Genomic DNA, 138988 nt, shown 5'->3' with positions numbered 1-138988 from the left:
ACATCTGTGGCATTGTGTTGTGTGACAAAACGGCACATTTTAGAGTGGCCTTTTATTGTCCCCAGCACAAGGTGCACCTGTGTAATGATCATGCTGTTTCATCAGCTTCTTTATATTTCACACCTGTCTTGTGGATGGATAATCTTGGCAAAGGAGAAATACTCAGCAACAGGGATGTAAACATGTTTGTGCACAACATTTTTGTGCGTATGGAACATTTCTAGGATCTTTTATTTCAACTCATGGAACATGGGACCAACATTTTACACGTGGAGTTTATATTTTTGTTCGGTTTACGATATCTTCAGAGGTATGTTCTGGCAGCCAAAACAGTCAAAATACTCCTTCTAAAGGTGAATCGATTTAAATTACGATACGATTCTAGAAACATAACCCTTTACTTTCATATCACATCTAAATGCAAAATATACAGTAACTGTATACTGTTTATCACAGTTGAAGCCGATAGTATTTTTCAATGACCACACATTTCTGGCAACCTTCATCCTTTACACATAGGTGTTCGGCGCATACTCGATAGCTAATTAGTACAGGTGGTACCTCTGTCTGCCGTCTGTCCTCCGTAATCACGCGCTGCAACATGGATATACAGTATGGCGTGTGGGATTAATAAGTCTAACCCTATAAAGGTGTGTATCAATGTATCCTTTTGTTTTTATATTTTATTTTCTCGTAGATATGAAAGATACGGTCCTTATGTTTCCAAAACCTTACTGCAAGCGATGCCTGTTAACAAAACTCCCCCATACATACTCCCCTGTCCAATGACTCTTATGTGTAATGAAATGGAACTGAGAGTCATGATCAAAGTCATGTAAGACAAGTGCGGACTATGAAAGCATTGCATTGCCTACTAAAAGCACTATAAGTGCTTTTCCTGTTTTTCCATGTTGATTCCAACATGGCGCCGACAGAGATGGTCACCTCGCTTCGCGTTCTTAGGAAACTATGCAGTATTTTGCTTTTTTTTAATGTATTATTTCTTACACTGTTACCCCAGGAAATCTTATTAGATACAGCCGGGAAGAACTATTGGATATAAGAGCATCGTCAACTTACCAACATTACGACCAGGAATACGACTTTCCGGAAGCGGATCCTCTGTTTGGACCACCACCCAGGCCAATGGTTCGGATCCCAGTAGGCGACACAAAACAACGTCGCTGCAGAAGGGGCAGACGGAGCGGTCTTCCGATCAGGCTCCGAAGATGGGCACATCGCTCACGAGTTTACTAATCTCTGTTTCACAGAAACATGGCTCACTTGGGATACATTATCAGAGTCGATACCCGTGAAACATGGCTCACTTGGGATACATTATCAGAGTCGATACAGCCACCTGCTTGGGGTCCATTTGGAAGACCCATTTGCGACCAAGCTGTAACAGATGTTGCCTCAGTATAGCCACATAATGTTCCTTCCTCATGATGCCATCTATTTTGTGAAGTGCACCAGTCCCTCCTGCAGCAAAGCACCCCCACAACATGATGCTGCCACCCCCGTGCTTCAAGGTTGGGATGGTGTTCTTCAGGTTGCAAGCCTCCCCCTTTTCCCTCCAAACATAACAATGGTCATTATGGCCAAACAGTTCTATTTTTGTTTTATCAGACCAGAGGACATTTCTCAAAAAAGTACGATCTTTGTCCCCATGTGCATTTGCAAACCGTAGTCTGGCTATTTATGGAGGTTAAGAGCAGGGGCTTCTCCCTTGCCGAGCGGCTTTTCAGGTTATGTTTGATATAGGACTCGTTTTACTGTGGATTTAGATACTTTTGAACTTGTTTCCTCCAGCATCTTCAGAAGGTCCTTTGATGTTGTTCTGGGATTGATTTGCACTTTTCGCATCAAGGTACGTTCATCTCTAGGAGACAGAACATGTCTCCTTCCTGAGCGGTGTGATGGCTGCGTATTCCCGTGGTGTTTATACTTGCCTACTATTGTTTTTACAGAGGAACATGGCGTTTGGAAATTTGCTCCCGAGGATGAACCAGTCTACAATTCTTTTCTGAGGTCTTGGCTGAATTCTTTTGATTTTCCCATGATGTCAAGCAAAGAGGCACTGAGTTTGAAGGTAGGCCTTGAAATACATCCACAGGTACACCTCCAATTGACTCAAACGATGTCAATATGCCTATCAGAAGCTTCTAAAGCCATGACATAATTTTATGGAATTTTCCAAGCTGTTTAAAGGCACAGTCAACATAGTGTATGTAAACTCCTGAACCACTGGAATTGTGATACAGTGAATTACAGTGGAGCATAAAAGTATTTAGTCAGCCAACAATTGTCCATGTTTCCCACTTAAAAAGATGAGAGAGGCCTGTAATTTTCATCATAGGTACACTTCAACTATGACAGACAAAATGAGGAAACAAAATCCAGAAAATCACATTGTAGGATTTTTCATGAATTTATTTGCAAATTATGGCGGAAAATAAGTATTTGGTCAGTAACAAAAGTTTATCTCAATACCCTTTGTTGGCAATGACAGAGGTCAATCGTTTTCTGTAAGTCTTCACAAGGTTTTCCCATACTGCTGCTGGTATTTTGGCCCATTCCTCAATGCAGATCTCCTCTAGAGCAGTGATGTTTTGGGGCTGTTGCTGGGCAACACCAAAGATTTTCTATGGGGTTGAGATCTGGAGACTGGCTAGGCCACTCCAGGACCTTGAAATACTTCTTACGAAGACACTCCTTCGTTGCCCGGGCGGTGTGTTTGGGATCATTGTCATGCTGAAAGACCCAGCCACGTTTAATCTTCAATGCCCTTGCTGATGGAAGGAGGTTTTCACTCAAAATCTCACGATACATGGCCCCATTCATTCTTTCCTTTACACAGATCAGTCGTCCTGGTCCTTTGCAAAAAAACAGCCCCAAACGCATGATGTTTCCACCCCCATGCTTCACAGTAAGTATGGTGTTCTTTGGATGCAACTCAGCATTCTTTGTCCTCCAAACACGATGAGTTGAGTTTTTACCAAAAAGTTATATTTTGGTTTCATCTGACCATATGGCATTCTCCCAATCTTCTTCTGGGTCATCCAAAGGCTCTCAAGCAAACTTCAGACGGGCCTGGACATGTACTGGCTTAAGCAGGGGGACATGTCTGGCACTGCAGGATTTGAGTCCCTGGCGGCGTAGTGTGTTACTGATGGTAGGCTTTGTTACTTTGGTCCCAGCTCTCTGCAGGTCATTCACTAGGTCCCCCCGTGTGGTTCTGGGATTTTTGCTCACCATTCTTGTGATCATTTTGACCCCACGGGGTGAGATCTTGCATGGAGCCCCAGATCCAGGGAGATTATCAGTGGTCTTTTATGTCTTCCATTTCCTAATAATTGCTCCCACAGTTGATTTCTTCAAACCAAGCTGCTTACCTATTGCAGATTCAGTCTTCCCAGCCGGGTGCAGGTCTACAATTTTGTTTCTGGTGTCCTTTGACAGCTCTTTGGTTTTGGCCATAGTGGAGTTTGGAGTGTGACTGTTTGAGGTTGTGGACAGGTGTCTTTTATACTGATAACAAGTTCAAACAGGTGTCATTAATACAGGTAACGAGTGGAGGACAGAGGAACCTCTTAAAGAAGAAGTTACAGGTCTGTGAGAGCCAGAAATCTTGCTCGTTTGTAGGTGACCAAATATTTATTTTCCACCATATTTTGCAAATAAATTAATTCATTTTCTCATTTTGTCTGTCATAGTTGAAGTGTATCTATGATGAAAATTACAGGCCTCTCTCATCTTTTTAAGTGGGAGAACTTGCACAATTGGTGGCTGACTAAATACTTTTTTGCCCCACTGTATAAGTGAAATAATCTGTCTGTAAACAATTGTTGGAGAAATTACTTGTGTCATTCACAAAGTAGATGTCCTAACCGACTTGCCAAAACTATAGTTTGTTAACAAGAAATTTGTGGAGTGGTTGAAAAACGAGTTTTCATGACTCCAACCTACGTGTATGTAAACTTCTGAATTCAACTGTACGTCACAGTAGTGACAAATAGTACCTGCCACCTAGAATAACAGTCAGTGTTATCAACTATTTATGTACTTATCCTCCATTGGACATGAATATTCTTCCATAGGATGGATGCTAAAGTGTATAGTCTGGCTGGGGTCATACATTTGAACAAACTCCCCTATACCAGGGATTAAATATACCGTTTTTTTGTGTGCTAAAAAAAGTGGGCTCACCCTGCAGACACACTAGACTGTTCCTGCTTTCTGTGATTCCTCAAATGGGTAAAGAAGAGAGTCATTACTACAATTCTTCAAAACTTTCCAATTGTTAATACACGCAATGTACGTAAACCTGTATACGCTTTATGCCATAATTCAGTAGAATGCAAACAGACTCCAGTACACCTCAGGTCTTCAAGGATTATTTAGCCTGATATTGGAGCTTGCTGTAATGTCTGCAACAGACAGTTTACTAGTCTAGACCACGGTTAAGTTAAGATTGTTTCTTTCTGTGGGGATATTACATCACTTGCGTCGTGAGAAGTCGTGACATGTTCTTTCTCCCACATATTGGTTCAACTGAAGAGGTTCCAAACCGCCTTGGACCTGTTTCAACTCTGCAGTGGTGATGTACAGGACAGTCCTCAGCTCTGTTTGTGTCTGTCGGTGTCCTTTCGGAAATCACATTACCCATTTAATCTCCTCCATCACCATACATTACAGATTACAGGACCACACACAGAAAGCTTTGAACCAAATGCGTCCGGTTGAATTGAATTTAGCCTGATCTGTTGGGGGTTCAGTGGGAGTTGAAGCAGGTGATCAACCTGTTTCAACTTATATTAGAGAGAAGAAAAATCGAGCTTATATTGAAGGGTTGTACATTAACCAGCTGTCACTTAGCATTTTGGGTGAGGTGTCGCTGCCACCGTAGCCATCAATCGACATATTTCACACACAGCATATGATTATAGTGGAATTTGCCTTAAACCTCAGTGACAACAGCAGTAATGTGCACATTTGATTGATTTCCAACACATGTAAATACTCATTGTACATATTCATTATGGCCCTTTAAGTTAAAGCTCCACAAGTGTTTAAACAAAGTTTACTCACAAATATTCCATTGACATTGGTTGATTAAACTGAAATTTACAACCAACTTCTATGGCTTGTTTTAAAAATAGCGATATTTTGGAGAGGATTTAATTTTCAAATAACCAAAAGTTAGAGGTTGTAATCTGAATAAAGGGAAAAAGCCATTCTTGAACATGGGGTGAGACATTCATAGTTCGGATTTAAGTATAACTTTTCTATGACTGACGACTTTAGTGAGAGGTATAATGCTTTAATATTTAATATTTTCTGCCCTCCAAATTCATATACATTATATAAATTGGTCCATTTAATTTTGCCTGCTTTGCTGTTCCAAATAAAATTGAATATTTTTTGCTCATATCATTTAGAGACCATACGCAAATAGGTCAAGTAGGATATGGCTAAAGAGTTAATCAGGGAAATTTTTCCACGAATAGACGTATTTTTCTTTCCATGGTAGCAAGATCTTATCTATTTTTGCTAACTTTCTATTAACATGTATTGTAGTGAGATCATTTCTTTCTCTCGGGAAATGTATACCGAGTGTGTCCACATCACCGTTAGACCATTTTACTGGTAATCTACACGGTAATGTAAAAGTACAAAACATTTTTGTTGATCCAATGCGTAATATCGTACAATTACCATAATTTGGTTGTAATCCAGAGAAGTTAGAACAAGTATCTAGTTCCTATATAAACCTGTGGAAGGATCCAAGTTGTGGATTCAAAAGAAAACAATCATCAGCGTACAATGACACCTTTTGTTTTGAACCTTTTGATTTGAACACCTTGATATTATTGTTGGATCTGATTTTAATAGCTAACATTTTGATGACCATAATAAATCCATATGCCTACAGTGGATAACCTTGTTTTTGTCCTCTTGACAGTTGAACTCTTTCTGAGAAATAACCATTATTTACTATTTTACAGTCAGGGTTACTGTAAAATAACTTTAACCTATTTCATAAGAGATTCTCCAAAATTGAAATATTCCAGGCATTTATATATAAATTCCAGACGTACTTTATCTAAAGCCGTTTCAAAGTAAGCTATAAATACCAGACCTGGTTTCCCAAATCTTTCATAGCGTTCTATTGTTTTTAGTACTTGTCGTATATAATCTCCACTTTATCATCCATGTAAAAAACCTGTTTGATTAGGATGAATAATATCCGACAATACCTTTTTTAATTCAATGCGCTATGCATTTTGCATTACAACTAGGGATGCACGATATATCGGTAAGCATATCGGAATCGGCCGATATTAGCTAAAATGCCAACATTGGCATCGGCCCGATGTCTAGTTTAACGCCGATGTGCAAAACCAATTTCAAAGCTGACGTGCATACCTATATAACCTAGGTAGATGACGTAATGACTCCACGACAAATATAATGCTACACATGCAACACAGCATTCCTAACCTAGCCCACAAAAGGGCTGCAGTTCAAACTCATAAAAGACACACCCTCGTCCACTTACCCTCGCCTTATGCACATCTTGGAGGGCGGTCCAAATGATTAGCCAAGCAAAGGAAGTTTGCAACGTAAGCCCCTCAGCCCTCGTTTTTAGTCGAGTTTGCAAATGTACAATTATGTTCAATCCGGGGCCTGAAACTCCCCATAATTCAACTCGCAACGATTGTACATCCACTAAGAGAAGTCAACCAAACCTTAAAAACAACATCAATGGAGAAGTCAACATACAAGTGTAAGTAAAAATGAATGTAATACGTTTAGAAATTGTGCTACTAATGCACATGACGGCACAAAAACAACTCATAAAAATAATGATGTTTCTGTTTGGTTAGCTTTTGGAAATTGTAGAAATAAAGCAATAAAGCAGATTAATTTGCTCGCTATCATACAGTAGGTGTATATTAATAATTATATAGTTAATACAAGTATACATGCAATCATACTCCCCTTAGGGCTGTCAAACAGACTTCAAACAGACCCATATGGGCCCTGGTCAAAAGTAGAGCACTTACACAGGGAATAGGGTGCCATTTGGGACACACTCCGAGCCTCCTCCTTCACCATCATTTACATTTACATTTAAGTCATTTAGCAGACGCTCTTATCCAGAGCGACTTACAAATTGGTGCATTCACCTTATGACATCCAGTGGAACAGCCACTTTACAATAGTGCATCTAAATCTTTTAAGGGGGGGGGGATTACTTTATCCTATCCTAGGTATTCCTTAAAGAGGTAGGGTTTCAGGTGTCTCCGGAAGGTGGTGATTGACTCCGCTGTCCTGGCGTCGTGAGGGAGTGTGTTCCACCATTGGGGAGCCAGAGCAGCGAACAGTTTTGACTGGGCTGAGCGGGAACTGTACTTCCTCAGTGGTAGGGAGGCGAGCAGGCCAGAGGTGGATGAACGCAGTGCCCTTGTTTGGGTGTAGGGACTGATCAGAGCCTGGAGGTACTGAGGTGCCGTTCCCCTCACAGCTCCGTAGGCAAGCACCATGGTCTTGTAGCGGATGCGAGCTTCAACTGGAAGCCAGTGGAGAGAGCGGAGGAGCGGGGTGACGTGCGAGAACTTGGGAAGGTTGAACACCAGACGGGCTGCGGCGTTCTGGATGAGTTGTAGGGGTTTAATGGCACAGGCAGGGAGCCCAGCCAACAGCGAGTTGCAGTAATCCAGACGGGAGATGACAAGTGCCTGGATTAGGACCTGCGCCGCTTCCTGTGTGAGGCAGGGTCGTACTCTGCGGATGTTGTAGAGCATGAACCTACAGGAACGGGCTACCGCCTTGATGTTAGTTGAGAACGACAGGGTGTTGTCCAGGATCACGCCAAGGTTCTTAGCGCTCTGGGAGGAGGACACAATGGAGTTGTCAACCGTGATGGCGAGATCATGGAACGGGCAGTCCTTCCCCGGGAGGAAGAGCAGCTCCGTCTTGCCGAGGTTCAGCTTGAGGTGGTGATCCGTCATCCACACTGATATGTCTGCCAGACATGCAGAGATGCGATTCACCACCTGGTCATCAGAAGGAGGAAAGGAGAAGATTAATTGTGTGTCGTCTGCATAGCAATGATAGGAGAGACCATGTGAGGTTATGACAGAGCCAAGTGACTTGGTGTATAGCGAGAATAGGAGAGGGCCTAGAACAGAGCCCTGGGGGACACCAGTGGTGAGAGCGCGTGGTGAGGAGACAGATTCTCGCCACGCCACCTGGTAGGAGCGACCTGTCAGGTAGGACGCAATCCAAGCGTGGGCCGCGCCGGAGATGCCCAACTCGGAGAGGGTGGAGAGGAGGATCTGATGGTTCACAGTATCGAAGGCAGCCGATAGGTCTAGAAGGATGAGAGCAGAGGAGAGAGAGTTAGCTTTAGCGGTGCGGAGCGCCTCCGTGATACAGAGAAGAGCAGTCTCAGTTGAATGACTAGTCTTGAAACCTGACTGATTTGGATCAAGAAGGTCATTCTGAAAGAGATAGCGGGAGAGCTGGCCAAGGACGGCACGTTCAAGAGTTTTGGAGAGAAAAGAAAGAAGGGATACTGGTCTGTAGTTGTTGACATCGGAAGGATCGAGTGTAGGTTTTTTCAGAAGGGGTGCAACTCTCGCTCTCTTGAAGACGGAAGGGACGTAGCCAGCGGTCAGGGATGAGTTGATGAGTGAGGTGAGGTAAGGGAGAAGGTCTCCGGAAATGGTCTGGAGAAGAGAGGAGGGGATAGGGTCGAGCGGGCAGGTTGTTGGGCGGCCGGCCGTCACAAGACGCAAGATTTCATCTGGACAGAGAGGGGAGAAAGAGGTCAGAGCACCGGGTAGGGCAGTGTGAGCAGAACCAGCGGTGTCGTTTGACTTAGCAAACGAGGATCGGATGTCGTCGACCTTCTTTTCAAAATGGTTGACGAAGTCATCTGCAGAGAGGGAGGAGGGGGGGGAGGAGGATTCAGGAGGGAGGAGAAGGTGGCAAAGAGCTTCCTAGGGTTAGAGGCAGATGCTTGGAATTTAGAGTGGTAGAAAGTGGCTTTAGCAGCAGAGACAGAGGAGGAAAATGTAGAGAGGAGGGAGCGAAAGGATGCCAGGTCCGCAGGGAGGCGAGTTTTCCTCCATTTCCGCTCGGCTGCCCGGAGCCCTGTTCTGTGAGCTCGCAATGAGTCGTCGAGCCACGGAGCGGGAGGGGAGGACCGAGCCGGCCTGGAAGATAGGGGACATAGAGAGTCAAAGGATGCAGAAAGGGAGGAGAGGAGGGTTGAGGAGGCAGAATCAGGAGATAGGTTGGAGAAGGTTTGAGCAGAGGGAAGAGATGATAGGATGGAAGAGGAGAGAGTAGCGGGGGAGAGAGAGCGAAGGTTGGGACGGCGCGATACCATCCGAGTAGGGGCAGTGTTGGATGAGAGCGAGAGGGAAAAGGATACAAGGTAGTGGTCGGAGACTTGGAGGGGAGTTGCAATGAGGTTAGTGGAAGAACAGCATCTAGTAAAGATGAGGTCGAGCGTATTGCCTGCCTTGTGAGTAGGGGGGGAAGGTGAGAGGGTGAGGTCAAAATCATGTTTAATGAACATCCTGAGAGTGAGACATTTTTGACATATGTAGTGATGGATAATGATGGAGAGAGGGGGGAGAGATAAATGATATTTTGTTGTCACCACCAGACCTACTGCGCTGCCTCCCTTTTCCCCTCAACTAGAAGAGAACAAGAGGAAATGTAAGAACAAGATATTGGTTGACGTGGTCATTAGGACATGCGTTCATGTAAACAACGTAACTTACCCAACTGCAGTCCTGTGTGGCTCAGTTGGTAGAGCAGGGCGCTTGCAACGCCAGGGTTGTGGGTTTGATTCCCACGGGGGACCAGTATGAAAAATGTAAATCTCAACACTGACAGTGATCCATTTTTTTCAATAACACCCTGGTGTTGCCAGCATAACCTACTCAGCCATCTTTTAAAAAAAAACATTTTTTATTATTATTTTTTTTTTACCTTCATTTAACTAGGCAAGTCAGTTAAGAACATATTCTTATTTTCAATGACGGCCTGGGAACAGTGGGTTAACTGCCTGTTCAGGGGCAGAACGACAGATTTGTACCTTGTCAGCTCGGGGGTTTGAACTCGCAACCTTCCGGTTACTAGTCCAACGCTCTAACCACTAGGCTACGCTGCCGCCCCATCTTGCAATGTAAGACACAATATTTTAATTGATTCATTATTATAGGTGGGTGTTATTAACTCGGTTCAAATACAGTACAGGTGTGTTTTTCCCCGTGTCAGTCTCAACCCCAGGGATCTTCAATCGGGCTCCCGAGTGACGCAGCGGTCTAAGGCACTGCATCTCAGTGCTTGAGGCGTCTCTACAGACACCCTGGTTTGAATCCAGGCTGCATCACAACTGGCCGTGATTGGGAGTCCCATAGGGTGGCACACAATTGGCCCAGCAGCGTCCGGGTTTGGCCGGTGTAGGCCGTTAATTGTAAATAAGAATTTGTTCTTAACTGACTTAGTTAAAAGGTTAAATAAAGATTAAATAAATACAAATATGAAAAATGTAAAGGCGCTATAGAGCGTACCATCCAAAAAGGGGGTCACTCCAATGTGGGTAAGTTGCCACATACAGGATTTTAAATTGCTAATTTGACAATTAAAATATATATACACTGCTCAAAAAAATAAAGGGAACACTAAAACAACACATCCTAGATCTGAATGAACCTAGGATGTCTGGTATGAATTTTTCTTTACATGGTTGAAGTGCTGACAACAAAATCACACAGAAATGATTAATGGAAATCAAATTTATCAACCCATGGAGGTCTGGATTTGGAGTCACACTCAAAATTAAAGTGGAAAACCACACTACAGGCTGATCCAACTTTGATGTAATGTCCTTAAAACAAGTCAAAATGAGGCTCAGTAGTGTGTGTGGCCTCCACGTGCGTGTATGACCTCCCTACAACGCCTGGGCATGCTCCCGATGAGGTGGCGGATGGTCTCCTGAGGGATCTCCTCCCAGACCTGGACTAAAGCATCCGCCAACTCCTGGACAGTCTGTGGTGCAACGTGGCATTGGTGGATGGAGCGAGACATGATGTCCCAGATGTGCTCAATTGGATTCAGGACTGGGGAACGGGCGGATCAGTCCATAGCATCAATTCCTTCCTCTTGCAGGAACTGCTGACACACTCCAGATGAGGTCTAGCAATGTCTTGCATTAGGAGGAACCCAGGGCCAACCACACCAGCATAAGGTCTCACAAGGGGTCTGAGGATCTCATCTCGGTACCTAATGGCAGTCAGGCTACCTCTGGCGAGCACATGGAGGGCTGTGCGGCCCCCCAAAGAAATGCCACCCCACACCATGACTGATCCACCGCCAAACCGGTCATGATGATGTTGCAGGCAGCAGAGCGTTCTCCACGGCGTCTCCAGACTCTGTCACGTCTGTCACATGTCCTCAGTGTGAACCTGCTTTCATCTGTGAAGAGCACAGGGCGCCAGTGGCGAATTTGCCAAACTTGGTGTTCTCTGGCAAATGCCAAACGTCCTACACGGTCTTGGGCTGTAAGCACAACCCCCACCTGTGGACGTCGGGCCCTCATACCACCCTCATTGAGCCTGTTTCTAACCGTTTGAGCAGACACATGCACATTTGTGGCCTGCTGGAGGTCATTTTGCAGGGCTCTGGCAGTGCTCCTCCTGCTCTTCCTTGCACAAAGGCGGAGGTAGCAGTCCTGCTGCTGGGTTGTTGCCCTCCTACGGCCTCCTCCACGTCTACTGATGTACTGGCCTGTCTCCTGGTAGCGCCTCCATGCTCTGGACACTACGCTGACAGACATAGCAAACCTTCTTGTCACAGCTCGCATTGATGTGCCATCCTGGATGAGCTGCACTACCTGAGCCTCTTGTGTGGGTTGTAGACTCCGTCTCATGCTACAACTGGAGTGAAAGCACCGCGAGCATTCAAAAAAGTGACCAAAACATCAGCCAGGAAGCATAGGAACTGAGAAGTGGTCTGTGGTCCCCACCTGCAGAACCACTCCTTTATTGGAGGTGTCTTGCTAATTGCCTATAATTTCCACCTGTTGTCTATTCCATTTGCACAACAGCATGTGAAATTTATTGTCAATCAGTGTTGCTTCCTAAGTGGACAGTTTGATTTCACAGAAGTGTGATTGACTTGGAGTTACATTGTGTTGTTTAAGTGTTCCCTTTATTTTTTGAGCAGGGTATAAAACTGCTCCAGCCAGAGACAACAATACATGCATAAAAATGATCGAAGATAACCTTGATAAAGCTGAAAAGCATATTTTCATTGTGTGTAACAGGATGGCAGGCTGGCAAGGTTGACACTAATTGCAATTGAGAAAAACAACAACATAAATAGTATGGTTTGGGTGGGATGACTTTCCAGGGATTAGACACCATATGTTCCTTGCAAGAATGCCTTGTAAGATTTGTGTAATCCTCCAAACGTTGTTTACTTTGTGAAACAGAGATGGTTGACTTACCAGAGAAACCTTCGAATAAATAACAGCCTTAATCTTAACAAAGAGGCCTCCTTCATCTGCACATACTGGAAGAAAAAAAACACATGAGAATCGCTTAAAAACATATTGAAAACAAAACATTGAAAAACGACAATCAAAAGGAATGTACATAACACTATTGTAGATCTACATAAAAATCATATAATACACATTTACTCATTAAGATCCATGAGTGACACCAAGCCGGGAGCCGGGGGAGTTGAATTGTCTTCAAGCTCATCCCTTCACAGTACTGCGTTTACATTTTTGTTGCCTCTTCAACACTCCCTGCTGTTTTAGCTAATGACTGAAATAAGATTCCTTTCAAGATAAGCAGCCGCATTAAATTGAAAATTGGAGCAAATAGACTTGGTGCTCTTGTACTGCTTGCCGTGTGGTAGCAGAGAGAACAATCTATGGGTGACTGGAGTATTTGACAATTTATTGGGCATTTCTCTGACACCGCCTAGTATATAGTTCCCAGATGGCAGGAAGCTTGGCCCCACGCTGCACACGCACTACCCTCTGTAGCGCCTTACAGTCGGATGCCAAGCAGTTGCCATACAAGCCGTTATGCAACCGGTCAGGACGCTCTCGATGGGTGCCGGTGTAGAACTGTTTGAGGATCTGGGGACCTATGCCAAATCTTTTCAGTCTCCCGAGGGGGAAAAGGTGTTGTCGTACCCTCTTCACGACTTTCTTGGTTTGTTTAGACCATGATAGATTGTTGGTGATGTGGACACCAAGGAACGTGAAACTCATGACCCGCTCCACTACAGCTCTGTCAATGTGAATGGTGGCGTGTTCCTGCCTCCTTTTCCTGTAGTTCATGATCAAATCCTTTGTCTTGTACACGTTGAGGGAGAGGTTGTTGTCCTGGCACCACAATGCCAGGTCTCTGACCTCGTCTCTATAGGCTGCATCATTGTTGTCGGTCACTGTTGTGTCAACAGCAAACTTAATGTTGGTGTTAGAGTCGTGCTTGGCCACGCAGTCGTGGGTGAACAGGGAGTACAGAAGGGGACTAAGCACGCACCACTGAGGGGCTCCCGTGGTGAGGATCAGCTTGGCAGATGTGATGTTGCCTACCCTTACCAACGGGGACGGCCCGTCAGGAAGTCCAGGATCCAGTTGCAGAGGGAGGTGTTTAGTCCCAGGGAGGTGTTTAGTCCCATGGTCCTTAGCTTAGTGATAAGCTTTGTGGACACTATGATGTTGAACGCTGAGCTGTAGTCAATAAACAGCATTCTCAAATAGGTCTTCCTATTGTCCAGGTGGGAAAGGGCAGTGTGGAGTGCCGTTGAGATTGCGTCATCTGTGGATTTGTTGGGGCGGTATGCGAATTGGAGTGGGTCTAGGGTTTCCAGGACGATGGTGTTGATGTGAGCTGTGACCAGCCTTTCAAAGCACTTCATGGCTACCGACGTGAGATCTACGGGGTGGTAGTGATTTAGGCAGGTTATCTTTGCTTTAATGGGCACAGGGACTATGGTGATCTGCTTGAAACATGTAGGTATTTGGACTTGGTCAGAAAGAGGTTGAAAATGTCAGTGAAGACACTTGCCAGTTGGTCCGCGCATGCTCTGATTACACGTCCTGGTAATTCGTCTGGCCGCGCTGCCTTGTGAATGTTGACCTGTTTAAAGGTCTTGCTCACATCGGCTACGGAGAGTGTGATCACACAGTCTTCCGGAACAGCTGGTGCTCTCATGTATGCTTCTGTGTTGCTTTCCTCAAAGCGAGCATAAAAGGCATTTAGCTTGTCTGGCTTGTGTCACTGGGCGGCTCGGTGGGTTTCCCTTTGTAGTTCGTAATAGTTTTCAAGACCTGCCACATCCGACGAGCATCGGAGCCGATGTAGTATGATTCAAACTTAGTCTTGTATTGACACTTTGCCTGTTTGATGGTTCATCTGAAGACATAGCGGGATTTCTTATAAGTGTCTGGATTAGTGTCCCGCTCCTTGAAAGCGGCAGCTCTAGCCTTTAGCTCAGTGCACTTATTGATGAAGCAGGTGACTGAGGTGGTATACTACTCAATATCATTGGATGAATCCCAGAACACATTCCAGTCTGCGCTAGCAAATTAGTCCTGTAGCATAGCATCCTCGTCATCTGACCACTTCCGTATTGAGGGAGTCACTTGTTCTTTCTGGTTTAGTTTTTGCTTGTAAGCAGGAATCTGGAGAATACAATTATGGTCAGATTTGCCAAATGGAGGGTGAGGGAGAGCTTTGTATGTGTCTCTGTGTGTAGAGTAAAGGTGGTTAAAAAAATGTTTCCCTCTGGTTGCACGTGACAGGCTGGTAGAAATGAGGTAAGATGGATTTAATTTTTCCTGCATTAAAGTCCCATGCCACTAGGAGCGCCACTTCTGGATGTGCATTTTCTTGTTTGCTTTTGGCCTTATACAGCTCATTGAGTGTGGTCTTAGTGCCAGCATCGGTTTGTGGTGGAAAATAGACAGCTACCAAAAGTATAGATGAAAACTCTTGGTAGATAGTGTGGTTTACAGCTTATCAAGAGGTACTCTACCTTAGGCGAGCAATACCTCAAGATTTCTTTAATATTAGACATTAGACACCAGTTGTTATTTACTAAGACACACACCCCAGCCCTTGTTTTACCAGACGTAGCTGTTCTGTCCTGCCGATGCATATATTCCGTGTCATCGTTCATCCACGACTAAGGGGGAAACATACGACATTACAGTTTTTAATGCTCCATCGGTAGGACAGTCTCGAATGGAGATCATCCAGTTTATTCTCCAGTGATTGCACATTGTCCAATAAATTACCAATATTAACAGAAAACTCGCTCATTGACTGTTCCTGGGACTACCTGAAATAGGGAGGGACTACCTGGACTTGTTCAATAAGAAACGCACATTTTCGTTTTCTCGTAGATAAAAAAAAACTGTTTTATCGTATCCTGATAAACAAGTCAATGTTGTCCCAGGCAAGGCCTTGGCCCACATTAATGAGCGCTACTTTACATACAGCAATGGTAATCGGGGAGAGGCGTTGACGTGGTCCTGGTGGATGGTTGGCCCTCGGACCACGTGGAGGAAGCTTTAAGGCTTGCCTGGGAGTCAGGTGTCAATGTGTTCCTGGGAGTCGTCAAGGGGCTGGACGACTGCGAGAGACCGGACATGCCAGAGGCTGACTTTCAGGACAATGTAAAGATGTCAAAATGGGCTCTGAAAGAGGAACGAATGGGTCACAGGCTCTGTTCCAATACTTTTACAACTTCCTAAACCTTTTTGAGGTTGCCACCTCCGTGTTCTCCTTTATCCTCCTTTGTATTTTTTCACATCCACAGGTGGTGTCGCCCCGGCGTCTTCTCCCTGCCCGTTGTCAGTTGGTTATCCTTAAGTCTCCACCGCGCTGCCCCTAGTGGAATGCGTGTTCCACACCTTGCCTGGTGAGCAGCCACACCTGCCTCAATGCCCACAACCTCATCTCCTATTGGATGACTCCAGCAGTATGGGCACCGCCCACTTCGACACCCTACTCAAGTTTGTCACCAATGTTACGTCAACGTCCGACATCTACCATGGACACACGTGTGGCGTTAGTGCAGTATACATATGAGCAGAGGTTGGAGATAGGCCTTGGGGCATATGGTGGAAAGGAGGAGCTGTTGGACACCATTTTGGGGATAAGCTACTGGAGCGGGGGGACCAGCACAGGGGTTGCCATTGCGTTCATCACATGGGAAGTTTCCAGACAATTGAACGGGAGTAAGCAGAAGGTCATGGTAGTTATCACTGACGGTGTTCATATGACAACGTCAGGTCCCCTGCTCTGGCCACTCAACAGTTAGGTAAGCAAGGTGGGGAGGGAAGGACAAGAGGGGATTGGCTAAGAGGGAACAATGGGGGGTGGAAAATAATTGTAGCAGGGCAGAGACCCTATTTGATGACTTGGAAAATACACCTCTCCTTCATTTTTAAGGTCCCATTTGGGTGACTTGAGTGAATGAAAGCAAGGTTTCACTTTCCACATTATTGCTTTCATCTATTTAAATCAGGTCAGGGACTACCTTGACGGAGAATGGATTCATTTGAATGGAAGTACTTGAATGGAGAAAGAAACTGATATATGGTGTGTGTGTGTATTGTGTGTGTGAACAGGTGTAATTGCCTACTCCATTGGTTTTGCTTGTGCTTCCCAGGAGCAGCTAGAAGGCATAGCCAGCGAGCCAGTCAAGGAGCACTTGTTCTTCATGGAGGACTATGATGACCTCAATAAGCTGGTGCCCAATATCGTACACAACATCTGTTAAGAGTTCAACTCACAGCCTCAACACTGAACCCTTAAATAGAACACACAAAAACTAGTCAGCTGAGTGCCTCTGACCATAATATCAGGTAGCATTTTCTGGTCATCTTCTAACGACTCTACATGTTAATTTGCTTAGAAAACAGGCACTGCTCCCTATGACATACCCCACGGCAAAAGTAATTGATGGAACGGCCCCTAATGCGCTCGGCTGAGCATCGTTCTGGTGTGTGTGGTCTCTTACACGCTGGGAGAAGTGGGGCGGCAGGGTAGCCTAGCGGTTAGAGCATTGGACTAGTAACCGGAAGGTTGCAAGTTCAAATCCCCGAGCTGACAAGGTACAAATCTGTCGTTCTGCCCCTGAACAGGCAGTTAACCCACTGTTCCTAAGCAGTCATTGAAAATAAGAATTTGTTCTTAACTGACTTGCCTAGTTAAATGAAGGTAACATTTTTAAAAAAGTACTACATTGTCAACAAATGATACTTATTATACCATTTTATGTATTTAGATTTATTTATAAAATACTGTATGTTTAAAAAAATATTGTTAGGACTTTTGCAAGCTATAAACATTGCAATTAATATGTAATATGGGGTACTTAAAATATGAATCAAATACAAATATATTTTCCTATAGGTAGGTATACACTTGAATGGATAATGTTGAACCAATGAAATGCATTATTCTAAAGGTGGGAAACAAATACTACATTACCAGTATGATATACAACATATTCCTTTATTGTTGTTATTGATAAATCTGTCAATCTCCCATCTGAGAAAAAAATACAATACATCATGAAAAAAGAATAAACTATAATGACAATAATTATATGTACTGTATGTACAGTCCAATTAACATATTTATCAAATTCACATCTTAAAAGAATTCTCTATACAACTGGAGGTTAAAAGGGGAATTACTTTTGATTTACAATTGGCAAACTTGGTTTCGCCCAGGACTAGTTTATTTTCCCATTGGTTATTAATAGGTTCTTGGTTTCGTGTGATCTCTTCTCATTCACTTTGTATTGCTCGTAAGCAACACCCCCTGCTGCTCAGAATGGACAAGTGAATTTGACGCATATATGAGTCACTATTTAGACTAGAGCATTCTGCTTTAACACTGCCTATAACAACACGATAATTCTTTGTTCAAATCCTAGTTCTTGTCCGACTCCTGGTTCTGGAGGACCACTGTTTGCTTGGTTATTATCATTATTCCAATTGACGACAGTATGCAGTCATTATAGACACACTAACAGTCTCAAATGACAGCTCAATCAAACTGATTTGGAGAAGACTAGTATTTAAAGTTGTTCTCTACGACCAAAAACACTAGCCTATGGTCAGCCCTCATTATTCTGTCATGGACATACCCATTAAAAGACATGAAATGAGAGCCAACCTGCTGAAATATGGTTCTTCCACATTGTGAGCAGCAGGGGGCCCTATACCAATTCCTCTTTTGTTCAACTACTCAGTGTTGTGATGAGACTACTGTACGTTTACCACGACAAGGGCACCATACATACTGACTCCATTTCACATCACCATGTTTAGCCACTCAATATACTGTGTTAATAAATATTTTTTTTTATACTTTAAAACTGTACACGTTTTTGTTCTCTCCCTTACATTGTCTAAAATTACCTGACACCAAAGTAAATAAAAAAAGATCTTTGTACAACGCGAGCACACCAAATTCCCCACGGATTTTTGATCCATCCTCGTCATTCAACAGTCCTTATTTTAGACCAAAGCGTTTGGTAGATAGCGAAATCCTAATCTCTCACTGTTCAACTGCAGATGAGACAACTTGGAGAATAAATGACAAAATCTGTCTTGTTTTGTAGTGCTCACAACCAAAGGCATAACTTTTGATAAGACCGGCAAATCTCCAACCATTGAACTACAAAAACAACAAAGTACACAAATCCCCCAAGGAATAACTTTTAAATGTTCAAGTAAAACAGAAAATATTCTTTAAAAAAATATCTACCTGTATTTAACAAGGATTTACCTTTTTTTCACCAACCATGTATAGTAAATAAAAAAAAACTAGTAATTGCTCAAAATAATTAGACAAAATTCTATTTTCAAACAGTTATTACATAAAGCATTTACCCTGCTTTTTGACCAGTGCTGGTCATATCACCTAAACACAGTTGAGTACTAAGAGACCTCAGTTCTGCAGTCAAAATGGGAGCCAAGGGGCTAACTCAGCACAGTGGCAAGCAGGATATCTATGCAGAATCTACCGTAGCAGTCATAGCTAACTTGGCATTAGCATTAACTTAGCATTAGCAAAAGAGCTAACTTAGCATTATAAGCTGAAAGAGCCAATTTAGCAGTTGCAGGAAACTTCACATCTGCAGGCTCTCTGTGAAGCATCTTGTCATTGTAAGACAATACTTGGTTGATTATTTTGGCTTAAATGACAGAGGCATATAAATACACAGCTCAAATGAAAAAAAAACAACAATCAAATTAATAATTGTTTCACTGCAAACCATTTTCAGTGCAGTTTGTCTGGTTCAACTATAAATGCATGATAAAGCAGCATGTATTCAAATTAGGTCAAACCACAACATTGATCAATCAATTCTGTTAAATTGTGAAACAAAGTTTGAGAAATTGATCTACTGCTAGCAAATTGTCACAGGACAGTTCTTGTTAAGAGTTAACGCTTCTACTTATATTGCTACAGTATATTACAATGTTGTTGTCCTATTTACGTAAAGAATGGAACATCCAAACACCAAATAGGCACTCCTTGTACCTAGGAGAACTGAAGCATAAAAGCATTTACAATTTAATTGGAAACTAAATAAAGTTTAAGAAAGGTGGTGGCCTGGCTAAGTCAGTGTTTTGGCTGTGTACAGGCAATTTAGATCTGGACACTGATTCAACAGTGAAGCAAAGCAAGCTGGAATACAAGGGTGGCTTCTCACGTAGGTGACAGATTCATATGGGCTAATATGTAGGAATTTTGTTAGCAAAGTTTCATTAAACAATTCAATTATTTTCATGGGGTTGGCTTTTCAAGATAATGCAAAACAAGTATGTGGACAATAGGCACTACTTAAAAAGCTACATTTGTACTTGTGAGATGAAATAATGGAGTAATTTCCAATTTGTTGTGATTACATACAAAACCACATGGACATATACAAAAGGCTATAATAAATCACACATCAAGGAAATGCAGGCTCATGGCCTTTACTTCAACTTCAAACTGACTTTCAGGTTACTTTAAACTTCTTTTCAATGTTTCTTTTTTAGGGGGACTCCAGTTCTGCACACTACTGTGGATTGGAGGGCATTGTGGATCCCAACTCCATCGTTCAATAATTGAAACAGTACTGTGACATTGACCACTAGCCATACATATGCTGTGTACATCCGATGAAAATAATTATTTTCAAACTTTAGTTTTATGGATCAAATGGAATAGACAATGTCCAGTGCTATGTTGGACAATAAATTAGAACTTGTTGTTGAACGCCCTGCCCACTCCTACACTGCACACAAACTGTAAAATCTCCTACGTTGCACACAAACTGTAAAATAACGTTGTTTGCAAGACTGACGAAAAAGGCACATTTTCATGAAATCTTTGAAAATTACGACATTGAAGACACAGGCAGTCTTTAGGGGTGGGGTGGGGGTGCAGAATTACGAGTCTTGTGTTTCTGTTAGTTAGGAAACAAATGCAATGTTTCTAAATGAGAGTACAGGTCTTGAGAATTTCCTGGATATCCACTTGGTCTTTGACCACTGGTCTCCTCCTGGTTTGGCTGTAGCACCCAGGCCCGCCCGGGTTAGCTGGGGAGTGTGTGTGTAGGACAGGAAGTATACGGTGGAAGGATAGTAGCCGCCTTCTCTCAAAACGTTCACCCCTTTCAGCCTTCAAACCATCAGGTGTCTAACCTTCAGTCTAGACTGCCACTGGTTGAGACTCAGACACCAGTGGCTAGTTACCCATTCACCTCACTACATTTCCTTCCACACTGCCTTTGAGTTGGGCTCAAACTTCCATCTCTCCCTTCAGTTACACCACACCTAATCCCCTTTTTTATGGTCCTTCGAGCCGGACGCAGCTGTTAGCCATTGGGATTTGCAGTCATACAAAGACCTTGGCAAGCGCGTCGGCCCCGGCGCTGCCGATGTAGCACTTGGTGGGGTGGAACGCCACGTCGTGGATGGCCTCGTCCGACTTCTTGCGGTGCGCTGTGAACTCCTGGATGCACGTCTTGCTCTCCATGTTCCACAGGCGGATGGAGCAGTCGTGGCCTAACATCGTGGAAGATGGCGAGAATAAAAATATAAAGAAATAGGGAGGTAGAGTGAGAGGGAGACAGAAAGATAGAGATGTTACAATTATACAACTGCCTTTTAGTGAAAGTTTCCACAAGAAAGATCCAAGGGGGCTTCCGTTTCTGTACTCAGATATTATATTTGCCACACTGTCAGTTTGTATCTCCAGTTATGCAAGGAACAATATTGCTGTAATTACATGAAACGCTAACCAACAAAACACGAGTACTTCTCTGTTTCCAGATAAATACTTACTGCCAGACATCAGGTACAAGCCATTGGGATCCACAGCTAAACTGGTGACTGCGTCCAGGTGGGCTACCATGGAGTGAATACATTTCCCTGTAATAGGAACCCAGAATGAGTACAAAATCAATGTCCTCAATGTTGTATTCATACCAACTGTTATAAGTACACTTTACACTGTGACAAAATGTGTTTGTCTTACTATGTGTACATTTCATTTTCATTCTAGCTGGAATGTTGGTTCAAACTGGCCGCTGTCTATCTCACCTGTGTTGTTGTCGAAGAACTGGATGTGTCGGTCCTCCTGGGCCGTGATGGTGATGGGCAGAGTGGGGTGACTCAGCACCTTGTTGATCTTGCACGGGGCTTCTGTGTGTGTGAAAAGACAGGAAACTCAACTGAACATTGCCGATGAGCCCTTATCATTTACATGTAGTCATTTGTCAGAACAACAGGATAAATGGGAGTTATAACTCGAGACAAAATGATTCAAAAGTAGAGAGTTGAACATCCACAGAGCTATAATATAATTGGTGGGTACTAGGGTTATATTGCAGACTGTGCTGATATACCAGCTGCTCTGCCCTGTTGCTAATAAAACAAATAAATATGCTAAGGAAACTTTCTGAAGCGAGTACACCAACAAAATAAGAGTATGACTTTTAATGCATAAACATAAAACATTTATGTTGTGACAAGAGGGTTAAAGGGAGTTGACAGGGAGAATGCAAGAAAATAGGTAGTGAGCGCATATTGCACTTAAATACTCTCTTTCGAGTTACAAATCCATATAGTCACTGTGTAGAAATGGTCCTGCTGTGGCTCAGTTGGTAGAGCATGGTGCTTGTAACGCCAGGGTAGTGGGTTCGATTCCCGGGACCACCCATACGTAGAATGTATGCACACATGACTGTAAGTCGCTTTGGATAAAAGCGTCAGCTAAATGGCATATATTATATTATTATTATTATTATTATTATTATTATAAATGGCAGCGGAATTTACCGGGCTCTCCAGTCTGGTCCAGCTTGAGGATCAGCTGCCGCGTCTCCATGTTGAAGAGTCCGATCTCCCCCGTGCTGAACGACGTCACCATGTGGGCCGACTCACTGCACACCAGGTCCACTGACGTGGGGACGCCCAGTTCTGAAACAGACAGAGTGGAAAAGGTTACGAGCTAATCCGAGAGCAGTGGTTCTGCTGTAGGGGGCAGGATTTGCTTGTGGTGACCACGGTCCTAGGTCAGACCTTCTTTTGCATTGAGTAACTCTTTATGGAGCTAATTCTTGATCAGTTTTACCTCTGAATCCCATAAAGGTAGAGGTGGAGAGGTTAGGGTTTGGCTGTGGGGACCTGGTTTGTCCTAGGTCAGACCTCTTTTTGGGGCAGGTAGTGTTCTGAATTGACTCGGAGGTTCCCAAACTTTATTGACCCACGACCCCATATTGATATCAAAAATGTTTTGCGACCCCCACCATGTAAAAAGAGTTATGCAATCAATGTCCAATGCTTACATAAAAAAATGGGGACTATGACAGTCTAATTACAAATCAGTCACACTATTTTTGACAGTATTTCAATATGAAGACAGTATGGTAACTGAAATGCATCAGAAAGGTATTGGGAAGTTCAGAAGACCATCAAGCAATAATGTTGTATGATCTTCTGTGTAGAAAGGTCTCTGACCTCCCTATAGGCTGTCTCATCGTTGTCGGTGATTTAGGCCTACCACTGTTGTGTCTTCGGCAAATGATGGTGTTGGAGTCGTGCTTGGCCATGCAGTCATGACTGAACAGGGAGTACAGGAGGGGACTGAGACGCACCACTGGGGTGTTGAGGATCAGCGTGGAGGATGTGTTGTTACCTACCCTTACCACCTGGGGGCAACCCGTCAGGAAGTCCAGGATCTAGTTGCAGAGGGGGGTGTATAGTCCCAGGGTCCTTTAGCTTAGTGATGAACTTTAAGTGCATTATGGTGTTGAACTGTAGTCAATGAATAGCATTCTCACATAGATGTTCCTTTTGTCCAGGTGTGAAAGGGCAGTGGAGGGCAATAGAGATTGCATCATCTGTGGATCTGTTGGGGCGGTATGCAAATTGGAGAGAGTCTAGGGATAATGGTGTTGATGTGAGCAGTCTTTCAAAGCACTTCATGGCTACAGACGTGAGTGCTACAGGTCGGTCGTCATTTAGGCAGGTTACCTTAGTGTTCTTGGGCACAGGGACTATGGTGGTCTGCATGTAACATGTTGGTTTTACAGACTCAGTCAGGGAGAGGTTGAAAATGTTATTGAAGACATTTGCTGTTGGTCAGCGCATGCTCGGAGTCCTGGAAATCCGTCTGGACCTGCGGCCTTGTGAATGCTGACCTGTTTAAAGGTCTTACATCGGCTACGGTGTGCGTGATCACACAGTCGTCCAGAACAGCTGATGCTCTCATGCATGTTTCAATGTTACTTTCCTCGAAGCAAGAGTAGAAGTAATTTAGCTTGTCTGGTAGGCTCGTGTCATTGGGCAGTTCGCGGCTGTGCTTCCGTTTGTAGTCTGTAATAGTTTGCACACCCTGCCACATCCGACAAGTGTCGGAGCCGGTGTAGTATGATTCGATCTTAGTCCTGCATTGACGCTTTGCCTGTTTGATGGTTCGTCAGGAGGGCATAGCGGGAGTTCTTATAAACTTCCGGGTTAGAGTCCCGCTGCTCTACCACTTAACTCATTGCAAATGTTGCCTGTAAGCTACGGCTTCTGGTTGGGGTTTGTACGTACAGTCACTGTGGGGACGACGACATCTATGCACTGATTGATGAAGCCAGTGACTGATGTGGTGTACTCCTCAATGCCATCGGAAGAATCCCGGAACATATTCCAGTCTGTGCTGGCAAAACAGTCCTGTAGCTTAGCATCTGCTTCATCTGACCACTTTCTTACAGACCGGGTCACGGGTGCTTCCTGCTTTAGTTTTTGCTTGTAAGCATGAATCAGAAGGATAGAATTATGGTCATATGTGTCAATAGGAGGGCGAGGGAGAGCTTTGTACGCATCTCTTAGTGTGGAGTAAAGGTGGTCTAGAGTTTTTCCCCCTCTGGTTGTACATTTAACATGCTGATAGAAATTAGGTAAAATGGATTTAAGTTTCCCTGCATTAAAGTCCCCGGCCACTAGGAGTGCCGCCTCTGAATGAGCATTTTCCTGTTTGCTTATGGCCGTATGCAGCTCAATGAGTGCGGTCTTAGTGCCAGCATCGGTTTGTGGTGCTAAATAGACAGCTACGAAGAATATAGGTGTAAACTCTCTTGGTAGATAGTGTGGTCTACAGCTTATCATGAGATACTCTACCTCAGGCTCGCAAAACCTTGCGATATCATGCATCAGCTGTTGTTTACAAATATACATAGACCGCCACCCCTTGTCTTACCAGAGGCTGCTGTTCTATCCTGCCGATACACTGTATAACCCGCCAGCTATATGTTATTAATTTCGTTGTTCAGCCACGACTCGATGAAACATAAGATATTACAGTTTTTAATGTCCCGTTGGTAGGATATACGTGCTTGTAGTTCATCCTCTTTATTATCTGGCCAATAGTACTTATGGCAAAGTCAGATTAGCTACTCGTCGCCGGATCCTTACAAGGCACCCCGATCTGCTTCTGTGATATCTCCGTCTCTTTCTCCTGTGAATGACGGGGATGAGGGCCTTGTCGGGTGTCTGGAGTAAATCCCTCTCGTCCGACTCATTCAAGAAAAATGATTTGTCCAGTTCAAGGTGAGTAATCATTCTGTTCTGATGTCCAGAAGCTCTTTCCAGTCAGTAGCAGCAACATTGGGTACAAAATAAGTTACCAACAATGTGAAATATATATATTTTTTAAATAGCACGGCTGGTTAAGAGCCCATAAAACGGCAGCCATCCCCTCCGGTGCCATCTTCATCATGGTGTCGCGACCCCTAGTTTGGGAAACCCTGGAGTAACTATGGGGCAGATTGTAGGTCATTGTATAGCGTGAAATGACAAATATATTTTATGAGCTGATCCTAGAGCAGTGGTTATGTGGGACAGTCCGTGTAAGAGGGTAAATTTGGTGTTTTGTAAGCTGATCCTAGAGCAGACGTTGTGGAACATTAAGTAAAATATGTGTGAGGCATCTGTTTTATGAACGGATCTTAGTGCAGTGTTTGTGTGGGACAGCCAATGTAAGTCTATTGGGGGATCATGTCGTCGATCTGATCTGCGTTCAGCACCTCACCTCCTTTCTCGTTGAAGATGGCGAGTGCGGGGGAGGTGTTGGCAGCGTTCCACAGGCGCACAGTGCCGTCCCCGGAGCAGGAGAGCAGGCGCTGGTGGGCCGAGCTGTAGACCACACCCCACACTGAGTCAGTGTGACCCAACAGCGCACCCCGCAGCACCGAGGGCTCTATTGCAGGAAAGAGAGAGGGAGAGTTAAGAGAGAGAAGGAAGGAGAGTTATGAAGAGGAAGAGGTGGGGAGAGTTAAAAGGAGGGAGGGGAAAAGGAGAGGGAATGGTAGAGAACGAAAGATCATGTGGAGACAGGAAAAAAAGAGTGAAAGAGGAGGATGAAAGGAATGTCAGTGAAAGGGAAAATAGAAGTGGAGAGAGGAAGAGTAAAGTGATGAGAACAGTGAAGAAATGAAGAGATGAAGAGAATATGAAAAAAAGAGAAAGAAGAGAGATGTACTAATAATCAGGGGTGTAGCTAAGGCAACTGGGGGAATACCATATGAGTCATAGGGGTCAATATTGGGGTTAGGGGTGTTCCAGCTCTGAATGGTTCCATCCACCCCCCCACTGAAGCACTGCTCTCCTGTGGAGCTCATGGTCACACACAACACCGCACCCCTACAGAAGACAGGAAAACTCATCTCATTATTAACTTCAACTTGTTTTGGGAAGACAAAACACAACACCGCACTCCTACAGAAGAAAGTGGCAATACCTGTTACTACAAAATTCAACACTTGTTTTTTTTTGTCATTGCACTTTAGTAGTGTTTTACTTATGCAAAGATACAAAGTATGTGAATATGTACATTTGATGGTTTGTATGGAATACATTTGATAGAACAAATTATTAATGTATACAAGAGTATCAGTCCAGCTGTCCAGTTATTAAAAAGGTTGGGTTATAGTGGATAAGATTACTCACCGATGGGCCCTGAAAGTATAGATGGGTTCCACATCTAGGGCAGCACACCTAGGAAGACAAGACAGGTGACATAACGATCTTTGACGTACATATCCAACGAGCATACACAAACTAAAACCAAATGTCCCATAACAGCCATCAGAAATGTATAAGAAAAAGGCAGAAATTAGCTATCGATTGCCTTTTTACTGTAGTGCTCTTAACAATTCCACATGACTCTTACCCCATTGAAAGTGACCAAGTTATCCACATTTCACTACTTAAGTACCTGCTTAAAAGCATAACGGTCTTTGACTGGGTCATATTCATTAGTGCACACAGAGAGTTTCTTTATTACTATGTATCGCTCTCATCTTGGTCAGGTCGTTATTGTAAAAGAGAATGTGTTCTCAATTACTTACCTGGTTAAATGAAGGCAAACATTTTAATTGTTTGGGGTCTAGTAAATATGATCCAGGTGTTTGACTGACAGCAGGGTAGGCCTATGTGAACTCTTACTTCTTGGCGGGGGCGGTCTTCTGGAGGTTCCACAGTTTGAGGGTGTGGTCCTCGGAGGCAGTGACCAGGACGGGCTCCACGGGGTGGAAGGCCAGGCCCCGGATGGAGTCAAAGTGGCTCCGCAGCGTGAACTTGGGGTTCCACGTCTTCCGCAGCGCATCCTGACTACTGGTCACCTGAGTAAAATGGCAAAGAGTATTGATGTCAGTTGGAGATTTGCAGACAGATGTCCCCCATATGACAAACTCCTCCCTCTGCTCAAGCCATGTGGTTGCCTCTTGATTGTCGCTCCATCTGTTGGATGCTTGAAAGCCTCAAAATCACAGTCCAGACCTACTCTGTCATATAGCTGTTATTTGATTATTTTGTTTAGCTTTTTCAAGCAAGCAATATAGAAGAATATGAAATACATCCACAGGTACACCTCCAATTGACGTCAAAAATGAGCCTATCAGAAGCTTCTAAAGCCATCATTTTTGGGAATTTTCAAGCTGTTTAAAGGCACAGTCAACCTAGCGTATGCAAACGTCTGACCCACTGCAATTGTGATACAGTGAATTATAAGTGAAATAATCTGTCTGTAAACAATTGTTGGAAAAATGACTTGTGTCATGCACAAAGTAGATGTCCTAACAGACTTGCCAAAACTAGTTTGTTAACAAGACATTTGTGGAGTGGTTGAAAAATGAGTTTTAATGACTTCAACCTAAGTGTATGTAAATTCCGACTTCAACTGTATGTACGCAAAGTGCCCCTTGTGCTTGACCACAGTAGATAGTCACTGCATATCCATTTCATTTCCTGCTTGTTAGAGCTGCAATAATCTTAGTCTGAAAGTTACCATACAAACTTTAATGTTATCTAATGCACACAAATCCAAGCCTATTTTGAGATGAGTGTCCATCCTAGAAATATAATTAGAACATTATGGTGTCCTCCCACACAGGGTCCAAACTGAGCAATATAACAGTCTCTTCAATCCCAACCTCATTCTGCATGCTAGCTCTCTACAGCAATACAACAGCAGAGTTCATTTCGCATTCAATTGATCTGGAGTGTGTGTATGTGCACGCATGTGCCTCTGTGTGTGCACTCTTGCGTTAATGTGTATGCATCGTGTTTGTGTGTGTGTGTCAATAAAAGTGAAAGTCAAAGCACATGCTAATCAGACTAGCCTGTATAAATATTGACATTTTGAAAGCTGGGGACCAGCCTCTTACATAAGCTTGGTTCAATTCTGTGGATTATTATTGACTTCAAGGCTTCTGTTTGCAGTAACACTCATTAGCTCAAAGCCTATGTATATAAGCACAGAGTTAATAAAGTAGGAACATTTATTCTGCTCATAAACCTACACTACCAATCAGCTAGATCCCAATTTTTACGCATATTCCAGCACTCCATGGTGAAGTTCCCTAGGATCAGTTTCTCTTCCCCCAACCCTAACCTTCATCATGACCAGGGAAAATGATAAACTGAACCAAGATCAGTATAAACTTCACTCTCCTCCTACTCACTCACCTAGGGTTCATACAATACAGTAAACCTAGAGTTTTCTCACAGTGCACACTTCGTACAAGTCTTATCTGTCAATAACTGGCTCAGGCTTTGAAAAATAGGTTGGATCTTTAGATAAATACAGTGCATTCAGACCTCTTGACTTGTCCACATATTGTTACGTTACAACCTTATTCTAAATATATATATATATAATTCCATCAATCTACACACAATAGCCCATGACGAAAAAGCACATTTCAGCAAATGTATAAAATAGAAAAACAAAATTTTACATTTACATAAAAAGACGTTGCCTTTTGCCAAGACCTACCCCCAGCAGTATGACATATGTGCCAATGTGGTGAAGCAGAAGAAGTGCCACTACATTGGGAACTGTGCCTTTGCCCACAGTGAAGAGAAGCAAATATGAACCTTACTTGAAGCACCTTCGACAGCGATTACAACATTGAGTCTTCTTGGGTATGACGCTACAAGCTTGGCACACCTGTATTTGTGGGGTTTCTCCCATTCTTATCCTCTTTAGCTCTGTCAAGTTGGATGGGGAGCATCGCTGCACAGCTATTTTCAGGTCTCTCCAGAGAGATGTTTGATCGGGTTTAAGTCCGGGCGCTGGATGGGCCACTCAAGGACATTGAGACTTGTCTCGAAGCCACTCCTGCATTGTCTTGGCTGTGTGCTTAAGGTCGTTGTTCTGTTGGAAGGTGAACCTGAGCGCTCTGGAGCAGGTTTTCATCAAGGATCTCTCTGTACTTTGCTCCGTTCATCTTTCCCTTGATCCTGAATTGTCTCCCAGTCCCTACCACATGATGCAATAATGTCTGAAAACCTGTTTTTGCTTTGTCATTATGGGGTACTGTGTAGATTGACGAGGACAAGTTATTTAATCCATATTAGAAAAAGGCTGTAAACGTAACAAAATGTGTAAAAAGTCAAGGTGTCTGAATACTTTCTGAATGCACTGTATATGGCTTTCTACTTTGTGTTCCAGTGTGGAAGCTCAAAGTTTCTAAATCTAGCTAATCGATCTTCTGCTACACGGCAATGTAAAGCAGTAGATGTTTGCTGCCCCGAGGGACCTAAGTGCTGAAAGAGTTGTCCATGGGGCTCCACACTAGAGTTCGACCAATTAACGCTCTAACCACCTGCCTCTCATTTGCACTCCACGAGGAGCCTGCCTGTTACGCGAATGCAGTAGAAGCCAAGGTAAGTTGCTAGCTAGCATTAAACTTACCTGATAAAAAAACAATTACTCAGAGTCAGGGTATATGCAAACAGTTTGGGCAGCCTGGCTCATTGCGAACTAATTTGCCAGAATTTTACGGAATTATGACATAACATTGAAGATTGTGCAATGTAACAAGAATATTTAGACTTAGGGATGCCACCCATTAGATTTTAAAAAAACGAATGGCTCCGTATTTCAGTGAAATAATAAATGTTTTCGATATGATAGTTTCCGGATTCGACCATATTAATGACCAAAGGCTCGTATTTCTGTGTGTTACGTTATAATTAAGTCTATGATATGATAGAGCAGTCTGACTGAGCGATGGTAGGCAGCAGCAGGCTCGTAAAGCATTCATTCAAACATCACTTTTGTGTGTTTTACCAGCAGCTCTTCGCAAGCACAGCGCTGTTTATGACTTCAAGCCTATCAGCCTAATGTCTGGTGTAACCGATGTGAAATGGCTAGCTAGTTAGCTGGGTGTGCGCTAATAGCATTTCAAACATCACTCGCTCTGAGACTTGGAGTAGTTAATCCCCTTGCTCTGCAAGGGCCGCGGCTTTCGTGGAGTGATGGGTAACGCTGCTTTGAGTGTGGCTGTTGTCGATGTGTTCCTGGTTCGAGCCCAGGTAGGGACGAGGAGAGGGACGGAAGCTATACTGTTACACTGGCAATACTATAGTGCCTATAAGAACATTCAATAGTCAAAGGTATATGAAATACAAATGGTAGAGAGAAATAGTCCTATAAATACTATATTGACTACAACCTAAAACCTCTTACCTTGGAATATTGAAGTCTCATGTTAAAAGGAACCACCAACTTTCATATGTTCTCATGTTCTGAGCGAGGAACTCAAGCGGTAGCTTTTTAACATCGCACATATTGCACGTTTACTTCTCCAACACTTTGTTTTTGCATTATTTAAACCAAATTGAACATGTTTTATTATTTATTTGAGGCTAAATAGATTTTATTGATGTATTATATTAAGTTAAAATAAGTCTTCATTCGGTATTGTTGTAATTGTCATTATTACAAATATTTTGTTTATTTTTAAATCGGCACTGGCTTTTTTGGTCCTCCAATAATCGGTATCGGCGTTGAAAAATCATAATCGGCTGACCTCTACTCCACACACACACACAGCAGAAAATGTGATATGTGAATGCTGATGCCCACTGTACACACACACACGAAAATGTAATATGTGAAAGCTTCTGCCCACTGTTTGGTGGTGGTGCCCTTTGATGTGATTAGCTGAATGTTGTTGATTGCTATGTCCATTTTACTTAATGTTTTTATGATTGCTGTGGTCATGATATGAAAATAAAATTCCCTTTGGGGCAAAAATGTGTGTTGTTTTTGTCATAATAAAGGTTCTCATTCATTACTAGCTGCCTTGCCATTGCATCTGGCAGTGTTTGTTGGCCCGTGTAAGGAAGGACTGATGCCACACATGGTAGACCAGGCTGTCGGCTTTGTTGGCCACGGTCATGCTGCCAGCTCGCCCGCCTTACCCTTCCTTCCTCATCCTCCGTTCCCCGCAGAGCTAGGTAATCATGTCGTAGGCCAGGCTGTCTGCCTCGTTGGTCACAGTGAGGTCCGCCAGCTTGCCCAGCCTCAGCTCACTCTCTCCTCAACCTCCCCATCCTCCCATAATCCCCCCAGAGGTGCTTACGTCGTAGGCCAGGCTGTCCGCCTCGTTGGCCACAGTGAGGCCGGCCAGCTCGCCCAGGCCCAGCTCGCTCTCCGCCGCCTCGTCCGGCCCCATGATGAACGACTTCCCTGACGTGGGCGGAAACGTCATGGCCTCCACTGGGATGGATGGATGGATGGACAGTGAGATAGACGGACAGACAGACCAGGCAGAGGGACAGAGCCAGACAAACAAATTAAACAGGCAAATATACCAGACAAGTAAGTAGGGAAACATTTACAGACGGACAAAGGGACAAACAGAGAAGTCAAAACACTAAACGACTTCTACTGAAACATAACCATCATTGGTATTTGGGCCTATTAGATATTGTTCTGTCAATTCAATTATTTACAGTCAATTGTAATATATTTGGAAACTGTGCATTCTATAAATTCAAACCCTTTGGGGACAATTAAGCTCTCGTCTTACCTTCTTCGGGGTGGCCCACTTCATGCTCGTTGAGCCTGGGGACGCTGGGCCGGGATGGCGGTGTCACGGGGGGCTGCATGGAGGGGAGATCCTCGGCGTCTCGCAGGTTGGCCAGCATATCCTGCAGTTTGGACCGATTAGGCCCTGGGATGAGAATGAGAAAGATGAGAAGAGGATCATGGAGAAGGAGTAGAGACAAAGAAGGAAAGGAGAGGGAGGAAGAGGAGAAGTAGTAGTGTACAGAGAGGATCAGGAAGAAACTGAGAAACTTTATAAGATTGAAGTTTAGTTTATTAATTCAACCATTTAAAAAAATGGTTTCCATTGTGGTCCTCGAGACAAGATGGCTAGACAAGATCAAACACAGTATGGCAGTGAAATAATAAAACAAAAACAGAGAAGAACAACATCTATCTCATCATTCCAGTTACATCATAGGGGTTATTCATACAGGCACAGAAGATATCAAACATATTTTTACTTTATTTTTAAAGCTTCCCAGAGAGGACATTGTTTTTATGGGCAGAGGCAACTCATTCCATTCTGAGGCTCCAGTATACAAGAAAGTACCTTTCCCAGCATTACTCCTGAACCTGTATAAGCACACATCAGCCACACCTGATCTGGTGCTGTGATTATGTGCATCCCTAACACGGGGAAAGTAATCACTTAGATATCTGGGCACAGGACCATAAATACTCCTGTAAACCAAACCTAGTCTAATCTGGGACACCCTAGCCTCAACAGGCAGCCAGTTTAGTTCCTGAAAGCAGCTCCTGCCTATGTGAGTACGTGGACTCACCTTCAATATTACCCCGATCAGCTTATTCTGGGCTATCTGGAGCTCCCCCTTCATAAGTTTAGATAAGCACCCAAACCAGGAAGTACTAGCATAGTCAAAATGGCATTGAATGAGGGAAGTAGCTAGCACTTTCATGGAGTCCTTATCAAGCAGCTTTGACTTTCTAGCCAAAAATGTAGTCTTGGCATTAACCTTCCCTAGCACTTTATTGTCCATGCTCACACCTCCCAAGCTTCCATCAAGGATACATCCCAAGTAGCTAACAGAGGTTTTAGTAGTCAGCACCTCACCCCCTAATTCCACACTTTCAGACTATTTCAGAGGACCTACTCAATTTAGGTCTGGATCAAATAATAATTGCTTCAGGTTTCCCTAAGTGCAGAGATAGCTTATTATCTCCAAGCCATTTGCTAATGTTAGTAAGCTCTGTGTTAAGTACGCTCTCCAACGTAGTTTTACTTTTGTGAGACACCAGTCATTCGCATAAAGAAAAAGACAGCAAGAACAAGCATCTTTCATATTGTTAATATACAACAAAAACAGCAGAGGCCCAAGCACGCTCCCCTGCGGAACGCCACAACTTGCATGAGACAGTGAACCATGAACCTCTACTACTTGCTCCCTTCCTGATAAATAGGACTTTACCCAGCTTAGAGGGATACTGCTTAACCCCAGTGCTTCTAGTTTGGAGATTAGGAGACAGTGGTTAACTTCATCAAAGGCATTCTTGTAGGTCAAGCAGTACCATTCCACAGAAATATCCCTCATCAATCTTTCCTGATGAAGTCAGTCAAGTAAAGTAGACATGAATTAGTGGAGTATGTTTTTCTAAAACCCGACTGAAAATCATACATTAGACCCTGTTTGTTAACATATTCATACATTTGCTCATGTACAACTCTCTCCAGGAACGTTGATGTTACACAGAGGATAGATACAGGCCTATAATTCCCAGGGTCAGACTTTATCCCCTTCTTATACAGAGGTATAACTTTAGCTTGTTTCATGTCCCTGGGAAGGGTACAGTGTTCAAGAGAGAGATTAACGATATACGTAATACAAGGGCCAATTTGCTCAGCAGAATCTATAAGAAACCTTGCAGGAATATTATCCAGGCCTGTGGCTTTAGAGCATTTAAGCTCTGCCAGCATACTGACTATGTTGGCTGTTGCTACCTTTGCAAAATAAAAAGAGTTTGGCTGAACCCTTAACTCTACATAATACTTCTGGACTTGGTTGCTTCCATACAAATCAGAACTGGAGGGCAGCTTGCTAACCAGCTTGCAGAAGTAAAAAAAAAAAGAGAGAAAAAAAAAAGAAGAGTTGAATTCATTGGCAACCTCTGCTTTTTCATATACCATCTTCCCCCTGATGTTCAGTCCAATACTGTTTAATTTGTTTATGGTAGTACTACTATAGCCTAGTTCCTTAAATGATTTCCAAAGCTTTTTAGGGTCATTTTGGTTCTCAATTATTTTCTCAGCAAAGTAACCCCTCTTAGCTTCATCCATCCTGCTCTGTGCTTCATTTCTGTGACATTTATATTGGACAAAATCATGCTGCTCTTGAGAGTTCTTAAATATTTTAAAGGCCTTATTCCTTGCTTGGATAGATTCTAGAACCTCGTGATTAAACCAAGGGCTAGATCTCTGCTTTACCCTGACCCATCTAATGGGAGCCATCACATTCACCACATCAAGGAATCTACATTTAAAGACTTCCCAGGCACTGTCTACCCCTACGCTATCAAGCACAGGTGACCAGTCGATTTTACCCACTTCCTTCCTAAACTTTTGAATTGAGTATTTTTTGAGACCTCTGATTCTAATGTTTTTGTGACACTTAAATATCTCTTTAAAAATCCTCCTTGTGCAAAATGTAATAACATGGTCACTGATTCCATATACTATTACTCCACTCTGCGATATTTTAGATATATCAGACACCAATATTAAGTCAATCATACTTTGCACTGTTTCACATATCCTGGTGGGATCTTTTATCATTTGGGTCAGAGCAAGTGATCTACAAAAATGCATAAATATATTGTTGGCTGGGCTATTCTTTTTGCAGGCATCAGTATTGAAATCCCCTAACAAAATTATTTCCTTCAACAGGGAATCATTACAATTTGACAACACAATTTCAAGACCTTCATAGAATGCATTCTTCTTGGGCGGCCTATAACACACCCCCAACAAAATCGTCTTGGTTTTGGGAAGGCAGATATCCAGCCAGGCAATCTCCAGATCAGCGCTTAAATCCGATCTGACGTTAAAAGCAGATTGAACAGCAGGTCCATGGCTGATGCTTCGTGAAGGAGGACTTCGTAGCTAGAACATAGAAATAACTCATAGAAAAATAAAGGCAATTGAAGTTGGGAGGAAAGGAGAGTTAAGTCACTGACACTGACATACTTTCACAGAAAATAAGAAGTTGGAATGGTTGAAAAATACAGAGAAATAAAAAAAGGAAGCAGCACACATACAAAGACACAGGTGCAGCTGATAACCTATGACATAATAAAGACCGGTACAAACGAGACGAAGCGGGGATGGAATGTCTCAAAAGTAGAATGGTGCAATCATAGACATAGAATTACTAGAAGGGGCGCGCCCATTCCTAGAAAACGAGGCCATAATGTGTGAGCCATGTCACCTATACGGACGGAGTGTACCCACGAGGGTGCAGTCAAATTGCTGTGGTCTGACGGGCTATGCTCTTTTTAGTAATTATATTTCTATGGGTGCAACTTAAAACAGCAATGAGTAATGTCGACACAGTGAGAGGGTTAGGAATGCAGTACAGTGCACTTTTCTTATAGTGAATGTGGTTATAGTGATCGACCACTTACAATAGTGATCAAATTATCCTGCACGGGTCTGATCACTGTGAGGGGAGGCAGTGTATTGCAATCCCATTGAAATGTTAAAACACAAACATGTACGCACAGAGCCACACACAAGCAAAGACAAACATGGAGAAGGGGTACTAGATGGCCGAAAAGGTGCGCCAAAACGAAGCGTATGGGAGGAAGAGTGTCTCTAACGTGCTTAACGTGTCTGTTAAATATCATTTTTGCATGACATAGTTCACCTCAACCTGAGAGAGGAGCTCTTATCGCCAGAACAAGGAGAAAGAATGAAAGATAGAACGCAATGGAGAGAAAGAAAGAGAAGGGAAGGCCTGATAGACTTACTCTTCACCCCCTTTTTGCCCTTGCGCTCCTTCCTGTACTGCTCCTTGAGTTGGGCTATGAGGCCCTGGTCCACGTCCCAGGCCTCAGGCATGGGGCACTGCTCTTCCTTCTCTACACCCGAGGGAAGGGGTTGGGGGGGGAGGGGGGGGGACAGAAACCCGAGAAGCCGGTCAGTGTCCAGAACTTTCTTCTGAACCGGACCAAACGAAACTCAAATCCAAAGTGTAATGAAATTAAAGGTGGTTCAAGTGAAGATGGCGTCTTTAATCCTAATATCGCCTGTAAAATGTATTGCAGAGACACTTGCCTAAGATCCCCCCCCCTCTCCTCCAAGTGTGTTACCCCTATCGGAGCCGTGGTTAGCAAGTTTGCCTACGGGCTGGGAAATCTTGGTTTTAGACCCGCAATGTACAGTATGTTGCATTATCGCCATTTGCTGCGGTATTGTAAAAAAAAAAAGTGTGTGATGGAAATTCTTCCTGATACACTTTTTTTCTCCCACCGAGAGCCCCAAGTTCATGTTTTCTACAGGCATTTGGGCCTCTCTCAAAGCAACTAAGGGGTTTGATGATGTCAACACATTGGGGTCAGTCAGGAAGAGAACGGTTCAAATTCTCTTCTCATACGACAACAGACAGGGATGGAAAGGGAGAATTGAGTCATGCCTGAGGGTTACAGTTTTTGCACCACTCGACATGGAAACATAAAAACACAAACGTACAAAACACAAAAATTGCCATTAAACAAAGCGTTTGGGGGTAAAAAAAAAAAAAGTTGTAAAAAGACAGATTGGCTTCCGACAAAAAAAGAATACAGCTGACATCAAATGTTTAATTTGATGGCTGGCAGCAATCCTGAAAATGTTTGCGTTAATGTATTCAAAAATATTAAATGTCAAAGAAAGCTGTGTCCTGCCAAATTAGGTGACAACAAAGCATATGGTGGAACAGCCGCCATGCCTCACTCAGTCTTTGCAAGGCTTTGTCCTTTGTGCCGCAACATCAATAGCAGCAAACCGCATACCAACGACATGCTAATGTTAAAATAATGCAAATAACATTCAATACCCCCCCAAAATGCAATGTCATTCAATAACTCTGTCATGTTTTGAAATGTTCTATATACCAAAAGCAATAACCATTATAGCGTAAGCTGGCTAAAGAACAAAAAGAAATCCCCCAAATAATGAATTTCAACAACAAAAAAATTCTAATAATGTGCGGAGTTATCTGTATCTATACCTATAAGCATATGAATATTTCTCATTTCAGATGCAGGCATGATCATATAATATATGGTAAACAGAACGGATATTCTATTTTCCCTTCTATTTTCCTCATTGCAGCCCTCAGCGACAGATGTTTCTGGTTCGATCCAAAATGGCACCCTATTCCCTATATAGTGCACTACTTTTGACCAGAGTCCATAGGGCTCAGGTCAAAAAAATAGTGCACTATATAGGGAATAGGGTGCCATTTGGGACACGTCATTGGTCTGTAAGCGGCAGTGTGGGATCAAGAGGAGGTGGTGAACACAGAGCTGCTGATGACAACTCCGTTTCATAACTGATCAGCTAAGCGCCTCGCTGCCGCTGGACCTTTAATACCATCCATCCATTGCTGTGTGTTCAGCTCATGGCTTCTTCAACTATTGTTAACAAAGAAATGCGAACAACTCAGTTTCCCACGCAAGTTGACATAATTATCCCAATAATACAAGATGGCTTTTTTTTTTAATTAGTCACCATTATTTATATGAACTACTATTGAATTAAAGTATTTATAAAAATAACTGGATTGTCAATGCATCAGACAATTTGACATTTGCTGTGTTCTAATGTCTACACTAGCATACTACTTAGTATTTACTTTGAACATAGGCTGTCTTCAACTGGATCCCTCTGGCTTCCTCTGTCACACAACCAGTGGTGCCACAGCATCCTTCCTCTTTGGCTGAAAACTGACTGCTGCCTGACCTGTGACACGCTGACTCACTGATTGCGTGGGAATGCCCTTTGTCAGAGTCGAGATAAACACATGACGTTGCTAGGTGACGGGAGTGAAGGGGGTTCTCTGTTAGCTGAAGGGGATAAGGGAGCTACAGTAGGCAGGTGGCCAGCTGTGTCTTTGTGTGAAGACTAGGTTAGAGAATACAGGGTCCTGTGTGAGTGGGCGACTGAGGAAAGGGTAGGTCCCCTCAGTGGAGACTGTTCTGTGGCCCTAGAGCTGGAAACCGAGTTACACTCAATGTTCCTGCTATGGCCCACTGGTCCTTCCTTTGGTCTACTGTCCTCTTTCTACGACCCTCCTGTCCTTTTTATGCTCTAATGTCCTGAGAATATACATGACTGTCCCCACTTACTTGGCCACTGTCCTAATTATGATCCGCGGTCAAAATTTCCCCTTCACTGTTGACTAGGCCTACGAGTCGACCCACTTTGGTCCACATGTAAACTTTTACTATTCTAGTTTGAGTGTTCACCCACCAACAGACCAACCAACCAACGCCCCTCCCTCCCTCACCCCAGTCACCGCTGTCTTCGACACTCCGGACATCGGGCGATCCTTCCATCTCATCTGGGCTGGCCAGGAAGTCAAAGCCCTTCAGGGCCTCCTCTGTGTCCGGGTCGTCACTCATGTCCGAGGATGAGGAGGGGGAAGAAGACGTCGTCTTCTTCCTCACCATCTGTGGAAGACAGAGAGGGTTGAAGAGACAGAGAGGGTGGAAGACAGAGAGGGTTGAAGAGACAGAGAGGGTGGAAGAGACAGAGAGGGTGGAAGAGACAGAGAGGGTGGAAGAGACAGAGAGGGTGGAAGACAGAGAGGGTTGAAGAGACAGAGAGGGGGTCTGAGTGACTGAATGAATTGAGTGTTAAACTGTAGGTCTGACTGAGTCGGGTGGTCCAATCAAAAACGTGGTTAAATAAATAAATGGGGAAAATTGCATTGCGTAAACTAGGCTGGATTCTGTGCAAGAATGAAGGCTACCTGCGACCTGACAGGCTCACTTTCCCACTGAACTTGTTATCTTTCTTCATGAATCCACAGGACATGAAACAATATATAGGTAAGATGGATATCGATTTTGAGTCATGACATGTAGTATTTTCATATTGTACTATACACTTTTCATATTAATTCAAAATTCATGTTCTTTTTCAAAGATTTCTCACAAAAACAAACTTCTCTGAAATGTCAATAGAGCACTGAGCATTTTATTTTAAAAGCCTTTTACATTTAATTCAGCTTGTGTCATGCAAATGTAGCTTTTTGTGACCCACGGAAACAACTTTGGAGACAACGACCACAAAAGGTAAAATCCTCAAAAGTTAAGAGAAACCTGCATCACCATGTCAACACCGATTGGTGCTTATTATCGGATGCACTCGGTTACAAAAATTATATCTAATTTTTTTTAGATATAATGTCAATGATATGTTACAGAAAGACCCCACTGAATGATTCAGAACATGAATAATCATATTTGTCTTGCTAAAATGTATTTTGTAACATAAAATTTAGTTACACAATTTCACTTATCACCACCACCCTAGAATGAAGTATGAGGAATTCGGTAACATGGCTTGTGACTTGTACTGGTTCTCCTTGAGTGTTATTGATGCCTGTCGCTAATTAAATCTGTTACTGTTGTTACTCTATTGTTGTAGCAATTGCGCCATGAAGAAGCCCAAGTCAGATCATGAATGTGTGTGTGTGTGTGTCCTTGCTTACAGTGGCCAAGTTCATAATGGTCTTGTCCCTCCCGTCGCTGTCTTCATCGTCATCTTCGTCGCTAAACTCGGCGGCGGCGCTTTCTATGAACTTGAAGGCCTCAAGGACAGTGGCCGAGTCAGACATGTCAGGTTTACTGACGGACAGAAGAGAGAGGAAACGAGACAGATGTTAGTGACAACACAAAAACAATGCAGGGCTCCTACACATGCAGCCCTACACCGTTTGTCACTGTACTTCCTTGACGAATGATAGTTATCCATTAGTGATAGCATTAGCAATGGCTACAACAATAGCATTAGCGATGGCAAAATTCAATAGCATTAGCAATAGCTAGAACATTTACATTTACATTTAAGTCATTTAGCAGACGCTCTTATCCAGAGCGACTTACAAATTGGTGCATTCACCTTATGACATCCAGTAGAACAGTCACTTTACAATAGTGCATCTAAATCTTAAACAATAGCATTAGCTACAGCATTAATGATCGCAATACCAATAGGATTTAGCCTTAACCATAGCAATAGCTTTAGCGCCAACCACAACGACAGCATTTAGCACAGCAATAAACATAACAGCAGTAATAGTCATTAGCAGTTAGCGGTAGCTCACCTGATCATGCCGCTGTCCTTCTGAAAAGATGGCTCGGTGCCGTTGACCATGGGTTCCGGTTTCCTGACCGACGGCCTCTCTCCAGAGTCTCCAGCCAGGCCCAGCAGCGCCCTGACCCTCTGGGACTTTACATCCAAGATGGTGTCCGTGTAGCCCACCTCCTGAAGGTACCTGGAAATTGATTGAAAGTTGAAAGTTACGGGAGCGATCGTCTAATAATTTCAAGATTTTGTACGTAGAGTGAGAAGTGTCTTTAAATCCTATCCTAATCCCCCAATCCTAACCGTAACCATAAGGGGGGGGGGGTCTAAGTGCAATTTCCATCTACCTGTTTTTTCATCATAACATTGCAGAAGCGACACGACTACTATATATTAGTCATATTTTTTTAGACAGCTTATGATATTTGGTGTCACGCTAAATCACTGTGTAAATTAGGTTTCAAAAGAGACGATTGGAGTCAAGGTTCAAATTACACATGAAAGTTATTCTAAAACCATTGCCGTTTATATTTAGTCTGACAGGATAGAGCAGGACGTTGACCATTTCAGGACCAAGATTAGATACCAAAGACAAAGTCCTATCAAAGCTATAAATATTAAATATGGCCTACTCTATGTAGGATACAGTTTCTGAACTGAGAAACAAACATGTTCCTTTATATACCATAGGGTCCAAAGAAAGCAAGTGTGAAAAACTCTCTCTCAGATTGGAAAACATCAGTTCAGTCACTGCAAAACAAGGGAATGAAACAACACAACAAACTATCTATACAGTATTGCATAACTGAACCAATTAAAACCAATCTTATGCTGATTTACAAACTACTTAACGAGATCGAATGCAAAATTTCGCTAAAGCCCTCCAAAACCCCCCAACATACCTCACTCGGTAGGTAAAACCAAAATGATCCTATCCTTATTCCTTCAAGACGAGCTTAAGTTCTGATGCTGATGCTCCAAGGTCGGAGGTTTTGATAAAACAGCATCTTGTGCAAGTTTTAACAGACGAGGGAAGGGAGAAAAAATATATATATATAGAAAAAAAAAGTTCCTCTCAGTCTCTTGCTGTACCAGCCTCTCCAGTCGCAGGAGCCCTGAATGCCCAGACACAATCCTCCATTCATGGGCTAACACCATCTCAGATTCTGTTCTTCATTACACAGACACCAGAGACAATACACACACACACACACACACACACACACACACACACACACACACACACACACACACACACACACACACACACACACACACACACACACACACACACACACACACACACTCTCAATGAGATGCTGCATTCACATTCCTTCATCCAAGGACGTCATCCAAGGATAATACAATTTAGTGCCCAGATTTATTGCTTGATCTGTTTTGCCAACAAGTACATATTCTGCATAACATAAGGCCCTGTATGCTGTGGGTATTGGAGCTACGTGCGTGCAACATTAAAATGTTGAGTTCAATGGGCAAAACTGCTCATAACATGCACAAATTAGCCAATACCTAGTATTTATTTATAAAACAAGTTTAACTTAAATTGTTGATAAAAAAAGAAAAGTATTTTAGAATTAGAAGTCAAGAATAGGGGTAACTATGAACGTTGGATTGTGATCAAGTGTCTGTTGAACTTTTCAGGTTTTTCTTTTGAAACTGTCTTTAGACCAGCTGCATTCCATGATTCTCTGCTCTGCTCTCTTCCCATCTCCCTCTTCTCTATCCCCCCCTTTTCCTCTCTCTCTTTGTCAGGTCCAGTTCAGTGAGTTCATGGTTCTGATGGGGGGAGGTGTGGTTCAGTGCCTGCCTGTAGCTGCCGCTAGACACATACATACATACATACATACATACATACATACATACATACATACATACATACATACATACATACATACATACATACATACATACATACATACATACATACATACATACATACATACATACATACATACATACATACAGACCCTCTCTCTTATCACATTTGAAGGCTTGGGTGCCATTTTGAAACACACTCACGTACTTTATTTTAATCACACGCTGACTGGAGTAATATCGACAAGAAGAACTTTGTTCCATAGTGTAGGCTGGCGAGATGAAATTAGGGTTGGGGATATGTGGACAATCTACTGTGCTGTGTGTGTGTGTGTGTGTGTGTGTGTAACTATACTCTGACATGCGAAATCAATGACCACTCTCTGGAATCGAGATGTGGCCATGCCATGTGTGCTGCTGTCGGAGTACTCTAGGAGTTGTGTGGATCATGAGAATGCATAGCAGAGAGAGTGAGAGAAAGATTGTGTGTGTGTATTCACTCGGTGTTGGGAGTTGCAGTGTTAACCCTCGTCTGTACTTCCATAGATTGTGCTGTGAGTGGGTGGCTGGGCACTGGATGAGACACACACACTTTTCTCATTGCTCCATCACAGTATTCTCTGTCTATTCCTTTTTCTCTATAGGTCTCATACCTACGCGAGCATGCGCACGCACGCAAACTCTCTCAGTATCCCCTACCGCTCATTCTATGTCCTGACAACTTTTGACACCCAGAGGGCACCAAAGTACAAACCTTTTAAGAACTTCCACACCCCTTTGCACTCACATGCTAGGAGTAACACAGTGCGTGTGTGTGTGTCTCAAAATGTGTATATCGCTCTCTCTGTGTGCGTGTGTCTCAGACTGTGTGTGTGAGCATGTGTCTAAGTGTGTGCGTATTTTACTCTGTGTGTACGTTGCTCTATATATGTCTCAGTGTGTGTGTGTGTGTGTGTGTGTGTGTGTGTGTGTGTGTGTGTGTGTGTCTAACAATCCACACGTCCCACCAGTCTCAGGGGGATTACTCCACTACTCGATTCATACTGAGGCTCTTAATCTCCATTAAGAAGATTTTCCTCCCTTTGATGGCTTTTTGTCTTAAGACAGACACTTGCAGCTGACGGTGGTGCCCTATGGCTACAGCCACACACACACACGGTCAAAAAAAACACGAGCACACAGACAGTCCGGTGACGTACAGTCACCGACTCCAAGAGGCCTTCTCTAATGAGTCAGTGGTTGTTGTAACAACCCAGATGCAGGATAATATTGGTTGTCCACATCGCCACACATCTTCCAGACAGAAATTGGGTGATGGGATAGTTTCTCACAACTGCACAGAGATAAACACACACTGCTAAATAGATTATAAAGGATTGCATTTAAAAAAGGCCCAATGCAACCATTTCTATATCAATATCAAATTGTTGCTGGGTAACAATTAAAGTGAACAAAAATATAAATGCAACAACGCGACCACTATTTTCCTCATGCAGCGCAACACATCTTCTTCGCATAGAGTTGATTGTGGCCTGTGGAATGTTGTCCCACCTCTCTTCAATGGCTGTGCGAAGATGCTGGATATTGGCAGGATCAGGAACACACTGTCATACACGTCAATCCAGAGCATACCAAACATGCTCAAACAGGTGACATGTCTGGTGAATATGCAGACCATGGAAGAACTGGGACATTTTCAGCATCCAGAAATTGTGTACAGATGCTCGCAACATAGGGCCATGCATTATCATGCTGACACACAAAGTGATGGCGGCAGATGAATTGCACGACAATGGGCCTCAGGATCTCGTCACAGTATCTCCGTGCATTCAAATTGGCAACGATAAAACGCAATTGTGTTTGTCGTTATGCCTGCCCATACCATAACCCACAGCCACCATGGGGCACTCTGTTCACAACGTTGACATTATACACGTGGTCTGCAGTTGTAAGGCCGGTTGGACGTACTGCCATATTCTTTAAAACAACGTTTTAGAGAAATTAACATTCAATTATCTGGCAACAGCTCTGGTGGACAGTCCTGCAATCAGCATGACAATTGCATGCACCCTCAAAACTTGACACATCGGTGGCATTGTGTTGTGTGACAAAACTGCACATTTTAAAGTGGCCTTTTTTATTGTCTCCAGCACAAGATGCATGTGTGTAATGATCATGCTGTTTAAATAAGCTTCTTGATATGCCACTCCTGTCAGGTGGATGGATTATCTTAGCAAATTTGTTCACAACATTTTTGCAAAATATGCCTTTTCTGTGTATGTAAAATGTTTGAAATCTTTTATTTCAGCTCATGAAAATGGGACCAACACTTGACATGTTGCGTTTATATTTTTGTTCAGTGTAAGTACCTGTAGTAGACTGCAGTAGAATTTTGCTAGGACTGTCTGGGAAGGGTCTGAGTGGGGAGGGGAAAATTGATAAAAACTGTGTTTTTGGCAGAGAGGTTTGGAACGCTCTTTGTTATTGGTCTATTAACCAATATTCCACATGGTGATGTCACCGTGGAAAGCCGACCCCCCCTGCAAACCTTCTGATCAGAAGGTCACCAGGTCTTAAAGCACTTAAAAGTGTACAGCCATAGGGCACCATTGAAACAAAAAAACGTGTGTGTGTTGCACTCACTGTCTGAGCAGCTGCCGTCCTTGTTTCCAACCCAGCTGACTACTGTTGGGGGGGCTCGGGACCTCGTTTTCATTCCCTTCATCTGATGGAGAGAGAGGGGAGACAAGAATGAGACAGACAGACGCACCATATTATTTAAGGCTTCACTCACAATCTTGAAGCACGGACTTAAATACTTACAGTATTTGTGCTGCATTCAATTTCAATCCAAAATTCAATTAATTGAATTGAAACGGGTCAGGACACATGGTGCAATCCAGGTTAAATTGTCAGAATGCATACAGTACATCTGAATGAAACATGTCAGTATTGTGGCATTTGACATGCACAAATATTACTCGTTTCAGGAAACTAGGTGTACGTCACACGTCACTACTTCACAGGAGGCATTTGAACATCATCATAATTTTTAATTAAAAACAAAAATCTAAAATGAGTTTTTTGGGCAGAAATGCCTTCTGGAACATGAACTTTCATGTGCTTTAATAACAAACTTGTATTCCATCTGTAAATACGAATAAAATTGTTAAATTACGAGACCAGTTGGTTTTGCCACAGAAAATGACAGGAACATTCCCGCAAGACATGATTGGCTGAGATTATTATTCTACCTTTATTTCAACAAGAAACACAGACTGAGACCAAGGTCGCTTTTACAGCTGGGCCCTGCGTAAACATGTTAACACATACAGTTTAGGTACAATGATTGAGAAACTAAACATGACAAACAAAACAATCAAAGATAACACAAAAAAATACAACAGCAGAATAACCTAACAGCACAAAAACGTGCATTTTCAAAAACCATTACCAGGAATACAAAAATAAGATAATGCATGATAATGGGCTGGACACGCCGAGTTTGGATTGGTCTGTCATGTAGTATGGTTCTGTCTATAACATGAACTGCTCAGTATGTGTGTTGATTGTCATTTCTACAGCGCTATTTTTGAAAGATATAACGTTAGCCATCGAGAACTACAAAAGTTTTGCTACTTTTCTCAACAACATTGATGCCCTGAATTTAGCAGGCGCTATCGACAGATCAGTTGGAAAAAGTGATGGGCTACTTTCTGCACACACCACGGTCAATGTGAACCGGAGTGAGCTGACAATGCTGGCCAAACAAAATATAGCTAGAAACAAAACGGAGTTAAATGGTTTCAGTCTGCCGTGAAGCGTTCATCCATGTATTCGGGTAAGAGTCTAACTTTATTTTCAGATATTATACTTTTCTAATTGTCAGAAAGTCATTTTCATAGCAAGTTATAGCTTACTGTTCACTAGCTAGCGAACATTAGCTTGCTGGCTCGCTATCTAACGTTACGTGCATGATCTGTGTAGTAATATTATTCAATTCAGAAATCCATTTGCGTTGCTAGTTATAGCCTAATGTTAGCTAGCTAACATTGAACCTAGTTGATTAGCTCTTTAGCTACCAGCAGATTCATACTACAGCTATGACAATGTTTATATTGGTAGTAGTATGAGTTGGGATTACGCCGGTTCATTGTTTAGCTAGCTACCTACATGTCTAAACAAAAGACTCAACTTCAACAGATGATTACAGGACCCATCAAGTTAGCCAGATGTGTCTGGGAGATGATTACAGCCATCTATTGTATTTCATTAACCTCTGTACATGTCTAGACAACAGTGACCCATCCACTTAGCTAGATGTGACTGCGAGGTGGTTATAGCATTTCCTCCACATAATCCATGAATTTCGACAAGTATGTCAGGTAAACGTCATCTAATAATGATCAAATATTTATATCTGGACACTTTAATGTTTTTGATATTGCGGCTATGCAAGAAACCATTTTTACTGTACCATTGGCATGCATCCTGTGCATCTGACAAATACATTTACGGTAATATGAAGAACAACATAACCTGCACCAAAGTCAGATTATGTTATAGACAAGGACTAGATAAAGTGTATTTTTACCTTATTGTAGGCTACTACTTTTAGTCTTGAAATTGTTGGTTGTTTACTAAATTAAATCACTCTGTTTAGCACATGGCCTCACATGTGAATCCTTAAAGCGATGTGTGGGGCTAAGGCTTAAGAGGTTGTGAATGATGCTGAATGGGTGTAGACAAAGAAGAGCTCTCCAGTAGGTGTACCAAAACATTCAAGGGACATTTTCTCAAAAGTGGGGTTACAAGTTTGTCAACTTCCAAAGCATAATTACTTCCCCATTGTTCCTCGACTGTATAATTTACAATTTTCTTGCTCCGAGTCTCTACTTTTATCCAATATAAAAAACACATAAGACCAAAGTGAGGCGGTAGGTCCCAAATGTCATATATCATGAGTGATGACTGCTGAGATGTGCAAAGTCATGCTTTCATTTACAACCACTAACCTAGGCGCCCCCTATTTGGTTGCGCTTTGTTTTTGGTATTTTTGGTTTTAATTTATTCCATCTATGTCTACAGTGTGTGTGAATGCATTGTGTAATCTTGAATATGTAAAAGCACCCGACGTCTGAGAAAGGCGCCATACAAATATTTAAGTAGTCATTTTAATTGCAGAATTAAAAGATGGCTTTACGATGTAGGACTCAAAGTAGTGTCACTGGCACCAGTTGGTACTAAGAGTACAGAGGTGGAACTTTTTGAAACGTAATTTATTTACAATGCTGGCCTACTCAAGCCAAACCCAGACGACGCTGGGCCAATTGTGCGCAGCCCTATGAGACTCCCAATCGCTGCCGTTTGTGATACAGCTCGTGTCTGTAGTGACGCATGCAGTGCCTTAGACCGCTGCGCCACTCGGGGACTTACCGGAATCATCGTAGCTGGGAGGTTTCATGTCTCCTTGGTTCAACTCTGTTCCATATTTGAGCTTGTGGTATTTTGACCTGAGGGTAAAAGGAAAAGAGAGGAAGGAAGAGAGAATAAGAGAGGGATAGAGAAAGAACGATAGAGAGGAGAAATAAATAAAAAGCTTTAATGATAAGGCAGCCACAGTGATTTAACAGCTCATTAATGATCTAACAGAAGATAACCATCTCACTGTTGATTGTATCTGTAAATTAACTGGCTTCACATCACACATATATTTGAAGAACTGTCTTGTAAAATGGCATATATTATTATATTAAGAACAGGTGGGAGGGATTCTACACAGGGGGAAGAAATGACTTTGTTAATTCACTGGGTGGAAATTAATCTAAACTTAATGGTGGATATTAAGCCAATAGGTTTTTTTTTTTTGCACAAGATTGCCCATGCCCAGATAGCACACAAACTATACTACATATTTAAATAAAGGTAAAAACAATTTAAATATATATATACAGTTGTATGAAAAAGTTTGGGCACCCCTGACAATTTCCATGATTTCCATTTATAAATAATTGGGTGTTTGGATCAGCAATTTTATTTTGATCTATCAAACTGATGGACACAGTAATATTTCAGTAGTGAAATGAGGTTTATTGGATTAACAGAAAATGTACAATATGCATCAAAACAAAATTAGACAGGTGCATAAATTTGGGCACCCCAATAGATAAATCACATCAATATTTAGTAGAGCCTCCTTTTGCTAAAATAACAGCCTCTGGATGCTTCCCATAGCCTCTAATGAGTGTCTGGATTCTGGATGAAGGTATTTTGGACCATTCCTCCTTACAAAACATCTCCGGTTCAGTTAGGCTTGATGTGGTTGCCGAGCATGGACAGCCCACTTCAAACCATCCCACAGATTCTCAATGATATTCAGGTCTGGGGACTGGGATGGCCATTCCTGACCATTGTACTTGTTCCTCTGCATAAATGCCCGGGTAGATTTTGAGCAGTGTTTTGGGTTGTTGTTTTGTTGAAATATCCAGCCCCGGTGTAACTTCAACTTTGTGACTCATTCTTCAACATTATTCCCAAGAATCTGCTGATATTGAGTGGAATCCATTGCGACCCTCAACTTTAATAAGATTCCCAGTACCGGCACTGGCCACACAGCCCCACAGCATGATGGAACCCCCACCAAATTTTACTGTGGGTAGCAAGTGTTTTTCTTGGAATGCTGTGTACTTTTGCCGCCATGCATAACGTCCCTTGTTATGACCAAATACCTCAATCTTTGTTTCATCAGTCCACAGCACCTTATTCCAAAATGAAGCTGGCTTGTCCAAATGTGCGTTTGCATACCTCAAGCGACTTGCGTTTGTGGTGTGTGTGCAGAAAAGGCTTCTTCCGCATCACTCTCCCATACAGCTTCTCCTTGTGCAAAGTACGCTGAATTGTTGAACGATGCACAGTGACACCATCTGCAGCAAGATGATGTTGTAGGTCTTTGGAGGTGGTCTGTGGGCCGTTTTTGACTGTTCTCACCATCCTTCGCCTCTACGATATTTTACTTGGCCTGCCACTTAACAAGAACTGTGCCCGTGGTCTTCCATTTCCTCACAGTGGACACTGACAGCTTAAATCTCTGCGCTAGCTTTTTGTAGCCTTCCTCTAAACCATAATGTTGAACAATCTTTGTTTTTAGGTCATTTGAGAGTTGTTTTGAGGCCCCCATGTTGCCACTCCTCAGGAGAGTCAACTTGCAATTGGCCTTAAATACCTTTTCTCATGATTGGATGCACTTGTCTATAAAGTTCAAGGCTTAATGAGCTCACCAAACCAATTGTGTGTTCCAATTAATCAGTGCTAAGTAGTTACAGGTATTCAAATCAACAGAATGACAAGAGTGCCCACATTTTTGCATAGCCTATTTTTCACATCTGATTTAATTTCATACAGTACTCAGCTTTTATTAGAAAATGAATGGCATGCCACTGTGATAATTTTCTGTGATGACAGAGTAAATGATTATGCAGCCTCAGAGGGGTGCCCAAACTTCTTCATACGACTGTATACAGTGGGGCAAAAAAGTCTCAGAGTACGAGTGTTGACCTAGGATCAGCCCCCCCCGTCCATTCCTTATAATCTAAAAGAAAACTGATCCCAGATCAGCAATCCTACTAAGACAGGCTTTATGAATACAGGCCTTGGATGGGTGCCCTCTTGTGAAGATGCGCTTATATGAGAACTTCTACTTGGTTAGCTAGACTGCGACTTGACGTCACTCAAACATTGAATCCCTACAAACAAAAGCCATGAGGAGAGAGGATTAGGTGAGTGGAGTGCTGGTAATTCTATAAGAGGATAATACACTGAGGGGATGATGGATTACTTTAAAAATACCACCACCACCATCATTGTCTTAATCAATATCATGGTAATTTAACTCATTTGTTTTTCAAATCGTTTACAAAGGGATTTATAAAATCAAAACATTGACACATCGAATGGAAATAATGGAAAAATTGATGTAATCAATTTATCACTAGCCACTTTATATAATGCTTACATACCCTACATTACTCATCTCATATGTATATACTGTACGCTATACCATCTACTGCATCTTGATGTCATTAAATGTATCTCTAGCCACTTTAAACAATGGTACTTTATATAACGCTTACATACCCTACATTACTCATCTCATATGTATATACTGTACGCTATACCATCTACTGCATCTTGATGTCATTAAATGTATCTCTAGCCACTTTAAACAATGGCACTTTATATAACGCTTACATACCCTACATTACTCATCTCATATGTATATACTGTACGCTATACCATCTACTGCATCTTGATGTAATTAAATGTATCTCTAGCCACTTTAAACAATGGTACTTTATATAATGCTTACATACCCTACATTACTCATCTCATATGTATATACTGTACGCTATACCATCTACTGCATCTTGCCTATGCTGTTCGGGCATCACTCATTCATATATTTTTATGTACATATTCGTATTCGTTCCTTTACACTTGTGTGTATAAGGTAGTTGTTGTGAAATTGTTAGGTTATATTAGTTGTTAGCTATTACTGCATGGTCGGAACTAGAAGCACAAGCATTTCGCTACACTCGCATTAACATCTGCTAACCATGTGTATGTGACAAATACATTTGATTTGATTTTGTAAAACAGTTAAGTGCATTGCACCATCTTATGCTAATTTCCAGTGATTCTTTGCATCATTATCCTCATTACCATCATCAATATCATCATCACTTATTTACAGCCCCAAAAACTAAAAAAGGTCTCTTTTTGTCAATAACAGTATTACCAGGAGAGGTCATTCAAAACAATCTTGGATCACTTTTGCACTTCCCCCACTAAAGGTTAAGGTACGGATTGGGGGAGGGGAAGCTTAACCTAGATTTCTACCTCGGAGAAACTTCACCCCGGAGAGAACCAGAGATCAAAAAAGTAGTCAAAGACAGCACACTATTAAGACACGAAAAAACTGTTTCTCCAAAAGAAATCCTCGATCACACTTGTTGGTGATGTCATGGCGATGTTGGCTAACTGAGCTCATGCACAGAAACACGTCATCGGGTGTAAAGGTCATCTCGTGCCGAACTGCGCATGTGCAGGCTGCCAAATCAAACGCACTCACTCGATATAAAGTCGTTTTTGACAAAAGTAAAAACTTGTCAGTTTGTCACTTTCACAAAGTTAGAGTAATAACATCTTCAAATAATTTAGGACATTGGCTCAAATCTAGGTTGTGCCTTTAGATTTCAATAAAATGAACAACTAAAAGGAACAATTTTTCACTTCTCTCTCTCTCTCTCAACCCCGGCCTGGTCTACCTAGTCTGCTTCGCAAGCGTTCCCGGAGGTCTCGCGATGTTGCATCTGTTTTTTTCCCCACAGTTATCGTACACGACCACAGATTATCCATTAAATTGACCAGATACTTATGTGGCCACTAACAATGAAAATAAATGTCTTAAAATGGAAGGCAGTTAACCTGGGTACCAGTCGCTTTAGCGAATCCACTCCCTGTCGTCATGTCCCAGAGACTACAATTCCAACCACAAAACATCTTATACAACAACTTGTCCAGCTAACAGCAAAATGTTTGTTTTTCGTTCTAAATTCAAATTCTGCTATTTGAGGCTCCACATGTTGTCATGGAAAATGACAACATGTGGAGTGAACAACAACCAATGAGCGACTCCGCTGTAAATCCAGCACATTGAGATTGCAGAATGGGCAGTCTTTTTGGCAATGACAAGGAGTGGTACGTTAGCTAAAGAGACTGGTATATTCAGACTAGAAGAGAGTCGGGAAAAGGCAAGATCAGGTGTGGGACCATTCTAGCCAATGAGAGGGCAGATACGCGCGTGAACAACAGGCACAGCGCCGATTTAAAAAAAAACGTTATATCAGTACACTCATAACCTAAGCACTACAAAACGTATATTCAATGCATTGAGAAGCCTGTGTCCATCGATGCCACATATCAAGTTTCATACAGATCGTGCCAGAAGAGTAGCGTTTTAAGTGTTTATCACAAAATTAAAAATGGTGGAACATCGTGGCAAATTTGTTCCTTGTCAGGAGAGGGACCAATGTACTGAATTTCATGACTTTCTGTCAAACGGGCTGAGGGGCGTGACCTTTTAAAGTTAGCATTTTCAATATCTTATAGTGCCACCATCTGGCCAATCAGTGTAATTTTGTAAATGCTGAATCTCTATGGCAAGACGGATCATTACACCGTTTCGTCAAAATCGGGTTAGTGCTATCTGAGATATTGCATGTGACTAACAGACAGAAACACATCCCCAGTCCTCTCCCCGATTTCATTGTGGGGGGAACTAAAAATGAAGCCTTCTTGCTAACCATGGGGGTGACCTTGTCTGCATCCCAAATGTCACACTATTCCCTAGTGTACTACTTTTGACCAGGGCCATTATGATTCTGGTCAAAAGAAATGCACAATGTTAGGATTGGGGTGCAATTTGGGACACAGCCCTCGACTTTGTCACAATCCAAGAGTTTCAGCCCGGTCCCAGATCTGTTTGTGCAGTCTTAAACTCCAATGATTTTACATATTTATTTTTTGTATTTATGACGGCCTACCCCAGCCAAAACCGGACGACGCTGGGCCAAAGTGTGCGCTGCCCTAGGTGACTCCCAATCATGGCCGGTTGTGATACAGCCTGGAATCGATCCAGGGTCTGTAGTGACGCCTCTAGTACTGAGATGCAGTGCTTTAAACCGCTGCACCACCCGGGAGCTCGACATGACAGAGACCTTAGGAGTTGGCAAGACAGCACAAACAGAGTTTGGACTGGGCTACAGGGGTGGATCTTAGTAGTCTAATGTAGTTTCCTCGAATCATCTCCTCTCATTCATCTGCAATGATTTGTACACAGGGAACAGGTGAAGGTAATATTGTGGATGCTTCTCTCAAACTAGTCAATATGTTTACTCTAGTTCTTTCATTTTAGTGCAGAATGCAGATGAAGGAACTGAAGAAGTACTTCGGCATAAATCAAAATATGGCAACACTACGTACAGTAGGTGCAACCTTATACAGAATGCAATGTTAGCTGTACAGACCGATTTGAAATAAACTGTAGGTTGGATGCTCAAGGTTTCTCCTACATAGAAAGGCAGAGGGAGAAACGTATATAAGACCAGTCAAAACTCATAATGATGCAGAATGACTCATGCTCAATTGAGTGGGAGCAAGGGAGAGAAGGAGAGAAGGAGAGAGAGTGGGAGCAAGGGGAGAGAGGGGGAGCAAGGGAGAGAGAGGGGGAGCAAGGGAGAGAGAGGGGGAGCAAGGGAGAGAGAGGGGGAGCAAGGGAGAGAAGGAGAGAGAGGGGGAGCAAGGGAGAGAAGGAGAGAGAGGGGGAGCAAGGGAGAGAAGGAGAGAGAGTGGGAGCAAGGGAGAGAAGGAGAGAGAGTGGGAGCAAGGGAGAGAAGGAGAGAGAGTGGGAGCAAGGGAGAGAAGGAGAGAGAGTGGGAGCAAGGGAGAGAAGGAGAGAGAGTGGGAGCAAGGGAGAGAAGGAGAGAGAGTGGGAGCAAGGGAGAGAAGGAGAGAGAGTGGGAGCAAGGGAGAGAAGGAGAGAGAGTGGGAGCAAGGGAGAGAAGGAGAGAGAGTGGGAGCAAGGGAGAGAAGGAGAGAGAGTGGGAGCAAGGGAGAGAAGGAGAGAGAGGGGGAGCAAGGGAGAGAAGGAGAGAGAGTGGGAGCAAGGGAGAGAAGGAGAGAGAGTGGGAGCAAGGGAGAGAAGGAGAGAGAGTGGGAGCAAGGGAGAGAAGGAGAGAGAGGGGGAGCAAGGGAGAGAAGGAGAGAGAGTGGGAGCAAGGGAGAGAAAAGGAAAGTGTGCAAAAGGGAAGAGACGGAGAACAGAAAGGCGACCAGGGCAGAAAAAGTTAAACAGATGGGAGACGGGCAGGGTCAAAGAGAGGGGGAAGGATGGACAAGGAGAGTGTGATAAGGACAGAAGGAGTGACGACAGAGAGAAAGAGAAACAGAATGAGAACAAGAGGGATAAGGAGATCAAGAGAGAACAAGACCGTGAACGAGAGCAAGAAAAGGGTGGGTGAGTGACGTGGAGTAAGCCGGGAAAATGTCGTTCCGAGGCTATAATCACATGGCGGGCGAGTGGAGGAGGTTCTCAGAAAGATCATGCCGTTCAGGTTCTCTTAAATTTCTTCATCCACCCTACCAGACTCCGTAGGTTTAAGACAGAGTGAGGCTCTAGCTAGCCTGGAATCCAAACCGATAATAGGAGACTGGACATGTGGTTGGGATGGCTAAAGCTTGGAATCCAAACTGGTATGCTCCGTTTCACAATTGTAAAGCCTGGACACCAAACTGGCATATTCCGTTTCACCCGTGATTCCTACCTAGCCTGGAATTCAAAATGAAACGGAGCATAAGAGAGTTTGGATTCCAGGCTACAGTTGAAGTTGAAAGTTTACATACACCTTAGCCAAATACATTTAAACTCAGTTTTTCACAATTCCTGACATTTAACCAGAGTAACAATTCTCCGTCTTAGGTTAGTTAGGATCACCACTTCATTTTAAGAATGTGAAATGTCAGAATAATAGCAGAGAGAATGATTAATTTCAGCTTTGATTAATTTCAGCTTTTATTTCTTTCATCACCTTCCCAGTGGGTCAGAAGTTTACACACACTCAATTAGTATTTGGTTGAATTGCCTTTAAATTGATTAACTTGGGTCAAACATTTCAGGTAGCCTGCCACAAGCTTCCCACAATAAGTTGGGTGAATTTTGGCCCATTGAGCTGGTGTAACTGAGTCAGGTTTCTAGGCCTCCTTGCTCACACACACTTTTTCAGTTCTGCCCACACATTTTCTATAGGATTGCGGTTAGGGCTTTGTGATGGCCACTCCAATACCTTGACTGTGTTGTCCTTAAACCATTTGTACACAACTTTGGAAGTATGCTTGGGGTCATTGTCCATTTGGAAGACCCATTTGCAACCAAGCTTTAACTTCCTGACTGATGTCTTGAGATGTTGCTTCAATATATCTACATAATTTTCTTTTTTGTGAAGTGCACCAGTCCCTCCTGTAGCAAAGCACCCCCACAACATGATGCAGCCACCCCCACAACATGATGCAGCCACCCCCACAACATGATGCAGCCACCCCCACAACATGATGCAGCCACCCCCACAACATGATGCAGCCACCCCCACAACATGATGCAGCCACCCCCACAACATGATGCAGCCACCCCCACAACATGATGCAGCCACCCCCGTGCTTCATGGCTGGAATGGTGTTCTTCGGCTTGCAAGCCCCGCCACCCCCACACATAACAGTCATTATGGCCAAACAGTTATATTTTGGTTCATCAGACCAGAGGACTTTTCTCCTAAACTTACAATCTTTGTCCCCATGTGCAGACGCAAACCGTAGTCTGGCTTTTTTATGGCGGTTTTGGATCAGTGGCTTCTTCCTTGCTGATCGGCCTTTCAGGTTATGTCGATATAGGACTTGTTTTACTGTGGATATAGATACATTTGTACCCGTTTCCTCCAGCATCTTCACAAGGTCCTTTGCTGTTGTTCTGGGATTGATTTGTACTTTTCGCACCAAAGTACGTTCATCTCTAGGAGACAGAATGAGTCTCCTTCCTGAGCGGTATGGTGGCTACATGGTCCCATGGTGTTTATATTTGCGTACTATTGTTTGTACATCATGAAAGTGGAACCTTCAGGCATTTGTAAATTTCTCACAAGGATGAACTAGACTTGTGGAGGTCTACAATATCTTTTCTGAAGTCTTGGCTGATTTTTACAATTTTTCCCATGATGTCAAGCAAAGAAGCACCGAGTTTGAAGGTAGGCCTTGAAATACATCCACAGGTACACCTCCAATTGACTCAAATGATGTCAATTAGCCTATCAGAAACTTCTAAAACCATGACATAATCTTCTGGGATTTTCCAAGCTGTTTAAAGGCACAGTCATAGTATGTAAACATCTGACCCACTGGAACTGTGATACAGTGAATTATAAGTGAAATAATCTGTCTGTAAACAATTGTTAGAAAAATGACTTAGTAGATGTCCTAACAGACTTGCCAAAACTATAGTTTGTTAACAAGAAATTTGTGGAGCGGTTGAGAAACGAGTTTTAATGACTCCAACCTAAGTGTATGTAAACTTCCGACTTCAACTGTAGGTTTTAACTATCCAAACCACATGACCAGTCAAAGCCTCCCATGTAGCCAGTCTAGTCTAATCCGCAGGTTGCCTGGTAGTGTGTAGCAGAGAAAGACCCTATTGAATTATTCTAGATGTCCATTATGCAATTATATGGTGGAAGAGGGACGTGACGCCGTGCTGCATTACCCATGACAAGGTGTGAGCAGCACATGACTGTGGGAATGTGGTTAAAGGGGACACGGCGCCGCCCCGGTGCTGCGTTTTCCCACAATGTGTGTGTGCGCGCGTTTAACATGTGACATAGTTCTGTGTAGGGGACAAGAGGTTACGATACTTATTCCATATTTTGTTGTGTTACAGCCTGAATTCAAAATTGATTAAATATATTTTTCTTACCCATCGAAACACAATAGCCCAAAATGACAATTAAAAACATGTTTTTAGGAATGTATTGAAAATAAAAAAATATATAAATATCTCATTTAAATAAGTATTCACACCCAAGTCAATACTTTGTAGAAACATCTTTGGCAGCAACTTTGAGTCGTCTTGAGTCTATGTGCAAAACTGATCTGGAGATTTTCTCCCATTCTTCCTTGCAGATTTTCTCAAGCACCGTTAAGTTAGATGGGGAGTGGTGGTGAACAGCAATCTTCAAGTCTTTCCAGTTTTTCAAACGGGATTCAAGTCTGGGCTTTGGCTGGGCCACTCAAGGACTTTCACATTCTTGTTCTGTAGCCATTCCAGTGTTGCTTTGGCTGTATGCTTGAGGTCATTGTCCTGTTGTAAAGTAAAATCTTCGCCCCAGTCTAAGGTCATTTGCAGGTTCTCGTCAAGGATTTGCCTGTATTTGGATCCATTCATTGTTCTCAGTCCCAATTTAATACATTTGGAATTCAGGCTGCATGGGTCAAGGGGTATGAATACTTTCTGAAGGAACAGTATGTGATGGGATACAATAGTAATGTCTCAATGCTAATATTTCCACAGTGTGTGTGTGTGTGTGTGTGTGTGTGTGTGTGTGTGTGTGTGTGTGTGTGTGTGTGTGTGTGTGTGAGCGATTCTGGTCCTGGGAAACCACTGATTTTCCTCCGGTAAGATATCAATTTACAGTATACAGTGGTTCTTCCTTTAAAAGTTGCATCGTACTGCAGCACAGCTTGCAGTCTGCCGCAGAATTCTATGGCATATTATTTAAGTGTCTGCCACTGTCTCCATTAATGCTAGTAAGAGCTAGTTTGACCACCAGAGGGCAACTTTTAGAAGCATTTGACAGTTTTTAATATAGGCTGTACTAGAGAATTTAAAACCTTTTTTGTAAGAACATAGTATATGGAATAGATTAAGAAATGTATCTTAATTAATTTGATTAATATAATGGACTTAAGTAAATGGAGGCAAACTCGCCTCCCTGCGGACCTGGCATCCTTTCACTCCCTCCTCTCTACATTTTCCTCCTCTGTCTCTGCTGCTAAAGCCACTTTCTACCATTCTAAATTCCAAGCATCTGCCTCTAACCCTAGGAAGCTCTTTGCCACCTTCTCCTCCCTCCTGAATCCCCCCCCTCCTCCCTCTCTGCAGATGACTTCGTCAACCATTTTGAAAAGAAGGTCGACGACATCCGATCCTCGTTTGCTAAGTCAAACGACACCGCTGGTTCTGCTCACACTGCCCTACCCTATGCTCTGACCTCTTTCTCCCCTCTCTCTCCAGATGAAATCTCGCGTCTTGTGACGGCCGGCCGCCCAACAACCTGCCCGCTTGACCCTACCCCCTCCTCTCTTCTCCAGACCATTTCCGGAGACCTTCTCCCTTACCTCACCCCGCTCATCAACTCATCCCTGACCGCTGGCTACGTCCCTCCCGTCTTCAAGAGAGCGAGAGTTGCACCCCTTCTGAAAAAACCTACACTCGATCCCTCCGATGTCAACAACTACAGACCAGTATCCCTTCTCTCTTTTCTCTCCAAAACTCTTGAGCGTGCCGTCCTTGGCCAGCTCTACCGCTATCTCTCTCAGAATGACCTTCTTGATCCAAATCAGTCAGGTTTCAAGACTAGTCATTCAACTGAGACTGCTCTTCTCTGTATCACGGAGGCGCTCCGCACTGCTAAAGCTAACTCTCTCTCCTCTGCTCTCATCCTTCTAGACCTATCGGCTGCCTTCGATACTGTGAACCATCAGATCCTCCTCTCCACCCTCTCCGAGTTGGGCATCTCCGGCGCGGCCCACGCTTGGATTGCGTCCTACCTGACAGGTCGCTCCTACCAGGTGGCGTGGCGAGAATGTGTCTCCTCACCACGCGCTCTCACCACTGGTGTCCCCCAGGGCTCTGTTCTAGGCCCTCTCTTATTCTCGCTATACACCAAGTCACTTGGCTCTGTCATAACCTCACATGGTCTCTCCTATCATTGCTATGCAGACGACACACAATTAATCTTCTCCTTTCCCCCTTCTGATGACCAGGTGGCGAATCGCATCTCTGCATGTCTGGCAGACATATCAGTGTGGATGACGGATCACCACCTCAAGCTGAACCTCAGCAAGACGGAGCTCCTCTTCCTCCCGGGGAAGGATTGCCCGTTCCATGATCTCGCCATCACGGTTGACAACTCCATTGTGTCCTCCTCCCAGAGCGCTAAGAACCTTGGCGTGATCCTGGACAACACCCTGTCGTTCTCAACTAACATCAAGGCGGTGTCCCGTTCCTGTAGGTTCATGCTCTACAACATCCGCAGAGTACGACCCTGCTTCACACAGGAAGCGGCGCAGGTCCTAATCCAGGCACTTGTCATCTCCCGTCTTGATTACTGCAACTCGCTGTTGGCTGGGCTCCCTGCCTGTGCCATTAAACCCCTACAACTCATCCAGAACGCCGCAGCCCGTCTGGTGTTCAACCTTCCCAAGTTCTCTCACGTCACCCCGCTCCTCCGCTCTCTCCACTGGCTTCCAGTTGAAGCTCGCATCCGCTACAAGACCATGGTGCTTGCCTACGGAGCTGTGAGGGGAACGGCACCTCAGTACCTCCAGGCTCTGATCAGGCCCTACACCCAAACAAGGGCACTGCGTTCATCCACCTCTGGCCTGCTCGCCTCCCTACCACTGAGGAAGTACAGTTCCCGCTCAGCCCAGTCAAAACTGTTCGCTGCTCTGGCCCCCAATGGTGGAACAAACTCCCTCACGACGCCAGGACAGCGGAGTCAATCACCACCTTCCGGAGACACCTGAAACCCCACCTCTTCAAGGAATACCTAGGATAGGGTAAGTAATCCTTCTCACCCCCCCCTAAAAGATTTAGATGCACTATTGTAAGTGGCTGTTCCACTGGATGTCATAAGGTGTATGCACCAATTTGTAAGTCGCTCTGGATAAGAGCGTCTGCTAAATGACTTAAATGTAAATGTAAGTAAAGGCTCTGTAAGATATATATATTTTTTCTTCTTCAGAACATTAACCATGTGTGTTCTCTTGTTTTGTACTGTTCAGCAGTTTCGACCCAAATGATTCGTCGAACAAATAAATCCAAACTGGTTTTGCAGTTCTTTAAAGTACAACTTTTGTATGACTGACGCCTTTAGTGAGCGGCCTAATGCTTTAATATTTTAGCATTTCTGCCCTCCAAATTCTTATTCATTATATAAACACACCTATGATTGATTTATCAAGACCAGTCCCCATGCTATGTCATTCAGTGATTTTATTCCCATAGTAATTTGTTATGGATCCATTAATATATTTAAAGTCCCTAAACTCGGCAAGAATCTAATTGTCCTGCTGATAGTTGAAATAAACATCTACATTTTGAAAGAGTATTTTTACCACTATTTTATTTGCAAAAGCATAAAGATGTTGATGAAGAAATACTGTACCGTATATGCTTTACCCGATGTTTTGCGATTGCATGATGTTTGTAGTTAGAAATGTAAAACTTTAGAGTACTTAATACATTGTTAGTTGGGGGGATTTTTTCACAAGTAGCCCAAGCTATAATGAAGCAAAGCTGACATTGGTTGATTTGGATCATTCTGACAGCCGAAATTCTAACTCCACCCATACATTTTGGACTTTTAAAACATTCCCAGAAGGCATGAAGAGGTTGAAGAGTCCATTGTTGAGTAAAGGTTGAAGAGTCCACTGCCCTGCTGATAGCCCATAATGGAAACGATGTTTGCACCCATAGGTTTTAGGCCTGCAGTAGGTTATAATAATCCATGCCTTCTGGGAATGTTTAAAAGTCCAAAAGTTATGGGTGGAGTTTATTTCAGTTTTTAGAGGGAAAGAAACCAAAAGCCCACTGTGCCTATTTTTCGAAAATTGTCAGACTACATGTTATGTGAAATTCCCCCATTGTATTTACCCAAGTTCTCTCTTAACTCAAGGACCAACATTTTTTTTTGTTGCCTGATAATGGACTCTAGTGCCAGAGGAGAGAGACTCTCAGACTGAAAACGCTTCCATTAATTGCCACAGTTTAGACTACCGATAGATCAGGGTTCTAACTCCCCCTTGTGATAGTGTGGTACAATGACAGAATACCAACATCTACCACTAACGGTCACGGCATAAGCTCATGATTTTTAAAGGAAGAACCACTGTAGCAAGCCTGTTGTTGTGGGGAAAGATTGAGTGAGAGATGAGTCCCCCTTGGGATTTTGGGTCTATGAAAATGTATTGATCATAGCTAGTATACTACATGCTTAAAAAAATGACAGAGCACCTACAGTTATGTTTGGCATGCAGATTATGATGTATAGCTATGTTGACATAATCCGGACAGTATTTAGCAGGGATGGGTGACTCCAGTCCTGGAGGCCTTCTGAGTGTCTGCTGGCTTTTGTCTGATTTAGATCTGGGAAACTGGCACTCCCGAGCTGAATCCAGCCAAGTTGACCTGTTCTGCGCTGGCCTGGTTACACATCCACCGTAGTTCTAGAACAGTACTGCACAAGACAGTTTAAAAGGAAAATACTCAAGCCAGCACAGTACGGTTCAGCATGACAGTGTGAGAAGGGTACGCGCAAAACAGAAAAAATGTATGCGCAAAACCAACCAGTAGACACTCACTCAGCCCCCCTAGAACCAAAGCCCCTACCATAAAGACTGAAGGTGTGGTGCAGTTGAGTGTAATGTGGTCCTCACCTCTCCTGTTTGAGGGCATACTCCAGCATCTTGATCCTTCTGACCAGGTCCTTCTTCAGGTTCTCCTGGCCCTTCCTCTCACCCTGCAGGAAGGCTATCTGGGCCTGGAGGAGAGAAGAGCGAAAAGGTCAATTTCCTGAAGAAAAACATGTTTTTGCTTCAGTTGAGCTATCTTTTTATGGCAGTGTAAGTTGTAGTGGTAGTAGTGATTGCAATAGTAGTAGTAATATTAACAGCAGTAGTATCAGTACCAGTAGTAGTGACTGTAGGTGTTAAATTCAAGGTGAACATTAGACCAGGAGAGACAAAAGAAGGTATGTATGTAAGTAGTGGTAGTAATTATGAGTCTCCAGCGTTTTTAGGTGCAGTCCTCCCACACTACGTAGGATATTGTTTTAGCCAAAGTGCCACTCTTGATAATGGCAAACATTTGTCTTTTTTGGAGGAGGGTGAAAAGATAGCAGGCACGGCTATCAAAGTGAGAGAGTAGGCTATTCTGGATAGAGCATGTACTTTTGTGTAGTCTATTTCGTGTGAGGTTTTCTGTCCTCAGATACAGAGCGCTGTGAAAGCCTGTCTACAGTTTAAGAGGTACCAACAAAGAGCAGTGCTTCTCAGTCCTGGGAATGGGTACTCAAAGGGGTGCACATTTTTGTTTTGCCTTAGCATCGCACAGCTGATTCAAATGATCAACTCATCAAGCTTCAAGTGGTATTTATGTATTCATTTGTGACGCTATCCTTGATAAGATCATGCTATTGTCACATGCATCTATCTAGCCAATGTTATCATGATTTGTTCGAAGGGATATTATACAGGAAGTATTATTAAAGAGACGCTTTACATTGAAAGAGAGAGATGCAGTAGTCCCAGAGTTAACTTCTTCGATATAGGGGGCGCCCTTTTAATTTTTGGATAAAAAAAACGTTCCCGTTTTAAACAAGATATTTTGTCACGAAAAGATGCTTGACTATGCATATAATTGACAGCTTTGGAAAGAAAAGACTGACGTTTCCAAATCTGCAAAGATATTATCTGTGAGTGCCACAGAACTGATGCTACAGGCGAAACCAAGATTAAATTTCAAACAGGAAATGCCCCAGATTTTGAATGCGCTTTGTTCCAATGTCTCCTTATATGGCTGTGAATGCACAAGGAATGAGCCTACACTTTGTCGTTTCCCCAAGGTGTCTGCAGCATTGTGACGTATTTGTAGGCATATCATTGGAAGATTGACCATAAGAGACTACATTTACCAGGTGCCCCGCTTGGTGTCCTCCGTTGCAATTATTGCGCAATCTCCGGCTGCGTGCATTTTACCATTTGCTTCAGAGGAGAAACCAAACTGCCAGGAATGACTTATCATCGAATAGATATGTGAATAACACCTTGAGGATTGATTCTAAACTATGTTTGCCATGTTTCTGTCGATATTATAGAGTTAATTTGGAAAAAGGTTCGGCGTTGTAATGACAATTTTCGTTTTTTCTTTCTTAGCCAAACGTGATGAACAAAAGGGAGCGATTTCTCCTACACAAATAATATTTTTGGAAAAACTGAACATTTGCCATCTAACTGAGAGTCTCCTCATTGAAAACATCCGAAGTTCTTCAAAGGTAAATGATTTTATTTGAATGCTTTTCTTGTTTTTGTGAAAATGTTGCCTGCTGAATGCTCGGCTTAATGCTATGCTAGCTATCAATACTCTTACACAAATGCTTGTGTAGCTATGGTTGAAAAGCATATTTAGAAAATCTGAGATGACAGTGTTGTTAACAAAAGGCTAAGCTTGTGAGCCAATATATTTATTTCATTTCATTTGCGATTTTCATGAATAGTTAACATTGCGTTATGCTAATGAGCTTGAGGCTATAATTACGCTCCCGGATACGGGATTGCTCGACGCAACAGGTTAATGATCCAAGGTCAGTTCTGCATTTCACCTCCTGATTATGATGACTGACTGTGTTAGAAAAAGAAAAAAAAGCTTAATCATTCTCTCGCTCTATTCATCTGTCTCTCATCTGCAGGTATGTTTTGATGTGAGAGAGGAAGCCAGTCCCGTCATCGCCACCTCACCCGCTCTTAAGATAACCTTCGGACCGACTGGGAGTCAAAGTCTGGTTAGGAGACACTGCAAAAGACACATGTAATTGTGATGAACTGAGAATATTAGGGAAGCACTGTAATTCCTTAATTCCTTCCCTGGTCCTCTGTTTTACCATTTTCCTTGGTCTTCTACACCCCTCTCCCCACCCCCTCTTCCTTCCTCGTTTTTTATCATGTCAAGCAAAGAGGCACCGAGTTTGAAGGTAGGCCTTGAAATACATCCACAGGTACACCTGCAATTGACTCAAATGATGTCAATCAGAAGCTTCTAAAGCCATGACATCATTTTCTGGAATTTTCCAAGCTGTTTAAAGGCACAGTCAATTTAGTGTATGTAAACTTCTGACCCACTGGAATTGTGATACAGTGAATTATAAGTGAAATAATCTGTCTGTAAACAATTGTTGGAAAAATTACCTGTGTTTATCCTCCACTACACAATAAGCAAATAAATAGTTTGGTAGCCAAACGCAGCAAAAAAAGAAACGTCCTCTCACTGTCAACTGCGTTTATTTTCATCAAACGTGTAAATATTTGTATGAACATAAGATTCAACAAGTGAGACAAACTGAACAAGTACAACAGACATGTGACTAACAGAAATGGAATAATGTGTCCCTGAACAAAATGGCAGCAGATTTGCCAGGTCTTGCTGTGAGATGTTACCCCACTCTTCCCCAAAAGCACCTTCAAGTTACCAGACATTTCTGGGGGGAATGGCCCTAGCCCTCACCCTACGATCCAACCGGTCCCAGACTTGCTCAATGGGATTGAGATCCGGATCGCTGGCCATGGCAGAACACTGACAATCCTGTCTTGCAGAAAATCAGTCATACTGCTCATTCTGGAGGGTCATGTCAGGAGGAGCCTGCAGGAAGGGTACCACATGAGGGAAGAGGATGTCTTCCCTGTAACACACAGAGTTGAGATTGTCTGCAATGACAACAAGCTCAGTCCGATGATGCTGTGATACACCGCCCAAGACCATGACGGACCCTCCACCTCCAAATCAATCCCGCTCCAGAGTACAGGCCTCGGTGTAACGCTCATTCCTTCGACGATAAACGCAAATCCAACCATCACCCCTGGTGAGACAAAACCGCAACTTGTCAGTGAAGAGCACAGTCCTGTCTGGTCCAGCGACGGTGGGTTTGTGCCCAAAGGCGACATTGTTGCCGGTGATGTCTGGTGAGGACCTGCCTTACAACAGGCCTACAAGCCCTCAGTCCAGCCTCGCTATTGCGGACAGTCTGAGCACTGATGGAGGGATTGTGCGTTTCTGGTGTAACTGGGCAGTTGTTGTTGCCATCCTGTACCTGTCCCACAGGTGTGATGTTCAGATGTACCGATCCTGTGCAGGTGTTACATGTGGTCTGCTACTGCGAGGACGATCAGCTGTCTGTCCTGTCTCCCTGTAGCGCTGTCTTAGGCGTCTCACAGTACGGGCATTGCAATTTATTGCCCTGGCCACATCTACAGTCCTCATGCCTCCTTGCAGCATGCCTAAGACACGTTCATGCAGATGAGCAGGGACCCTGGGCATCTTTCTTTTGGTGTTTTCAGAGTCAGTAGAAAGGCCTCTTTAGTGTCCTAAGTTTTCATAACTGTGACCTTAATTGCCTACAGTCTGTCAGCCGTTCCACAGGTGCATGTTCATTAACTATTTATGGTTCATTGAACAAGCATGGGAAACAGTGTTTAAACCCTTTACAATGAAGATCTGTGAAGTTATTTGGATTTTTACAAATGATCTTTGAAAGACGGTTTCTTTTTTTGCTGAGTTTGTTACTTCAGCTGTATTGTATGGCAAATATAAGGCAAAACAATTGTACATTCAATTTGCAGTAAATGCTTTAGCTAGGTATATTCCATCGGGAGTCCCTAAAAGATTAAACACCACAAATTACAAATTCATACTCAGGTGTTATGACATAACTTACTAAATCACAATTTTCGTAAATTAACCTCGACAAAGAAATATGCACAAACAATTCTCTTCATTAACTAACATATTCCTCTCAATTGTACATTTTTACTTGACTTGTTATGACGTTTTAACTACTTACATTTGCTTCCACCGTAATGCTTTGTCAGCCATCTTTGCTGAAGAAAGTTACCAGAGATGGATGGCTCGAGTCAAATTCGTCATTGGAACCACTCGATATGATTTGTCATATAAAAACCTTGAGACCCAAATGCATAACGAGTGCTCTAACTCCCCCTTGCGGTGGTCTGGAGCAAGGAAGCCGTGACGCTGGGTACCTCTAAGTCCCGCGGTGTAAGCTTGCAACTTTAAGGAGGAACCACTATGTCCCCATTACCAGGAAAACAATCAAAACACATTTATTTCACTTACTTGCTGTGCTGTTTCGTTGTTCAGTCGTTTCATTCTCAACCAGGATTTCATCATACATGTCAAGCAGTGAAGTTTCAGCTGTCTGTCCGTGGCCTCTCTTCCATGGTGCGCATTGTTACTGTGTCCATGTAACGTAAACCCTGTTTTTTTTGTCTGTACATAGCATCGAGCACGGTGGAGATACAGTAAAGAGAGAATGTCACCGAATCGCTTGTTCACAGCCTGTTGGCAGTTTAGTTGAGCAGGTGTTTCAATGCCATGACAGAGGCTATCACATCTGCTGCAGGTGCAGTTGATGAGCTTATTTCTCCAGTAAGTTGTTTGAATGGAGCTAGCTAGTGGGTTCATGTTTCCAAGTTTCAAACATGTTCTCAAATGCCATTGAAATGGCAGCAGTGGTATGAGAACGAGCACATTCATAAACATGCAATGCGACTTTCAGTACGAAATCCTCGCCGACCCAATGTGCGGTCAGACACGGCATGCTCATGGGGCGGATATCGCTGGTCCACATGTCAATCGTGAAGCTAATAGCAGTGATGATATTACTGTGCAAATGCGGAAGGGCAACATCTGAAAAATAGCACACGTGGTAGTGTGTACCGGCGCTCAACCGGTCAGCGAAAGCCAACATCACCCACAACAGAGAACGGTTGATTGTCAAGGGCACTGAATTCCATTATCTTGGCGTTAATGGATTTTGCATGAGTTGTTTCACTGAAATGGTCTTACTCTTTCAAATGACTGCTCGACTTGTTGAATGCTCGATCCACACAGCAGACATTGTGGGCTAGGTTAGGAATGCTGTGTTGCGCTAACTTTACATGGCGTCATCAAGACATGTACCTACGTTATATAGGTATGCACGTCAGCTGTGACATCGGTTTTGCATATCGGCGTTAAACTAGACATCAGGCCAACGTCGACATTGCCATTTTTAGGTAATATCGTCCGATTCCGATATATCGTGCATCCCTATAAATAAGCCATCAGTAAAAATAAAGTAGATGCACATCTTACAAACTTTTCACAGGAGCAGGGTGAAACAAAGGCCAGCAAAAGAAGATAAAGAACTGCACATTATTTGGCTAGGTGCTCATTTCGTTGTGCGGATTGTGGCTTTAAAGCTGAATAGGGCTTAAGTGCACTATTTTGGGAATAGGGTGCGATTTTGGATGCACTCATGCCTTTAACAGTAGACCAGTACCGGAACCTGTTTTCTATAAAGTCTTAGGCTACTCAACTGCGATACATTGCCTGTTGTTTGTTTTGATCTGGATTATTTTAACTGCTTTCAGGCATCTTAGCTGGTCAGCCGATTCATGACATAATGCTATGGTCGACTGATTAACTCACCGAGTGGGTGTTTGTGAAAGTCGCATTTAAAAAGGACAGATCCGGGACATTATTGTTTATCACCTTGTAATAGTTAAGGTTAGGATTGGCATAGGCAGAACCGATCCAGGATCTGTCGTTGGGGTGAACGGGCTAATTGTGCCAGGCCACACAAGGACAGCACTCTAATCGCACTCATCCAATTAAGGATAAACACAAAAAGGATTTGTTTTCCTCCCCAATAACACACACACAGTGAGTCACATACAGACACACACACAGTTTTCTAGGACTAGTGTCGGGCCGTATCGAGATGAGACATTTTGCTAAACCAGCCAAATCAATCATTTCCAACCATGCACGCACACCCCAAAACGGTCTCTTTTCTTCTCTGTATATTGTACAACTGCGCAACAAAATGAATATTTCTTTAAATACTTAAAATGTTAATAATTAGTAATAACTTTTAATAAGCAGAAAATGTAGTTTAATTAGAATAGGCCTATTTAAACACTTCAGTTGAAGTGAGACTGTATATAATAGGCCACAAAACACACACACAGTATACTTCACACGCTCACTGATCAAACCCTATCTCGTAAAACCCTCACAAAAACCAAAATCAGAAGGACCTTTCCACTCCAAACTTTACAGCGAATTCCAGTTGCTGATAGCAAGGGTTGACCATTATCTGTGCTATTCATCTCCAAAATGGCCATTTATTTGGCTCTCCACACATTCCTGGTGCATTGTAGAGAGCCACAGGGCTTTCAACCCCCACATATCCCATTGACACCGGAATGCACTGACATACCAAGCATTTCGGCCAAAACAAGCCCCTTTTTGGTCCAAAAACTCAACCCAGGTTTAAACTACGCGTCCTTCTATTCTAAGCCATTTAGACTTTGTAGAGCTCATACTTTATGTATTTTGAATTAACAGCAAAAATATTTTAACTAAACTTTGTGGGGCCGAATAGTTTTGAGTTTTGCAACTTTGTTCTCAGGCTGGACTACTAGAGTCAATTCTCTGAATATTAGCTAAAAACATTAACTAGCGAAGTCTAAATGTAAGCCTAGCTTGTGTACCCAGTAAACAGACTTTCACAGTGTCATCAATGGCCTGATCTTATTTAAAAACGTACTCAAAATGAGTTAACATGCTACAAATCACTAACAAGAAACACATTCAGCTAATAGAGCAAATTTAGCGAACTTGTGTACTAAAACATACGCTCAGATCAAAGACCTAACCGGACTTCAGGCTCATATTAGTTTAGCTAACTCAAATGTAATGCTGTACATTCAAATCAATGTTTATTGGTCAAAAACAGATTTGCAGATGTTTGTTTGTTTATATTCCCAGTCTCTGACATTGCTAGTTCTGATATATTTCTTACATTTCTTTATTTTAATGGAATGTGCATTGTTTAACTTTTTTATTTTTATGTACAGTACCAGTCAAAGTTGACACCTACTCATTCCAGGATTTTTCTTGATTTGTACTACTTTCTACATTGTAGAATAATAGTGAAGACATCAAAACTATGAGTGGGGTTATAGCCTGCCTGTTTTGCCCTGTCCGGGGGTATCGTCAGACGGGGCCACAGTGTTTCACAACCCCTCCTGTCTCAGCCTCCAGTATTCATGGTGCAATAGTTTGTGTTGGGGGCTAGGGTCAGTCTGTATATCTGGAGTATTTCTCCTGTCTTATCCGGTGTCCTGTGTGAATTTAAGTATGCTCTCTCGCTCTCTCTAATTCGCTCTCTTTTTCTCCATTTCTCAGAGGACCTGAGCCCTAGGACCATGCCTACCTGGCCTGATGACCCTTTGCTGTCCCCAGTCCACCTGGTCGTGCTGCTGCTCCAGTTTCAACTGTTCTGCCTGCGGCTATGGAACCTTGATTTGTTCACTGGACGCGCTACCTGCCCCAGACCTGCTGTTTTAAACTTTCTATAGAGACAGCAGGAGCGGTAGAGATACTCTCCATTGTCGGCTATGAAAAGCCAACTTACATTTACTCCCGAGGTGCCAACCTGTTGCACCCTCGACAACCGCTGATAATTATTATTTGACCCTGCTGGTCATCTATGAACATCTTGGCCATGTTCTGTTCTAATCTCCACCTGGCTCAGCCAGAAGAGGACTGGCCACCCCTCATAGCCAGATTCCTCTATAGGTTTCATCCTAGGTTCAGGCCTTTCAATGTCAATGGAGTTTTTCCTAGCCACTGTGCTTCTACACCTACATTGCTTGCTGTTTGGGGTTTTAGGCCGAGTTTTTGTACAGCACTTTGAGAAATCAGCTGACGTACAAAGGGCTATATAAATACATTGGATTTACTGATTGATTCTAAATAGTTATTTCCCCCAGATCAATCTACACATAATGACAAAGCAAAAGCAGGTTTAGACATTTTTGCAAATGTATTAAAAATAAAATGTACACAAGTATTCAGATCCTCTACTCAGTACTTTGTTGAAGCACCTTTAGCAGCGATTACAGCCTTGATTCTTCTTGGGCATGATGCTACAAGCTTGGCATACCTGTATTTGGGGAGTTCATCCCATTCCTCTCAAGCTCTGACAGGTTGGATGGGGAGCATCGCAGCACAGCTATTTACAGGTCTCTCCAGAGATATTTGATTGGGTTCAAGTCCGGGCTCTAGCTGGGCCACTCAAGGACATTGAGACTTGTTCTGAAGCGACTCCTGCGTTGAGGAGTGCTTAGGGTCGTTGTCCTGTTGGAAGGTGAACCTTCGCCCCAGTCTGAGGTCCTGAGCACTCTGGAGCAGGTTTTCATCAATGATCTCTCTGTACTTTGCTTCATTCATCTTTCTCTCAATCCCGACTAGTCTCCCAGTCCCTGACGCTGAAAAACATCCCCAAAGCATGATTCTGCCACCCCCATGTTTCACCGTAGGGATGGTGCCTGTTTTTTTCCAGACGTGACGCTTGGCATTCAGGCCAAAGAGTAAAATCTTGGTTCCATCAGACCAGAGAATCTTGTTTCTCATGGTTTGAGAGTCTTTCGGTGCCTTTTGGCAAACTCTTTTGGCAAAGTCGGCTTTCACGTGCCTTTTACAGAGGAGTTGCTTTCTATCTGGCCACTCTACCATAAAGGTCTGATTGGTAGATTGCTGCGGAGCTGGTCATCATTCTGGAAGGAACTCTGTCAGAGTGACCATTGGGTGCTTGGTCACTTCCCTGAACAAGGTCCCTCTCCCCCGATTGCCCAGTTTGGCCGGGAAGCCAGCTCTAGGAAGAGTCTTGGTGGTTCCAAACTTCATCCATTTAAGAATGATGGAGGCCAATGTGGTCTTGGGGACATTCAATGCTGGAGACATTTTTGGTACCCATCCCCAGATTGACACAATCCTGTCTTGGAGCTCTACGAACAATTCCTTCAACCTCATAGCTTGGTTTTTGCTCTGACATGCACTGTCAACTGTGGGACGGTATATAGACAGGTGTGTGCCTTTCCAAATCTTGTCCAATCAATTGAATTTACCACAGGTGGACTCCGAGTTGTAGAAATATCTCAAGGATGACCAACAGAAACAGTATGCACCGGAGCTCAATTTCGAGTCTCATAGCAAAGGGTCTGAATACTTTATTAATACATTAGCAAAAATGTCTAAAAACCTATTTTCGCTTTGTCATTGTGGAGTATTGTGTGTAGATTGAGGATGATTATTTTTAAAATTTATTTTTCGAATATGGCTGTAACGTATCAAAATGTGGAAAAAGTCAAGGGGTCTGAATACTTTGCAAATGCATTATACATATAAAGTGGGTAAACATTATTAAAGTGACCAGTCTTCAATGACTATGTACATAGAGCAGCAGTCTCTAAGGTGCAGGGTAGAGTAAGCGGGCAGTAGCCGGCTAGAAAAAAATGACTAAGTTTCAGGGCAGGGTACTAGGCAGAGGCTGGCTAGTGGTGACTGTTTAACAGTCTGATGGCCTGGAGATAGAGGTGTATGCACCTGTACTGTTTCCACCCTCTAGATGGCCGTGGCTCCGGGGGCTGGGTACACCTTCAGTTAACAGGGCAAATAAAAGCCTGTGTGTGGGTGTGCATACAATAAACCAATGTTTAGTAATCAAGACCTAAGTACCAGTGACTCGCTCAATTCGGAAGGGGTCAGATGACGCAGAAGCTATGCCACAGTACTGTTTTAATGGAACAGACTGGAATATGAGAGCTGCTGCTTTCAAGGAGCGGGACACTAATCCGGACACTTATAAGAAATCCCGCTATGCCCAAAGACGAACCACCAAACAGGCAAAGCGTCAATACAAGACTAAGATTGAATCATACTACATAGTCTCTGACGGTCGCCAGATGTGGCAGGGCTTGCAAACCATTATGGACTACAAAAGGGAAACCCAGCCTCGAGCAGCCCAGTGATGCAAGCCTACAAGATGAGCTTTATGCCTTCAATTAAAAGCTTCAAAGCAAGCAACCCTGAAGCATGCATGAGAACACCAGTTCTTCCGGACGACTGTGTGGTCACGCTCTCCATAGCCGATGTGAGCCAGACCTTTAAACAGGTCAACATTCACAAGACATTCACAGACGGATTACGTTTACTCCGAGCATGCGCGGACCAACTGGCAAGTGACATTTTCAACCTCTCCCTTACTGAGTCTGTAATACCTACATCTTTCAAGCAGACCACCGTAGTCCATGTGCCCAAGAAAGCAAATGTAACATGCCTAAAAGACCAACCTGTAGGACTCAGTCAGTAGCAATGAAGTGCTTTGAAAGGCTGGTCATGGCTTACATCAACACCATCATCCGGGAAACCCTAAACCCACTCCAATTCGCATTCCGCCCCAACAAATCTAAAGAATACGAAATCTCAATGCAAGCCACACTGCTCATTCCCACCTAGATAAACAGAACACCTATGTGAGAATGCTGTTCATTGACTACAGCTCAGCGTTGAACACCATAGTGTCCTCAAAGCTCATCACTAAGCTAAGGACCCTGGGACTAAACACCTCCCTCTGCAACTGGATCCTGGACTTCCTGAAGGACCGGCACCAGGTGGTAAGGGTAGGCAACAACACATCTGCCACGCTGATACTCAACACGGGGGTCCATCTGGGGTGCGTGCTTAGCCCCCTCTACTCCCCGTTCACCCACGTCTCCAAAACCATCATTAAGCATGGTTTGGCAATTGCTCGGCCTCCGACCGTAAGGCGCTAGAAGGTAGTGCGACTATTGACATTCACTCCCCCCCTTTGTTTTTACACTGCTGCTACTCGCTGTTTATTATCTATCCATAGCCACTTCACCCCTACCCACAGCTACAAATTGCCTAGACTATCCTGTACCCCTGTACACATTGACTTGGTACCGGTAACCCCTGTATATAGCCTCATTATTATTATGTAATTTTCTTGTTACTTTTTATTTGAGTATATTTAGTAAATATTTTCTTAACTCTATTTCTTGAACTGCATTGTTGGTTAAGGACTTGCTAGTAACATTTCATTTCATTTAATCTAACTTAATTTGACCTTTAACTCAATGTTATGTTGTAACATGCCATGAATCATATCCTGAGCCTGTTCAGACTAGCCTGATCCCAGATATTTGTTTGTGCTGTCTGGCCAACTTAGAACAAACGGTGTTGGGACCAGGCTACATTTGTGGCAGGCTCTAAGGGTCATGCCTCTAAAGCACTGTGGCTAGTGTACATTTAGCCTGGGCGGTGTGAGCCCCCCCATACCTCTGGCTTTGCTGGCATGGTGGAGAGAATGCAGATGAGACGCTTGTTAATTAGGTGATAAATGTCTGCCCTGGTCAGTGTCAAGCCAGACTGGGCCTTCCTCTTTCTCTCGGTCTCCCAGTGGGTGGGTCTCTCTCTCTCTCTCTCTCGGTCTCCCAGTGGGTGGGTCTCTCTCTCTCTCTCGGTCTCCCAGTGGGTGGGTCTCTCTCTCTCGGTCTCCCAGCGGGTGGGTCTCTCTCTCTCTCTCTCTCTCTGTGGGTGGGTCTCTCCCTCTCTCTCTGTGGGTGAGTCTCTCTCTCTCTGTGGGTGGGTGGGGGTCTCTCTCTCTGTGGGTGGGGGTCTCTCTCTCTGTGGGTGGGGGTCTCTCTCCCTCTCTCTCTGTGGGTGGGGGTCTCTCTCCCTCTCTCTCTCAGTGGGTGGGTCTCTCTCTCAGTGGGTGGGTCTCTCTCTCTCTCTCTGTGGGTGGGTCTCTCTCTCTCTGACACTCACTCTCTCTGACACTCACTCTCTCACTCTCTCACTCTCTCACTCTCTCACTCTAGCCTTTCAGTTTCTATCTTTCTCTAGCCACCTCTCTCACTCGGTCTCTCCCCATATCTCTCCTTAACTCTGTCAATCTCTTTCTCTTGATCTTTTGCAGTCTCTCAGCCTCTCCATCTCTCGCTTTAAGCCTTCTGGCCTGATTCTAGGCATCCCAGATAGCACAAGCCACCTGGGAAAAGGAGGGGGGGGATTCCACGTATATAAAACCCAGGCTGGCTCCCCTCATCGAGGACGTGCGCAGACTGCGCACTCGTGACTCGTTAATGAGAGACGTCTTAAAATACTCCATCTGTTAATCCGATTTAATGCCAAAAGCGACATTTCAAAATGGTGTTCACTGACTGTGATATCTGACGTACGATACTAGCATAGCTGTGGGAATGAGGGGAAAAAAAAGGTGAATAATCTTAATATTGAGGCTAAAATGGACTTCTTAAGTGCCGATGCTCAAGTGATGCAATTCTGCGCCAGTGAACACATTCTAGTAATATATGCCAGTTAGCAGACGCTTTCATCTAAAGCGACTTTCAGACATGTGTGCATACATTTGATGTATTGGTGGCCCCGGGAATCGAATCCATAATCCTGACATTGCAAGCCCCATTCTCTACCAGCTGAGCCACACAGGACCAGATGGTAAGGAGAGGCTGGATTGGTTGGTGCACATTGGCCAATCACGCATTACAAACTGATGACGCTGTGTCAACATGACATACTGAGGTGCCCCGGTGGGTAAAAGTACTGTACCTGCGGTAGGCATTGTGATTCAGCTTTGGTAGAAATTTTCCCCCCAAATGCCTTGCTCCCTTTCCCCAACATCTGCTCCTACGCGTCTCTTTCCCAGTATCCTCTCCGCTTAAGAGTACACATCTTCCATTGCCTTAAGCTTCTCTCTTGCTGCCAGTTTTTGTTTGCGAGACAACCACAGTTTCCAAATGGAGCGGTATGATGTGGCCAGCTCACACGCATCCAAACACAATCGCAGCGGGGAACGCCACCCCGACCCACCACCCACCCTCCCTCCGTAGCCCTGGGGACACAGCCCAAAATGCAACAATGCCCTCTTTTCCTCTCTCCAAGCAGTCACTGTCAATTTCCCCTCTTAAAACAACTCAAGACACAGCCATAGCCCCTCCACGCTAACTTAGCTGCATTACCCACTCTCATTTCAAGGCAACGTTTCAACTAAAATCATATATTTTCTGTGTGGTGGAGGATGAGCGTTTCTATAATTTCTAATTAATTATTATGTAGTTAGCATCCCAGTTGAAGTCCGTAGGAGGAGTTACATTCATCCCTTCTAATGATAGCGCATCTCCTTGTTTTGATAAGCTCAAGACAGGAGCTTTATCGTTTTGTTTTCCTCAGCATGGTTTGAAGCTACACAGCGAGGGCCAACACCTCAGTGAGAGTCTGCATGAGCCACAGCGGTTAGCGCAGTTAGGTCGGAGGCTGACCCAGGTTGACCCAGGTTAGGTCGGAGGCTGACCCAGGTTAAGTCGGAGGCTGACCCAGGTTAGGTCGGAGGCTGACCCAAGTTAGGTCGGAGGCTGACCCAGGTTAGGTCGGAGGCTGGCCCAGGTTAGGTCGGAGGCTGACCCAGGTTAGGTCGGAGGCTGACCCAGGTTAAGTCGGAGGCTGACCCAGGTTAGGTCGGAGGCTGACCCAAGTTAGGTCGGAGGCTGACCCAGGTTAGGTCGGAGGCTGGCCCAGGTTAGGTCGGAGGCTGGCCCAGGTTAGGTCGGAGGCTGGCCCAGGCTTAAGGCTAATTTCTCATAATTTTCCCCCTTTTCCTTATACTTGGCTTCTTGTATTTGTTTGTGTACGGGGGAAAATGACTGCCAGTTGACATGTTTTGAGTATGTGAGTGAGAGAAAGCGAGCCTGTGAGCGCGTGCATGTGTGCATGCATAAATGTTTGTGTGTGCTAGTGCAAATGTGTGTTTGCTCAGACTTCTTAATTCTAAGCTTGTGCCCCGATTATCCAGCAGTGACTTAACTAGAGGGAATCTGCTGTGCCTTTGAGCACACTGATCCGTTGTCAAAGTGCATTTCCAGGCAATTACGTGCTTCGACTGAAAAAACGCTAAGTATACAAATGATTTGGGGGCAAACTTTATAACAAGTAGCCCAAAGACGATTTAGGCATAGAAAATTCAAAATGATGTCAAAAAGACAGTAATAGGCACATTACTTTCAGGCAAACTGAGCTCTCAATATTGTATTAACCAACTATTGTGAGACATAAAACCATATCCTATCGTCATTATCCAGTTTGAGAGTCTTGTGATGTTGCCGCTTCTTGCCAGTTACCATGGCTGCTCGGAAATACAGCACAGCTAATTCTGATCATGCCCCAGTATATAGAAATGTTCTTATACATAGTGTACAAAACATTAGGAACACCTAATGGCGGCGGCAGGGTAGCCTAGTGGTTAGAGCATTGGACTAGTAACCGAAAGGTTGCAAGTTCATATCCCCGAGCTGACAAGGTACAAATCTGTCATTCTGCCCCTGAACAGGCAGTTAAACCCACTGTTCCTAGGCAGTCATTGAAAATAAGAATTTGTTCTTAACTGACTTGCCTAGTTAAATAAAGGTCAAATAAAATAAAATATTGGGTTGCACCCTCTTTTGCCCTCAGAACAGCCTCAATGCGTCAGGGCATGGACTCCACAAGGTATTAAAAGCATTCAACAGGGATGCGCTGGCCCATGTTGATTCCAATGCTTACCACAGTTGTGTCTAGTTGGCTGGATGTCCTTTGGGTGGTAGACCATTCTTGACACACACGGGGAAACTGTTGAGTGAAAAACCCAGCAGGGTTGCAGTTCTTGACAAACTCAAACCCGTGCTCCTGGCACCTACTACCATACCCGTTAAAAAAGGCACTTACATCTTTTATCTTTCCCATTCACCCTCTGAATGGCACACAAACACAATCCATGTCTCAATTGCCTCAAGGCTTAAAACGCCTTCTAAAAACCCGTCTCCTCCCCTTCATCTACACTGATTGAAGCCGATTTAACAAGTGACATCAGTAAGGGAGCATAGCTTTCACCTGGTCAGTCTGTCATGGAAAGAGCAGGTGGTCCTAATGTTCTTGGTGTATGATGTTTCATCCACTAATAGAAAAGTGTCCCAGCATTCAACTTCACCCACATGATGATACTAAGCCTGCCTCCCTGGCAATCTAATGTGCAAGGTTACCAAGGCAACTGACAAAGTTTTTTTTGTGGAGGCAGAGGCACAAGGCAGACGAGCAGGTCTTCCAATGATAAGCCACCGTCTCTCTATCACCACTGCTGTAGGAACAACTCAAAACAGCAACAGATTCTAAAATATCTCATTATGTCATAGTTGAGTCACTGATCTAGTTAGACGAGTTTGCTAGAAAACAGTAACCCAGAAAATAAAATCCTTGGGCACATGCTCCTCTTCTGTATGGATTCAGGAAGCTCCTTTGTTGAGGCCTTAGTATTCTAGTTATTTTAAAGTGACTAGAGAAAGCCATCCAAAAGCCCTCATCTTCTTGATTAAATTAGGCCTATATAACACTTAAATTAAGAACCATGGTTTACTGCTCCTAAAAGGTGTTATATTAAACGTTTGTCTGTGGGGCTCTACTAAAAGAGGGTCCCCTAAATGGACAAAGATATTGTCCATAAATTATCACATTGGACAGAAAGGGACACATCTCCCCACACCCATGTGTGAAAGCATATAGCTGTGCTCTTAAAGTAAGAAAATGGATTACTGAAAAAAATTCTTGGCCCTAGGGTACTTGCACAGGCTTTGTCTCATCCTAAAAAAACAAAGAGTATGCTGGCAGTGGGGCCTTCACGTAGAGGTGCCTTCGCCTACATGCAGGAAAACTGGGTAACCTACTTGTTAAAAATTCCCTTCGTCTTGTTGCTGCTCTACATGAAGGGACGGAAGTAGCAAAAATTTGAATGACAGTCTGATTCATATCCTTCCAACAGTCTTTGTGTCTTTTGACGTTTAGTTTTAATGAAAAGAATGATAGACTGCTGCAACTCCGTAGAGCAGTGTTCAAGTTTCTACTTGACGTGCTTCTTTATACGTTATTCATCATAAGGAGATTTGTGATCATGTCTAAATGTAAAAGCTGACCTACATGCATTGGAAAATAGCCCAAAGCATAGGAAGCATAGTAGATCTTGGATTGGGGCTGGATGCATAGTTGATGACGAAGGACACAGAGTAAATGGGCACAGACTAGTGACATTCTAATGATCGTCACCAGACAAGCAGAATGAATCCCAGAAGAATCAGGACATTTCTGCTGCCATATAGGTTACGAAATATCCCTGGGGTCATTTCCAGCTGGGCACCTGTCGTAACCTGTCATAACCAGCATGTCAGCCCCACCTCCTGTGTGTGGAGTGCAAGACTTTAGGTTGAATCCGGTGCAGAGGCAGTACAAGGCAGCCCTATAATGCTGTTTGCCTAACACGACATACGTCATCCAAACCTCAATTATTCTGTAACCAAACTTCTAACTGGTGGCAATGAGTAACCCCTCCGCCACATATCTATTCCAGAAAGTCAGGGTTTCTCAGGATATAAAGTGAGCAGTAACAGATTCCTTGGGGGATGGGGTCCCCCTCATCAAAATCTGGAGCAGATGGAGATTATTAAATAGAGAGAGTGGGGAAGGAGGGAAGAAGAGCGAGAAATAGAGGGGAACAAAAGGATGTGCCGCGCGAGAGAGGAAACAGTGCATGACAAACAGTAGCTTACTCAGAGCATCAGCTCTAGCTCGGAGGCAAAGCCATCACATTCAGTTTTAAGTATTGCAGCAGGTACAAAAAGCTTACCCCAAAAAGACCATGCCTAAATTTGTACAGTCGGTATACAAAGTCATATCTATAGGCCTACATGTGATAAATCCAAACTAGATTAAAACGAAATTAAACCATTTGGCAGTGGGCTGAGGACCAGTAACCTTAGGGCAATTCCATGGTAAGGGAAATGCGCTTTGACTCAGTTTTATCACTTTAAAATGTATGCCAAACAAAAACCTTTTATTTCAAAAAGGTTAACCAATACAACTCTATGCAAAATTACTACTTTTAACAACTTAAATTGAAGAATTTACAAAAACAAATTTAGCGGAGGAACTTAACACTTTTAAATATCTGCCCGGAATGACATGGCACCTTGAGTTTGAAAAAATATATAACTTTGGTTATTGAACTAAATTAAGTGAAGTGGATTTACACCTGGTAAAGGAATTACAGTCGTGGCCTAAATTTTTGAGAATGACACATTCATTTTCACAAAGTCTGCTGCTTCAGTGTCTTTAGATATTTTTGTCAGACGTTACTATGGAATACTGAAGTATAATTACAAGCACTTCATACGTGTCAAAGGATTGTTTTGACAATTACATGAAGTTGATGCAAAGAGTCAATATATGCAGCGTTGACTCTTCTTTTTCAAGACCTCTGCAATCCGCCCTGGCATGCTGTCAATTAACTTCTGGGCCACATCCTGACTGATGGCAGCCCATTCTAGCATAATCAATGCTTGGAGTTTATCAGAATTTGTGGGTTTTTGTTTGTCCACCCACCTCTTCAGGATTGACCACAAGTTCTCAATGGGATTAAGGTCTGGGGAGTTCTGGCCATGGACCAAAAATATTGATGTTTTGTTCCCCGAGCCACTTGGTTATCAATTTTGCCTTATGGCAAAGTGCTCCATCACGCTGGAAAAGGCATTGTTCATCACGAAAACTGTTCCTGGATGGTTGGGAGAGGTTGCTCTCAGAGGATGTGTTGGTACCATTCTTTGTTCATGGCTGTGTTCTTAGGCAAAATTGTAAGTGAGCCCACTCCCTTCGCTGAGAAGCAACCCCACACATGAATGGTCTCAGGATGCTTTACTGCTGGCATGACACAGGACGTATGATAGCTCTCACCTTGTCTTCTCCGGATAAGTTTTTTCCCAGTTGCCCCAAACAATTGGAAAGGGGATTCAGAGAAAATGACTTTACCCCAGTCCTCAGCAGTCCAATCCCTGTACCTTTTGCAGCATATCAGTCTGTACCTGTTGTTTTTCCTGGAGAGAAGTGGCTTCTTTGCTGCCCTTCTTGACACCAGGCCATCCTCCAAAAGTCTTTGCCTCACTGTGCAAGCTCTGTACTGGTGGTGCCCCGATCCCGCAGCTGAATCAACTTTAGGAGACGGTCCTGGCACTTGCTGGACTTTCTTGGGCGCCCCTAAGCCTTCTTCACAGCAATTGAACAGCTCTCCTTGATGTTCTTGATGATCCGACAAATGGTTGATTTAGGTGCAATTTACTGGCAGCAATATCCTTGCATGTGAAGCCCTTTTTGTGCAAAGCAATGATGATGGCACGTGTTTCCTTCCAGGTAAACATGGTTGACAGAGGAAGAACAATGATTCCAAGCACCACCCTCCTTTTGAAGCTTCCAGTCTGTTTATTCGAACTCAATCAGCATGACAGAGTGATCTCCAGCCTTGTCCTCGTCAACACTCACACCTGTGTTAACTAGAGAATCACTGACATGTCAGCTGGTCCTTTTGTGGCAGGGCTGAAATGCTTTTTTTGGGATTCAGTTCATTTACATGGCAAAGAGGGACTTTGCAATTCATCTGATCACTCTTCATAACATTCTGGAGTATATGCAAATTGCCATCAAACAAACTGAGGCAGCAGACTTCGTGAAAATGTATATTTGTGTCATTCTAAACTTTTGGCCATGACAGTACATCATGGGTCCCTGAACTGTACTACACAGTGAAGGGAGAAGTACACAGCGTTGTACGAGATCTTCAGTTTCTTGGCAATTTCTCGCATGGAATAGCCTTCATTTCTCAGAACAATAATAGACTGATGAGTTTCAGAAGAAAATCTTTGTTTCTGGCTATTTTGAGCCTGTAATCGAACCCACAAATGCTGATGCTCCAGATATTCAACTAGTCTAAAGAAGGCCAGTTTTATTGCTTCTTTAAATCAGGACAACTGTTTTCAGCTGTGCTAACATAATTGCAAAATGGTTTTCTAATGATCAATTCACTTTTTAAAATGATAAACTTGGATTAGCTAACACTGATCAGAATCAGCCATTGTAACACAGGAGTGATGGTTGCTGATAATGGGCCTCTGTACACCTATGTAGACATTCCATAAAAATACACATTTAAAAAAAAAAAAATCAGCCATTTCCAGCTACAATAGTAATTTACGACAATAACCGTGTCTATCTACACTGTATTTCTGATCAATTTGATGTTATTTTAATGGACAAAAAAATGTGCTCGCTTTCAAAAACAAGGACATTTCTAAGTGACCCCAAAATGTTGAACGGTAGTGTATATTGGCACGGAAGTATCGTAATAGTATCGTATTGTGAGGTCCCTGGCAAGTCCTAGCCCTACTGAGCAGAGTACAGTATATTGTACTGTAGGGCTGGGAATTGCCAGGGACCTCACAATACGATACCTTGGTACCAATATGTATTGTGATTCTATATGTATTGCGATACTGTGATTTTACTGCGTTCCAAACATATTGCTCACCATCAGCCTGCTGCAGAGGGACGAGAGAGAGATGAGAAAACAAATTGTCTATGAAGGAAAAATACTGGAGTTTTGGTGCAGGTACAGCAAACTAGCACAAAATAATATTGCAGTATTGTGAAAATGATATATCGTCACAAATAATATCCCAATATGTAAATGTATTGATCCCCTCCCCCCTATCACTAGTACTGTACTCTACTCACTGTACTATCCAAACTTGTGAAACACACGTCTATGATAGGTTCAGATTTGTTCCAGTCCAGTCCATCTGTAGACATTAACATCAAGTGAGGACTGACAAAATTTCAACACCCATGGACATCCGGTGTCAGTCGGTGCTCAGTGGGTGAGGATGTTTGTTAAGGTAAATGGAAAGAGTGGGCTCTTAGGTCGGCGTCAGTAAGACCCGGAAGTGGTGACACTAACTGGAGAGTGAGAAAGAGAAGCAGAGAGAGACAAGAAGGGCTTGTCCAGACTCAGATCGTTTTAACACACTTGGTTTCACCACTAGACAACAGAAAGACAAAAGAAAAAAGTTAAGAGCCGAACATAAACGACTACCGCCCCGTAGCACTCACTTCCGTCATCATGAAGTGCTTTGAGAGACTAGTCAAGGACCATATCACCTCCACCCTACCTGACACCCTAGACCCACTCCAATTTGCTTACCGCCCAAATAGGTCCACAGACGATGCAATCTCAACCACACTGCACACTGCCCTAACCCACCTGGACAAGAGGAATACTTATGTGAGAATGCTGTTCATCGACTACAGCTCGGCATTCAACACCATAGTACCCTCCAAGCTCATCATCAAGCTCGAGACCCTGGGTCTCGACCCCGCCCTGTGCAACTGGGTACTGGACTTCCTGACAGGCCGCCCCCAGGTGGTGAGGGTAGGCAACAACATCTCCTCCCCGCTGATCCTCAACACGGGGCCCCACAAGGGTGCGTTCTGAGCCCTCTCCTGTACTCCCTGTTCACCCACGACTGCGTGGCCACGCACGCCTCCAACTCAATCATCAAGTTTGCGGACGACACAACAGTGGTAGGCTTGATTACCAACAACGACGAGACGGCCTACAGGGAGGAGGTGAGGGCCCTCGGAGTGTGGTGTCAGGAAAATAACCTCACACTCAACGTCAACAAAACTAAGGAGATGATTGTGGACTTCAGGAAACAGCAGAGGGAACACCCCCCTATCCACATCGATGGAACAGTAGTGGAGAGGGTAGCAAGTTAAGTTCCTCGGCATACACATCACAGACAAACTGAATTGGTCCACTCACACTGACAGCGTCGTGAAGAAGGCACAGCAGCGCCTCTTCAACCTCAGGAGACTGAAGAAATTCGGCTTGTCACCAAAAGCACTCACAAACTTCTACAGATGCACAATCGAGAGCATCCTGGCGGGCTGTATCACCGCCTGGTACGGCAACTGCTCCGCCCTCAACCGTAAGGCTCTCCAGAGGGTAGTGAGGTCTGCACAACGCATCACCGGGGGCAAACTACCTGCCCTCCAGGACACCTACACCACCCGATGTTACAGGAAGGCCATAAAGATCATCAAGGACATCAACCACCCGAACCACTGCCTGTTCACCCCGCTATCATCCAGAAGGCGAGGTCAGTACAGGTGCATCAAAGCTGGGACCGAGAGACTGAAAAACAGCTTCTATCTCAAGGCCATCAGACTGTTAAACAGCCACCACTAACATTGAGTGGCTGCTGCCAACACACTGTCATTGACACTGACCCAACTCCAGCCACTTTAATAATGGGAATTGATGGGAAATGATGTAAATATATCACTAGCCACTTTAAACAATGCTACCTTATATAATGTTACTTACCCTACATTATTCATCTCAACTGCATACGTATATACTGTACTCTACATCATCGACTACATCCTTATGTAATACATGTATCACTAGCCACTTTAACTATGCCACTTTGTTTACTTTGTCTACATACTCATCTCATATGTATATACTGTACTCGATACCATCTACTGTATGCTGCTCTGTACCATCACTCATTCATATATCCTTATGTACATATTCTTTATCCCCTTACACTGTGTATAAGACAGTAGTTTGGAATTGTTAGTTAGATTACTTGTTGGTTATCACTGCATTGTCGGAACTAGAAGCACAAGCATTTCGCTACACTCGCATTAACATCTGCTAACCATGTGTATGTGACAAATAAAATTGGATTTGATTTGATTTAGCAGTAAAAAAACAATTATGATTTCCCATTGTAGACAACTCAGTTACAGATTAGTCAATTCTGTTACCAATTTGGTATTGGAATTACAAGTTTTAATCACCTAACAATTCATGAACAAAATTGATATCAGTAAAATCATTATAATTAATTGGTAGGTCTACAGTTACCAACATCCTTCCTCCTCATGAGGAAGAGAACATTGAAAATATCTTAAAGATGTGGGTTTTTGTTAACGGAATTACTAGGCACAAGACAATACTTCTTAAACTTACAGAAGGTAAACAAATTCTCCAAAACTAAAAATAAATGTTATCAGAAGTCTTTACGTCAACATTATGTTTTGATGTATTTCTGATACTTAATACTTTTTCTGGTAGATGTTTTCTAAGGCCCATTTTCCATCTGTTTATCCAGAAATCAAATCCTTTACTTATGCCTGATTTTTGAGATAAATATATCTATGGCTTTATTTCCCCCAAATATAGACTCTTAGCTTTCATTTGACACCCAAATTGATATGCCCCAATGAACTTCACATTTGTACTTGTGGGTCCTTTGATAGAAATGCAAAACCTAGGTAACCGTGGAAACCTTAACACACCGACACCAAAACCTCATCAGCTCTGGTAACTCAAATGGGGAGGGGATGCATGTCTTCAGTACTTTCCTGTACAGGTTTGTTTTGTAAGTCGCTCTGGATAAGAGCGTCTGCTAAATGACTTAAATGTAAATGTAAATGTAAATGTAATCACAGATGTGTTTCATGAGATCTGCCTGACTAGATCCCGATCTCTGCTCTAGACAGTGTGGTTGGTCTGCATTCCTGTAAACCATACGTGGTTACACAGGAGTGATGCAAAGTATCTTGGAGCGTCAGAGGACACAGAAACCTTCTGAGGGAAAAATACATTTAAAAAATGTCTTACAAATAATGACTTTACATTCTCAACAATCTTTCACTCTCTTCCTCTCTCCTCAAACACACACACACACACCTGAGGGGACTACCTTCAGTTGAATACCCACAGCACTGCCATTGTGATGTACCCAAATTCCTCAGCTCCACAGTAACCACTACTAATAGATAGGAGGGAGGAGTGGAGCGTAAACTCAAATGAGGCCTTTTGCGTTTAGCTCGGCGAAGAGCGTAAGAGCGAGGCTTCTGGAACGCAGCGGCCCTGGTCCACCCCACAGGGGGGTGAGCGCTGACATGCGCACACTTCTGAGGGCAACAGCTCTTTAATTAGAACAGCGAAACTCTCAGAGACCGGGGCAGGGAGAAAAGGGGGGAGAGAGAGGAGGAGGAAAAGCCCTTGCAGATTATGTGTGTTTGAGCTTAGGAAGAGTATAAAGAGCAAAGACTAGACCTACATGTAAATATGCACAACTTACATGCCGCTCACTGAACAAACTAAGGAAATCCAGGAAGCTTTTCGTTTGCTGACATTCTTTGGCTGTAGAGTTTTATTGGAGTGGACTGTCTGAGCTGGAGGCAAGTAGACAAGTGAAAGAAGGAACTGACTACACTGAACTGATGCCAGACAGTCTGCGCCCACTGATGGCCTGACCTTTTAAGCTCACGCGTCGCTTGTTCCCTCTGCCTTATACAAGAGAGATGCTGTATTGTACCGTATTGCACAGAACAGAAGGACCATCCGACGAGTGGGAACCAATAATCATGAGTGTAGAAAGTGTGTAACCCCATTACATGCAAGTCGATTGCGTCTCCATCCTCTACGCTTCTGCCCAAGTGTGCACATGCTTCCTTCCATTCATAGATTTTAAAAAAGGTGGAAGAAATACGGTGTAAACTCACTCGAGCCCATGCTGATGCCAACCCAATGCTTTTAAATGCATGGGGAGGAGTGCACGAGTATACAGTTACTAGAGAATTTGGAAAGCAGGGAAGGTCTGTAATTGTAAACACTCGCTGCGCCACTAAGCTGTGGATAGAGCATGGAGGCAATGTCAAGGGGGTCGAGGTGGGCTGGGGGTTGTGGGGTTTATGTAGCCCCAATTACATGTAAGTCAGGGTCTTTCATTTCTGATCGTCGCAGTCCAACTAGGCTGCCGGGGGGGGGGTCTCAGCGGGACCATGATGTTTGCGGACTAAAGCCCCCGCTCCGTGGCCAGTTCGCTCAGCTTAGCAGGCACCGCCATATTACCATTAAATTGGGCCTGGCCGCACTTGCAAAACACGTGTATTCAAATACTCCCCTTTTCGATGAGCGAAAACAACAGAGCCCTTGGGAAAAGGAGCTGCTATGCTGACGTAAGGAACTGAATGCTTGTTAAAACAGTACGTTCTGTTTTTCTCCTTGATGCTCGAGAAGCTCAGTGGAGTATATGCCTAAAATGCACAAAAACAAAATCACACACACACACACACACACCTAATATAGGTAGCTGATCTAGCCTATCCTGTAGGGCTTTTAAGAGCTATGCCTTCAAATTGGTGTCTTTGGCATTTCCAAAATAAGTCAATGTTGTTAAGTACATTCATTAACTACAATAGAGCAGACAGAGTTTGAAGAAAGACTATGATTTAGTCTCCTACAAAGAATGTAAGGTGTTACAACATATGGTGCAGCAGTAAAAGGAGGAAATCAACACACTGTCAGATAATTATTCCTCCGTTACCTTAACACAGAACGACAACACCCAAAATTAAGTGTTGAAGGACTGCCTTGTATTGACTGCCACTTAATTTTCTTCTATGTTCAGTAACCTCTGCAGCTCATGGCAGAAGAATCAAAGCAATTGCTAAATTCTGATTCCAGAATCCATAATACATTCATACACTAGGCTATCCCTAGCCGTAATTGAGATTACACACTGCTACTGCTGACCTTGGATTGAGGCACCAAAAACTCACTGTGGTCTTTCTGCCTGAGCGAGCAGCCAGGACTCACAGATTGAACGCAACATTGCTATGCTAGCTCGCTATGCTAAGACAGGAAGTGGCTGTGGATGGTATGCGTGCGAGCTTAACCAGCGTTTCATAGCGGGTCACACAGGCACAAAGTGCCCGCTGTACCTTTGATTCGCGGCAGCTGACTAAAATCAACTCCCAAGGATTACGGGGCAACAGTGTGGGCATTGAGCTACCCAGCAACCATTACGAGGTGGTTAAGTGAGTAAGAACAAGAAGATAAAAGCTGTGGTTAGAGTGGTTAGCTGATCATAGACAGCCAGCCGGGATTAGCTCTACAGTGAAGTCTTGCACAGGGTGTGTTGAACTCAAATAAAAGTGGTGGCGTTTGTGGAAGCAGTCCGATTATGCCGCCAAAAACATCAGCCAATCAATGGTGAGGTATTGCGAAGTCCAAAAAGCTCCTCTAGTGTCAGTCTAACAGGAGGTCAAGGAAACTGTTGCGTTTAACTTGTGCCACATTTATGTACACGGGCCCCATACACCGTTCACGATTCCAGTACACAAGCCACAAAATGTATTTCATCCTTAAGGTTTCAGAGCTGCTTAGTTCAAGCAAAGACACCAACATTATGTTGACTGATATATCCTTAGTATAATGCAACACTTGGTTTCAGTAAGAGGCTAAATTCATCTGGAAGTAATATAATACTACATAATGACTATGGAGTTGTCAAGCTATAGCTCAATTGAAAACAATGATCCATTTCCACGACGAAAGACATTTGCAGAATACGGAATGTGACAACATGACTGACAGAACGTGGGCCTTGGTGAGAATATACATAGAAGGCCCGGCCAAAGTCGCCATGGCTACACTGTGCCACATTAGTATTGCCTTCCATATCACAATACAGTAGCGGGGCGCAATGAGGTTAGGGATCAGGAGAGGGTGTGTGACACACACAGCACCTCTTATCTGTCAAAGGTGTGCAAGGCAAACACATAGCGGCCACCAGAGTGGCTGTATTTAGATGACTAACAAACAGCCAGACAGCTTTAAAGCCATGGCGCAGTGTCTCAATTGATTTGGTTTAATAACCTGGATAAGGCCATTTCTGTGCCACGCAGCGACAATTGGAGCCAACAAGGCGAGGAGTAATAGCCAAGGATCCTTACGGAGTCACACTCTTAACAGTGCACGATTAAAGGGGGTAGTTAAAGTGCATTTGGCAACTGCAGACTGCCAGATCTACAAATAACCTGGCATCCTAAATGACGACTCCATGTGACCTGTAGATCGGTCGGTCTGCAGTGGCCGACTGTAATGTAGTCATGTGTCATTTCAAATCAAATGTATTGGTCACATACATGTGTTTCTGCAGATCTTATTGCGGGTGTAGCAAAATAATTGTGCTTCTAGCTCTGACAGTGCAGAAATATCTAACATTGGCATTATCTACCAAGGGAATTCTCTTCGATTATAATCACAGCCGTATATATTCCCCCCCAAGCAGACACAGATGGCCCCGAATGAACTTTGTCTCGTTGCAAACTGGGAACCACATATCCTGAGGCTGTATTCATTGTAGCTGGGGATTTTAACAAGGCTAATCTGAAAACAAGACTCCCTAAATTGTATCAGCATATCGATTGCGCAACCAGGGCTGGTAAAACCTTGGATCATTGCTATTCTAACTTCCGCGATGCATATAAGGCTCCATTTTGTTGCTCCCTGCGTACAGACAGAAACTAAAACAAGAAGCTCCCGCGCTCAGGTCTGTTCAACGCTGGTCCGACCAATCTGATTCCACGCTTCAAGACTGCTACCATCATGTGGACTGGGATATGCTCCGCATTGCTTCCAACAACAACAACATTGACGAATATGCTGAGTCGGTGAGCGAGTTCATTAGAAAGTGCATTGACGATGTCATGTCGTTCCCATAGCAACGATTAAAACATTCCCAAACCAGAAACAGTGGACTGATGGCAGCATTCGCGTGAAACTTAAAGCGCAAACCACTGCTTTTAACCAGGGCAAGGTGACCGGAAACATGACCGAATACAAAACAGTGTAGCTATTTCCTCCACAAGGCAATCAAACAAGCTAAGCGTCAGTATAGAGACAAAGTAGAGTCACAATTCAACGGTTCAGACACAAGTGGTTTGTAACAGGGTCTACAGTCAATCACGGATTACAAAAAGAAAACCAGTCCCGTCACGGACCATGATGTCTTGCTCCCAGGCAGACTAAATAACTTTTTTTCCCGCTTTGAGGACAATACAGTGCCACTGACATGGCCTGCAACCAAAACCTGCAGACTCTCCTTCACTGCAGCCAACGTGAGTAAAACATTTAAACGTGTTAACCCTCGCAAGGCTGCAGGCCCAGACGGCATCCCCAGCCGCGTCCTCAGAGCAGCTGGCTGGTGTGTTTACGGACATATTCAAACAATTCTTATCCCAGTCTGCTGTTCCCACATGCTTCAAGAGGGCCACCATTGTCCCTGTTCCCAAGAAAGCTAAGGTAACTGAGATGACTACCGCCCCGTAGAACTCACTTCCGTCATCATGAAGTGCTTTGAGAGACTCGTCAAGAACCATATCACCTCCACCCTACCTGAAACCCTAGACCCACTCCAATTTGCTTACCGCCCAAATAGGTTCACAGACGACACAATCTCAACCACACTGCCCTAACCCATCTGGACAAGAGGAATACCTATGTGAGAATGCTGTTCATCGACTACAGCTCAGCATTTAACGCCATAGTACCCTCTAAACTCGTCATCAAGCTCGAGACCCTGGGTCTCGACCCCGCCCTGTGCAAATGGGTACTGGACTTACTGACGGGCCGCCCCCACGTGGGGAGGGTAGGTAACAACATCTCCACCCCGCTGATCCTCAACACTGGGGCCCCACAAGGGTGCGTTCTGAGCTCTCTCTTGTACTCCCTGTTCACCCACGACTGCGTGGCCATGCACGCCTCCAAGTCAATCATCAAGTTTGCGGACGACACTACAGTGGTAGGCTTGATTACCAACAACGACGAGACGGCCTACAGGGAGGAGGTGAGGGCCCTCGGAGTGTGGTGTCAGGAAAATAACCTCACACTCAATGTCAACAAAACAAAGTAGATGATTGTGGACTTCAGGAAACAGCAGAGGGAGCACCCCCCTATCCACATCGATGTAGTAGAGGGTAGTACGTTTTAAGTTCCTCTGCGTACACATCACGGACAAACTGAATTGGTCCACCCACACAGACAGCGTCGTGAAGTAGGTGCAGCAGCGCCTCTTCAACCTCAGGAGGCTGAAGAAATTTGGCTTGTCACCAAAAGCACTCAAACTTCTACAGATGCACAATCGAGAGCATCCTGTCGGGCTGTATCACCGCCTGGTACGGCAACTGCTCCACCCACAACCGTAAGGCTCTCCAGAGGGTAGTGAGGTCTGCACAACGCATCACCTGGGGCAAACTACCTGCCCTCCAGGACACCTACACCACCCAATGTCACAGGGGGGCCATAAAGAGCATCAAGGACAACAACCACCCGAGGCACTGCCTGTTCACCCCGCTATCATCCAGAAGGCGAGGTCAGTACATCAAAGCAGGGACCGAGAGACTGAAAAACAGCTTCTATCTCAAGGCCATCAGACTATTAAACAGCCACCACTAACATTGAGTGGCTGCTGCCAACACACTGACTCAACTCCAGCCACTTTAATAATGGGAATTGATGGAAATTGATGTAAAATATATCACTAGCCACTTTAAACAATGCTACTTAATATAATTTTTACATACCCTACATTACTCATCTCATATGTATATGTATATACACTGTACTATATCATATCGATATCATCTACTGCATCTTTATGTAATACATGTATCACCAGCCACTTTAAACTATGCCTTTTTGTTTACATACCCTACATTACTCATCTCATATGTATATACTGTACTCGATACCATCTACTGCATCTTGCCTATGCCGTTCTGTACCATCACTCATTCATATACCTTTATGTACATATTCTTTATCCCTTTCCACTTGTGTGTATAAGGTAGTAGTTTTGGAATTGTTAGGTTAGATTACTCGTTGGTTACTATTGCATTGTCGGAACTAGAAGCACAAGCATTTCACTACACTCGCATTAACATCTGCTAACCATGTGTATGTGACAGAAAAAATTGATTTGATTTGAACAGTTTCACAACATATACTCAAAATACACATAAATAAGTAAGGAATGGATTAACAATATATACATATATATCAGAGCAGCATAGCATAGAATACAATTTATACATATGAGATGGGTGATGCAATATTTACCCACAATTAAAGTGACTAAGATACCATAGAATAGTATAGAGTACAGTATATACTGTGGCAAACCTCTTCAAGGTTAGGAGCGTTTGTCACAAACTAAGTGGTAAACTGTCACCAAATCACCCAAGAATGAGAGTTCTTTCGAACAGGACAGTACCTGTGTGTTTGTTTCTCCGTCCTGGTCCACCCAGGCGAGGTCAAGGATAGCAGGGTTCGGTACACGAATCAGGTTCTCGGTAGGTCCAGGTCCAAACGCCAACAGGTAAGTCCAAACAATCCAGCTCATACACGGTAAATCCAGCCACTCTATATAGTCTCTTTCTCTATTGTTCATAGCTCCTTCCAGCACTCTCTCTTCCTCTTCCTGGTTTTTCTTGACCCTTTATCTGTGAGTCGGCTCCACCTTCTGAGGGTCCCCCTTGCTTCTGGGACTTGTAGTTTTGGCGGTCGGCCATTTTGTGATCTGTAGTTCTGACAGGGGTGGCCATTTTAGTGATCGGGCAGAGCCCGTTTATTAGCTCTGCTCTCACATATCTGCCACTTATCACTCGACCCCCTTCTTTGCCACAATACATATGAGATGACTAATACAAAATATAGAAACATTAAAGCGGCTAGTGTTTCATTTCCTTAAAGTGGACAGTGATTCCTAATCTATGTCTATTGGCAGCAGCCTCTGACGTGCTGAAGATGGCTGTTTAACAGTCAGTGGTGTAGTATATAATACAATGCAGTATATACATATGAGATGGGTGATGCAATATGTAAAAAATGTAAGTGACTTAAGATACCGTAGAAGTGTGGAGTGCAGTTTATAAATATGAGATGAGTAATGCTAGATATGGAAACAGTGTCTGGTGATCCATTTCTAAAAGTGGCCAGTGATTCCTAATCTATTCTATAGGCAGCCGCCTCTGATGTGCTAGTAATGGCTGTTTAACCAGTCTGATGGCCTTGAGATAGACGTTTTTCCAGTCTCTCGGTCCCAACTTTGACACACCTGTACTGACCTCGCCTTCTGGATGATAGCGGGGTGAACAGGCATTGGCTCGGGTGGTTGATGGCCTTGATGATCTTTTTGGCCTTTCTGTGACGTGGGTGCTGTAGGTGTCCAGGAGGGTGGGAAGTTTGCCCTCGGCAATGTGTTGGGCAGACTGCGACACCCTCTGGAGAGCCTTGCAGTTGTGGGCGGCGCAGTTGCCGTACCGGGAAGTGAAACAGCCCAACAGGATGCTCTCAATTGTGTATCTGTAAAAGTTTGTGAGGGTTTTAGGTGTTAAGCCAACATTTCTTTAGCATCCTGAGGTTGAAGAGGCGCTGTTGCACCTTCACCACACTGTCTGTGTGGGTGGACCATTTCAGTGATTGTGTACGCCGAGGAACTTGAAGCTTTTCACCTTCTCCACTGTAGTCCCATCAATGTGGACAGGGGGGGGGGGGTGCTCCCTGTGGTTCCTGAAGTCCACGATTATCTCATTAGTTTTGTTGATGTTGAGTGAGGTTATTTTCCTGGTGCCACACGCCCAGAGCCCTCACTGCCTCCCTGTAGGATGTCTCGTCATTGTTGGTACTCAAGCCTCTACTGTTGTGTCGTCTGCAAACTTGATGAATGAGTTGGAGGTGTGCTTGGCCACGCAGTCATGGGTGAACAGGGAGAACAGAAGAGGGCTGAGAACACACCCTTGTGGGGCACCAGTGTTGGGTGTCAGTGAGGGTGGAGATGTTGTTTCCTACCTTCACCACCTGGAGGTGACCCATCAGGAAGTCCAGGACCTAGTTGCACAGGGCGGGTTTCAGACCCAGGGTCTCGAGCTTGATGATGAGCTTGGAGAGTACTGTGGTGTTGAATGCTAAGCTGTAGGCAATGAACAGCATTCTTACATAGGTATGCCTCTTGTCCAGATGGGAAAGGGCAGTGTGCAGGCGATTGCGTCGTCTGTGGATCTATTGGGGCGGTAAGCAAATTGACGTAGGTCTAGGGTGGCAGGTAAGGTGGATGTGATATGATCCTTGACTAGTTTCTCAAAGCACTTTATGATGACAGAGGTGAGTGCTACGTGGTGATAGTCATTTAGTTCAATTACTTTTGGTACAGAGACAATGGTGGCCATCATATGGGGACAACAGACTGGAATAGGGAGAGATTGAATATACAGTGAGGCAAAAAAGTATTTAGTCAGCCACCAATTGTGCAAGTTCTCCAACTTAAAAAGATGAGGCCTGTAATTTCCATCATAGGTACACTTCAACTATGACAGACAAAATGAGAATTTTTTTTCTCCCTATACCGACATTTAGCCTGCTTGATTGCGTTGCGGAGGGAAAATCTACACTGTTTGTACTCTTCCTCTTCTTGCCCTGGTTAAATGCGGTGGTTTGCGCTTTCAGTTTTGCACCAATGCTCTCATCTATCAACACTTTCTGGTTGGGGTAGGTTTTAGAAGTCAGTGGGTACATCTCCTATGCACTTACTGATAAACTCTTTCATCGTACCGGTATGTGTGTCGATCTTATTTTCTGAAGCTACTCTGAACATATCCCAGGCTGCGTGATCAAAACAATCTTGAATCGTGGATTCCGATTGGTCAGACCAGCGTTGAACAGTCCTTACCACGGGTGCTTCCCATTTGAGTTTCTGCCCATTAGGAGGGGAGGAGCCAGATGGACTCGTGGTCTGATTTGCCGAATGGAGGGCCTTATATGCATTCTGGAAGGTAGTATAACAATGGACAAGAGTTTTAGCAGCGCGAGTACCACAATCAATATGTTGATAGAATTTCAGGAGCCTTTTCCTCAAACTTGATTGATTTGTTAATGTGATTCACATTAATTATGCAGTTCGCATAAAGTCCAGTGAAGTTCTTTGAGGGCCGTCGTGGTATCGGCTTGAGGGGGGGGGGCTATAGACTGCTGTGGCTATTACTGACGAAAATGATCACTTCGGGAGATTGATCTCACAATCAAATGCAGACTTTCTAGGTCGGGTTAACAGAAGGACTTCAGTTCCTGTATGTTATCAGTTACACCATAAGTCGTTAATCATAAAACATATACCTCCACCCTTCTGCTTCCCGGAGAGATGTTTGTTCTTGTCGGCACGATATACTGAAAACCCAACCGTATATCTATCTCGAGACAGCCATGTTTCCATGAAGCAGAGTATGTTACAATCCCTGGTGTCTCTCTGAAAAGCAACTCTCACCTTGAGCTCATCAACTTTTATTATCCAGAGATTGGATATTAGCAAGTAAAATACTCAGGAGCAGTGGGTGGTGTGCACGCTTCCTATGTCGGACCAGAATACCGCCCCGAGTACATCTCCTCCGCCGGCGTTGTTTTGGGTCAGCCTCTGGAATAAGTTAAATTGCTCTGGGGAGAGCAAACAAAGGATCTGCTCCAGGGAAGACGTAATCCTGGAAGTTCTGGTGAGTTACCGCCGCTCTAATATCCAATAGTTCTTCCCGGCTGTAGTTGCTAGTTTATGAACTATCGTGATGATCCGAAGCAAGCTGTGCTGGCTCGGATCATTTATTTTCACATTGTCCTTTTAAGCACGGTTACAGCAACTATGCTGGATACGTAACCAGGTAAGCACAGTGCAGTTTGGCTCAGTAGTGTGAAAATCCCTTTATAGGTAGCCTGCTAGAAAAGTTATTGAGAGCACAGACTTTCCCAATACGAAACAAGAAACAACATGACAGCTAACAGCAGGCCAACGGGTTTTGCCAAAGCGGTATCCTGGATACTGGTGTTCAACACTTTAGTAAAAACATACTGGCGAGATTGACGTCGGCAGGGTCTCTCTCCAGTGCTGAACCTTAATACCGAAACGGCTGGAGCAGTCCCCTGGCTCTGTCTGAATTGATGGCAGCGCACACACACACACACACACACACACACACAGTGTGTGGAGAGTGTGGACCACAAGAGTATGTGGTCTCTCTGAGGCACAAACAGGTTGTCTGCTCAGATTCCTTTGAATCTGGCAAACGACATGGAGAACAGAGCATGCAAACGCCTGTGTGATTACTTAAACAAATGTTTCCTTTTTGAGTTAAGTGTATGGTTAATTCAATACACACACATCCATTTTACATTTCATAACCGTCTCTAGAAATTATTAAATTATGTAAATATGTTCTTTATAAAACCAGTAGACAGTTTAAAAGACAAACAAAAATCGATCAAAACAATTCCAAAGGAGAAGGACCAACCGGGGGCTATTTTTGGAGACTAAGAAAGCCACGGGTATTTGTTTTTATTCCTCTTGCTTACATCAAAATCTGAATTACAGGATTCATAATCTCATCTGGTTTTTGGTTTCCCCTGAGTGGCACGAAGAAGGGAGCAGGAAGGAAGTAGTTTCTCTCTAGAGAACGCCACAGGGCCCTCTCTTCCATCTCGCTCTGTGGTGCGAGCCTGCCGACATCTCACACTCCTCTCCCTCTACGCCTCGCTCTCAGCCTGTCATCACCTGGTCCACATGCTTGAGGACCAGATGACAACTGCCATGAGTTGTAACCAATGGATAACATCACAAGGGCCAGAAAGAAGAAGTTAACAGTGCCCGACTAGTAAGAACTGACTAGTAAGAACTCGCTCTCTTGCATCCACATTCTCTTCTTCTACCGTGTCAGTTGTCCTTGCGATGGACTGCAGTGGTGGTATTTTGTAAACACCCCCCATTATTCCCAAGGCCCTTTCTTAAAGCAACAGCAAGCCCCCCAGAAACACCCAGGACCTGTATGCATGATTTTGTCCAACACTGCTACTGAGCAATCAGTTAGTACTAACTGAAACTTGATATCAGGTCACCAGTCCAATCGCATCAATCACTAATGTGTCATCATCACATGATCCAGGTTATAAGTATCAACTGATTATAGTGGTCAAAAACTGTGGGACAGAAACATTACTATACTTTTACGGTAAATCAGTTGGACTGGTGACCTGTAATTCCTATGTGATAAATATTTTTTTTAAAAAAGAGTACAGTGTTTACAGTAAGATAAATACTGCATCTGTATATATTCATTAGGCCTACATCAGGTTTACACCGCACAGGGATGCCAGGACTCGAATCTGATGGTGCACACACCCAAAGTCACTCTTACACACTCATGGTTCCCTGAGTTGTCATTTCACAGCAAAAAAAGGTGAACATTTTGGAGGCACAATCAATTTTGCACTGACCCGGAACACATTGTAAGATGGACGAGGTGAATGCCTCAGTGCCACTCTCCAGGGCGTTATGTCTGCCAGGCACCTCCTGTTGTTGACAACAATGGTTGAGTGCTTTATGGTGCTTAGGCGTGAACCAGGGTGTGGTGCATTTGGCTCCGTAGTTTGCATTACATGGAAAAACAAGCAGGTGTGCATTCCATTCCTAACAAGGGAGCCTCTGAATGAGGTCAAAGGGAAGAGGTATAAACCTGGGCTTTGCTTTGGCCTGTGTTGCCGATGCAGAAGCATGGGAGTGACGCATCATTACTTAAGAAGCATGTAATTGCGTCTATCCCACGTATCCACCCAGATTACCCCCAACAAGTGATGCTGTGTGGCTCAGTTGATATGGCAAGGCGCTTGTAACGCCAGGGTTATGGGTTCGATGCCCACGGGGTACCGGTACAAAAAAAAAAAAAAGCACACACTCACTACTTTAAGTCACTCTGCTAAATTGACTACAATATAAAGTTACATTATTTAAACAACGCATCACGGGGTATAAATCAAAAACTTAAACTCCAGCCAGCAGCATTACTGCCACAGACTCTGTGGTATTGCTAATGGCAATTGTGAAATGACACGTGGAGTCTGTTGTGATTTCCACATGAAGAGTGCTGTGCATTCCCCGCGACATTCGCTCACCTGTCCAGACACGTGAGGAAGCCCGCACCCTCTCCATCTCCAAGAGATGTTGGGAGACTCATCTATGGGAATGTGACACTAACTGCTGGCAGAGCTCTTCCGTGATCACACTGCTGCAGGAATATTATACCCGACATTGTCATTACTTCAGCTCCGCCGCTATAGCGAAGACACAAAGGTGACGCGGGAACATTAGGTCAGAGATCCTCCATTAGAACAGTAAGTGGATCAAGAAAAGCTAAACAAACTCCAAGGCTCTCTGTAAGAGATCCTTTTTGGTGTGGGCATATCTTCAAAGAAAGAGTTAAAAACAATAGCCACCAGCACTCTCCAAGAAGAGCAAGAGGGATTTACATTTTTTTAAACAAAAGGTTTACTGGTCAAAAATAATAAAAAAAAAAAAAACATTTAAAGACAAACTGAAACTCATCTCAGAAAGCCTCCTGTGCACTCTAGAAACCTATCCACCAATAAATGTTAGACATTAACCAGGTTTCCATCAAACCATATTAATTTGGATGAATTACCGGACACATAAATTTACTCCAGAACGCTGCTGCCCGCCTGGTTTTCAACCTTCCCAAGTTCTCCCATGTCACTTTTCTGGCCAGTGAAATAGATTCTACAATGGAGTTGGAAGCGAATATTGATATAATAAACATGTCGAGGTGAACTTGGCGCCACGAGAGCATAGGTCGTGTTGTCGTGACGTGGAAAAGCATGAGTAAGGCAGATCAAATCGTATGTCACATGCGCCGAATACAACAGGAATTGTTCCCCCTTACAGTGAAATGATTACTTACAAGCCCTTACCCAATACTGTAGTTAAGAAAAATAAGTGTTAAGAAAGTATTTACTAAAATAAACTTAAGTTTAAAAAATTGAAAAAGAGGAAAATAAATAATTAAAGAGCAACAATAAATAATAGTAGCGAGGCTATATACAGAGGGGGTAGGGTACAGAGTCAATGTTAGGTGGCACAGGTTAGTCGAGGTAAAATGTACATGTTGGTAGAGGTAAAGTTCCTATGCACAGACAAAATGAGTTATTTATTTTATATGATTATTTCACCTTTATTTAACAAGGTAGGCCAGTTGGAACAAGTTCTCATTTACAACTGCGACCTGGCCAAGATATAGCAAAGCGGTGTGACGAAAGAAAAAAAATTACACATGGGATAAACAAAAGTACAGTCAATAACACAATAGGAAAAAAGTTGTGTGCAAATAGAGTAAAGAGGTAAGGCAATAAATAGGCCAAGAGTAGCAAAGTAATTACAAAATAACACTGGAGTGATAGATGTGCAAGTAGAAATACTGGTGTGCAAAAGAGCAACAAAAAAAAGTACATAAAAACAATATGGGGATGAGGTAGGAAATTGGATGGGCTATTTACAGATGGGCTGTGTAGAGCTGCAGCGATCAGCAAGCTCCTCTGTTAGCTGATGCTTAAAGTTAGTGAGGGAGATATGAGTCTCCAACTTCAGCGATTTCTGCAACTCGTTCCAGTCATTGGCAGCAGAGAACTGGAAGGAAAGGCGGCCAAAGTAGGTGTTGGCTTTGGGGATGGCCGCGTGCTACTGGTGGGTGTTGTTATGGTGACCAGTGAGCTGCGGTAAGGCAGAGCTTTACCTAGCAAAGACATATCACCTGGAGCCAGTGGGTCTGGCGACGAATATGTAGCGAGGACCAGCCGACGAGAGCATACAGGTTGCAGTGGTGGGTGGTATATGGGGCTTTGGTGGCAAAACAGATGACACTGTGATAGACTGCATCCAATTTGCTGAGTAGAGTGTTGGAGGCTATTTTGTAAATGACATCGCCGAAGTTGAGGATCAGTAGGATACTCAATTTTTACGAGGGTATGTTTGGCAGCGTATGTGAAGGAGGCTTTGTTGCAAAACAGGAAACCGATGCTATATTGAATTTTGGATTGGAGAGGCTTAATATGAGTCTGGAAGGAGAGTTTACAATCTACCCAGACACCTAGGTATTTGTAGTTCACATATTCTAAGTCAGAACCGTCCAGAGTAGTGATGCTAATCGGGCAGGCGGCGATCGGTTGAAGAGTATGCATTTGGTTTTACTGGCATTTAACCTTGTGACTAGGGGGCAGTATTTTCATTTTTGGAAAAATAACGTTCCCGTAGTAAACGGGATATTTTGTCAGGACAAGATGCTAGAATATGCATATAATTGACAGCTTAGGATAGAAAACACTAAAGTTTCCAAAACTGTAAAAATATTGTCTGTGAGTATAACAGAACTGATGTTGCAGGTAAAAGCCTGAGAAAAATCCAAACTGGAAGGGACTCTTATTTAGAAGGCTCTGCTTTCCTATTGAGCAGTGAATGGGCTATCAACCAGATTACCTTTTCTATGGCTTCCCTAATGTGTCTAGTGTCACAATACATAGTTTTAGGCTTTTATTTTGAAAAATGAGCTTGAACATCAACATTGTGTCAGTGGTCAGCTGAAGCTCTCAAGAGTGTTTGGTGCGTAAAGGACAAATGCAGCCATTGTTTCTCTCTATCCTACTAAGAAGTCACCAGTCCCGGTTGATATATTATCGAATAGATATTTGAAAAACACATTGAGGATTGATTATATACAACGTTTGCCATGTTTCTGTCGATATTATGGAGCTAATTTGGAATATTTTTCTGCATTTTCGTGACTGCAATTTCCAGGCGATTTCTCGGCCAAAAGTGAAGAACAAGCGGCGCTATTTCGCCTACAAAAATAATATTTTGTGGAAAAAGGAACATTGGCTATCTAACTGGGAGTCTCGTGAGTGAAAACATTCGAAGCTCAAAGGTAAACAATTTAATTTGATTGCTTTTCTGATTTCCGTGACCAAGTTACCTGCCAGAAGTCCGGACAACAGGCCCTCCGATTTGACACACTGAACTCTGTCTGCAAAGTATTTGGTGAACCAGACGAGCCAGTCATTTGAGAAACCAAGGCTGTTGACTGTGCAGAGAAGAATACGATGATTGACAGAATTGAAAGCCTTGGCCAGGTTGATGAAGACGGCTGCACAGTACTGGCTTGTATCAATGACAGTTATGATATTGTTTAGTACCTTGAGCGTGGCTGAGGTGCACCAATGACCAGCTCGGAAACTGGATTACACAGCGGAGAAGGTACAGTGGGATTCGAAATGGTCAGTGATCTGTTTGTTAACTTGGCTTTCGAAGACTTTAGAAAGGCAGGGCAGGATGGATATAGGTCTATAACAGTTTGGGTATCGAGTGTCACCCCCTTTGAAGAGGGGGCTGACCGGGGCAGCTTTCCAATCTTTAGGAATCTCGGACGATACGAAAGAGGTTGAACAGACTAGTAAATAGGGATTGCAACAATGGCGGCAGATAATTTTAGGAAGAGAGGGTCCAGATTGTCTAGCCTGGCTGATTTGTATGGGTCCAGGTTTTTCAGCTCTTTCAGAACATCTGCTATCTGGATTTGGGTGAAGGAGAATCTGGGGAGGCTTGGACAAGTAGGATGAGTGTATGGCTTAAGGCTACTAAAGGCCGCTAGCAGTGGCTAACAATGACTGAATAGCTAGTAGCATCTGATGGAAATTCTAGCTATAAGGTCCAAAAAATTGCAGATCCGTATCACATTGGGTGAGGCGGGTTGCTGGAAGGTATATTTAATTTAGAAAAATGGAAAAAGAGATTGAAAACTAATATATTATTATTTTATTTTTACACAGGATTTACAATGGACAACGACAAAACACGTCTGCACTGCTACGCCATCTTGCATCATTGTGATGAACTTCACATGGTGGTTCAGTGCATGGTGATGATTAATGCAAATTTCAAAGATATCCACGGTATTATTTGTTGGCTGATGACACGATGATCGGTGCTTGGCTGACTACTATAAAATAAAATAAATATCTTATCCATGTCTCATCATACAACACACCCTGTCCACTTTACCAGCGAACTGTTGTCTAGAGCAGTGCTTCCCAACCTTTTACCGTTCCAGGGACCACCAAATCATTGTTCAAAGCTCGAGGACCACCATTCGCAGAGTCACATTTTAAAACAAAATATCTTGCCTGTCAAGATTTGTCAACTATAGCAGTGAATGTAACAAATTAAAAAGGCCTATTAATAAACAATTTGCATTGTGAAAAGTAATGTAAAATTGCTTTTAATACCATTAATATTCCCAACTGTTATTATGTTTCTAAGAAAAAAAAAACACTAAATGTGCAGACCACATGAAGTACAGCTTGGTAACCACTGGTCTAGAGAGCATGCATCAAAACCAGCTTGGGCAATTTATCTATTCTATCAGCTTGGGCTATTTATCAAATTTGTTTTTGTAACAAATCCATCGCATATTTGTTTGATGCAGATCATATTCACATGAAAATCTGTCACCAATTGGATGGAAACCTAGCTAATTTGGATTATTTCTATTCTCTCATGCTTTGAGGTGAGGTACCCTTCCTTCGTACTGTCACACTTTTACTACACAAATTGCAGGAGAATATATTTCCAAATTCTAATTGGTTTATGAGATATATTTACACCTGACATGTTGTGGCGGGGCCAAAAGTATTTCTGGAGCTGCTAGATGAGTTCCACTGGAGTAGGCCGTCAGCCTCTGGGGCACTCTCTGTCTCAATTCACCCCCTCCGCCACCGATCCAGAGGTCAAGAGACTGCTTATTGATGCACTAGTCCCAGTCTGATGGACTCCACACCTTCTCCCCAGAGTGGACAAATTGCTGCCTGGTGTCAATTGATCTCCTAAATGTATGGCGAGTACACAGTGTCATGTCATCATAACATGGTGGTAAATGTACAAAGTCTGAGCAGATAAACATACCTCAGACAGCAGAAAGATAATAGTCTGGCCTTTTAATATACTACCTCATTACATGGGATAATGGATGGAAAGCTGTAAAACCAGCATTCTGGAATTTGAAGTGCGCTATGACAGCAAGGTCCCGGTTTTGCCTTGACATGCAGTCAGTTATGCATACTATGTCTACACACAGCAACGGCTATTGCACAGCGGTCTCTTGACGAAATCATTTAGTTAGTGAGATGAAAGTCTGAAAAATAATACTTAAAAGATAAAGGGGCATTGGAATTACACGCCAAAGCAGTGATACTTTAATAGTAGCCTGCAGGCCTTATTCCCACCATAGCCCATCACTATTTACATAACTTTGCATAATTTAAGTGGCATGATATGACAGCACACACACTGAAAGCACGGTGGTCTGCAAATCATGAAGTAGATTTATAATTGAGATAGAAAAGGTGGCATGAACCAACTCTGAAAACTATTGGCCTGTGACCTTTTACCATTTTGAATAAATGGCTCGATCTGCACTGAGGGAGGTCCAGCATTGGCTTTGGCACTGTGTTGTGTACAGTATATAAAACTGAATGTCCAAAAACAAAAATAAAGTGATTCTGAAGTAAAAAAATGATTCATGTTGTGAAACAACACATGAAGTGCAATCTTTAAATCATCTGAAGGTCAATGCATTATGGAATAAAATGCAAAGAAATAACACAGCGAAACAAGTATGAATACTGCAGTTGTTGATGGTGCCAGACAGACCCTTCCAATATAAACACCTGTAAAACACACCGATAGTGTTCACAGTGCTAGCAGGTGGGCCTCTCGTTAGAATTACCAGACATCATTACTCATAGGCTGGAGGTGCTGGGCTACTGTAAACCCAACTGCCTGAGAGAACGCTCTCTGGCTACATCCCAGATGGCACCCTATTCCCTTTAAAGTGCAATTCTTTTGACCGGCACCCATAGGTATCTGGTAAAAAGTAGTGCACTAAATAGTGAATGAGTGCCATTGGAGACACACACACTCCTTCAGAGAGGACTTTCTCACACATTCTCAATGGACATACTGTACCAGGGCGGTCGAAGGGAGTCATTGGAACAAACACTTGTGGGGAAATTACAAAATGTGATGACCCAGAAAAGGCGTAACATGTCGACTAGTATACTAGTCAGTGTGGTGGAGTACGTACACACAAAAAAATGCTGGGGAGGCAGCATTTCAAGAATTTGTGTGTTTGAAATGCCTGACTGCATGGCACCCCCTCTCCTCCCACACCTCACCAGCACTGGGTCGTAGCTGCCTAAGATTCAGCCTGGGCAGTCGGGAGCTTGCTCCTGTGAAAAACACAGGGGCAGGGAGCCACGACATTCGCAGTGTCAGCTCTGTGGCATGAGTCACTTAAAAACAAAATCAAACTGGTTGTTATGGGTCGTAGAAGATCATGCGGAAGACGACAAGCTGTGACATCCGAATGATCCCAACAACGCAGGCAGCCTCTGGGCCTCCCACTCGGCAACAAACGTCTCTGAACGAGGAAAAGGACTATATCCGAGAGAGTTGAATACCAAATGCTGAGGCATCTCATATTGGGGGGCTGCTTAGTGCACTCAAAGTCAAAGAAATAGGCTGAACAGGCCGATGTATTGTCGTCCTCAGAGACCCAGCACTTACATTAAGTGTGGGTTATGTAGAAGAAAAATATATATTTAAAAGAGAAAAAACCTAGTGATCTCCCAACAGGAGCTGGTGAGCATTGATCGGTTCTTTCTCCCATTGGTTGTTTCTTTCTGCACCAAATCCCATCTTCACCTTCTCTGCAACATCTTTATAGTGTGGGGAATAGGGAAGGAAAAGTGGTGATGATGGAAGACATCCTCTAGGGGAAAAGGAGGAGCAGAGGCAGAGAGAAGCTCATTGTGATTCTTTAACCCACTCATACACACACACTCAATGTGATGTCATGGATTCCCAGTGTTGTGCAACAGCAGTACTTCGGGGTCAAAACGCTAGGCCAGTCAGTGCCTGTCGGTGATAGTCGGATATTATTGTCCAACTCCGACAGCAAAGGTCACAAAGGCAACCATTTCGAATAGGACCCAGGACAGAGATAAACACATACACAGTGGCAAGAAAAAATATCAGAACCATTAGGAAATACTAGGATTTCTGCATAAATTGGTCCTAAAATTATCTTACAACAATAGACAAACAGTCTGCTTAAACTAATAACACACAAACAATTATACATTTTCATGTCTTTATTGAACACACACTGTGTAAACATTCACAGTGCAGGATGGGAAAAGTATGTGAACCCTTGGATGTAATAACTGGTTGATGCTCCTTTGCAGCAATAAACTCAAAATGTTTTCTGTAGTTGCGGAACTGTTTCAGTTCAGCAATATTCTTGGGATGTCTGGTGTGAACTGCTCTCGAGGTCATGCCACAACATCTCAAATCGGGTTGAGGTCAGGACTCTGACTTGGTAACTCCAGAAGGCATATTTTCTTCTGTTGAAGCCATTCTGTTGTTGATTTACTTCTGTGTTTTGAGTTGTTGTCCTGTTGCGTCACCCAACTTCTGTTGAGCGTCAATTGGCGGACATATAGCCTTACATTCTCCTGCAAAACATCCAGGTGCACATTGGCAAAACTTCAGACGTGCAAGGAATGGTTTTTTTGGACCGCAGTGGCTTCTTTCGTGGGCTATACTCTGCCTTTTCTCAAGATGGTAAGTTGATGGTTGAAGATATCCCTATCCTGCCCGTTTGGCCCTGTCCGGGGGCATCATCGGATGTGGCCACAGTGTCTCCTGACCCCTCCCGTCTCAGCCTCCAGTATTTATGCTGCAGTATTTTTGTGTCGAGGGGCTAGGGTCAGTCTGTTATATCTGGAGTATTTCTCCTGTCTTATCCGGTGTCCTGTGTGAATTTAAGTATGCTCTCTCTAATTCTCTCTTTCGGAGGACCTGAGCCCTAGGACCATGCCTCAAGACTATCTGGCATGAGGACTCCTTGCTGTCCCCAGTCCACCTGGCCGTGCTGCTGCTCCAGTTTCAACTGTTCTGCCTGCGGCTATGGAACCCTGACCTGTTCACCGGACGTGCTACCTGTCCCAGACCTGCTGTTTTCAACTCTCTATAGAGACAGCAGGAGCGGTAGAGATGCTCTCAATGGTTATAAAAAGCCAACTGACATTTACTCCTGAGGTGCCGACTTGTTGCACCCGACAACTAATGTGATTATTATTATTTGACCATGCTGGTCATTTATGAACATTTGAACATCTTGGTCACGCTCTGTTATAATCTCCACCCGGCACAGCCAGAAGAGGACTGGCCACCCCTCATAGCCTGGTTCCTCTCTAGGTTTTGACCTTTCTAGAGAGTTTTTCCTAGCCACCATGCTTCTACACCTGCATTGCTTGCTGTTTGGGGTTTTAGGCTGAGTTTCTGTACAGCACTTTGATATATCAGCTGATGTAAGAAGGGCTATATAAATACATTTGATTTGATTTACCATGGACTGATGAACATCAAAGCTTTTAGAGATACTTTCGTAACCCTTTCAGCTTTATGCAAGTAAACTATTAATCTTATTTCTTCTTAGATCTCTTTTGTTCAAGGCATGGTTCACATCAGGCAATGCTTCTTGTGAATAGCAAACTCTAATTTTGTGAGTGTTTTTTTATAGGGCAAGGCAGCTCTAACCAACATCTCCATTCTCGTCTCATTGATTGGACTCCAGGTTAGCTGACTCCAATTAGCTTTTGGCGAAGTCATTAGCCTAGGGGTTCACACACTTTTTCCAACCTACATTGTGAATGTTTAAATGATGTATTCAATATAGAAAATAAAAATACAATAATTTGTGAGTTATTAGTACACTGTTTTTCTTTTGTTGTGACTTAGATGAAGATCAGATCAAATTTGATGACCAATTTATGCAGAAATCTATATAATTCCAAAGGGTTCACATACTTTTGTGTATGTGTGATATATATATATTTACACACATATATATAGTGGCAAGAAAAAAGTATGTGGACACCCCTTCAAATTAGTGGCTTTGGCTATTTCAGCAACACCCGTTGCTGACAGGTATATAAAATCAAGCACACCGCCATGCAATCTCCACAGACAAACATTAGCAGTAGAATGGCCTTACTGAAGAGCTCAGTGATTTTCAAAATGGCACCGTCATAGGATGGCACCTTTCCAATAAGTAATTTTGTCAAATTTCTGCCCTGCTAGAGCTGCCCCGGTCAACTGTAAATGCTGTTATTGTGAAGTGGAAACATCTAGGAGCAACATCGGCTCAGCCGAAGTGGTAGGCCACACAAGCTCACAGAACGGGACCACCGATTGCTGAAGCGCGTAAAAATGGTCTGTTTTAGGTTACAACACTCACTACGGAGTTCCAAACTGGCTCTGGAAGCAACGTCAGCATAATAACTTTTTGTTTCCATGACCGAGCAGCCGCACACAAGCCTAAGATCACCATGCACAATGTCAAGTGTTGGCTGGAGTGGTGTCAAGCTCGCCACCATTGGACTCTGGAGCAGTGGAAACGTGTTCTCTGGAGTGATGAATCACGCTTCACCATCTGGCACACTGACGACGAGTCTGGTTTTGGCGGACGCCAGGAGAGTACTACCTGCCCCAATGAATAGTGCCACCTGTAAAGTTTGGTGGAGGAGGAATAATGGTCTGGGGCTGTTTTTCATGGTTCGGGCTAGGCGTCTTAGTTTTAGTGAAGGGAACTCTTAATGATACAGCATACAATGACGTTCTAGTCTGTTCTGTGCTACCAACTTTGTGGCAACAGTTTGAGGAACAGCTTTTCCTGTTTCAACATGACAATGCCGCCATGCACAACGTGATGTCCATACAGAATTGGGTTGTCTAGATTGGTGTGGAATAATTTGACTAGCCTGCACAGAGCCCTGACCTCAACCCCATCGAACACCTTCAGGATGAATTGGAACACCTACTGTGAGTCAGGCCTAATCTCCTAACACCAGTGCCCGACCTCACTAATGCTCTTGTGGCTGAATGGAAGCAAGTCCTCGCAGCAATGTTCCAACATCTAGTGGAAAGCCTTCCCAGAAGAGCGGCTGTTATAGGAGCGGGGGGGATTAACTCCATAGTAATGCCCATAATTTTGGAATGAGATGTTCTACAAGCAGGTGTTTACATATACTTTTGGTCATGTAGTGTCATATGAAATGGGTGATTCACATCAACTAAATAATACAAACCAAACATAACATATCATACTATATATTTTGTGTCTAGGATTTACTTACAGAATAATATGACAATGATGGTGTGTCACAACACTCCAGCACAAGGACATGGAAACAGAGAGTTGGGTGACCACTGGTGTCCACATACTAGCGACTAACTAACATTAGAAAAACATTTTTAAAAAGCTCTCAGTGCAGTCAATGTTGAGCGCTCTGTGGTGGGCATTCCCCGCCCATGTTTTAACACAGGCACTTCCAGGTCAGCTTGTTGAGTAGGGCCCTAACGAAGGTTCAGAAACATCTCCATCTGCTCTGTCCAATTCAATAGATCTTGATTAGATAAGTATTCAACACCCCCCCCCCACTGTGTCAATACATGGTAGAATCACTTTTGGCTGTGATTACAGCTGTGAGTCTTTTTGGGTCTATAAGCTTTGCACACCTGGATTTTACAATATTTGCCAATTATTATTTTGTCAACTTTTGCTCTGTCATTGGTTGTTAACAAAGACTTGCCATAGATTTACAAGCTGATTTAAGTCAAAACTGTAACTAGGCCACTCAAGAACATTCAATATCATCTTTGTAAGCAACTCCAGTGTAGATTTGGCCTTGTGTTTTAGGTTATTATCCTGCTGAAAGGTGAATTTGTCTCCCAGTGTCTGTAGGAAAGCAGTCTAAACCAGGTTTTCCTCTAGGATTTTGTGCTTAGCTCTATTGGGTTTCTTTTTATCCAAATAAACACCCTAGTCCTTCAGCTGATGAGTATATCCATAACATGATGCAGCTAACACCATGCTTGAAAATATGACCGAGTGGTACTCAGCTTTGTTTTCAGGAATAAAAAGTGTTTCTTTGCCACATTTGTTACAGTATTACTTTAGTGCTTTATTGCAAAAAGGACACATATTTTGAAATATTTTTTATTCTATACTGACTTCCTTCTTTTCATTTTGTCATTTAGGTTAGTATTGTGCAGTAACTACAATGTTGTTGATCCATTCTCAGTTTTCTCCTATCACAGCCATTAAACTCTGTAACAGTTTTAAAGTCACCATTGGCCTCATGGTGAAATCCCTAAGTGGTTCCAGCAACTGGAAGTACACCTGTATCTTTGTAGTGACTGGGTGTATTGAGACGTATTGAGACACCATCCAAATGTATATCTTCACCATGCTGAAAGAAATATTCAGTGTCTGCTTTTTTTGTTACTGATCTACCAATAGGTGTCCTTCTTTGCGAGGCATTGGAAAAGCGCCCTGGTCTTTTGTGGTTGAATCTGTGCTTGAATTTCACTACTCAACTGAGGGACCTTACAGATAATTGTACGTGTTGGGTAAAACCAGAGATTGGATAATCATTCAAATAAGTGTTAAGAACTACACTGAACAAAAACATGTAAAGTGCTGGTCCCATGTTTCATGAGCGTAAATAAAAGATCCCAGAAACGTTCCATATGAACTAAAAGCATTTTTCTCTCAAATGTTGTGCACACATTTGTTTACATTCCTGTTAGTGAGCATTTGGTGCTGAGAAGTCTGTCTGTAATAAAGCCCTTTTGTGGGGAAAAACTAATTCTAATTGGGGAGCCAGGCTTAGCCAGTGGGTGGGCCTATGCCCTCCCAGGCCCACCCAGTCATGTGAAATCCATATATTAGGGCCTAATGAATTTATTTCAAATGACTGAATGATTTCCTTGTCTGAGCTGTAACTCAGCAAAATCTTTGTAAAGGTTGCATGTTACGTTTACATTTTTGTTCAGTATATTATTGCACAGAGTGAGTCCGTGAAACTTATTAGGGTACTTGTTAAGCACATTTCTTTTGACATTTTAGGCTTGCCATAACAAAGGGGTTGAATACTTATTGACTCAAGACAATTCCGCATTTCAATTTTTATTAATGACATTTTTGTAAAAATGTCTGAAAACAAAATTCCACTTTACATTCAGGCTGTAACAACACGCAGAAAAGGTCAAGGGGTGTGAATACCTTCCAAAGGCACTGTATATCCTGTCTATTAGATTTTTACATTTGCTCAGCTAAGACTAATGGAATGCAGGGTTGCCACTATATAAATGGCATGGTAGCAGAACAAATGCATTAAGATAGGAAATTGGTTTCTGCTCAATGCCAGTGGAGCAGTTCTGACACACATTTGTCGCTTGCCAATGAGCTCCCTCTACTACTGATAAGCACTTGAAGTAAATGGGAAGGAAATTGTAAAAAAAAAAAAACCTACTCTGGAATCAGGAGGGTATCTGCAATACCGATAATATAACTTAGACATCTATGGCCTATTCGCTCTTCTTCATTAAGGCACAATAGGAAAGAAATGAAAGCCTGCTTAGATTGAGGCAGAACATTGTCAAAGTAAATGACGCACATATGCCACGTACAGTTACCGGTACACATAATTTAAAATCTGATGAAGCATTGCCCTTTAAAATTGAAAAAAAAAAATGCCTATTGAAATTTATGAATGCACCGTCATAAAAGCCATAAATTGTGCTGTAAATTATGTAATACGTAAAAGCAGCAGAGAAAGCTTGAGTCATTTCTGGAAAGCGCAATTAGCTAGCCTAGGCAGCCGATTGTGCAGATCTAGCGCCAATGCACTATCATCTAGCTTTAATGGCGAGAAGGTAGAATAAAACTGGAAAATAAGCATACTTTCTTTATGAAAAATTTACCACCACCATTTTTAGACAATTTTGGATGTTGCACACCCTTGGCTAAACACAGTGTACAACATCCTAAATTGTCATAAAATCCCAAAATGTTGGTGGAAAATTGTTTCATAAATGAAGTATACATATTTCCCCCCCACCTTCTTTACATTTAAGCTAGTTAAATAGGAAAGTTATGCCTTCGGGGCCTGAATAGAGGATGCCTTATGTACGAGCCGGTCTACAGTGGACACAAGTGTATTATCGGGAATGCACATCAAGGTTAGACAATTGTGCAGATCTAGCACCCACGCACTATTGGCTGCGTAGGCTAGCACTTAGCTTGGCACTAGCCTTGGTTAGCAATGTTCGGAGGTGCAATGAACAAAAATATAAACGCAACACGAAAAGTGTTGGTCCCATGTTTCATGAGCTGAAATAAAAGATCCCAGAAATGTTCTCTCAAAATGTGCACAAAATTGTATACCTCCCTGTTAGTGAGCATTTCTCATTTACCAATATAATCCATCCACCTGACAGGTGTGGCATATCAAGAAGCTGATTAAACAGCATGATCATTAAACAGGTGCACCTTGTGCTGGGGACAATAAAAGGCCACTCTAAAATGTGCAGTTGTCACAACACAATGCCACAGATGTCTCAAGTTGAGGGAGCATGCAATTGACATGCTGAATGCAGAAATGTCCACCAGAGCTGTTGCCAGATAATTGAATGTTCATTTCTCTACCATAAGCCTCCTCCAATGTCATTTCAGAGAATTTGGCAGGCCTCACAACCGCAGACCACGTGATGGAGAGTGGTTTGGTGATGTCAACATTGTGAACAGTGTCCTTTGGTGGCGGTGGGGTTAGCTACTGACAAACTGCATTTTATCAATGGCAATTGGAATGAACAGAGATACCGTGACAAGATCCTGAGGCCCAATGTCATGCCATTTATCTGCCTCCATCACCTCATATTTTAGCATGATAATGCACAACCATGTCGGAAGGATCTGTACACAATTCCTGGAAGCTATAGAATGTCCCTGTTCTTCCATGGCCTGGACACTCACCAGAAACGTCACCCATTGAGCATGTGTGGGATGCTCTGGATCAACGTCTACGACCGTATGTTCCAGTTCCCGCCAATCAACAGCCTGATCAACTCTATGCGAAGGAGATGTCACACTGCATGAGGAAAATGGTGGTCATGCCACATACTAACTGGTTCTAATCCACGCCCCTACCTTTTTGTTTTTAAGGTATCTGTGACCAACATATGCATATCTGTATTACCAGTCATGTGAAATCCAAAGATTGGTGCCTAATGAATTTATTTCAATTGACTGATTTCCTTCTATTAACCGTAAATCAGTAAATTATTTGAAATTGTTGCGTTTATATTTAATTTTACACTGCGAGCTACAACTCAAACAAGGCCTGCACATCACATTATGCTAAAAGCCTTACCTGATATATTTACGACATGGCATTTAAGAGAAGCCATAAGGCACAATAAAGACTCATGCCTATTGAGTGCATGAATCAACTTCACTGTTCATCAGAATCATTTTATATTATTCAACCGACTTAGCACAGGGTTTCCCAGGACCGAGGTTGGCTATAGTGACTAACGTCATCCGACCAAAACTACTCTAGTAGCAACGTAGCTCGAGCAGTTCTCGCCACAAAGAACGTAGCGCGCGAGTAAGCTTCCTGACACAAATTTCAATCTTCCTAGGTCGGACTCAACACCGTAAACCCCCAACCAAAAATAAGCAGGGCATTTTGACGTGGTTTACCTGCAATTCGGCTCGCTCCACCTCCCATTGCGCTCTATCCACCTCGAAGCGGGCCCATTCGTGTTGCAGAAAGTGCAATATCCCCGGAATGTTGTAATGAGCCCTGGCCGCCTCTCCGCCACCGACGTCGCCCGGCAGCTGCGGTCCTTTGCCAGCGCCTGGCAAACCCGAGTTGTTGTTGTTGTTAAAGAACACGCCAGGCCCTGCCTGTTCGTCCATGCCCAGGCCAGGTGTGTGGGATCAGTTCGCACAAGCTGGCACGACTGTGCTCAGACGGATGGGTTTTCCTTTAACCGCCCCTGTGATATGAAATGGAAAGGAAATAGCTACCTACAGCTCTCTCTACTGGGCAGGCACATTCATGTCGGAGCAGCCAGCTGTCAATTGATGACGTTCACACTCAGCTCCCACCCACATCCAGTGTTTTCTTTACCCATTGGTCGATTTACACGATTCACACTGGAATAAGCCAATCGGATATAAATGCGCTGTTGACAACTGTTGTACACTACGTATGATGGAATTCGAAGTTCAAAGAAGATATAGCTGCATTTTCAACCTAAAATTCGCTTGTTCTCTTTTTTTTTACGGTGTCATTTTCTTTAATTGGCCTACGGAGTAGATTTTTTTTGTAACTTAAATTGAAAATGTCATAATGTATGCTACAGAAGTGTATCTGTGGTAGCCATATTTCATATATTATAGCACATTCCAGGTTAATGTATCTGTGGATTCCATTGAGCCATTAATCCAGTTGTTTACATTGCACACACACCCAAGCCTATCATCCACGACCCCGACTGAATTTCATGTCCTTTGAAATCCACGAAAATACATTAAACACAATGTTGCCCTCACATGATGTAGGGCCTACTTTAGTGTGAGAATATTATAAGGCCTCTATGTATGATTTGTGTGTAAGATATTTAAATGACTAAATTACCTCTATATAATGTTTGGTAATTCAAACAGTCTTCTTTTCAAACATCAATTACATGAAACATTACAATCAGGTCATTTATTAGATCTTAACCATTTGGATTGGTTTTACACACAGCCGAGTCATTATGCACGGTCAATTCATTAGCCATATGAAGCGTGCTGACCCAACCCCATGGTAATGAGGTGATACGTCACTGCGACCACACTATTTAATTTCTGTTGGCTGATCCACATGGTTACATTTTTTATAGCCTAGATCAGACAGCAGGAATTGAAGAGAGGAACCACTTGCCTACATGATGCCTCCATTTGAGAAACCACAGCAGCCCAAGTCCTTCAAGCAGAGAAAAAGCTTTGGTGATTATTGAACGTATTGCTTTGCATGTGGTAGACTATGCTTTGCTTTATAATCTCATCCACGTTTTCCATCCCAAACAGCCACGAGAAAACAGGAGGTCGCGGGGATCCGAACAAAGTTTCCAACAAAAATTCCGGTATGTTCGCTTATTTCTAAAACCGTATTCTACTCTGACGTTCCATTGAATTTGCACGTTCTGAAAGTGACCTTTCCACCCACACACAGGTTATCATTGAAAGGTATCAACGGGAGAAGTACTTGCCGCCTCTTGATAAAACGAAATTCCTGGTCCCCCAAGAACTTTCCATGACTCAGTTTGTCACCATTATAAGGTGTGTCTCCTTTGAGAAACGTTTAGCTGAAATGTTGATTATTTAGCTTGGCAAGTGTGGCTTAACATGACTGAAATCATGTCTTCAATGTTTGTTTGAGAACTAGTGCATAATTTCAAACTTGGGTATCACCTGATATGTATCAGCCTCGAGTGCCGCGCGCGACTGTCACTAATTTTAAATTACTTGACTTTGTGCCAAGATCATTTCTACATTGAGTACGTCTTGTCAATACACTCTGCACGTTCTCGTTTCAGAAATCGTATGTCTCTGATGCAGAGTCAAGCGTTCTACCTGCTTATCAATAATAGTGGCCTGGCCAGCATGTCTCTTACCATGGCGCAAGTCTACAAGGACCACAAAGATGACGATGGCTTTCTCTACATGACCTATGCTTCTCAAGAAATGTTTGGTAATTGTGTTTAAATCCACGAGGAGTCATTGCCAATTGCTGGAAATGTTTGAGAAGACATCAATTGCAGGATTGGATAATGTGAGGCCTCGGCTTTTGGCAGGCCCAATAACTGAACTACGTGTATAGATATAAAATGGAATATATGGATATTTAATATTACTCAATGTTTTTGTATATTGTTTTTAAGGTAATAAATGTTTCAAACTTTTGAGGACCATGCTCTGTATTACATCACTTTGGCTAGATTGCTTAAAGCGGCAATATGTAACTTGGGCTAAAAAAACAAATTAGCATAGAAATAGGAGGTGTAGGTCTGTCGTTCTACGACTTCTTAAACATGTTTAACGAGCTCTGTGCTGTGCGTTAGAGGTTTTCTAAACTTTGTTTGTATGCCAGCTTAAAGCAGCTGAGAAATATTTAATTATTGAAAAGTGATTTCCCAGCGGTACAATGATTCGATATTTGAGCCCAATTTCAGTTTGACAATTTAGCACTTTAGCAAACGTGGTGCAGCAATTTCAGCATATTTCACTTATTTGTCAATCGTGCCCCTTCACTTAATTTCCCCAAAATGTGTGGACTTGGACATTTGTCTTCAATAGGAACTCTGAGGCATCGGTTATCAAGGAAGGACCTGTTTCCCAATTCCTCCAAATCGACTCATATACTCTAGGTTCTTGTAAATATCTGATTGGTCAAAATATCAGAATTGGGCTGCATGTGTCAACTCATAACTATTCAATCCAATATGGGTCCATTTGTGCCATATTGGGGATCAGACCTCTGTTTAAATACTACTTGAAATGTGTGCTTGGCTTAATGAACCAATATAATAACTCCAACCACAACCCTCTCCTATCTGGCACTCCAGGCAGGCTATACAACAAAGTATTTGAACCAAGGCCTGTTTGGTACTCCTGAATAGGAACAATCCTCCTGACGGTGGCAGTATTGTTCAACCATTAAAATCTGTGACTGCACAGAATGGTTTGAATTTGGATCTTGTAAGGCTGAAGTACTTGAAGGCTCTTTAGTTTAGAGGCTGCAAAATGTATAGAAGCAAGAACCATTCCAACTTCTAGAAAAGTTTTGGTAGTGTAAATTAGCCTATTTGACATGACTATTTCAAACAGGATTTTTTTTGTGTGTGTGTGGACCCAGTAGCACCATCACTGACTTACAGGTCTTATTGAGCTTAAGCTCAGCCTAGTTGTTGCATGTCTGCACTGCAAGGGACTGGACACTCCTTATCAGGGCAGGGAGATGGGTTAACCCAGAAAAATGTGACTCACTTCCTGACTTTGAAATCGGCCCTTAAGTCCAGTAAAACTAAAATTATTGAATTTTATTCTATTTTGGGGTAAGTGATCCAAGAGTGGTCATCAAAATGGTCAAAGGGTCAGTGACAAGCACAAGTTAATTTTCCTTGTAGAATAAAGCTATTTTTTTAAGATGCTTATTTTAGGTACATTTTATATTTCTGGATATTAGTGAATATTGGTTTCAAGATTGAGAGGTAGCAATTAATGTTCTGTAGATGTTTGACTCCATAAAGATTAGTTAGCAATATGCAAGAACACCATAGTTGGCTCAGTAATGGGCAATACAAAAAATGCCTGAGAATTGTCTATAAAAGGCAGATATTTAATTAACATTGTACAATGAATGGATTCACATGACAAGGCATAAAGCTTAAGTTACAAAGTATTAACAAGCATTACAATGCATTATCCTATGCATGGTCAGCGAGAGAAATCATGCCCCAAAAGTCCATGGGGTGTAGAAAAACAGTATCTCATCACAGCAGTTCAGGAACAGAGAAAGAACAATGAATATAAGACCCCTTTTATAAACATCTGAGTTGTTTGGATTCAAAATAGTATCACTGAAGTTAACCTCCGATCAGATATCAGACCTACGTGATGTTAACTCTGGACAATGGGGGTTGGAGACGTCAACACCGAGAATGCTGAATTCCTATGACAACACAGAGGAAATTCTTGCATACAGTTGATAAAGAGTCAATTCGGGGGCTGCTCGTCAATACAGAAACGGATGTGCTTCGGTGGGGAGACTTTTATTTAGTGACTATATCACTGACCGCAAGGGGGAGCCCAAGATCCATAGAATATGTTGAGCTGTTGTGATGGTTGAAGAAGTAAATTATCAGTCAGCACTGCAGCACACCTTGATATTTTACTCCCAAAATGTGTAAAGAATTGTTTTTCTAATTTCTCTAAATGTACAGCCCTGCTGGCTTTCACACTTGAGTCCGACTACATTACAGTATTGCTTTCACCTTTGAAGACTCTGGAGAACACTCCTCCCAGTGCTGCATTGTCGAAGTCCAGTACATTGGATCGGCGGCATAAAGTTTCATGGTCCATTAACTGAAATGGGATTAACCAAATTTATTACGTCCTAAAATATATCAACCATCTCATCCTGACTGGGAAAATAGCAGGTTGTTTTCATTTTGCCTAGTCATGTCCATGACCATATTGAATGTTTTTAATGTTGTAAAGAAAAGCCATCTCGTGACTTTCAGCCATGGATGCTACCAAGTGTTGAGAGGATGGTGATTCAAAAAATAGAGACCAAGCTCTGTGGAATATAATCTAAAAGAACTCCAAAGTGGAGCATTCAACAAATACAGTAGTTGGAGAGACAGACAATCATACTTTCTCAATTGTCTTTCCTCGTATCCTTTCTCCTGCCCTCCCTCTCAAAACGCATTGGAAGAGAGGATCCAAGGCTCCTTCCCTAAGGCCTTCTCCTCCAATGCGTGTTGAGGAGGTCGAAGAGAGGGAACGAGGAACCAGGGCGAGATATTTGAGAGCGAGAGAGAACCATGGTAAGAGACGGATGGAGAGGGAGGGGGGCATAGAGAGAGAAAGCGAGAGAGCCACTTGATTCTCTGCAATCAGGACCACACTATATTATAATTCTCGTTGTTGATTCAAGTGGTGCTTTTGTTTACGTTATCAAATTACCTTTGTTCGTTAGTGGACAATGAACACACACACACGCCCACACTGTCACAAACCCCCTTTTCCAATGCCTGCCTTTTTATCGGTGACTGGGGAAGTGAGTATAACCTTTTCCACTTTGAAGGCGGAGGTGAAGGAGACGTTCAGACCTATTTGTTTAATGGTATAAAGATCCCGGCTTAATGTGCCATAGCAATCAGCAAGAAAGCAGCCACAGGCCTCTGGAGTGCCAATACTGAAAGTTAATGGGGCTTGCTGTTCAACCGAAGAGCTTTAATGTTCCAAGATAACTTTACAAAGTCTCATTCGTCGGAGTGGCCAGGCCCATTGCTTTGGCAAAGGTTTTAACGTAAGTGTTCCGGTTGTATTAGTCATCAGATAAAAAGCAGTGCGCCTCACTAAGAGCAGTCAACGGATCGTTACATACATAGCCACATACACGTACACGCACCCAGTCTGTCTGTCTGTCATCTTTTGAGTTGTTAGAGGGCTGTAAATGTCAGCACAAAATACTAGTCTTAAAATCTAGAAACGCGGTAGGATTTCAGGATATCGGGATTAGTTATCCCATGTCCTTCAGACCCTTTATACAGCTGTTTGGTTATGATCTAGCACAGCAGACAGGTCATAGAGAGAACTGTGACAGGTATCCTGCTGGTGTGTGTGTGTTTAATTGTCCTAAGTGCCAGGTTGACCAGGAGCTCCTGACACACACACACACACACACACACACACACACACACACACACACACACACACACACACACACACACACACACCAAACTGTAATTAACAAGCTGCCATAACAGTAATAGTGACACTTCAGCAGAACAAAGGGAGCCTGCTGTGTGTGGAGAAAGTAGGCAAAGTAGCATCTGGAGGAGAGAAAATGGTTGCTTCTCAAGGTCGGAAAAGTCATGCAAACATTTTGCACACTTTGTGATCAGGGCTTTGCCTCTACCTCTTTAGGCTGTTGTTGTGCAAACTCTGTTTGTGTTGTGTCATATTACTTACAGATGTAGGATCTTCATTTGATCACTCGTTTGTTGCTCAGAATTGTCCTGCACAGCAGGAAATGCAAACTTGTAGTGTATTAAGTTCGTGATTTCCACTTTAACATTTCAGACTTGATTTGCCATTATTTATCAACCCTTACAAAAAACATGTCCATTAATTATAATCCACATAATAATTCACATTTTCTGTTGCTGCAGGATTCTGTCTGATCACAGATCTAAATAGCCTTGAAACAGTGGGTGTAAGAAATATGGTTATATACCCAGACCCATGTACTGTATACTCTAGTGGAATCTATTCAGTTCTTCGGGAGAGAGGACTCCAGGAACATTTCTTTATATTTGCCCAATGTCAGTCTATAATTTTTTTTAAATGGCATCACTCATGTACAGTGCACCCAGCACTTAAAAAAAAAACACAAACACAATATAATTTAAGCTAATTAATATACTAATTTAATTAGCTGTATGAAAAAGTGTTTCACAAGGTCTCAAAGTGCTTCAATAATTACTAAGCTGTCACGATCATAATCTGGCTTCAGGAAAAACTGACGTGTCATCCAGATATGATCTTAACAGACCACTTATTGGCAGGAACATGAAATGCCTTGACTTCACTTCATGAATGTAATCAAGCCAAAGACCAAATAGACCATGCATCATCGTAATTGAGTTTTTGTGGTTGTTTTAGTCTTAGGGCTACAAAGAGGGGATAGGGGCCCAATGTAGACTGACTCAGTGACGACAGGGCCATATGGCAATGATGAAGTATGAGCAATACTGCTAAAACACCAAATTAAAGTTCCAAAATCAATGTGAGGTTAGTATTTTTTGTGTAAATTACCTGTCCAAATCCCAGAATAAGATTTATTAGTTAATACATTTGTTTGCTGAGACTAATTAAAATTCTATGACTTCACTCAATGCCACAAAATGAACTTATTAGAACTATTAATGTTCTGCCTTTTCAAACGGTGAACATTTGAACTGATTGAGACTGTTTGTGAATGTTTTCTGCAAAACGCTCCGTTTTTTTAATGATATGTATCAGAATATTTGCTCTACTTGAACGTCAACAAGGGCAGGTTGGCATTCTCAGTGGTACACAGTAGAATTCCCAGCCTTTAGTTATTGACATTTATACATTGTGTGTACGTGCGAGTGTGGGTCTATGCATAAATGTGCACACGGGGGTGTCCTAAAGTGAGTGCATTCATCATAAGTGTCTCTGCCAAAGCCAAGCTATGTAGACATCCATTTTAGTCCAGACGTTCTCACAGACTGTCTACTAAGTAGCCTAAGTACCCTATTCCCTATAAAGTGCACTACTTTTGGCCAGAGCCCAAGTCAAAAGTAATACACTATCCCAGGAAAAGGGAGCCAGTTGAGATGCAGTCCTAAACTCTGCTGCATTGCTTCTAGCCATACATTATTACTTAAAACAATACAATACCTCTCTCTTATATCAGAAACATCAGACACTGAATACAAATGCATCAGTTTGGCTATTCTTTCCTAAACTCTCTTCAGAAAACTCCACCTATCCATATGTGACTTCAATATCAACCACACTCACCCTGACCACCTGACACTTGACCCTTAATGAGTCCCGGTGTGAGGGCGGCCATCTTTTTTTTTTTAAGGATGAGGGCCTTGAAGCCTCCGTGGAGGTGAGCTCCGGGGTGATACATTTTTCAACCTCTCTCTCTCTCACTCTCTCTTAGACAGCTAACTGTGACATCACTTCTACCAGAATGCTATTGGCCCCCCATCAGAGGGAGTGGTGGCTGTGGCTTCAGGAAGGAGGGAGAGAATGAGAGACAGGGGAGAGATGGAGAAAGGGAGATGGGAGGAGAGAGCAAGGAAGAAAGGTAAGTAGATAGTGAATGAGGGAGGGAAAAGGAGCGAGAGCAATGAAGCAAGGGAAAGAGACAAGGGCAGCGAGAGAGGGAGATCTACATTTATTTGTATTTTTTTGAGTGTGAATCTTTCTCAGAGCATGATAAATATTTCATAACTGTGTTTGCACCCCAATTCACACCCTATTCCCTATATAGTGCACTACTACTTTTGTGTGGGTGCCATTTTGGGACACAACCCATATATTCCCAGAGATCCGTAAAAGGAACACATGAAAATGTAATGAGAGCTCAGGTTAAACAATATTTTTTTTTGTTTTTTGTCTATCGACACATGGCTAAATGTTTGGTGAATAGCAATAAGGTAGAGTGAGGCATCACACACAGACAGGCAAAAATGACAAAATACCAGATCAATGTATCAAAATGAACTGCAATGCACACTGGGTATTATTATTGACCTTGTTTCGGGGCGGGGCAGCATAGAAACCATTATGGACACCTGCTCTTTCCATTATATATATATATTTTTTTGAACCTTTATTTTACTAGGCAAGTCAGTTAAGAACAAATTCTTATTTACAATGACGGCCTAGGAACAGTGGGTTAACTGCCTTGTTCAGGGCAGAACGACAGATTCTGACCATCTCAGCTCAGGGATTTGATGCACCAACCTTTCAGTTACTGGTCCAACACTCTAACCACTAGGCTACCTGCCACCCCAGATATAGACTGACCAGGTGAAAGCGATGATCCCTCACTGATGTCATTTGTTAAATCCACTTCAATCAGTGTAGATGAAGGGGAGGAGACATGTTAAAGAAGGATTGTTAAGCCTTGAGACATGGATTGTGTATGTGTGCCATTCTGAGGGTGAATGGGCAAGACTAAATATGCCTTTGATCAGGGTATGGTAGTAGGTGCCAAGCGCACCAGTTTGTGTCTAGAACTGCAACGCTGCTGGGTTTTTAAACGCTCAAATGTTTCCCCGTGTGTATCAAGAATGGCCCACCATCCAAAGGACATCCAGCCAACTTGACACACCTATGGGAAGCATTAGAGTCAACATGGGCCAGCATCCCTGTAGAAGTTCTTCGACACCTTATAGAGTCCATGCTCTGACAAATCGAGGCTGTTCTGAGGGCAAATGTGTTTGTACAATCAGTGTACCTGTTATATTTAGTTCATTTAGAAGACACTCGTATCACACCATAGTGCCATCAGACTTCTGATTCCAATGCAGGGTGAAAGGGGTGCCACAAAATGTGAACCGCTATAAAAAACAAATGGTATAGAAAAGTAGTTTGTAAATACAAATCACACCTCTCGAAAGTATCTTGTAACAAAATACAGAGTTCTGCCCAGTGTAATACAAAATACTCAGAAGTAATTCAAATACATATTTCAAATACACAACAGAAAATCAGCCCATCGCAACACATTACACTGCCACTCACTGTAAGCAAATTATCCCTTGAGGTTTTGTGCAGTTGTTTCCGATTATTTGTGGGTCCCAAGGGATCAATATAAGAAAGATAAGTAAATGAAGAGATTTTTATTGTAACCAACGTGACAGGTGTGTCCCCTGGGTTGTAAACACTATGTTAAAGTGGTGTGTGTGTGTTTGTGTGTACCTGCACATGTGCGTGCATGAGTGTTTACACACAGTATATCAATGTTTGTGTCAGAGGAGAGGGAAGTACAGTGCCTTCAGGAAGTACTCACACTCCTTGACTTGTTCCACATTTTGTCGTGTTACAGCCTGAATTTAAAATGGATTAAATAGAGATTTTGTCTCTGGCATACATAAAATACCCCAAAAATGTCAAAATAGAATTATGCTTTTCTAAATGTATTAAAAATGCTAAATCTGAAATAGCTTGGGTCAATAAATAGGCAACCCCTTTGTTAGGGCAAGCCTAAATAGATTCAGGAGTAAAAATATGCTAAACAAGTCACATAAGTTGCATGGACTCTGTGTGCAATAATAGTGTTTAACGTGATTTTTAATGATCTCTGTACCCCACACATACAACTATCTGTAAGATCCCTCATTCAAGCAGTGCATTTCAAACACAGAAAGACCAGGGAGGTTTTCCAATGCCTTACAAGGAAGGGTAGCTATTGATAGATGGGTACAAAATACAAATCAGACATTGAATATCCCTTTGAGGATGGTGACGTTATTGCACTTTGGATGGTGTAACAATACACCCAGTCACAACAAAGACACAGGCATCCTTCCTAACTCAGTTGCCAGAGACGAAGGAAACCGCTCAGGGATTTCACCATGAGGCCAACGCTGAATTTAAAACAGTTACAGAGTTCAATGGCTGTAATAGAATAGAAGAAAACTGAAGATGGATCAACAACATTGTAGTTACTCCACAATACTAAATGTGAAAGCCCGTACCTATTCACTGATGAAATCCTAGGCGGGACAGCACGAAATGAGACGTGGAGACAAGACTTCAGCAAAAAGGAAACTGTATTGGGAGTTCTTCTTTCAACACTACCCGGGGCCATACAAACAAAGGCCAATGGCTAGCCCAAAAAATTAAAACGAACAGTTGGTACCAAACACCAATCCAACAGCTTGAGCCGAACCTATAACAGTGTGTCCTGGAGTTCACCATAGTCTCCAGCTCATAATCACTCTCCCCCCTCTGCCCACTCAGTCAGGTCCTTAAGAGAGCACAAACAGTAATCAGTCAATTGGCCCCAGTTGAGCTCGTCAGTAGTGGCTGTACCGCAGCCCACCTCCAGGAGAGGGCACAGTCGGACCACTTGATCTGGCTGACCCCTCACATAACCTAATTGACAGAGTGAAAAGAAGGAAGCCTGTACAGAATAAAAATATTCCAAAACATACATCCTGTTTGCAACAAGGCACTAAAGTAATACTGGAAAACATGTGGCAAAGCAATTCACTTTTTGTCCTGAATACAAAGTGTTATGTTTGGGGCAAATCCAATACAACACATTAATGAGTATCACTTTATATTTTCAAGCATAGTGGCGGCTGCGTCATGTTATGGGTATGCTTGTAATCATTAAAGACAAGGAAGTTTTTCAGGATAAAAAAAAGATCATGGAGCTAAGCACAGGCAAAATGTTAGAGGAAAACCTGGTTCAGTCTACATTCCACCATACACCGGGAGATTAACTCACCTTTCAGCAGGACAAGGACCTAAAACACAAGGCCAAATCTACATCTAAAAACATGTTTTCACTTCATCATTATGGGGTATTGTGTATAGATGGGGTGAGACGCAGGCTGTAATACAAAATGTGGAATAATTCAAGGGGTATGAATACTTTCTGAAGGCAATGTAAATTAAGATACACCTCACGTACCCGGTCCTCATATTCCTTTAAGGAGGTCTTCGACTGATAATGTCGTGCCTCAAATGCAAATAGTGCAATTAGCTGGATCTTATGCAATCATGGTAACCGTGAAGTCCTGTACTTCAACAGTGCGTCAGTGGCAGTGAAGGGTTAGTCCAAGGATGGTCAAGATATTACATAATTAGCATCTTACCTGGTAAAATATTGATACTTTAACCTCTAGAAACCATGAAAATTAAGCTTTTTTTTTTTTTTTTTTTTACCTCCTAATCAAAAATTATGAAATGTTATATATACAGTATGTCACATTGAACTATATTCATTCCTTTAACAGGCCAGTCAACCGAGAACCATTGCTGATGAACAATAACAGCGAAGAAGCAAAAACACAGCAAAAACAATTAAAACAAAACATGAACAATACAAAAGTTAAATACAGGAATGACATAAAATCCCATTAACCAACGTCCTTTACTCCTATTTTCTTTGCATGTCCATATAAGGACAATCTCAGTCTCAGCAGGACATATCAGTCTGAGGCTGTCTTAATATGGACACCATACATTCATAATATGGGTGGAGAATGCCTATGGGTGCTAAACTGCACAGCTGTGCCCTTCATAGGATTCCAGTCTTGTCATTTGAGGAGAATATCATATTTTGCATGGTGTGTCTTAATGAATACGACCTTGTAAGGGATAGTCTTCTGAGAGGTGTGATAGTTTGGAAGAACAAAGGGAAGAGGGAATAAGAGAGGAAGAAGAGATGAAGCACCCCTCCATCCCAGTCCTCAATCTCTCACACACACACACGCACGCACGCACGCACGCACGCACGCACGCACGCACGCACACACACACACACACACACACACACACACACACACACACACACACACACACACACACACACACACACACACACACACACATTCTGCATGCATGCGCACACACAGATACACATGCAAACATTTATATAAACATGTAATTGTTCAGAAAGTATACCCATCTTTAGGTGCAAAATTGTTTCACTCATTATTTCTGCTTATAAACTTGATTTGAGGCCCTTGTAGGTCAGACGATAGTACCGTACACCAGCCCAGGGGGCACTGTTGCTCCAGGCTGAAAAGTGCACTCTGGAAATCAGAAGTTTCCTCCAGCATTTCACTTCCTCCTTCCTCGTTAAGATCCACAATATCCAATTTCACTAGACTCTTGCAACGGAAACTGAGGTGGAAAAACAAGTTGCCCCTAAATGGTGATCTGAGATCAGTTTTTATCAAATGTTCCTACAAATGTTGATGCTATTTAAGCAACCCTGTAGTCTTCTACAGCACTACCAAGTGCATTGGTCAGCCTTGTTGGTGTCCACATCCATATGTATCCTAGTCTGGTCGGAAATCTGTTTGTGCTGTCTTGCCATGTAACCCATCTGGCTTTTCATCCTCCAGACACATGCTAACTAGCGTTACAGACAGCCTTGAGGGGGGTGAAGGCAAAGCTAAGGGCTTGTTGCTATGTTAACCGCACTTTACTTCCTCAGGTAACCAAACCCCCTATTGAGGAAAATTGAAATCAAAATGCATTCATTAGTATCTCATATCTCAAATCTCATATTTCATAGCCTTTAGGTGTGGCAGAAAACACAGGGCTTGGGTGGTGGGTGAAACTCCTTTCCGATACATTATGTATGCAGTATTTGGCAATAAAATGCACAAGTATCGTGTTAAAACAAAACTGAGCACGTAAAGTAGATATCGTGTTCGGAGGCTTTGAAGTCTTTGTTACATGTTACGGAGGATAGGGATACTTCGTAAGGGGGCCCCGGGGCGGTGTTTTCTGGGCATGTTCAGGAACGGGAGGTATTGGAAACATTCTGAACCGCACCTACTTTGTCTCTCCCCCCTCCTCCCTTCCCTCTATACCTCCCTCCCAAGTTCTGAGATGATGAAAGGTACTCTCCTTCTTTTTTTCTCCCTCTCTTCCCTCCCTCCATCAATCTCAAATTCATCATCAGCCCTTTTCCTGTTTCCTGTTTACATGGCTGGGGGCCGGCACCTCCGAATGAAAGAGACGAGCCCTCTTATGATGCAATCTGCACTCGCTGCCCTCTTCTCCCTTCCCTCCCTCCTTCCCTAGTCTGATGTCGACAGCACCAATAGAGAGAGAGCGAGAGAAGGGGGGGGGGTAAATCTGTTTTTCTTCTTCCTCTTCCACTTTTTTTGTTCTTCTGTCTTTGTTGTGTGACTCGGCTGACTGAGTTTTCGGCATGTGTAAAGCACCACCCACTCTCTCCCTGTGACTTGAATAAGCTCAAACATCTGCGGGAGTTCATCTCTACGGAGTTCATCTCTACTGCACCCCCCTCAAACACACACACATGCACGCGCGCACAAACGCGCGCACCTCTCTCCCAAAATGGATGGAAGATTGCGTAAGAAGGTCCACTTGTGTGTTAAAATCATATCTGATGGGGATTTTAATTGCGTGGTGTAGTGTGTGGATTTGGTGTCGATCCTATAGGTTGCATTTCTGTTCCGTGCATTGAATTGAATGCATTGTAACAGGATGAAGAAGTAAGGTAGTGAGAAGAGGTCAAAGGTCAACATTTGTTCAAACATTCATTCTTCTTGCCTTGTATTTGACAAGTTAGGCTATTTGACTTTGACCAAATTATCTAGATTTAGAGCAATGATTTGGAGAAATACAACTAAAATGGATTGTTGCTAGGCAGTTTCTTGCTCTGAAAGACCAAGGGTGAGTCAATACAAATGTTCCATTTGAACTTTCTTCTCCTGAGTGAACATTTGTGGCAACGTTATTTTCCTTTTCAAAACAACTTAGCAATATCCCTGTTGCTGCATTTCCACATACTTATTTGAGAACGCTGACTCCACAATTTGAGCCATGGTATTCAGCCTTACTCGCTTTAGTCAAAAGTTAAACATTCATATTCAGCTAAATGTGAAATTCTTTCATTGTTTTCTGTGCTTAGAGTCCCAGTCAGTCTTGGCTATTCTCCCAGAATGGGGTATACGCAGCTGTGTAGAGAACCACAATTAGTGTTAGCCTGAGACTAACCCATATCCTGATCTCCTTGGTGAGATTAGGCTAATTTGAGGCCTGGTTCGTTGTGTCACAAACACAGATGGTGCTGCCAACCTAGAGGTAGACCCGTATGTTTCTATTTTCATGCAAGTATGCGTGTGTGATACTGAGAAACCGAGGAATTGGCACATTTTGATATTGGACTGGTTGAGCATCAACAGTAACACTATACAGTAGGTCCAAGTCCTTTGATGGAGTATCTCACAGCTGTCTCTTCTCATTGGCTCCATGTTCCTGGCCTCCATGACTTGGTATTAGATCCCACAGTCCACTGCCGCTGTTTGTCAAAACAGCCCTTTGAAAATGGCTCCAAGCTGCCCACCAAAAAAAGATGAGCCCAATGTAAAAATAGTTCAACAGTCCACCCTCTTCAGGGTTTCTGTTGCCAATGAGGGCGAATGTACTGGAAGAGGGACAGCGGGCACTGGGGGGGGGGGGGCGAATGAGTTGATATCCCTTTTCACGTGGGCAGGGTTACACGGATTGGAGCACGACCTGCCATGGCCTCGCCACGTTGTCATCGGAGAGGGCCGCGGAGAGCATGTTACAGAAGAGCAGTGACAGATGCTGTGGCCTGAGTCCGTCTGACTATTACATGCGGAAAGCCTACATGACTATAGACTATTATGTGGGACTAACATTTGCGACTTTGACTATTCTAAACGACAATTCTATATGATTATCCTCTATTGCTTATTACTCTTCTGTGTGACTATCCTGACTATCACATGTTGTGAGGATGCATGACTATGTGACTATACACCACTATTCTGGCTTACTATTCTATGCGACTACCCTATATTACATTTCGGTGTGACTATTCCGACTATTCACTGGGAGTAGTCTGTGCTACATTGCATAGTGTAAATGAATATCCTATGGAGTTTTTTTTTTTGCACACAATTGAATAGAGTAAGCTAGGAAACCCTGGACTCAAAGCAGTTATGCTATGCTAGCACAGATGGTTATGGATGTCTTTTGGTTTACAGACTAATCCCTCGCTGCCTTCTTTGGGGCACGTGGGTTTTGCATTTGCACACACACACACACACACACACACACACACACACACACACACACACACACACACACACACACACACACCCCCCTGGCTCCCGTTACAAATGAGCCGAACTAGATACTGCCACTTCAGCAAACAAGTGTTGTTTCCCCACGCACCCCCCCATTATCCTATCAGCCCATTGTGAAAGCTTGACTAATCCACCCCCGTCCGTCAACCTACCTCCCCTCACCCCATCCCCAACTAAGGAAACAAAAAGCCCCTCACATCCTCTCTTCAGCTGGTGTAGAGAGATGTGTGTGTGCCAATGAATAATTGTGACACCGTGGAAACATGTTTATTTTTGCACACAATCGCAAAGAAGCGCTGCCTCCGCCCGCCGCCGAAAACCAAATTTACATCTGAAAAGAAAATAACTCTCTTTTGATGTCTTTATCTGAGGCGCGGGGGCTTTGAAGCTTCCGACTGTAACCGTGTTTGTTTTGCCAATGTGATGGTTGGGGGAGAGGCGGGGGAGATTGGAGGGAGGGTGGGGGATGAGGGAAGTGGGGATCAGAAGCGAATCGCGAGTGGGCCGAATATTAAAAGCAAGACACACTCTCTCCCTCTTTTCCTTCGTGCATCATCCCTCACTCTCTTCCTCGTAGCTAATCCGTCTTCACTAATTCGCAGCCCTCCTGAATTAAATTGACACAAAGCTGATTATCAAATCAATTAATGCATTGTTGTTTTTTCTATCCCGAGCCTGGCGTTGATGTTTGATCTCTCCCCCCGGCCCAGCATAGCGGCTGATGTAACACCCCAGAGAGATGACAAGTGGCAAGAGGTCCCCGGAATGACATCAATAATTTAACAACACTTGGGTCTCGATAATGACTTATTTGAGCTTCCCTCTCTGCCCTCCTCTCTCTCTCTCCTTCTCTCTCTCTCTCTCTCAACCTCTCTCACCCTCTCTCTGTCTTGTTTGTCTGTTGCAGGGTGAGGCTGTCCCAAGCTGATGTTGCCATGGGTCGGCCACAACCTTGTTATGTAGCATACCCCATTGATTTATGAGCTACAGAACCAGATAGATACTGTAGTTGTGTTTGTGTGGGCTGTTAATAATAATAATAATAATATATGCCATTTAGCAGACGCTTTTATCCAAAGCGACTTACAGTCATGTGTGCATACATTCTACGTATGGGTGGTCCCGGGAATTGAACCCACTACCCTGGCGTTACAAGCGCCATGCTCTACCAACTGAGCTACAGAAGGACCCGCTGTTGTCCAATATATTCAGATGGAGTGATTACTGTATCAGGCTCATATTCATTAGGGCAGCAAAACGTTTCAAAATGTTGTGCAACAGAAAACAAAAACATTATTGGACAACTTCAGATAGTGCCACCCCATTTCGGCCTGTTTTCTAGCTGTCATATATCAGTTGTCAGTGAGTATCTCCCTGTTCGGTACTGAATTGTGTAAACACTCTGGAAAAACAAAGCTTTGGAAAGTACGTGCCAGTGAGCTGCTACCTCAGAGTTTTTTCCCCCCCATGGCGTTATCCCTCAGAGTTATAAGGTCAATCCCCAATTAAACTCTGTGACTTGATTTGGCTGTGGAGAATAGGTCGGCTCTCACTTAAAGACAGACTCACATTTGGGAAATTTCATAGAGCAACACAACCAATTCCTGAATGAATCATGAATAATTATGAGTGAGAAAGTTACAGGCGTACACATATGATACCCCCAAGACATGCTCTCACCGTTACAACAACACAGGGTATGATATTTGTGCATCTGTATCACTCATCGTTATTCACTGTTCATTCAGGATTATCTGTAATCATGGAAGCATCCACATTCATGTAGAGGTGTTTAGAAACACATTCTATTCTTATTTAGAATAAAAGTGACTCCAAAATGACATAGTACATTATTTACCATTCATTTCTATTTGGCACAAAATCATCTGAACCACAACCAAAACAAAGAGCAAATGCATCCAACAAATGTGTTACAAGCTTGATGTAGTCGTTGTGTGCTACGAATATGGGGCCAAATATTTAACTTCTTATTAGTTTTATATAAATATACAATGCCTTGGAAAGTATTCAGACCCCTTGACTTTTTCCACATTTTGTTACGTTACAGCCTTGTTCTAAAATGGATTACATACACACAATCTACACACAATACCCCATAGTGACAATGCATTTTGCAAATGTATTAAAAATAAAAAAACAGAAATATCTTACTTACATAAGTATTCAGACCCTTTGCTATGAGACTCGAAATTGAGCTCAGGTGCATCCTGTTTCCATTGATCATCCTTTCTACAACTTATTTGGAGTACACCTGTGGTATATTCAATTGATTGGACATGATTTGAAAAGGCACACGCCTGTCTATATAAAGTCCCACAGTTGACAGTGCATGTCAGAGCAAAAACCAAGCCACGAGGTCAAAGGAATTGTCCGTAGTGCTCCAAGTAAGGATTGTGTTGAGGCACAGATCTGGGGAAGGGTACCAAAACATTTCTACAGCATTAAAGGTCCCAAAGAACACAGTGGCTTCCATTATTCTTCAATTGAAGAAGTTTGGAACCACCAAGACTCTTCCTAGAACTGTCCGCCCGGCCAAACTAAGCAATCAGGGGAGATGGGCCTTGGTCAGGGAGTTGAAGAAGAACCCAATGGTCTCTTTGATAGAGCTCTAGAGTTCCTCTGTGAAGATGGGAGAACCTTGCAGAATGACAACCATCTCCGCAGCAATCAACCAATCAGGCCTTTATGGTAGAGTGGCCAGACGGAAGCCACTCTTCGGTAAAAAGCACAAGACAGCCCGCTTGGAGTTTGCTAAAGGGCACCTAAAGACTCTCAGACCAGAAACAAGATTCTCTGGTCTGATGAAACCAAGATTGAACTCTTTGGCCTGCATGCCAAGCGTCACATCTGGAGGAAACCTAGCACCATCCCTACGGTGAAGCATGGTGGTGGCAGCATCATGCTGAGGGAATGTTGTTCAGCGGCATGGACTGTGAGACTAGTGAGGATCGAGGCAAAAATGAAGGAGCAAAGTACAGAGAGATTCTTGATGAAAACCTGCTCCATAGTGCTCAGGACGAAGGTTCACCTTCCAACAGGACAATGACCCTAAGCACACAGCCAAGAGCAGAGTGGAGTGGCTTCGGGACAAATCTCTGAATGTCCTTGAGTAGCCCAGCCAGAGCCCGGACTTGAACCTGATCGAACATCTCTGGAGAGACCTGAAAATAGCTGTGCTGCAACGCTCCCCATCCAACATGACAAGAGCTTGAGAGGATCTGCAGAGAAGAATGGGAGAAACTCCCCAAATACAGATGTGCCAAGCTTGTAGCGTCATACCCAAGAAGAATCAATGCTGTAATCACTACCAAAGGTGCTTCAACAAAGTGCTGAGTAAAGGGTCTGAATACTTATGCAAATGTAATATATATATATTTTTAAATATTATAAATTAGCAAAAATGTCTAGAAACCTGTTTTTGCTTCGTCATTATGGGGTATTGTGTATAGATTGAGTGGGATTTTTTTTTTTTTTTATCCATTTAAAAAACAAGGCTGTAACGTAACAAAATGTGGATGAAGTCAAGGGATCTGAATACTTTCCGAATGCACAGTGAGTGAATATGTCCTAATAATATACACAAAAAGGGCTGTGATTTCTAAACGGTTCACCCAATATGAATGAAAATACCCTCAAATTAAAGCTGAATGTCTGCACTCTACCCCCATAGTCTTTGTTTGATTTCAAATCCAAACTTTTGGAGTATAGCATACTTTGTGTACCTGCTCATCCATCACACTATCATTGGAAGTTAGCGAAGGGATAAACATGGATAGCTTGATCGTGAGAGTGCAAGGTTACCTCCTCACCCTCGCCCTTCTAGAGTTAGTCCCGTTTAGTTTTCTGTTGGTGATGGTTTTGTTTGGGTCAATCCTCCAAGTGGACCTGCATTCTGACGAAGACGGGGTAATTTATGTAGGAAAGAGTTCTGAGACGTGCCCTGGGAGTAATGCCAATACAGAGCCAATGCAGGAAGGTTACCAGGACAACCGTTAGAGACCCACCAACCCTTTGAGGACCTTTGAGCGAGAGGCTCTGTGGCATGTTTTATTGAAGTGAAATTCTTCCCAGCAGGGATTGAGAAACAAGTGCCTTTCATAGGTAGAAGGGAAAGGGGAAATAGATGAGACTACACACAAATTGATGTCTACAGGTGATGTTTAATCCTCAAAATGTGTCATTTAAGTAAAACACCAGGAATCCAAAAATGTCCTAATGTAACGGATGTGAAACGGCTAGCTTAGTTAGCTGTGCGTGCTAAAACAGCATTTCAATCGGTGATGTCACTTGCTCTGCAAGGGCCGCGGCTTTTGTGGAGCAATGGGTAACGATGCTTCGTGGGTGACTGTTGTTGATGTGTGCAGATGGTCCCTGGTTCGCGCCCGGGTATGGGGGAGGGGACGGTCTAAAGTTATACTGTTACATTGATACTGTTACATTGGTGTATGCTAGCTAACGCACTTATTTACAGCAATCATATGCTAAAGCACATCCCGGAAAGCCCCTCAATCCCTAACAGATACCATATACCCACACATGTATAAATCAGTAATGTACAGCAAACTTGTACACATTGTAAAATAGAAAATAGAAAACAGTATTCAGAACGTGACCTACCCCTTGCATCACATTTTCATACTGGGGAGACCTGACGTTCGCGATCTCCCCCTATCTGCAAGCGGGGCCAATCACAACACACCTTATTGTCATCAGAGTTGAACTAACCAATAAGAATGCTTGAACATTAAATACACATTTCTTTAGAGGCAAGTGGAAACATAACCAACCCTGTTACACTAACTTACACAAGACACAAAATACACAAAAGACAATGAATGTCAGAAATGGACCTAGACAAATTGTTAGTCATCAACACTGATTGGTCCACTGAGACCTAGGAAATATTAGCGATGTGTGATTTTCTGGTGTGGGTTAGATTTTCTGGTGTATCGACCACATCCCCATGAGACCCTCATCAGCCTCTAAAAGAACGTCTAGTGTTCAAAAACGCAGTTGGAGGTTTGTTTCTCGCCCCTTGACAATGACTGCCAACACAAAACACCCCACTTCCATGTGTATTGCGTTCTGTTGACATGGCAACGAGGTGTTCCATGCAGGAGCTGGGTTGCCAGGTAACAGCTGGGTTATGTGCGTGGGTGCATGAAGGTCATTGGGTGGAGAGTAAGGGTAGGAGGATTTACCTGCTAGTAAACCGAAAGGACAGGCAAGAGAGGGGGGTTGGAGTGAGTGAAATCACAGGTAAGAGAGGGGGGGTTGGAGTGAGTGAAATCGGTCACAGAGTTACCAGACAATTAGCACTGATCAGGCCTGGATTGACAACAAACCCTTTTTTTTGTCTCTGTCTTCTTTCCTGTGTAGCCTAGCCTACATTTACTGGTGTGAACAGACACTTCTGTCTCAATGCTTAGTGAGTGGACGAGAACACGCTAAGGACATGTGCTTCCCATATGCTAACGTGCTACATCTTGGTAACCTAGCTTGAGCTAGCTGAGCTTGAGCAAGCTAAGCTAATGCTTGAGCTAGCTTAGTGACCAACTGTAACCGACTGTGGCCTTGGCTAACAACCTTTTTGTGCTTTTCTGAAAGGCTACTATTTTGAGTAGACGCCTTGCTTTGAGGAAATGGGGAATGAACTGCTTGTAAAACTATACCCAAGAGCTTGAAACAGCTAACATGCTCTAACATGCCCTGAAGCCAATGAGCAAAATGTTAGCACTGTCAGATATTACATTTTGGCTATGTACCATATTAACCAACACAGACACACCTGTAGGTCAAATTCTTTCAAGTAGGCAAATCCTTTTGGACATTTAGTTTTTCTTGCTGAGACAACATTTCGTAATAGGCCATATTTGAATACCAGCTGTGGTCGGTGACGTTTAAGATGAGGGAGGACAATAATTGTTCTTAAGAGCATGGCCTTATTTCTATTACAGCATATTGGATGACTGTCATTCATATTCCATTCAACCAGCTCAATGACATTGATAGGTTTAGGCTGCTACATGATACTCAATGCTCCCTATGCTCATTATGAGGTTGCTAAAACTAGCCTATGAATGAAGGTTTACAACGTAGGTGCACAGGTCGAGAGAAAAATGTAAGGAATCAAGGTGACAGACAGTGACACATTCAATACCGCCTTGCCACTCTTGCCTGCATCTTGCTGATCACGGGGGTGTAATCATCAGTCCAATAGTTGCAAACGAGAGTTTCTATTGTCCAAATTCAGGTATGTTTATCCTCGATTTGTTCTGTTTGCTTCCATTTAAGAAATATTTTTCAACAGAATCGGTGGAATGAATACACCCCTGATCACATGCAAAAACAGTTCACTTACAAAGCAGCCAACATACAAACAGCATGAACATTTTGCTTGTTGTAAAATTCCTTCTCGAATTTGCTCGCTCTCCTCACACCTTTTCCCTTTGCTTGTGGACTTCAGTGCACAACACATCAGTTGTCAGTGACCAGGCAAAAACAACTTTCCAAGCTAAACCTTTATATCATAAACGCTAAACGGCACACACAGCCTACATCGTTGTCACCATATTAACTAACAATGTTAGTAATGTCATAGTCAACATAGCTACTAGAACTAACGTGTTAATAAAACCAAAAGTTTACCTTGGATAGCCATAAAATAACATTATTTTTATTTTTGAGCTGAGTGTTTGAATAGCATAAACTAGCTAGCTGCATATCTCTCTCTCTCTCTCTCTTGCCTCTCATTCTCCTTCATGTTCAGCTATTGTTTTTCTCTCTCTTTGAGTCAACTACTCACCACATTTTATGCGGTTCTAGCTAGCTGTAGCTTATGTGTTCATTACTAGTCATTCTACGATATTTTGATTGGGTGGACAACATGTCAGTTAATGCTGCAAAAGCTCTCATAGGTTGGGGGACATCATCTGGAAATTGTCATAACTGCTGTGTAAGTCTATGGAAGGGGGTGACAACCATGAGTCTCCTAGGTTTTGTATTGAGGTCAATATACCCAGAGGAGGACGGAAGCTAGCTGTCCTCCAGATACACCATGGTGTTACCCTACAGAGTGCTTCTGTAGACCTTCATCGCAAAACAGTGTGTTTTAATCAATTATTTGGTGACTTGAATATATTTGGTCAAGTTTTATCTGAAACAGATTTTTTGTTTTTTGTTTCACAATTTTAATTTTTATGAAATTCACTGAGGAGGAGGGTCCTCCCCTTCCTTCTCTGAGGAGCCTCCACTCGTGAATACATGGTTATCTGTAACTGTACACGGAATGTTACATGTCTGTCTAGAAGAATTATGACTGACTTTTCACGGAGTAGCCTTGCAACTTTTAAAATGTATTTGTGTTGATATAGTCTCACAGTCTCTGTGCCAATTAGACAGTTGTGTGTACATGGCTGTAATTCAAGTGAAACTGCTAGAGACCCGAGGCACTGACTCAACTGCATTTCGTTGTTAGGAAACAAAAGAAGTTACTCAACCTGATGTTGCAATTCCAGAGGGTTCCTGAGAATGCTTTGTCATCATCACCTCTACACCATAGTTTAAAAGCAAAGCATGCTTACTGACTTGGCCAGACAATTAACCATTTCCTACATACAGGAGAGTCAGGGGGAGACTAAACTGAATTTGCTAAACTGAATGTTTAAATGCATATTATATGCATATTAGTCTATCTATAAAGCTATGGAAAAAAGCCAGTGTTTTTTACATTGGTATGTGGTTTACTTCACATAAAGTTCAGGAAAGATGAAGGGCAGTAACAACGGAAAGCAGGGAATACCCTTTGACCCAGCCTTGGTGTCAATGAAACTTAGTATCCATTATGGATCTATCCTGACCCGAGCTACAAGACACACACACAAAATACACAATACACACACGTACCACATCACTCGAGTGGTGTTTCCGGAACTTTCCCTGGCCTTTGAGCCCTATGACGCAAACAGCCGGGCTATGAGGGCCTATGCCCCACAACCAATCAATCAAAACGATGCAGCAAAGCTGACTTACACAGCTGTGCATGGCGTTATCAGCTGACCAACTGTCTCAACACACACACACACACACACACACACACACAACCAGTCTCAGCTCCATGACCTTCTGTCTGTTTGCATTGAGCCAACCTTAACTCTTAACCGGCTCCACCCCCTTTTCTCAGAAATTGTCCTGCGACCAATGAGGTTCTTACATGTTTAATTAACCAAGCAAAGGCCACCGATTATGCTGTCAGCGTGTTTTCTTCCCCGCCTCTTTCTGGTTTTTGTCTGACCTTGTTTTTTCACTCTTTTGACTATTGTGAGGTTTTGTTGATAACTGATTGTGATTTTTTTGTTGTTCCTCCCAACATATTTTTCTTTCTTTGTTGGATCATATGGTGACCTTTAACTGCACCCTCTGTGTGTGTGTGTGTGTGTGTGTGTGTGTGTGTGTGTGTGTGTGTGTGTGTGTGTGTGTGTGTGCGTGTGCGTGCGTGTGCGCGTGTGTGCGTGCGTGCGTGTGACTGTGACTGAACTGCATACTATGTGGGTGTGAGAACTAGAGGTGTGAGTAAAAAATAATAGTGGATAACATTGGCAGATGGCCATAAAAGCAGTCGTATGTTTCCACTCCTGGCGCCTGGCCAAGCACTTTAGGAGGTAGAAATGTGTCACACGCACACACACATAAGCATTCAGTTTGTATATCTGCGCTCCGGAAACTGACACCTGTCAAATCCGACATACACACCAATACCTTTTCTACACCTGTAACTTCACACATTTACACTCCATAACAACTCAACTCTACGAGCCCACAGGTGCGAAAACACAAACATAAATGTAATCGCTGCGTTGCTTATTATGCCTTAACAACCAATGCCCTGCCAATGAAATTCAAGGCACATATCACCTCCAGCCCCATAGGCGATGTGAATGGGGGGCCTTGTTTGAGGAGGATGTCTGGAGAGGGAGGGCACTTGATGATGGCCTTTGAAATGAGTGACGTTCCCGGGCCGTGTGACCCTGCACTCACCCACAGCGTGGGCTGCCAATATGCCAAGGACGCGGAGATTAAAATCGGACGGCTAGATAGGACAGCTACTTGGCTTGCAAGGCCTCGTTCTGATTGGAATGCGAACGCATATCTCACGCTACACCTCCTGAATATAGAAAAGCCCAATCCCCCCAAACCTCTCGGCTCCCCGGCCCCTGGGAGTCAGCTGTGTCAAAATGATCTCTCTGCTACAAGTTGTTCTCATGCTCTCTGATAATACGTGAGGCTTTGAAAAACGTTTGTTTGAATATGAGGATGTAGCGTTTCTGTTCATATACACAAGGCTTGTCGACAGCTAGTCAGATCGTCGTCGGTTTTGTTTAATCTTACACAATTCTGTCTTCTTTCCCTTTTTTCAGGGGAAGATCTGTTGAGGAATTTGGAATAACAATGCAAACATTCGCGCGCTTGCACCCAGATTAGAGTTTAAGTTGTTAGGGAGGGCTCAGAAAATACAATTGAACTTGACAAATCGTAGCTGTCAAATAAAACGCTTTGTTCAAACAGGAAAACTGTCCCTCAATGCGAGACATTCTTTGCCCATGATTAGGTGTGCAGAGTGGCCTCCGCTTCTATTCACTCACTCACTTTGTTTTGTAGTCATCACACAAGAATGCAGTAACACTTCCAGTCCTGGGTTTAAATACTATTTAAAATCTTTCAAATACTTTGAGCGTTTGCTTTAGCCTGTCTGGAGTACCAGATGAGAGAGGGTTGCAGTTTTGTGGCTATTCCATTGGTCCATTATATGCCAGGCAAGCACCAATACATATTTGAAAGTATTTCAAATCGTGTTTGAACCCAGGTCCAAACAGTTCATCTGAGCTCTTTTCCTTCCTCCCTTGTCAACTCTGGCACACTAGGAACGCCGGTCTGTGTTTTTCACAGTGAAAGCGGATGACACGCTAATTCATTGAGTTGTTGAACCCCTCCCAATGTCTCTTTCCTCTGTCTGCTCCTGGGAGTTCACTGACCCGGCTTACATTCTCTCTTCTTCTCTGTTCTTCTCCTCTTATGATGCAAGTGTTGTGAGTTGGGGCCTTGATGTCAAAGGGCCTGGGGGCTATTTGGAGGAAAAGTTCTCTCTTTCTCTCCCCCACTCTTTCGTTCTCTCTTTCTCTCTCTCTTTGGATATCAAGGGTCTTGGGGACTTTTTGTAGGGAAAATACTCTATCTCTATATCAGTCCTCACCCTCTCTCTTTCTCTCTCTCAGTCTGTCAGTCTCTAGCTGTTTTCTTTTCTTTGGCAGACATAGTTACGTGTCTTTGTTTCTTGGGAAGACGTCCTCCCACATCCTCCTGCTTGTCAACAGTACGGTCTCTCTCTCTCTCTCTCTCTCTCTCTCTCTCTCTCTTTCTCTCTCTCTCTCTCTCTCATCCACTTCCCGCTCATCAACAGTGGCATGTTTTCCGGGAGCAGAGCAGGACCCCCAGGAGACCCCCTTGTTTTTCTTTCCCTCTCCTCTCCCTCCTTTGCTCTCTCCTATTTCTGCCTCTTTTTTTTGCGTTCACGGCTTCTCCCTCTGTTTTCCCCTCTGTTTTCGTTGTTTGATGAACTACTATCAATATTCTTGAACTGCGCTAAGTTTTTATCTTTTCATGCTCTTTCATGCATTTTTGAAGGATGATACTGGGTGACGATAATAGATCATGCTTGTTACCAAGTGAACAAGCAGTAAATAAACAGTGCACTAAATCAAAGTTGAGGTTTTGAGTGGTAGAAAAAAAATGGATGCACGTGCACGGTTTCTCCAACACACGCCTCAGGTTACCTTAAAGAAACTTCCTTCTCCCTCTCCAGCGTTGCTGTTTTCTTTTTTCTTTTCGACAGAGTCAACAGTTCAACAGCGCGGCGGCGGGCAGTGAACATATGGACTTTTCATTAGCGTTCCTCTATTCCTGGCTGCGCTCCACCCCCCCCCCTCCCCCCACACAGGCCCCCTCTTGTGTCCTTTTTTCCATCCAGTCGCTCTGCTCGTCAACAATAACGCCCCAGTTTGTCCCAAGGCCTGGTTAAGTGGTGGTTTCCATTACTGCTGGGGGAAGAAAGGGAGGGGAAGGAGGGAAAGGGGGAGAGAGGTTGGAAAGAGGGTAGATTTTCTGTGAGCTATTTTGAAACGGGCGCTCTCTCTCTCTCTCATTGCCATGCCACCATCCTCCTCCTCCTCCTCCTTGCCCCCATTCCACCCCCCTGGCCCTCAGGGTTTGGGATGGAGTATGGGAGGTGGTTGGGATGTGGGGTTGGGGGTGGGTACAATGAATTCCAGTCACCCAGGAATACTCTCACCAGTCCAGCCAAACACTTGAGAGGCCTTGGAGTGGTAGATCCATTAAGGTATCGTTTTCCAGGCGAGAGAAAACAGGAGGGGGGGTGGGGGGGGGGCTGTTGAAATGATAGGTCACAGCTGTTCCCACAGGATGGTGTGTGTGTGTGTGCCTTCGTATGTGCCTGTGCGTATTTCTCTATTTTTCAGCAAGAGTTCAAAGGGTGGGTGGTGGTGTGGTGAAAGAGGGAGGGAGGGAGGGAGTGATGTATGAAGGACATGAGGAGAGTATCAGTAACATCAGAGAGACCATTGGGGGGTGTAGCCTCAGGGAGGAGAGGCCTCCCGGACCCCTCTGACGTTTTTCCTAAGGCTGGGGCCTCACACACACACAGACACACTCACTCACACACTCATTGCAGCTAGAACCCAAACACAGAGGAGGAAGTGATTAAGCACCGTGGCTCGTTTCTGGTGGGACCGATTTAGCGGATGCACTGAAGTGGGTGTTTGGTGTACATCGAAAGCTAATCAGCATCTCAATACCATTCTTTGCCTTTTTAGCTAAGTGTGAAAACCGTGCGTGTGTGAATGCTAGTGACAATCTCAGGTTTACTTTCACTGACTATGGGTGCTCAGTATGTGCTGTATGTCAAAAAACAACAACTTTGATTTAGTTTAATTTAGTAATCACACATGTATCCTCAAATAACCCCCATAGACAGTACAGTACAAACAGTACAACAGTAGTTATGAAAACAAAAACATCTACATGGCGCTACCGTCAAACCCATCTCGAAATGCTGCAGTCATATTAATCAGAGGGTTGAGACTGGGAAAATGCCCGGACAGCTTGGCCTGATTGAGCATCTGTGGAGTCGGGTGGAGGAACTACAATTCATAAGGGGGTGACAGGACACCACAGAACATTATGCAACGCTACAGAATATGGCACTCTGGGGGATGATTCTGTCTAGTGGATGTGTGTGTCTGGACTGGACCCCACCCTGTGATGAGAAGAGGGAGGGAGGGAAGATAGAAAACTTCTGATCCTGAAAGAAAGAGGGGAAGAAAGAGGGAAGAAAGAGGGGAAGAAAGAGGGAGGAGAGAGAGGGAGAGAGAGAGAGAGAGAGAGAGAGCAGGGAAGAGGGGAAAACGTCAAAACATAAATAGGAAAAGAGAGATAGGATTGGGGAAAGGGAGTGAGACAGGGAAAGAGACAGGGTCCACATGGAGTT

At 43.2% G+C, this 138988-nt stretch overlaps 2 protein-coding genes across 4 annotated transcripts; one reads left to right on the top strand and one right to left on the bottom strand.

Annotated features, from left to right (window-relative positions):
* Positions 1–17557: 17557 nt before the first annotated feature.
* LOC118365031 (striatin-like) lies at positions 17558–111337 on the bottom strand. 3 transcript variants are annotated; one of them, XM_035746926.2, is made up of 18 exons: positions 110951–111336; positions 61420–61523; positions 47542–47618; positions 44749–44830; positions 40289–40459; positions 39674–39809; positions 38465–38627; positions 35943–36053; positions 31942–32085; positions 31492–31628; positions 27065–27240; positions 26567–26614; positions 26139–26260; positions 25650–25817; positions 22409–22549; positions 21671–21772; positions 21413–21499; positions 17558–21133 (listed from the first exon to the last, which is right to left on the bottom strand). In XM_035746926.2, the coding sequence occupies exons 1-18, from the start codon at positions 111167–111169 to the stop codon at positions 20964–20966; spliced, it is 2358 nt and encodes a 785-aa protein (XP_035602819.1). In that variant the 5' UTR covers positions 111170–111336; the 3' UTR covers positions 17558–20963. The 3 variants fall into 3 exon arrangements, with proteins under 3 accessions (XP_035602819.1, XP_052346611.1, XP_035602820.1); XM_052490651.1 differs by lacking the exon at positions 110951–111336 and adding an exon at positions 90682–90850; XM_035746927.2 differs by lacking the exon at positions 35943–36053 and having other exon boundaries at positions 110951–111337.
* Positions 111338–112081: 744 nt separating this feature from the next.
* Positions 112082–113205, top strand: LOC118364714 (microtubule-associated proteins 1A/1B light chain 3C-like). Its single transcript, XM_035746409.2, has 4 exons — positions 112082–112249; positions 112331–112386; positions 112476–112582; positions 112840–113205. The coding sequence occupies exons 1-4, from the start codon at positions 112189–112191 to the stop codon at positions 113006–113008; spliced, it is 393 nt and encodes a 130-aa protein (XP_035602302.1). The 5' UTR covers positions 112082–112188; the 3' UTR covers positions 113009–113205.
* The last annotated feature ends 25783 nt before the right edge of the window (positions 113206–138988 follow it).

Source organism: Oncorhynchus keta, chromosome 32, assembly GCF_023373465.1.
Source record: "Oncorhynchus keta strain PuntledgeMale-10-30-2019 chromosome 32, Oket_V2, whole genome shotgun sequence".
In the NCBI taxonomy this organism is placed as follows: Eukaryota; Metazoa; Chordata; class Actinopteri; order Salmoniformes; family Salmonidae; genus Oncorhynchus; species Oncorhynchus keta.
Note: the sequence above shows the minus strand (reverse complement) of the source record. Positions and strands in the feature narration are given on the sequence as shown.

What these genes read in the sequence shown, in the direction of transcription:
- LOC118365031 (XM_035746926.2), bottom strand. Translation starts at nt 111,169, where the DNA reads ATGGACGAACAGGCAGGGCCTGGCGTGTTCTTTAACAACAACAACAAC. An exon ending in AAGGACAGCGGCATGATCAG is followed by an intron (nt 39,810 to 40,288) that starts GTGAGCTACCGC and finishes TCTGTCCGTCAG; the next exon opens with TAAACCTGACATGTCTGACT. An exon ending in TATACTTTCAGGGCCCATCG is followed by an intron (nt 26,261 to 26,566) that starts GTGAGTAATCTT and finishes TGTCTTCTGTAG; the next exon opens with GGGTGCGGTGTTGTGTGTGA.
- LOC118364714 (XM_035746409.2), top strand. Translation starts at nt 112,189, where the DNA reads ATGATGCCTCCATTTGAGAAACCACAGCAGCCCAAGTCCTTCAAGCAG. An exon ending in CAAGCAGAGAAAAAGCTTTG is followed by an intron (nt 112,250 to 112,330) that starts GTGATTATTGAA and finishes CATCCCAAACAG; the next exon opens with CCACGAGAAAACAGGAGGTC. An exon ending in AGTTTCCAACAAAAATTCCG is followed by an intron (nt 112,387 to 112,475) that starts GTATGTTCGCTT and finishes ACCCACACACAG; the next exon opens with GTTATCATTGAAAGGTATCA.